At 40.1% G+C, this 121,701-nt stretch overlaps 1 protein-coding gene and 1 long non-coding RNA gene across 5 annotated transcripts; one reads left to right on the top strand and one right to left on the bottom strand.

Moving 5' to 3' along the window:
* Positions 1-2,308: 2,308 nt before the first annotated feature.
* PRDM1 (PR/SET domain 1) lies at positions 2,309-88,573 on the bottom strand. Of its 4 annotated transcripts, none has more exons than XM_080999965.1 (9): positions 88,473-88,573; positions 87,655-87,765; positions 87,005-87,068; positions 23,589-23,838; positions 13,921-14,040; positions 10,006-10,255; positions 6,450-7,495; positions 5,698-5,826; positions 2,309-5,461 (listed from the first exon to the last, which is right to left on the bottom strand). In XM_080999965.1, exons 4-9 carry the CDS (start codon positions 23,769-23,771, stop codon positions 4,886-4,888), a joined length of 2,304 nt encoding a protein of 767 aa, XP_080856091.1. In that variant the 5' UTR covers positions 23,772-23,838; positions 87,005-87,068; positions 87,655-87,765; positions 88,473-88,573; the 3' UTR covers positions 2,309-4,885. The 4 variants fall into 4 exon arrangements, with proteins under 4 accessions (XP_080856091.1, XP_080856090.1, XP_080856092.1 ...); XM_080999964.1 differs by having other exon boundaries at positions 87,005-87,044; XM_080999966.1 differs by lacking the exons at positions 87,005-87,068; positions 87,655-87,765; positions 88,473-88,573 and adding an exon at positions 34,369-34,831.
* LOC308474031 lies at positions 26,895-32,220 on the top strand. Its single transcript, XR_013984467.1, has 3 exons — positions 26,895-27,003; positions 30,758-30,851; positions 31,922-32,220. It is a non-coding gene; the product is annotated as an uncharacterized lncRNA (long non-coding RNA).
* Positions 88,574-121,701: the final 33,128 nt, after the last annotated feature.

The following is a 121,701-nucleotide window of genomic DNA, read 5'->3' as shown; positions in this document are numbered from 1 at the left end:
TTAATCTCAGGTGTGTGTGTATGTGTACCTGTGTATGTGTGTGTGTTGTTTTTTTATATAAAAAACCTGTAGAATATAGGAGTATAACATGCACCATTTGGCACATTTATGACAAAGGTGTTCTGGTTTTCTTAACTCCACAGTTTTGTGTTGGCAGTTTTTCAAATTCCTGAGACAGATGTTTAAATGAATTTAAGAGGACAGAGGAATACTTTTAAAACATCATACGGAGTTGAGTGTCTCAATATGAAAAGGAACATTATTCCTCTACCAGTTTAGATAGGAAAGGATGCCACATGGCCTATCCTGTTTTAGATCTGCTGTTAGCTGATAGAAATAGCAAATGTGGAATTAGCTTTGTGGGAAAAGTCCCGTTTATTATGCAGTTGAGACTGGTGCAGAGGGAAGGAAGTAAGAATGCTTCGTGACTCTCTGAGACTTAGCTTGTATTCACATCTAATTTCTTAAAAATATATCAGGACTTGTCTGGCATGCAGAATATGGGACTATTGCTGTCCAGGTAGAAAACAAACTGCAATACAGAGACACAGCGGCTTTAGGTATCTAATGTAACAACTTCCAAATGTTCCCCTCTCAAAGGAAAATATACAATTTTGGAGAAGCTTGGCATGCTGAAAGCCCATTGGAGTCTATAGTACTTAAGCACAATGCATAACCAAGAGCAGAGTTGCGTGGCAAGTTCCCGCCCCCCACCAAAGATAAATAAAGACACCAGACACCATAATTTAAGGTTAAATGGGCGAATTAGGCCACAACTTTATTGAATTCAGGAATGAGAGGCATTGGCTTAGGCATTGGTCCTATCGACTATCCGGCTCCAGCCCATTTGCTGGAGACACGGGAAGGGTTAACACCATAGAGGGGGAGTCTCCTGCTGAGGCACGTCAACTAGGAGCTCCCCAGGGTCACCGCTCGGGGGCGTGCCTTAGGCCCACACCTCCATAGGCTTCGGACAGGGCCACGCCCCCCGGAGTCCTTTATCAGACCACCCTTCGTTCACTGGGGGGAGGTGATGGCGTTCCTCCCCCCCCCCACATCCTCTTAACCCCTTCTTACCAATGCCTAACCGCCAATGCCGAGTTGTGACGAGTTGCTACGAGGTAGGCAAAAAACCAAATGGCTGTAAATTGCCAATTGGGAAATATTCCTACCATGCCCCTTGCGGCGACAGACCGAAGTCCATAGCAAAGTCAGAATCCTACCTAAAGGGAGGGAGGGTGGGAAAACGGGGCTAGCCGGCAAAAGAGGGCGAGCCCCGTCCGCGCCGGCCCTAAATAGGGCAGGCCACGTCCCCCCAGCCACCCGATTGGCTGGCTGGGTGGACGACGCGGCCGGGATTCCCCTGCTCTCGCGGGGGCTGAAACCAGCCCCCACTCACGTGGAGTGGGTGTGAAGCCTGCAACCCCACCTCCTGGGCAGGCCGGAAGTGGCTTTATCAGAAGACCGGTTTGTCAACATGCAAAATGCTTTAGAAAAGCAAAGCCCATAAAGGGTGAGGGTGGGTGGCAGGGAACCCAAATACAGCCTAACAAGAGCAGAGCATGTTCAATGCCCCCCCCCCCACAAAATCCCCAGTGGCTCACGTCATTGACATGAGTGTCTTTGAACACCCTCACCCACTTCATGGAGCCTATTCAGGATTGCAATACCTCAAGGACCACCTCACTCCCTATAAACCAACATGGTTATCATCTGAGGCCCTTCTTTGGGTGCTTCTGTCCAGAGGCCCAGAAGGGGGCAACACCAGAACAGGCCTTTCCTGCAGTGGCTCCATTTGTTGAATGCTTTCCTCAGGGAGGCCCGCCTAGTGCCTTCATTACATATCTTTAGGCTCCAGGCAAAAACATTTCTCTATAACCAGGCCTTTAGCTGGTTAACATTCTATGGCCTTTTAAATGTGTTTGTGGGAGCAGGGTTATTGGTTTCTTTTTGTTTTGTGATGCATTTTGTGTTCTCATTTTGTATTTTTATGTTGTGAACCACACAGTGATCTTCAGATGAAGGGAGGTATACAAAATCAATAAATAATAAAATAAAAACTATAACAATGCCTTATGTTTGCCTTGCCAGAGCTAGGTGGGGAAACCTCTAAGTTTTGCTACAGGGCTTTGCACACTTTTGTCTGTGGTCTCATCTACCCAGTGGCATGTGGCTTCAGGAAGTTCCCCCACAAGGTAATGTGACCATCCGGCTGAGAAACGTTCTTCACCTGTCATATACTTTATGTTACTGAGAAGTGGAAATGAAATACCACAAGTTATCTAAGAAATGGAGCTGACTCATTGGGTAAAGCAATGAACATTTTATATTTAATTTACATTTTGACATTTTTGCACATAAATAACAATGTAAACCAGTACGTAAACATAAGATAGTTTGTTCTAGCAAAGTAAAAAGCCTGTTAACTTTGGTCAGAGCCTGTTCTTTAAAAAAAAAAAAACACTGATTGTTGCTACATTCACATGTAAAGGTCCTAAACAGAGAGGAGAAGATTGGACATAAAGGAAGCAAATTTTAAAGCTGATGTATATAAATCTTTGTAAAATTTTGTATCAAATACAGGAAAGCACTACAGGCAATTAATAAAAGCAACAGTGTGTCCAGTCATAGTAGTGGTACTTTGGTTTATCCTACAGTTAAATCCTACATTTATGAAACATTGCTACATTTAAATATGTTTGCCTCACAATTTACGGGAGCAGAAATGTAATGAACAGTAGCCCTTCCTTCAAAAAAGCTATATTTAAAGTTTTCCTTGAGCTACTTTTAGACCAGAGATATGTTTGGTATCTTAAATAAGAAGGCATTAGATTGATATCATTTCTGAAACTCTTTAAGACTATGTTGAGATAGGAATGTATATATACACAGTAGAACAGGGTGTAACAACGCTGTTATTTTCCCCCTCCATTACGTACATGTGATCACGCGATCACCTTTTAAGAAGCAAACAATGGCAGACTTCACTCAACATTTTAAACAGCTCTTCCTACCCTTTACCAATCTGTATTATCTCAATCAATCTATTTATTGATCCAGTCAACAGACTGCACAATAAAAACAAATTACCATTCTGTATTATATTTATACCATACATAGGTGAGCGAGATTTTGTTTTTCCCCCCAGCAACGATTTCTTAATGTGTCCCCCCCCCCCCCACAGACAAGTGTCTTCCGCAAGAATATGAGAGGGATAGAAGACTCAGTCACATAATCTTCACAGAATTCTGTGGGAATTTTATAATATGTGGACAAATTGTTTGTGAGTTATGGTTTGGAGGATTAAGACTCGGGATTAAATTACTGATTTCCTTAGCACAGTAGCATGGGCTGGAGGCTGTTAAGTCATACCTTTGGAAGGTGAAGCAAGCTATGCAAGTAAGATTTCATTATAAGGTTTGTCTCACAAACTTAAGTGGTATAAAATATACGCATGCACACACATACATACATGGTATATTGGCATAAATATCTATAAATATACATGTATTCTTTGCTACACCTTGTATGCCGACATGGTATCTTTGGGCTTAGCAAAACAAAAAAGATTTACAAAAAAGAAAAGAATGTGCCTTCTATCTTCTCCTCTGCACATTTTGGTTTGTTCTCTAAAGTAGCAAAGCATTAGATAAAACAACATCTTCTGCACCACTGGACACACTCAATGAGGTAACTGTTGTTCAGCAACTTTGCAATGCCCTTTTTATCTTTAATTAAATTAACCACAAAACGTACTAATACAAATACTGAGCGAAATCTTTAGTCATATAGGGAAAGGGTGGGGAACCAATAAAGTATGCCAAGAAAGGACTTTGTTAGCAACTTCTACCCAAGGAAAGTAGACAGAGGGAATGGGGTTGGGGGAGATCTGGCACATCTTTCCCGGGGAGCCTAGGAATCAGATTCCCCCCTAGTACTTCACTGGCAAAAATCTCAGCAATACTCTCCTTTCAGACAGCATCTTTGGGATATTATTCCTTGCATATGTATACAAACAGTTTGTGAGAAGAAGAAAAATAATTTTGTAATACTATTGCTCTCAATGTCAAGGTATGCAACATGTTTGTTTAGAAAACCTATTTGATGCATTATTTCTGGCAGATGATTTTACTTTCCTATTCATCTTAGACATTGAGGTACTGTAGACAGAAAATCACCGCATCACTCTTTTCTATCCCTATACCAGTATGATGTTTTCCTCTTGGCTGCTGCATACATTTTGGGGCAATTTCACACTTCTACCCACTTTGTTCAGTTATACAGCACTGTTCTAACTGGAGGAAACTCTAGTATTTACCTTTGGCAAAACAAAAACCTAATTTCTAAATCAGGAATGTAACATTCCCCCCTTTGCTTCCCCATCAATCTTAGGTTGCTGGTTTTTAATTTGCTAAACAGATGCACAGGAAGAAATTATACAAAGAATGGCCACAAGACAATATATATATGAACACTTATATTCAACCTTATAATGAAACTTCCTATCATTGTGAATATTTTCTATCTATTGCTTTGTTAATGGTAAATTGCATAATAAATTATTACTGGAAAATGATTATGGATAAAAGATTGTCTTTTTTGGAAGTAGCAGAGGTAATACACAGTCCTTGCCTCTTTTCATGCCCTGAGAATACAACTTTGGAGTTCCTTCTTTCACATGGAGTAAGATAAACTACTGTAAGCCAAGATTGCTTTGCAGCATTGACACTATATACAAGCAATTGCTACAGGCACCCTGACTTGCCAAGTCATAAATTAAAAAACAACAACACAAACCACTTTGCCATACATACGAATGCACATGTAAGTATGCACATGTGTACACACACTCACTTCTTTCTCGCACACGCACACCCCACAGCATTTAAGGGTCCATTGGTTCAACTGCTTCTTGCTTGACCTTTATAGGTACCCGAGGTAGTGGATGACCTTGAGGCAACTTCACAACTGACATATCTGATGATTCATAAAGGTTACATCCTGAGGAAACCAGCCCATTTCCCAGGTTCCTCTGCAGCGATGCTTTAAGAGTAGTTCCTTCCATCTCTCGTTTAAGCACAGCAAGTATTTCTTTTTCTACTATAGATGCCATGTCAATGTTGTCCTCAACATCGTCCAGCCTGTCTGCACTGTCACTAATGTCAAATTTCTCAATCTCTTCATTGATCCGGTTGAGGTCCTCTGTCGAAAGGGTGGGTTCAGGGACAACAGGGCAGTTGCCTTTCAGGTGGACCTTGAGGCTGCAAAGGTGGATATAGCTCTTGTGGCAATGGATACACTTGTGCGGGCGCTCTCTGGTGTGGAGCCGTTTGTGCAGTTTCAAGTGCACAAACTGGGTAAATTTAGCAGTGCAAAGCTTGCACTGGTAAGGCTTCTCTCCAGAATGTAGCCGCAGGTGGGTCTTCAGGTTGCTTGTGCTGCTGAATCGCTTGTGGCAGACCTGATCAGGGAGGAGAGAATGAGAACCTTAGAAGAAAGGTGGTAGTTTGCTCTTTGAAAATGCATAAGTAATTCTGAAAAGGTGTCATCCAGTCTTTTACTTTCTCATTGATCTCCATTTAGAAAACCACAACTGACTGCAACAAACAGTTGTGTGTTCCAGTTGTGTGCTCAAGTCTGCCTCAATGTTATTTTGCACCCAAGTCATGATCTCATTATATACTAATTGTGACATACCTGACATTCATGGGGCTTTTCTCCTGTGTGTACCAGATAGTGCTTTTGGAGGTGAGCCAACTGAGTGAATCCTTTATTGCAAGTAGTACATTTGAATGGTCTTTCTCCGCTGTGTACTCGAAGGTGAACCTTTTAAGAAACAGAACATTTATTATACTTTCGTAATAGCTTCCAAGATAGTGTGTTAAATATCCTAATCTACTTATTGAGTATCTAAAATACCAGGCACTGTTGCTTTTATTACTTTTGCCCAAAGTTGCACAATATACAGTTAACTTGGATAGGCTTTAAAAAAGGCTCCCTAAAAAGTATGTTTTTTAAAAATGCAGCATTGGAACTGTTCTCCAAGTTTCTAGGGCCATTTTGCACTTATTGATGATCCAATGAAGAACACAAATTAAATCTGGCTATTCCATGGATGCTCTCACTTAGCAGTTATCAGAACAAAAGCCCCACAAGGAATGAGAATGAAAAGATTATGTCCACTACATGCTAAAATCAACTTGCTCAATTGTTGCAGGGAGTTATCCTTTGAAAATGTCAAAAGGTAATTAAACCCCAAAGGTTTATTAAACCTCAAAAGTTATTACCACAATATCAAGATACTATACTAAAACCAACATAGGTGATTAAAGCCTAGAAGAAACAGGTGCTTAAGAAAGACTTTCCAGAGAGACAGTAACCAGATTGGTTTGGGGTTTTGTTTGTTTATCCATGAGGTCTAGAAATGATATTTTCCTTCAAAGGCCTACCTTCAAATTAGAGAGCTGACCAAAGGTTTTGGAGCAGACATTGCATTCATACTTTATTTTCCCATTCTGTTTCTTCAGTGGGTATGGGAGGGTTTTGTAACCAGTCATGTTTCGCTTGTTCTTGATAAGATTCATGGCTTCTTCATTGCTGGTGGCAGCCAACACTGCTGAGGTAGGTTTAGGTTGCATTATGTGTTCTGAAGTGGCTGCTGTGCCCGCTGTGGGCGATCCACTAGTTGGGCTACATGGCTTGTCTTTCATACTGGCAGCTGCCCCTGTGATAGAGAAGGCACTGTTATGTGCAGGGATGAGGAAGTCCCTTGGATGGTCAGGTTGCAGCAGCTGTCGGCTTCCATCAGATGGCAAGGAACTTGGAAGTCCTGGAGAGGAGTTCAGCATATGATTGGGGATGCTTCCTCCACTGAGTAGGCTGCTGTAGAAAGGATACATCCTTGGAAAGAGGTTGAAATTGTTGATGCTCATGCCATATGGTGGTAACAAAAATTTGTGGTAGGGAAAGGCTTGCGGGAGATGGCTTGAAGGTGCATACCCAGAATATGCCCCTAATCCTTCTGAGTTATAGAGTCCATTCAAGTAAGGATAAGGTTCTCTGTGCTCTTGAGTCATAGAAGCTAGGGGTGAGACTGTAACTGGGCTGCTGTGAGGGCTTGAGCTTTTCAAACTTTGGTCTGGACTACTTCTTGCTGAGGGGCTTGGTGTGGTAGAAGACTGGATAGGTGAGTGGGCAATGTAACTTGGCCTCTCAATCCTATAAGCCTTCAGGTAATCTTCAGGGATGGGCGGTCGGATTGGGTAGACAATACGAGGATAGAAAGGCTTTTCAGGACTACAATTTTTTCTCAAGCCCTCCAAGTCTTTTTCTTGAGTATGTGGATAAATGTGGCTATAAAATAATTCCTTTCCTTTGGGATTACTGGAATCAGTTTTCAGGATTTCCCTCACACTGTGCTCTCTTCTGGGAACAGTTTTTAGATAAAGTTCATCTTTGTCATTAGCTGGCTGCTTTGGATTAACATGGCTTTGTGCTGAAATATAAAAACAAGGCAATGAATTTTTAAGGCCAATAAAGACAATTTACAGACATTGGTCATTAGCCTCTGCCTTAAAACACACATATAAATAGTCATTCCTAGGTATTTGCATTGGTGGAAGGAATAGCACAGCATTATACTCAACAGAAATAAACTCAGTAGCTACTTATTAAATCCTGGGTGATTATCATGATCCAGTCAGTTCATTTCTGCTACATTTGTTCTAGTCTCACCTTTCTTGTATATTATTGGATTAAACTGATTACAGAAAACACAGTAGCACCTGATGCATACTTTGTAGATAACAAGGCAGCTTACTATATACCTTTCCAAGGCAAAAGGATTTGGCTGTTCCAGCTCCTTCAACTGCTTCTAACGAAAACAAACAAGTTTCAACACTCGTCACTTTAAAAGGTGACTGAGTGCCTTGCAATCATGCATGAATAACAGAACTATGGATGAGACACACAAGAGGTGCTACTAAAAGCAAAAAAAGACTATTGTAGCTCCTTAAAGACTTTGTTGATTTAGCTAATAATTTTGTAAATTTATTGTGGCATGAACTTCTGTGGACTCATACCCACTTCCTCTGATGCAGGAAATGAAATCTTACTAGGCAGGTATACATAAAAGAGAAAATTGTAAGGTGGGAACTGAATGGTAATAAGATGCAAAAATTACAATTAGTGATAATCAGAGCTTAAACAAATATTAAGTAGGCACACCTTTTACAGTAGCAGATTGGTGATAATTGCTTCAACATTGCTAACTGCATTAAAACTTGTAGTGAGCCAAAATACCATTCTCAAGAAACAGTCATGATTAATTTACCAATGACAAATATACTGTCACTGGTAAACTAATTAACACATGTAGTGTGATATATAACCCCAAAAGTGATAGCATTGAACTTCGTGATTCATTTGTTGCTGTGAGTCTTACTCTTGTCCAAAATCTAACATTTTGAATTAGGCTTCATACCTAGTAATCCACACAACAACCCTGTGGGCCAGTAAGTGACTGGCCCAAGTTCACCCAATGAACTTCAAGACTGCGTGGGGATTTGGTCTCCCCTGATCTCTCATGCCCTAGTCCAATACTCTAACTACTACACAACACTTGGTCTAGAGTTTGCTAGTTCCACATTTTCCTAGAGGCATTGGGGGGGGGGGGGGAGAGAGAGAGTTATCTTCCTATTTTTTATTATTTTTTTGCTTTTGATCAGCTAGCTCTTCATTAAGCCAGCAACTTAGAAAAAAAATTCAGAGGAACAGATGAAAAGTGATGTGTGTATGCGTACATGCATAGCAGAAGAATGGAGTGATAGATGTGGAGCTATTAGACAGACAGTCTGCCATGCTCCTATCAGCCTTCTAGCAAAGTCTTGTCAGAAAGGCAAGAAGTTAAAATTGTCATTTGTGGTGGTTTACACACACACACACCCCAAGGTAAATATCAGAGAGAAACACAACACTCCTAGATAAGTTACAAGAACCAGAGCACGTTTCTGCTGGTTCACATACTGGTCCAGTATGTTCACGCTACATGCAGTGAAGTACTGAAGTGAGTCTTTTGTGGTCCCTTCACAATATGCTTTATGTTCAGTGTCATTTGTGCAAAAATCCCTATTAAGCCTATATCCTCGCCTACAAAAAGCACCTGCTTCCCCCATTTCACATTCATAAACTAAATTTAAGCCATGGTTTCTACGAGTTTTCACTCTATGCCCAAAAAAATGCTGTTCCTTGTCTTAATACATACAGATCAACTGTAAGGTTAGCATATCTTCATCACAAGTTACACCCAATCTGAGGAGCATTTTTACCAGTATAGCCACTTAGTGCTCAGTGAAACAACATAAATGACAAATGTACAGTGAATCGTTTTCTGCCCAGATCTAGTTTAAAGAACCTTTCTTTTGTGGCCCTCCTAATAGTTGCCTGAGAGATTTAATTCTAATTCTTTCCCCTGAGACCTTGAAAAATAGCTGTGGGCGTGCAGAGTAATTTCTTGAGTAAATGCTGCTGAACATTTTGAGTAGAGGATTTTAATAATGCTGATTCACATTTTTGTTCTAAATAAGGCATCTGTTTTGTGAGATGAATGAGAACCTAGAAGTTCTGAGGTAAAAGAATTTCCAGACAAGCTAAGAATGGAGATGATGTTTATCGTTACATCATTCATGACCCATTTAGAAACAAATTACGTTCACAACAAATTCTGCTGAAGTGTTTGGCCATGATCTAGAACCACCATGAGTGTGCTGGGTGACCTACTCTAGTTACCAGGAGGGTGTCATCCCTGTGGTCATGATCCAGGTAGAGGCCCCCAATTTGCAGCCTTCAATTTGCAGCGGGGTGAAAGCTACTATCTTCTCGTGTCAAGGCCCTAAATTATAGCAAACTTCATGATAAATTTTGTGTGTAGGTATAATGCATATTTTAGACACACACCCCATTGGCAAAAGACATTATTTGCATGCAAGTCTGCTGTAATCTACTTACTTATATTCATCACCAGGTCTCCAGTGGAAGGATAGTGTAACCTTTCCGCAAAGTCCCGGCAATACCACACAAGCAATTCCTGGCCAGGTGGTATGGGTTTGATAGTATAAAAGTAGACATCCATTCCATTCTGACAAGCAGCCAGGTTCTGCTCCTGAACAGAATGTGCTGGGTTTACATAACGCATCCAATTGCTCTTTTCCTCATTAAATCCATCAATGAAGTGGAGAAGTTCACCACCAGAATATATCTGCAGAGAATGGAAGATAGAAATGTAAGGTATAAATGGAAAAGAACCCTTTTTTAAAAAAAGGCAATGAAATATACTAGTGGATGGTAAGTACCCTTTATAGACTGTAGGAGATGATCCAAATGGAATATGCTTTGTAACTTTTTTCTGATGCCATGTGTATTTTGATGCTTAGCATTCAAATGAAAGCATACTACTTAAAAGTTCAGTATCCAGTGCCTCTGCTTTAAGACTCTTGGACTGCTGGTCAACAAGTGGGTGGTATTATTGACTTAAGGTCTGACTGTGTGCTTGCAATAATGTGGTGAGTCACTTTTGTAAAGACTGATTAGCATGGTTATGTCACAACCAATTCCTTGCCCTTGTCTTCCTGCCCCCCCCCATGGCCTCTTTACTTGCTGTTTCCTACCACCACCACCCAAAGCTTTAAGTTACGCAAATATCAACCACCCCAAAGTCCTAAAATGACACTTGAGCATACTTGGAATGTAGCCCTTTTGTTAAAGGACTGGTGGGGTAAAGTGAACTGTATTTTGTATAACTAACTGGAGATCTGGAAGGGGGCCAGATTGTGACAGTAAGAGAAATACTTTTCTCTCTCAGCTGGTATGTTTGAGAAAATATAACTCTACAGCATGTGACGGAAGAACAAATAATGTACTGATTCAATATATCCTTGTTTTCCAGTGCGCATCTGAGAATATGAAAGTGAATATAGAAAACTCCTGACAAAGCTGTACCTGTAGACTGTAGTGTAGCCTTGCTTTCAGTTTACCACTGAAACTATGGCACAGTTAACTATAGTTAACTGGTAACTATAAGGTTGTGAGGTTTCTTAAAAAAAAGTTTCACAAGTCATCATGTTCAAATAGGAAATATTTGTTTTTCCCCTCTTTCCTGCCTTGTTCCAAAGGGCTCTGGGCCAGTGACAATATGCATCCCTGTTTTGTTTTACTTAAAAATAAAATCCCCATGAAGTTAGTGCCATAGATTAGCGTAATGGCTGGGATAGGATTTCAGTTTGGCTTTCCCATGTCCGAATGCAATGTTGCACCATTTCCCTGTGCTTTTTGACATGCACGTTCAATTTCTTCTGAATGCTGTTTGATGTAAGAATCGACTGAGAAGTCATTAAAAAAAAAGCAGCAACAAAAGCTGGCCTTTTAACACAGGCAGTAAACACCAGAATCACTTTCTTACTTCCTGTCATTTGAGGCTGAGGAAATACATGTGGCTTCATCAAAGAAGCTTGAGAGATTTTGCGGTGTTTTTGTTATGAGAAAGATGGAACAAAGCCTGAAGAATTATGCACTCAAGAGGAGTTTGTTAGCTCCGATTTGCAAGCTTCCAGGAACTGAGTTCCATTGATGTACACTTCTATTACAGATAGAAACTACTTTCCGAAGTTAGACCAAGTGACTTCCAGTCATCTTTCCAGAGCTAGTAGAATTTACTGTATTGCTTTCTTCAAAACACACACATTTCACTGCAGTAAGATCGAATGGCCTCATAAAACTTTATTTTGCCACCTCACCAGATTTCCGTGTATCGTGTGGAAGATTAAAAATGTGCTGAGTCATACTGTAGCAATTACAAGAAATGACATCACCCTGGAGTTTGCACAGCATATTCATGCCTTCTCTTTTTAGAGGGTATATTTTGAATGGAACATTTATGCTTACATACAACAGATGTTCCTGTTCCTGCCAGCCAAATCAGGATGTCTTTTATATGACATGTGGGAAATTATCTTCCACAATTTCCTTTGCATGTGCAAGACTGTTTTCAGGCCCTTAGGAAAGAACCTTTTCTACTTGGAGAGTGTGTGAAGCAAAAGAATAAACAAAAGTAAATACCAAGACTTTTCAGAAGGCACATAACACAAGCATGATGTTAGCTTCCTCAATGAAAGTCTGGAATAACATCCTGTTACATAGTCAGAATCCTCTTGTAAGATTTGTTTAATTACTTAAATGTGCTAATGACTAGTCTGAAAGCATGCATGCTTCTAGGGTGAGGCCAAGATATTTTCCTGCCTGAGATGAAGGAAAAAATGGCACCCTACTCCATTCCATGTACTGACGCATGGCATACAAAAGTCTACCCTTCAACACCTCACCACTGCTCTCTGCCACTTAGCAATTGCTGCCTAAGGCAGCTGTCTTACTCTGTCTAATGGTAGGGCCAGCCCTGAACCTTTCTTTAGTTCTCCCGATGTGAGTACTGAAAAGACTTGATGACAGATGCCAACTGGCATCTCCCAGTGCAGGAGATTCCTTAAAGTGTATTTTATTGAAAAAATACTAATGGTTAAGGAGAACAGAGAATCAAGTCACACTTGTTTCTATTGAATCATTAAGATGTAACAAAGGAAAACATGGAAACAATGTTTAAACAGCCACCTTTCAGAATGACATGTGATGTTGGAGTGCTCAGATGCAGCAGGACAGTTTCCTGCTGCCGCCACACAAAGGTTTAAGCTATGCGACTATCCCCCACCCTGAACCCTAAATTAAAACTTATTTGTACTTGGAATGCAGCCCTTTTGTTGAAGTATTGGGTTGGGTAAAGTGGATTGCAGTTGGTATACTTTAGTAAGCCTCTAGCATGGAAGAAACCTGATAGCTTTGACATTAGACACTCATGTCTTCGGAAATTTTCTTCCTGCAGCCTTTAAAAAAAAGAATGATGTGTGTTGTTGTTGTTTTTTTAAAGCTAAATTCTTTTTATAATATTTATTGCGCTAAGAAGTGACATCTTGCCTAAGGCATTACAGAGGCACATATCTGTTATTTTAGCCCAGGGATGGGGAATGTCTGGCTTTCTGGATGTGTTTCCATTCTAACTCCCATCAGTCCTGGCATGGCCAGTGGTCATGGATGGTGGGAGTTGTAGTCCAACAACTTCTGAATTTTTAACCTTACAACAATCCTGTGAGGTAAGTTAGATGAAGACAGGTGTAGCCTACATTATGCCTCCAGATATTGTTGGACTACAGCTCCCATCATTGGTCATGCTGGCTGCAGCTCTTGGAAGATGGGAGTCCAACAATATCTGAAGGGCACCCTGGATTAAGAGACAGGGCCTTGCTCAAAACTATCTGGTCAGTGAGTGTCCAAGCCCAGTACTCCAGCCAGGAGGTGCTATTTCCCTTTATCACAACTATTAAATAAGGGCATCTTGAGACAACAGGCTTGGCAGCATTTTAGGAAGTTGCCCTATTAACTTGTGCAATGGAAAACAAATAGCTTATTACAATAGTTCAGTATTTCAAAAAGTAATTCATCACAGAGTACAAGATTGAGAAATATTACTAATTAGTCTGAGAAGCATCCTAGGGTAAGGTTCATAGTGAAATTAAGGGATAGATGATTAAAAAAAACAAACTGCCACTGTATAGGATTGTGAATCAGCAGGCTTTAAAAAAATCTGATCTAACAATGATGTATTGTAGGACAACTAAAAAAGATGCTTTCTATCATTCTCAGTTCACTCAGTTGTATTTCACTCAGTGTATGTTCACTCAGTTCACCTGTATTTCTGTTAACATATTGCCACCTCAACCATCACAACTTAAGCAGGTGTCAACACTGAAGTGTGGTTTCTTTTCAGTGGTGCTTATTTAACGAACTATTTACGCATAACCATTAGTTTTTCCTACTTACCCGCCAAAAGTATTTTCTGTTTGCATCCTTAGGAACTGTGCCATTGGTATAGATTTCACCAACCAGGGGTCCAAAGCGTGTTCCTTTAGGGATAATGTCTTTGCTAATAACTCCAATAACCTGAAAGGAAAAGAGCACATGTCAAACCATTTAAATAAGTTTATGCGTTCACACAGGAAAAACAGTTTGATACAAAAGTGCCCTACATTGTTATTACAGGGAAGCAGTCAATGTAAAGGCAAGGGATCCCCGACCCTCCTTTGTCTCTAGAGTGGCATTTATTTCAGCACTTAGTGATGTTGCAAAACTATAATCTTTTGGAAATAACACATACCAAAAAGCATTGCAAAGCTGAGTAGAATTTGTTTATTTGTTTCTGTGATCACCTGACAGTATGACATGACTACTGGCTCACTCTCAAAGATCTTATAGGTGAATGAACTATAAAAGTGGCCTTAGGAGATTAGAGAGAGAGAAAGCTGAGAAACACTAGTGACCAATGGTCTAACTACCTGATTTTTGCATGGAAGAAATGAACTCAGAACTTGAATGTGACATTGAGATGCAATTATCACATGCTATAATACCCATTAAAAAATGAAATTTCTGTGGAGAAATAGAGACCAATAAAGCCTGCAGACATGACATTTGAAATCTACCTTGCTAGTTACATATTTATGTTTATAATCCTGGAATTCTGATGACACCCAGCCCTGTTTCTCTGTTAATTTGAGTCAGGTGTCACAGTGCAGGTCCTGAACCAGTTATTGGATGCATTGGTGGGCGGGATGAGGGCCAATAAAAGCTGGAGTGGAATCCTAACAAGATGGAGGCTCTGCAGGTGAGTGGTTCATGGATTCAGGATCTGGGCCTGGCTAGAGTTGCACATCCCTGAAGTAGATGTTTTATAGCTTGGGGTGCTGCTTGATCTTTGTCACTGGAGGCTCAGGTGACTTTGCTGGTCCAGAGTGCTGGTTACCACTTTTGGCTCGTGTATCAGCTATGCTCTTTCCTGGACAGAGTCACCCATGCACTAATAGTAGCCTCTGGATTGAATTATTGCAATGTGCTCTATATGAAACTGCCCTTACAGTTGGTATGGAATCAGCAGCTAGTGCAAAATGTGGCAGCTAGGATACTTAGTGGAGCTTCCCCCAAGGCACACATTGCATCTGTGCTAAAAGGCACTGGCTGCCAATTCACTACTGAACCAAATGTAAGGTTTTGTCACTGACTTGTAAGGCCCTGAAATGTTCAGGACCAGGATCTCTGACAGAGTGCCTCCTTCCTTCCGCACATTTCAGTCTGTTCACAGAGATCGTAGGAGGATGCCCTTCCAATTTCACTGTGCCCATTGGAAATGCATCTGGTGGTGACCTGAGAAAGGGTTTCTCTGCAGTGGCCCCCATGCTGTGGAATAACCTCTCCTTGGAGACATGGTGGGCATCTGCAATGGTGGTATTCTACCAGTTCCTGAAGATGTATCTATTTGTGAGGTCGTTTCCGAGAAGCGATTTCTTATAACAGCTCTATTAGAATATCAGTGGTATTTCTGTTTTAATGTCTGTTTGTTTTGTTGCTTTTATCTTGTAAACTCCTTGTTGTTTTACAGTGAAAGGCAGTATATAAATGTTGAAATAAATAAATGTGCTCTACCCAGTGAGCATAAATAAATCTCACACCAAATGTGTCTTAAATCTAAATAGTATAGTCACTGATCACCTTTGTATGTAGATCTTTAACTTTCTTGATGTGGATATGATCAAGGAAAAACAGAGTCACTATGGGAAGTGTAAAATATACTAGCACTTCAGCTTCCTCCTTACCAGTAATTAAACCATGCATCCCAAAACAGGAATAAGGTCATTATTTATCAGAAAGGCATGCCTGTCAGTATCTCCTTTACAATACAGTGCTTAAGTAAAGGGGCTTTCCTCTCATTCTTTTCACCTCCACTAAGCCTGCTAAATTTTAATTTGCTCTCTATATTGTATATACCAACAGAGTCAGTAAACTAGGAAACATGAATAAGGACTTCAAAATACTGGTGTCTGCAGCTTGAATGGAAAGTGGGGGATGAATATAAGACATTTGTTCCACAGACTTAGTAAACATTCATGTTAAAGCTAATGAGTCATGTTCTTCTCACATTACTAACCAGTTTCATTATGTCTGCCAAAATAATGAAAGGACAAAATTGCATTATGGATCCACTGTACTTAACTTGAAAATAGACATATTAACTACAACGTAACATCCCAGTATGGCCTCTCCCTTTACTCAAGTCTACTGTAATATAAGTACTGTACTTAAATTACAGTGTGCAATTATTAGTGAATGTAATATATTCACTATTTTGCAAAATTAACTAGCTTTTGAGCCACAGTAACTATCTACTGTTTTTATACTGGAAGACCAGAGGCAACTCTCTTGCTTTATTTTATTTTTATTTATGGAAAGGATTATTGCTTCATGGGCAGGCAGCAAAGGTTTAACTTTCTGCATCCTTCCCATGCCTGTAACTATCCTCCACCTGGTCTTTGAAGAACTTATTCAGAAACGAACACATCTCTTAAGTATTCAGATATGTTATACTTTTTCAGATAAAGGACATCTAGCTGCTTGAGTCTATAATTAGCATTATCCAACTGATCATACTGTTGCCTGCCTGCCTGCTTTGCCAATTCTTTGTGCTGACACACACACCCCACTAAATACTCCACAGTCTACCAGCTAAACTCTTGAGGCCCTGTCTCTACTACAGAAACATAATTTTACTGGTATGGCTTCTCAAAGAATTATGGGAATTGTAGTTGCACAATGCCTGAGACTTCTCTGATAGAAGTCCTTGCCCTTCCTGCAAAACTACAACTGCTAGCATTCTCTGTTAAAGCAGTTTATGTCGGCAGAGTGGAAATACCCTTAACAGAACAGAACAAGAACAAACACTGAAATGTAGGATTCTGCCTGCCATGACTCTGACTGGAGAGTTTGTAGCTATTGTTTCATGTATGTTTTCAAAGTCTTTTTTTTTTTTTTAAGTCAAACCAGTTGTGCATCTGCACTGAAAACAGAATGAACAGGGACTTTCAAAAACAAGTAGAAACATGCCTAATGACTGTGTTTATTTTTGTCATTCCCGTGCATTTTTCATAGAGAGGTGAAAAAGGCAGATGTTCTTCTTGCTTTCCCCATCTTTCTTGATTTACATTCTGTTAAACTTTCAAGAAAAGTTCACAGCCAGCATACGACGTGTACTTGCAGTTTGAACGTAAGATAGGTCTTTGCTCTTAATGCAGTTAATACACACACATACACACTCTGATATCTTTTAAGTTTAATTCAAAGCATACTGAGGTTTTCAGAACGTCTAGGAATCAGTATTACTTGGAACTTGTCAAATAGAAACAGTTTGGGGATTTTTGTACAGTCATACAAAGCATGCATGCCCCAACAGTATTTTATACTTTGCACTATGCCCTTTGGAAAGATGACTGTGTGATATCCTATTCCCATAGTGTGTGCATATGGAGGAGGGAATGGGCAGCAAATAGGCGAGTTAAGCCTATTGGTGGCAAGGGAAATGAGGACAGAGTAGAATGTTTGCATCTTGCTCAGAACCCTTGCCAATTTGGACCATACTGCCTGAAGGTTGCAAACTCTAAACAGAAACGAAATACACAACCTTCCCAGATTTTTTCCTTTTAAAAAATCCCATCCTATAAAAACTTCTCAGGTGGTAGATTATTGCTTGAAGAAGAAAAGGGAGAACGAGAGAGAGAGAGAGAAAGCTGTGTCACTTTTTGCAATTCACTTCAAGGGCAGTAACCAACAGGTGCCCTTTACAGTTGCATGGTATTCCAGAAGGCAAGGCAATACCATCAGATGTGCTTTCTGAGAGGGAAGAGCAATACAAATGTATCCAGGGCTGGGAAAGTGTGCATCAGAAAGATGCATGAAAAACGTCTTGTCTGCAAAGGCCTATTTTAGTTCAATATTTACTGTAAACAGCACGTACCTCTTTCACAATATGCAGAATATTGTCATAGGTCATTAACCAGTAATTAAGCAGATGTTTTAACAAATACATTTTAGAACAGCTATATCTAAATTGTGGTTTCTAGGGATTTAACAACAGGGAAAAGCTTAAAGTACTAAAACAGGAGATTCTGAATGTTACAGTCCTTCTGTATACACCCAAGATTCTGCCCAAACTGGGGGAAAGACTTTGGCTGGGGTTCACAAGAAAGTTCATATCATGATGAATTGGCCTATTTCATGACCATATTATTGTTATTAGTCATCACAGAGGCCTTAGCTTGTACACAAACACCAGAAAAATACTCCCATTACAAACCAAAAGACAGAAATGGAAGTTAATTAGGCCTTATTGGCTACTCCAGGCATAAACTGACATTTCGCATTTGTCCACAAGGTGTCATTAGGCACACCTGTTTTATAAATGACACTGTACAAACTTAGAACATCAAATATATGACAGACCCTGTAAAAACTATATAGGTGCTCTTATGAATGTTAAAAACCCCTCTTTAGCATCTGTTTTCTTCCAGATTCTCATGTCAATCATAATGGCATATTTTTTCAAGTTCACTACATTGTTACAGTTTAACATTACCTCCAATGATAACAGTTAAGGACATTTTCTTCCCCCCCCTCTAAAGCAAGGGTGAAGAATTAGTCGTCCTCCAGATCCTACTGGACAACAAGTCCCATCATCCTTAACTATTGGCTAGGGCTGATGGAAATTGAAGTCCAACAACATTTAGAGGTTTCCTTATCCTTGCTCTAAAAATACAGCCACGACATCAACACCTGGAAACATGCATACCTCTCCCAATGAAATATTTTTACACTTAAATACTACCCAATTATTCCCTCAGTGCTTAGGAATTACATACCTGAAGTATATAAAGCCAGAGTTCCATAGCACTAAAAGGTGGAGTTAACGTGTCCCCCTGCCTAGTGAGTTTAACATGTTATGTGGCATAACGACACTAACATCATCCTGTGACAGTCAGCTGAAAGCCAACTACGAAGAGGCAGGCAGCTGTTTCTTTACTATCAGAAAGCAACAGGATCTCAAATATTCCAGTTCATACTGGTTTGTAAAAAGATCCCCACTCTGCTTTTACTAGTGCTTCAGGTGTACAAGCTACAGAATTACTTCTTTACTCAAGTGGTGTTTAAAAGGCCCTTTAAAAAGGCCCTTTAAAAAGATGACACATTTTCTGAACTCAGGAAGAAAACAACTGTTGGAACTGACCAGGGTCCTAATGAATTATTGCCGGAGCTACTGTATGCCTTCTATAAACACTTCAGTGTGCAGTTGAAAAGATTCAGTTCTCTCGTTCTTCATCTGTCCTGACAGAAGCCACTTCCAAAGATACTTTATGGGCATCCCTGACCTTTCAGCTATTTCACTACATTTGTCTCTGTCACTAGCCTGTGCCTGACATGATGGGAGCCTCTGGACAAGATATGGTACCCCATAGTTTTCTCTCCAATTCTTTTTTTTTTTTTTAATTTTTAAGGTGAAAGAAATGGGAATATGTCTCCTGAAGAGTTCTTTCTTTCTTAAAAATAGCTTTAGAAATAACTGCCATCAAGAGCAGTATGTATGTAGTTACAGATAGGTAGCCGTGTTGGTCTGCCATAGTCAAAATAAAAAAATCCTTCCAGTAGCACCTTTAAGACCAACTAAGTTAGTTCTTGGTATGAGCTTTCGTGTGCAAGCACACTTCTTCATCTGAAGAAGTGTGCTTGCACACGAAAGCTCATACCAAGAACTAACTTAGTTGGTCTTAAAGGTGCTACTGGAAGTATGTATGTAGTTAAACACACATGCTATTACTATTTCAGTGGGCCCTAATATAATACCGAATCAAACAATACTTAACCAAACAAGTAGGAACTGGATTGACAGCCAGGTGTCGAGAAAGAATGATTTAATTTTAACTCCCTGTTAATTTAACTTCCACTTCCCCAGTATTACCATGATGACTTGTTCACTTAGCATGTTGTTTTGAACAATGAAAACTTTCGTTCTTTTGTTTTTCAGCTATGGTGACTGAAAGAATGATGCAGCTGAAAAGAGGGCCTACATCCTATAATTTATTCTTTTTAGAAGGGTGGAGCGAGAGGAAATGTTTTCTTATTGTTTCCTTTTCACAAATACACATAGCAACAGCATTAGCAGCTATCCTTTTATACATAAAGAAGGCACGTAAGTGATGGATGTCTAGCTCATGGGTCAGCATACTATGTTATATAAAGGTTTAAATACTGACTTTCTTCAAGCCACCTTGATAAATTTTATGTTTATAAAAATCTAACACTGCTTCTCAGCCTAGCCTAATTCATGGGGTTGTTGTGGGGATTAAATGATGAGTGGGAGAACAATGCGCACCAAGGTAAGATGTAAATGCCATGTAATAAATAAAATGTGTTTTATGTGGGCTAACCTTTGAAGACTGCTCATAAAGTGCAGTTAGTACAAAATACGGCAGCTAGGATATACTGGAGCAATGTGTGTGGAACACATCTCACTACTCTTAAAATAGCTGCAGTGGTTTCTGGACCCAATTCAAGGTGCTGGCTTTGACTTTTAAAGCCTTAAATAGTGGGACCTAATATAACTCAAAGGACTGCTTTCTCCCACATTATTCTATCCAGGTATTAACGTCCTCACTGGAAGCTACTCTGTAGGTTCTTCATGATGACCCCTCAATAGAGCTTTCTCTGTCATAGCAGCCTTGGCTTAGAATGTTCTCCCAAATAAGACCTGCTTAGTCCCATCTCTGTTTTATTTTGCAGGCAAGGCAAACACCTATTTACCCAGGCTTTTTAATGTGTATTAGCTCCCCCCCCCCCACTGCCCCCTAGCCTGCTTTCAGTATTTTATCGTTGATCATAGAAATAGTATAAATAAATAAGATTTAGGAGTAGTTACAACACAGATCATATGTCCAACAATTTATCCAATTTCACTTGAATTAAATTATTTAGCTGTGATCAAACAGCCGAATATACCTTACAATGAATGTTCCTATATAGATAAACAAAGCCTCAAAAAATAAGAACTGAAGTCAGTCACTTTAAAATGATACCACTACATAATCTCCAAGTAATTGACAAGCCGTCATGGAAAGGTTAGTAAAAAAATACAATCCAAGCACATGCATGTGCACATACACAACACAGGTGTATCTCGGAACATTACTCTAACTACAGATGTTAATGACAGCATTAATATTTCATAAGCATGTTTTTCTCCATTAAATCAGCTCATTACTTACATAATTACATGAGGTGATATTTGAGTAATCTCTCAAAAATATTATGACAGAGAATGTTTATTTGTGCAAATTGAGCCTACCAAAATCTACCAAAAGCTTTGTTTAGCCCATGCCCGTATAAAAGATGCTGTTCTCCAACCATTTCTTTGTAAATGAGGAGTAAGTATTAGATTTATTGAGTTATATTGGCATTATTCTTGAAAGCAGAGCAGGTATCTCTTATTTTGTTTTCCATTAATGAATCAGCTGAAATCCAGACCAGTAAACAGATTATTGGATTTTGATCTGGGGCTAGCCACAAGATTGGGCAACTCACCATCTCTTGATCTTAGCCCCCCCACCCCACCCTGCCGATCAAATGACAATTATGAGAATGTGAAAAGGAACATGGTAAAGGCCCCAAACATAGTTAAATCTGTGGCAGCACATAATGAAGAAAGTTACAGATATCTCAATTCTAAAGGGAGTGTGAGGGGCATGGAATCAAGGAAGAATAAGTATTTCCTTCTGCTAACTTTTCACTTGACAAAGGAGACTATAATGAAATCAAATGAGGATACTGGCTATCCAGATTCCTTAGAAGAATCCAGATAAGTAGTTAATTATGAGAAACAACCACAAACATTTCAAGAACTTAAAGTACTGTTCAAAACAGCCTCGGCAGTAGTTCCAGACCTGTGTGTAGTAAGACAGATGTAACCCAGTATGCTCAGAGTTCAGCGTATATAAAAGAGTAAATGGGAGCTGGACTTCCTATTCCCTACAGCAAACCACGAGAGCCCAAAAAGCTCTACTGAGGATTAGGAGCCTCTGCTGAATGGATTACGGGGGAAGGGGGATCCCCCCCAAAATCATGCCATGGTACCTTCCATAAGTGGAACTCCCACAGGTGGAAGGTGCTTCTGCCTCATTTTGGGGGACCCCCCTTCTCCCACAGTCCATCCCACTCAGCAGAGGCTTAGACCTCTTGGTGAAGCATGTTTGGGGGCAGGGGGGTGGGTTGCAACGGCAAGCAGGAATGTCAGCTAGCTCTGTGCTTAACTCTGGATCCAATCCATTATTTACACATATTCATGTTTGCCAATACAAAGCCAGCAATTTTAAAAAAGTTTTTTCAGCCAGCTTGTGATGTGGCAAAGAAGATCAAACCAAGCAAGCAAGGCCACCCTAGCACAGAAAAATGATGTTAGCTGCTTCCTACAAATTAGCTGATGTTCAGGCTGATCAATTAAGTGCCATTTGTCAACAGTTTCACAGTATCCCCACCTAAGTCATGTGCATGGTATATACTAGGTACATTTTAAAGCTTCTAATTCTGTTTCTCATAGCTAATCATTTAATTGGGCTATATGGGAGTGTGAAATAATGTAAGTCCATAGAGATAACTAGCCTATTACAAGTTTCCTGGTCATTCCCCAAAACTGTGACATCCGGATCCAGTTTATATCAGTTGAAGTTCTGGTCCCCTTTCTACATGCAAGCCTTTCTATGCTGTTTGTTGTAGGAGGATACATTTAATAACTAGAAAGGAATGAATTTACACCCTCCCTTAGCTCCGTGGTCAGTTTATTTAGCCACAGTAGCAGCACAGGTTATAGCTGTTCCACCACAAGTTGCAGGACAGGGACAAAAATGATGGGCCGTCCCTACCATTATTAACTAGCTGAACTTCACGCCTAGCTATAATAGCTACTCTATATGAAGGAATAAACAGGCAACCAATTGCTCATCTGGGATAATTTTTTCCAGCCCTTCTGAAACAACAACAAAGAATGTACCCACTCCAGAGACATGGAATGAAATATACCTGTGCGTCCAGCTACAAATAAAGGTGCACTGCCCTAGATAAACAAGTCACATAAATACAGGCTACTTATTTAATGACCTGGCCTTAACATCATCCTTTCTTCTTGGAACCCTATAAAGAACTGATACAATAAGCCTATTAAAAAAAACACCTTTGTCTAATAATTCAAGGAAAAGCAACCCATTTCAATGCAACCATAGTATTTCACTACCTGATCCAGGAGTAGAGAATATTGTTCTCTCCTACAGATAGGTATGCTTAGAACCCGAATCTACAATACAATCTTTAGAAATTTCCATTCCTAAATTAAGTAACATTCTTGTCTATTTAGCAACGCAGACATAAGTCGATTTATGCCAGTTTGGAGATGTTTGTGCTTTCCTGTGCAGAAGGTATTTTCTCCAGGTGCATTTCTAGGGATGAACCTCGGAAAGCCGTGGCACCCAAACATTAAAGAATGTGGAAATCAAGAAGACAAACGCACTTCCAAGAACAATGTGATCTGGCTACGTGGTTTGAATCATCCTTTGCAAACATGTTCTTACCTCTTTGCCATGTCCTGCATATTTGAAAATCAAGTTCCTTGGCAAGGAAGACTCAGCCTGGGTTACATTGCAGCCTTCTGTGCTGGGCTCCGTGGGGTGATCATTTACAATGTAGGTACACTTGTCTTCAAATTCAGCCTCTGTCCATAGAGTCATGTCAGCATCCTTCATGTCCATTTTCATTATCAACTCTGGTCCTTTTCTTCGCTGCTCTGGGATTCACAATATACGAGCTACACAGTGTGGCAGCCTGGAAAAGAAAAGAAAATTTACTTCCCATTCCTTTCTCAGCACCTCTAGCATTGTGACCTAAATGCTGTCTATTGGCAAATAGATGGCATTAGTGGGATAGCTGAGGACTGACACCATATACCCTATACCCTATAAATTGAGCTGCCTTCTTTGAAGGAATGCTTTCAAGAGCTGGGGCTGGTAAAAATAACAAAGTCACAAAAAGTAATAGGAAAAGCATGTCTGAGAACAGCACCTGTGCACACCTCTTTAGAACCTTCCCTCAGTATCTGAACAGTAGGGGTGGGGGGATGAATCTGCAGATTCAAGGCTTTGTGTGCAAAAGAGCCTGTGGAAAAGCTGCCTTGGAAAAGTGTCATAAACAAGGAAAGGAAAAGGAAGGAACTGCTGTCTGCGTCTGAATGGGCTAAAAATGGAAAGTGCACGTTGGACGAGCGGAACACAGGCTTGCCTTTTCCAAATGGGGAAGGCTGAACTTTCCCACCGGCTTCTAACACACAAACAACTTTCAAAAACAACGCTCCCCTCCCCTCTATTGACATCCTCTTATCCTCTGACACACAGACAGCTGAGGGAGACTGTATCCTACCAACATCAGTCTGAAAACAGCCAGTCTGAAATAACTAGAAATATCCACTTGGATCAGAAAGAGACAAAAATACAGTAGTATTGTTTTCTGTGCCTTCCAACAGAATTAAATACAAAGTGCAAAATCTACCATCAATACAGGGATTGAACTGCATTAGATATGCTGTATGGCATTGGCTCACTGTTTTAAACCTCAGCCATGTACTCTCTTTCCACAGGCAAGCCTCCCCTCTGCTTCAGTTTCCCATCTACAATATCAGGAAAATATTTTTTTTAGGGCTCCTATAATTGTTAGCACATACTATTTGTGTTCTACTCTCATTCAGAAAAGAACATATTTTAAAAGAAGCGGAGTAATAGTATTCTGTGGAAAAACTAAATATCTGAAGAACACACTTACAGAATTAAGTTTTACTTACCCATTAAAAAGATAATGTTAACATATCATTTTGTTTCCCCAGGTATAAAGTTACTGGATTAAACTACAGCATTTTCCAAAACAAAGGCTTTAGGCTCCAGCATTGTACTGCTAATCCTACCAGAGATTTTCATTTGTATCTGAGTAAAGCAGGGTCATATTTCCAACTCAAAGAAGTGTTTTTCAGAAGATGAAGTGTTTGGAAGAACAAAGTTATCAACTTAATTCCACACTTCCTCACAGCATTGAGCAGATTTAATAGTTCTTCATACGGTGCTTTCAGTGGGCTTGATGAGATCAAACCCTAGTACAATCTGAACAATACCTTTACCACTTTGTAGGCTATGACAAGAGAACTAATACTGAAACTCAGTGAACCGGCAGTTGCCACTAACAGTGAAAGAATTAATCATCATAAAAACAAAGGTCTCTCGAACTTAAAGAGAAAGTCTCCAAGGAGAACCTTAACAGGTTTGCCGTCTCCATTCAAAAGAGTGCTAAAATCATCTCCCTACTCCCGGACAGGAGTAGGAAGAAAATTTCTTACCAAGGTACAGTCCACAAATAATTCCAGCTGGCAGCCCGACGTTTCAGGTAAGTCTCACACATATCTACAGAGTAAACATTACTTCTTCCACTGGCCGGGTTCAAGTAATACCAATAGAGCTAGCTTCTTTTGCTTCTGCTTCTGCTTCTGGCTCTGTCTTTACTGTCAGACAGGTGCTGCTGCACTTACTGCTTCAACTTCTTTGAAACACTGGAGGGCTGAATGTTACGATACTTTCAGTCTGTGTTAACCAAACAGACTCTTCCTTTCTCCTCCCTGTTTCAGGTTTCCTATTAGCCACTCATCTGATTTACTCACAGTCACGGCTGCCAAGAGCAGGGGGTGGGGCTATACCTGTAACTCACACAGGTATATCCAATGAAACTCTGATCCAGTCAGAAGGAATTTTTCCTTTCAGCAGATCACACCAATACAGTTTTTCCTGTTAACACGTATGTCTGCTAACATTCTGCTGGCATCCAGCTTAACTCACATGCAAAAGGACAAACATTTGGTGGTGTAACACTAGAAACTATTACCTAGTGCTTAAGTCTGTTTATTTTAACTGGGCATTTTTCGAACAAACATGCTTACAATTTCCAAAAAAAGTATTTATAATAATATTTTTCTCCAGGTTGCATATTTTCTTACAATTCTGAGTAGTTTTATATTTTACAAGGTAATCTTACACATGTCTGCTGAAAAGTAAGCCCCACTGAGTCCAACAGGACTTGCTCCAAGGTAAGTGAATGTAAGATTTCAGCCTTAACTTTGCACTATTTTAAAAGTGCATCATTTCAAAGTGGAAACTAAGCCTGTCCTTGCTTTAAGAGAGAATGGGTCATATGCTAACAGAAAGAAAAGTTCCATCAGTGATGCTTTCATTAGACACAATCACTTAAAGAGCATGTTGCTGATCAAAGAAGTATTGGTGTGAATATAATTAAGAGGAACATGTGCTGTTTCTTTTTCCTCCTCTCCCTGTTAGTGAATTGCCTTGAAGGAAGGACATCCTGTGATGATGGCATACAGTGTCCTGTTTGTTTATTATTAAGCGCACAGACCTTGCATTCCTATTTCTCATTACCAAACAAACCAGATGCCTAACTTCCTTCAGTGGTCCTTGTCCTTCATTGAGGAATCCTTCAGCTCACAACAGTTATGATGATGCATAGTTCCAATTATAGTCACTCACAATATTACAAACATCACCCAGTCAGTTCACCAAAGGACAAGTCTCCTACTTTTCCTTTTTACATCACATCAGCAGACATGTTTTTTATTATTATTATCATGCCTTTCCTCTTACGTGGGCAGAAACTTGTTTGGACTTGCTATAAAAATGCAAAACACAACTACCTGTCTATATGGAAATCTGCATTGTTCGAAGAAATGTCCATTCTGTCTGATGCATACACCGTACCATCACCCTCCTGAAGTTCTTACAGAAGAAGGTGAAAGGGATTATATGTCATTCTAGGTGACGCAGTACTGAGAATAGTACATATCTGTGTAAAGACCTTTGGCATCTTCTAATAGAGAAGTACTCATACCGTTGGACATAAGTAGGACAACAGCGCCAAACAAGTGTCCTGGCTTAACTGTTACTGGTACGTAATTCCACAAGAAAGGTGGTAAGGGCATCACGCTGATGGGTATAAAGGTAATTGGATATGCAGTAGGAAGAAACATTTGTTTAAAGTAAAGAAATCTGGCCACCTTGACTTGGGTAATTAACTGATGCTGAGATAGAATCAGAGGACTATTAACAACAATAGAGGCTACTTAAAAACATACTCAGCATTGACATAGTAAGTCTGTGGCCTATAGAGATATGGTAACCCACACACCAACACATTCCTGTAGCTACTCAGAAATACATTGATTTGGGGAGGGATCTTTATAACCTCAGCTTTATCACATGGCTGGAAGTTACAGAAGGCTAGCTCTCCAAATCAGGAGTATAAATTAAAATGACCATCCCATTCAGGGTGGCCAGAGATCAGTTTCTGTCTATTGCTTCCATAACATCTGTGGGAACAAATCATGTGACTGACATGGTTTCTTCCCACCATGTCACTGTCCTACAGTGATGGGCAACCTCAGATATCCATGGCAACTGACATGACAGCTTCCTATAAACGTTGCTGCTAATAAGCAACAGAACTTGTCCTACAGAAGCAGTGAACATGCAACTCATGTAACATGAAGTGGCCTGAGTCACTTCACATGGAGTGGAAAAACAATGTAGTCATACTGAAGCTGTCTACCCCACCCACTATACCAAGATATAAGTCTCACTTTGACATGGATATGTCTCAGAGCTTTCTAGGTCCCTGGTAATTTAAAAATAAAAAGCAGAAATTACAAAAACAAAATTATTAACAAACAACTTTTCAACGCAGGCTTTTTCTTGCCTATCACTAAAAAAGAATGGTGATTCTTTTTGCCTATCATGAAATAGCTATTTTGCTTTTCATTTGATTGAAACAATGACGGTGGGCGTTGGAAGGCTAAACTCTGTTTGCCCACCATTGATAGTGTGGGCACTGATGATATTCAGCAGAGTACAAAAGCGAGCTGCCGGCACAGCATTAATTACCATTATAGAGCACAGTTGCAGTTACTGCTCCTGTGCACATACCTGCGTTACACTAGGACTAAGGACACTTAGGATCCAATCTCTGTTCAGCCATTCAATATATGCTAGACTAAGCTACCACAGCAGTTAAAATGCGGGTGGGAGAAAACCATGTATGCTAGTTAAAAAATTTTGAGGAAATTTTATATAAAAGGTGGAGCTCATATGTGATGCCACAATGAAAACTGAGACACACCACTTTCCCCTGCCCCTTTTGCCTTGTGATTACATTGTCATCAGTGTACAGTGGTACCTCAGGTTAAGAACTTAATTCATTCCAGAGGTCCGTTCTTAACCTTAAATGGTTCTTAACCTGAGGCGTGCTTTCGCTAATGGGGCCTCTTGCTTCCGCTGCGCCACTGGCGAGCAATTTCCGTTCTTATCCTGGGGCAAAGTTCTTAACCTGGAGCAACCACTTCCTGGTTAGCAGAGTCTGTAACCCTCAGCGTCTGTAACCCGAGGTACCACTGTATCATGGAGAGTTGCAAGAACTGCATAACACTAACTGACTGTTCAGAAGGAATTGAAGTTTTTTAGTGACATTCCCCCCCCCCCCCCAAGGCTTCATATGTAGGTCTTTCTTAGTAAAAGTATTGGATCAGAATATCAGTATCTCCAGCAAAACAAAGTGAAGATGAACACATAACATAGCAAACATATCAGATTAAAGGTGGCAAATAGGACATAGCTTCTGTCCCTTATGTATGTACACAGCCAATGATTTCATGACTTGTGTGCGCGCACAAATGTGTGCTTGTACCTATATTTATCAAGGTGTGAGTGACTTGACTGGCAGTTTTTTTGTTTTTGCATAGGATTCTCTCATAGCAGTAGGTGCTGTCATCTAGAAATTGCAGTCTCAGTGTTGTTCATTTCAGAAAAAGGACTTTTTAATCATTTTCATTTTCCCCTCTTTGCTCACAGAAAACCTCAACTACCTTATTAGTCAGCATTTCTGAGACAGGTCTCTCTCTCTCTCTCTCTCTCTCTCTCTCTCTCTCTCTCTGTATGTGTGCAATAGCTTGCAGTCCAGCAGCAAATCATGAATGGCTCCAACAGGCGCTGATGTCAGAAACTCTTTCTCTTCACCCCCACCCCACTTCCTTTGATGGTATCAGCCACTCTAGCTCCACAGTAAACTGATGCTACTCAAGCTTCAGCTGCAGCTGCTGTTTTCTTCAACATTTTCTTTATGCCTATGCATATACATCATTTAAAAGGGGGGGGGGGGTAGCAGGACCAAGAGTGCAATGCACCTGGAAAATGGCTGGAGAAACTTTCTTTAGGGGCCTTAAAGTGCCCCAAAGATTAAAACACAGCTATTTTCACATCCTCCCCCTTCTTACACAAAGAAGGTCAGGGACAGAATGACCACATCAACAGAAGCAACAAATCCCTTCATTTTCCTCCTCCTCCATATTGGCATTGTTATGGCTGTAAACATTAGGGAGGCAACCAGATCATGATCCTAAAAATGAGCATAAAGGCACTGATGCATGCCTTTTACAATGTGACGTGCTTAAAAAACAAATCCTAATGCACTCTCCTCCAATTTATTATTGCATTTATATCCCGTTTTTTGTTCCAAGGACTATAAGGTGGTGTACATGGTTCGTTTCCTTGCATGAGGAAAATTAATCTGGTCACTTCAGGCCCCACCAAATTTGGCAACAACAAATGTTCTGCACACTTCAAATGCCAGCTTGAGAGCAATAGTATTCCAAGACGCTTTCTTGAGAAAGCAGCTTTTTAGATGAAGAATAAGAGTGCATTCCAAATTTACCTAAGGTTTGTTATTAGTATTATACAGTGTCAACACCCACCTCATTTTTGAAAGAAAAAAAATGTGCATGGTGCTACGTTATTTATCTTATTCCTTGCCATATGTTGAAGTCAGAGGCTGCCATCTGGATGTGGAAGATGTCACTGAATTGCTTTTTTACACCTTGTGCTAAAGGGTTGCATGAGAAAAATCAAATCATGCAGGATGACCAGCGGGGTTGTGGGGCCCTCTGGAGCTGGTTTGGGGTGTGAGGGGGAAGAGTAAGAGGGCAAGTCCACTTATGCAACAATAGATGTTGCCTGCAGCGTGCAAGCATTTGTGGGACAATGCTACTGGCTATTTTCTTTCCACCCATGGAAAGATACTAAATGTCCCAGAGGTAGCAATCCAGGGGGAGAGCTAGCTTTATTATAATATATACGATCCTTCTTCTGCCTCATTGTGAGTCTAAATGAATGTGCAAAGCATTGTAACTTGTTCTGGAATACCCAGTACTAGCTAAATTCCACTTAGTTTAACATTCATTCCCTTCTTAAAGGGATTCTAAAAACAAGATAACTCTAACATAAAATGCTTAGGTTTACCAGTTAGCTCTGAATAAATACAGGTAAAGTTTTGTATCTCCTTTCTCAATCTTGCCCACTGGATGAACAAGCAGATGTGGCATTAGGGATCCTAATGTAATGACTATATAATCAGTCATTAATCATACCAATGTACATACACTTCTTAATATTTCTTTATAGCTTCTTCTATCAAATATTCTCGCCCCTTTACAGATAGAGAATCAAAGTTAATATATGGCAGCTTTTCCAAAGCCACCTGCAAAGTACATGCATTAGCAGTAATTTGAACTCAGGACACATTTCTATCCATTGAATTGACTTAATTAATTGAAGATGTTCTGAAGATTTATACTGTACATTTTGTTTTAAAACAGGGTTGGCAACAAAGGAAGAGAACAGGCACAAAGACTTCTTAGAACTAAAAGTGTGATCAATGGTTGAAGAGGTGTGGCTGCATTACATTTAGTGGTGAGTAATAAGTGGTAACCTTAAGGAGTTTTGCAATTGCTATTTGTTTTTAAGTAAGTGCATGTCTTAGTGTCTCTTGAAATAACATTATACAATGTCCTAGCTGAAATGCACTTATGAACATCACTTACTCCTAAAAACCAACCCTTAAGCAGAATGAAACAACAAAACATACTCTATAGAAACCAATTGCCTTAATTCCTAAAGGGACTCCATTACCATTGATCACATTTTCTTACTCTAAGAAAGTTATCCCTTTTCCTCATTCTCTGGAGAGGTGGTTTTCACTTCCTACCTATCTGACAATAGTGGTTGCACCCTTTCAATCCAGTCAAACTGGCATGTATCAAAACAAAAAATTCATCTGTTCTCATTAAATAGCTGACACCTTATCCTTCTTTCCAAATGTTGTAAATGTTTGCTTTGCAAAATCCAGGAAAGCTTTTAAAACAAAGAGAACTGAGAGCCCTCCTTCCCTCCCACTCCCCCTTTATAATGATGCATCTCTGCTTATCTGCTCGATTATCAACAGGCTATTGTTTTCCCACTGGGGCTCATTGAGTAAGGTTGACCTAAGGAAGGTTAATGTTCAAATAGGTGTTTCTCAGTTCCAGCAAAAGAATACAGGTTGCTGACAGAAAGGCATCACAAGGGTCTTCATCCTGACTTCCTTAAGCAGACAACATGTCAAGGAAGTGGTGTGTGTGTGTATATATATATATGTGTGTGTGTTGGAGACTACCTAAAGGCTGGGCCTGTTTTTGTTTTTTATTTTTACTTCTTTTGCATCTCCCAAAACAACAACTTTTAAAGAAAGACACTGTCCCCTAGAAGAGATAATCCCACAATGGAGAGTCCATTAGAGGTATTAAGGCACTGGCAGCAGCCTGATCTACAAGAGCAGCTCTGTCCTGACAATAGACAATTAAAGCTGATAAATCTGAACTACTTGTTGCTGTTCTAATTCCTTGTAATTGTGTGCTGCTTGTCCCTGCCTCCTGCACACAGGGATGAAGCATGCTTCTTTAATCTCCAGAGTACCTGACCTAGTTCCTATGTGGTCTTTTCAGGACCTGTTTTCTTCCCATCTGGACCTCTCTCCACCCCTTCCCGCCTCCTCCAAAAGCACAGAGGAGTGTTAGCAGAGAGGAAAGAGAAAACATCAGAACTCAGCACCAGGATAATATTTCTGTAACGCCAAACAATATTCTAATCTGCAAACAGCAGCCAGTTGTTTGGCAAAATTGTGACTAAACTGTACTTTAAAAAAAGCTCAAGACTAGTGGAGCACATGCACAATGACAAGCCAAATTGTCTGACCAATACTGGCTGCCAAACTTGCACGTTACACTTGTGTGTGTGTGTGTGTGTGTGTTTTCATACACCACCCACACACTTTGAGATTTTACTTCTATCCATTCACTGATATGTGTGTGTTCAGCTAGACTATATAGGGTTTTTTTAGTGCATTATTCTTCCGATAAGCTATATACATAAGAATACTGTTATGCTAACAAACACTGCAGTTCTAACCATACCTACTCAGAAGAAAGACGTGCTGAATTTAAATGGGGTTTACTCCCAGTAAGTGGAGCTAGGAGTGCTGCCTTTCAGCAAATTGAATCCTAGGCTTTCCATATAGTTCTCACAAGACAGGTAATTATTTATGTTTGTTAGTGTGCATAATAGCAGAGGAAACTTTGTATATCTGCATCTACTAGATTCAAAACAGCATAATTAATTCCCTTGCAGAGCTCACTTAATAATTTCAGGGTGCCTGGATTTGGCAGCACAGGAATAAAAATATATGGTTGTAGGAATGCCTACTGGTCTTAAAAAATTCTATGCATTTATTTATATCTGAACATACTTTGGAGAATAATCTTGGAACTAATGCCTATTTCCGAGTTAGCAGCATTCTACCCTCTTATTTCTTAAGTGCCTCTTCCCCTACCTTCTTATGCTAGCAGAGCTGACAGAAGAGACTTTTATTTTATTTCCCCATGCAGCATGGCTTAATGTTTTGCGACAGCTTGTTGTTGGATTTTTTGGACTGGAGTCCTAATTGTCACAGGCTTCTCAAAACATTTCATTTACAGTTTTACCAGGAATACTTTCATGTGCAGAGAGTGGAGAGTTCCACTGTGCTGCCCCCAGTCAAGCTGTCAGTAATGCCGTTCGCTGGCTTCTTTCAGTTGTCCAAGTCAGACGGATTACTAATGTCCATTTGTTTTAAATAATGTTTTAAAAATAAGTCACTAGTCTCTCTCTATTTTAATAGAAGCTTACTAATAAAAGAAAAATAAGAAACCTACTTATGTTTACCATTTCACTTGCATCCTAGTCTAGCTCCCCACCACCACACTTCTGTACTAGAAACAACAATACTTTTAAACAAAGAAATTATGGAGACTATAGATAAGGTTACTAGAAATGACAGCCCAGCCTATATTTCAACATATGAAGCTTTAGTTAACTAAACAAATGAAGAAGTGCTTTCGAATAATAATAAAAAAGGGGGAGGGGGGAGGAACAGCTTGTAATAGAAAATGTCCTGGATCTTTTGTTTCCATTTAGGATAACAACTGGGCTTTGCAAAGAAAAGACAACAGGCAGTTCATACTAAATTGGACCTGCCAACTGCTAGTTAGAATATTGCAAATAATTTACTTTCCATGATAAAAGCAAAAGCAAGCAGTACCCAGCAGGGGCCCAGCTGATAAAACTGTGTCAAACTCAAACCATTTGTCAACCGGGAAGGAAAAGAACAGAGCTGAAAGATGGACTCAGGAAACAGATTTATCTGGCGCAACACATTAACTAGTATAAATACCATGGGAGGAGGGAGAAAGTAAACACATTTATTCAGTATCTCCAGCTAGCCAGAAGAAGAATCACTCACGTAACTCACTGCCCGTGCCACCCAAACACTCATTTGTCACAGAACAGTAGCATTTTTCTTTTGTGTACAACGGGAGTGTTGTTTAATGCACAGCACTGAAAGGTTTTAGTAGCATACACACAAAAAAAGTGTGGTTAAATAAGGCAAGATGCAAATTCCTACCATTTTAATCTCAAAGCAATAAAACTTCAGGTCATAAACACATGAGGTAACACCTACTAAAACTTCCATCTATGTTTTGCACTTCTGTTTACTGAAGTAAACTGATGTTATAGGAGGGATACCAAAAAAGAGGAATGCAATACAGTGCTATAAATGCTATGAACTAGGACTGTACCCAAACAAAACAGAAAACTTTTTTTAAAATGCTGGCCCTTTTCTTTGCAAAGACATTCGTTTTGAACAGTTGCATATAATTTCCATTATGAAATAGTGTTATGAAAACAGACAAACGCACGTTGCCAAAGCTAACTGGAGTGCATACACAAGAGGTTTTCTTTAAAACTAAAGTAAAAAACAACAACAACATAGCAAAAGGTATACTGTAAGACAATTAAAACCACAGTCATTTAATACATAAATATTAATCTAATGCAGTATATTCTTTAGCAGTACCTTTGAACAGCCATGTAGGACAGGTTTCCAATCTTCGTTCATGCATCCCAGGGTTTTAGTCCATATATTTGTCTTCTGTCACTCACTCATTCACTCACTCATTCACACACCACGCACACGCATGCACACATTAACACGCAGGACACATGCTCTCTACCTCTCACACTGAGACACTCCTCTAACCCTGTCTGGAGCCGAGCCTTGGATTTTAGAATTTCCTCCTGTGAGAAGATTTCCCCCCACCCCTTTCCTTCTACTCCACCCCATTCAGTAATTAGGCTTAACAAGAGCAATTAACAAAATAAACTCTTCTTAGGCTGGTGGTCTGATAATTCTGATTACCAAGACCTTTGGGAAATAATCAAAAATATTTAAACAGATACTTTCACAGGGGCTTTAAAAACCCACCTTTTCTGCCACAGCTTATTGCAATTATTTGCAGTTTGGTTGGAGACTGGCTAGCGTGATCTCATTCTAGTGGCTTCAATATGTTATATTTTACTGAATTTTACTGAAAAGTTGCAATAGTTTAATAACATCAGATAATTTAATAATGCAAAATAAATAATGTGTTGAGATGATCAAAATGCTTTAAATTGTATTTATTGCATTTTATTGTTTGCATTTTGATATACTCCTGTAAACCACCTTGGGAAGTGTTTTATTTTTGAAAGGCAGACTATGCATTTGACAAATAAATTAAGGAAGGTACCAGCACAAACTTTGTCTGATTTAATTTTCCATTATATAATAATATGACATTAAAATACAGACTTGAGTGATTTTTTAAAATCTTTCATTTATTTATCAATGTTAAAAGACACTCAAGTACAAAAATCATGAAACAGTATCCTTAATAAATATACTGTGTTCCTACACAGACTCGGTGCCTTTCCTATGTAATAAAGACATTTTTCAAGTTACCTGAGATGTACATTGATTGAATAAAATATGGGCTTTGCTTTGATCCCTGACTTCTGGATTGGATTCAGGACTAATGGGAATTGTTTCAAAACCAAAAACCAAGTATCAATGGATTTAGCTTACTGATAGAAATGTCAGTAAACTATCAGCTGTTTGTGGCAACTTTCTGTTTCTGCAGTACAGTTCACCTAAAACGTAAAGACCCCAATCCAGAGAACTACTGCAACAACTGAAAGCTGTGTGTGTACTGCCACACTTGCACATATATAACATTCATCTGATCACAGCAACCCCGTTTCTCCTAAAATGTTCAGAGATTCGCGTTAACAGGTGCTGGTGTTGTATATCTACAATCTGCAACAGTTTCCTCTTGTCGTTAGGTGATATTTATATTAGCAGAAATAAATAATACGTTGCTCATATGCAAACCATATGCACTGTTTTCTGATCACTTGTTCGGAGAAAAAGGGGAATGTGCAAGGAAGACTAAATTTCCTTAAGTGGGAAACAGCAGTGGGGAACATGTGGCTCTCCAGATGTTGCTAGACTCCAGTCAGTCCCAGTGAGCATGGCCAATGGTCAGGGATGATGGGAGTTGTAGTCTAGCAACATTTGCAGGCATAGGAGCCAACTCCGAGGAGCGGAGGTCCCTTCACCCCCCCATACAATATTTTAGCTTCCTCCCCAAACTTGATGGGCATTGCCAATAAAATGGTGTGGGTGTGTGCTGCATCTTATGATTGTGCGGGGCAGGGCTTACCTGGGCCCTCCAATATTATATTTAAGTTGGCACTTGTGTCTGCAGGGCCACAGGTTCCCCATCCTACTTAAAAAAGATACTGGCCTCGTCAGACCAGCCACCTCAGGTAAGGTGAGGTGTTTGGACTGCAGTGATGAGCCTGCAGCTTTCCACTTTACTCAAACAACTTTGGAGTGAGGACAAAGAAGGTAAGGCACTTTCCCCTGAAGAGCTGGAGTGCTGCTATAAGAATGTTTAGGGCAAAGCCATGTCACGTCCAAAGAATTTAACTGTTATTTTTCTATTTCAACCCTGCCTCTCCATCCAGTATGAAGGCTTTAAAGTAAACAATGAGCTGACATATGTCCATATATCAGAGGCGTACCTAGGGGGTGGGAGGGGCAGGGCAGGGAGCACTGGACGCCACACCATGGGGGGGCGGCACTTACTGTGGGGCCTGCAACACACCCGAGCCATGTCTTACCTGGAAGTGACACAGTGGCTTGGGTGCCTGAAGGCTCTGCACTGCCCGAAACGGCAGCGTGGGGCTTGCTTCTGCCCACCACCTCCCCTTCAGCCACCCTACAGGTTCCACACAGTGAGCCCTGCCCCGGCTTGACCTGCCCAGTGGGCAGCTTGCCTCACCCCCATGGATGGCTCTCTCCAGCACAATGCCAACGAGCCACCCTGGGTGCCTGAATGGCTAGCTACGCCGCTGCTTATATCTATACTGTTGACTGCTTCATAAGACAGAATGATTATATACAGAAATAAAATAAATTAATCTGTAGGGTAAGTCCGACTAACTTAACTCAGAGCAGTTCCTCAGTAACACATCTATACCATGGGTAGGCAAACTAAGGCCCGGGGGCCGGCGCCGGCCCAATAGCCTTCTAAATCCAGCCTGTGGGTGGTCTGGGAATCAGCCTGTTTTTACATGAGTAGTATGTGTCCTTTTATTTAAAATGCATCTCTGGGTTATTTGTGGGCATAGGAATTCGTTCATTCCCCCCCCCCCCCAAATAGTCCGACCCCCAACAAGGTCTGAGGGACAGTGAACTAGCCCCCTGCTGAAAAAGTTTGCTGACCCCTGGTCTATACCAACGCCACACAGACACAATATCCTCCAACCCTCAAACCTGATTAAAATAAAATAAATTATTAAAAATAAATTTTATGGCAAACATTTTATAGTGTGCAGTTGTATATTAGTGCATGCTGAATATTCTGAAATAATGTTGTTATGAATACAATTCCCCCCCCAAAAATTTTTCTATATGAAAAGTACAGTGCACCATAATATTCTTGCTTGCACCTTCTCACAAGTTAGGCAATTGGTAGCAAGTAAGTCTGGAGCTAGAATTACTTGCATAGAACAGCCACTAACCTGAAGACTTCCCTTCCACAGTCCAATTCAGCCATTCAAGTAGGCTACATTATTCAATGGGGTTATAGCTTTTGATGATACAAAAGCTTCTTTAAACCAAAAATTAAAAAAAGACTGGAAATGTGTGGGAAGTCTTTAAAACCGACACTATCATGTAAACCACACAATTGCCTGGGTTTCGTAACAAAGGATTACATTGGCTGATTTTGTGGTGCCTGAAAGGGCATGCCTGCTCCTCAGCTGAGCCAAGCTTACAAAAGTTTCCCAAGTTCTGAAGGTAAAGCCTTGAGGAAGAAAACTCTTTCCTCATATATTTTATTTGCTGTATTAACCATGCACTGGATTGTTTCTGGGCTTCTGCACTTACATCATAGCATACAGAAGCGCACACCAGGTGTTTTGGATGACAGCTCCTCAGAGATCTCTATCATGCACAACATGATCTAGATTACGGCAGAGGAGGAAAGCAGATACATCACATGTTTGCTCCTCCTCTGCACATATGTATATAAGGACACCATCACTTATAAAAGGGTTAGGATATTTCAAGGAGAAGTTGCAAAGCCTGGCCACTAGCATATAAGCCGAGAAAGATGCCTCACTACTCTGTCTCTTGCCTTGATCTCCCCACCAGGAAAAATGACAAGCTGAATAGTATTATTTATCAGCACAAAAAAATCAGGGTTTTTTTTGTTGCCAGACTGGGAAAAATCTGGCATTAGCACCCCATTCCTAAACTTTCAACAGTGGTAGAATATTACATACACAAACCATAGAACAGGAACAGAATGTGCCAATCAAAAACTGTTTTTGAAATTTGCTTATGCAGCAAAAGTTGTGGGAGGGTGGAAAAAGCAGCTGCTTCTGAGAAGGAGCAATTAAAAACTCTGCAGTAGCCATGCAGAAATGCTTGCAGATTTTGGCTGATATCTTGTGCTGTTACACTAGGAGTAAATGAAGCATGTAAGTGTTCAAACTGCAAACAATGGAATGTTGAATCAAGGCAAGACATACACTGTGGAGCTGGCAGTAAGTTCAAAAAGACTGGACTGACCATGCTGATGTAATGCATGACAGAGAGGTTAAGGGCCAGCTGAAATACTCTGGCCTACATGTTAAGCTGCCAGGAAATGTAGGGCTGCCATACGTCCGGATTTTCCAGGACATGAGATTTCAAAGGCGGAATTGTTGTCTGGGGACAGTTTCTGAAATGCAGCGCTAGGAAATGACACAACAGCAGTGGCTTCATAAGCACTAAGGCTTGTACTTACACTACTGAAACAGGAATGTTAAGACTTAGCTTGTCACAGAAAACTCAGTCTCCGTTGCACGATGCAAGCAAGCCACATAACTGTTTAATTTCATTAATTAAAAGTCACTAAATGCATGATGCACGTTAATTTAGGAATTATTCGTTGAAACAGAAATACAAAAAACCCACTCTTTTACGTTTATTGTTAAACAGAACAACAATTATTGTGTGATTTTTTAAAAAACTTCTATTATTTGCTAGTTTCAGGAAATGGTCGATGGACATGGGTTATCCAGAAGGATTCAACAGCATTTAGGAGAAGCCGACCACGCTTTCAATTACATTATTTTCGTCAATTAGTCTTAAGGAAAATAACACTTCTATTAATCATTTCAATTAACGGCAAGCACCGCATGACACCAGCACCACAGCCCATATGCTCCGCTCCAATCACCCAAATATTAAAGCCTTTTTAATTGATTTATCTAAAGAACATTCAATAGACTCAAGGTGGCAGCCAGCCAGGAAATCCTGAAAGAAGATGACAAAAAGGTGGGGGTGCTAAACCCGTTTCCCAATTTGTTTTTCCTCTTTCTCCAGGGTTCACTGTTAATCCAATCACAGCCCATAAAGCTCGCCTTTTAATAAAATAAATAAATAAATAAATAGATAAAGGGGCACACATGTTGGCTCGTCATCTGCTTGGAGAAGCCCCCCTTCTCCCACAGTTAGCTGTCCAGTTAAGAGAGGGCTGCTGCGTACAACAGCACATTTTTATCCAGCAGAAATATTTAGCTTGGCTACCCGCCAAGGAATGCTGGAAGAATAGAATGAATTAGGGGATTTACCTTCCACGTGCTCCGCACGCGTCACTGAAGAGCTTGCTTCTTTTCTTTCTCTCCACCCCCCCACCCCTCCCCGCCCCTCTCTTTCCTTTATCAAATATCTCCTACAGTTAAAAAAGTACAGCCTGAAATAGGAGCCGACACGTTACCAAGTTTGGTCACAGTGGCGCTATTCTGTGCAAGGTAGACATTTCCCATTACTGTCGAAATAAAACCTTTGCACCTAGAAAAGCTTAGCTTGTCTTGTACACTACTTCATGTGAGAGGTTTCTTTTTCTTTTTCTTTAAGGGACCGTTCACTTTATGCAAAGATTCTTTTCACAGAAGAGCTAGTGATTTGAAAACATATTCCCACTAGACATTAATATACTAAACTTAGCTTTGTTGATATAAACAAGGCGGATTGTTCTGTCCTGTGACTGCAGGGTGTTTATATGGGCTTTCCTTTGTTTTTCTTATGACATTTCCTAGCTTCTTGACTGGCCTGGTTTTATTTGTATTGGCAAGTAAGGCGGAAAGAGTTAATATTAAAAAAAAGGCAGTTCGGGAAGCACCCTGTATCGCCACTGACTGAGCTCTTAATGTGAGAAGCTAGGATGATGGTTTAATAGTTCAACAGATGGTGCTACTATACATATTGTACAGAGATAAAGGAAGGCTTCGCCAGCATTAAATTGGAGAGCTTCTAACCAGCTACAATTCAATACTGTGCATGCATGCATGTCTTTCCTGAGTTTATACTTTAACTTAAAAAGCATCCTGGAGGTATAAATGAAGAGGTATGCTTCTTTCAGTTAAGTGAATGAAGTGTATATAACACAGTCAATAAGCAAGCTATTTTAGTGGAATTGGTGGCATTCTTTAATAATATACAGTGGTGCCTCGCAAGACGAAATTAATCCATTCCGCGAGTCTCTTCGTCTTGCGGTTTTTTCGTCTTGCGAAGCACGGCTATTAGCGGCTTAGCGGCTATTAACGGCTTAGTGGCTTAGCGGCTTTAAGAAAAAGGAAACAAACTCGCAAGAAGTTTCGTCTTGCAAAGCAAGACGAAAGGGAAATTCGTCTTGCGGAACGACTCAAAAAACGGAAAACTCTTTCGTCTTGCGTGTTTTTCGTCTTGCGAGGCATTCGTCTTGCGAGGTACCACTGTATATAATTTCAAGATACCACTCAGGACGTTCAGCTCATCTGCACTGCAGTCATTAAAGTGCTGGGGGTAAATGGGGAAGGATGGCAAAATGCAGGGCTCAGGTAGGCATGCATGATTCACTGTTCTCCCCTTCCTTCTCGAAATACTATCCTTTTGATCAGCAGTGAATGGTGGGAAGAGGAAATTCTTGAAAATGTCGGCGGTTTTGCTGTCTTTTGACTGCATCTCTGTATCAGGACCAGCATTATCTGCCATCTTACTCAACTATGCAATAGGTCAAATCAAAAAAGCTAAACACGTTTTCTCAATAATTACCATTTCCTAGGAAATACTGCAATTCTGGTGCACAAAGGAGCCATATCGTGGGTGTTTCTCATATAACCTAGGTCAGCCTTCCCCAGCCAGATTCTTTGGACTACAACGCCAATGAACTCCAGCAAGTAGGGCTTTTGCTGGCTAGGGCTGATGGAAATTGTCATCTAAAGGATCTAGGAGGGCACCAAGTTGGGGAAGGCTAGCCTGGACCTTCCAGTGTTAACCGAATGTCACAGGATGGGCACAAACTGTTGCATTTCTCACACTATTCTGATTATGCTAAAATAAAATTTGCTTTGGATGGATTAAAACTGCACTTTATATTTCCAATAAATCTTGCTTATATTCTGTGCGCACAAAAATACTAATGGAGGGATGGGGAACCCCTGTTCCGAGGGTAAAATGCAGCATTCAGACCTCTCTGTCGGGCCACACCCACTCCCAATCTGTTGCTTCTCCCCATCAGTCCTGCTTTTCTTCTGTCTTGAGAATTTATGCTTCACTCAAATGTGTCCTTGAACTCTGATACTGTTTCTTCCTTGCCTGTTCGGACATGTGAGTGTGTGTAGAAACAATGCAAACGTAAAATTAACATTCATGGCCCTACATACAACTAACATGAGGCTCCTAGAAGGTTGCCTAGAAGGAAATGTGTCCCTCAGACTACAGTTCTCTGTCCTTGTGCTAATGGCTGATACTAGACATCCAAGACACTATACCATTTGTCACCTGTTGCCTTATCTGCCATTATGCACTATAGGCAGGGACAGTAATCCTGCAGGTTTTAATTTCATACATGGAATATTTCAGTTCTGCTAGTATAGACAATTACTCTGAACCCATTTTCTGTCCAATTCTGACTTTCTGTTGGGGCGAAATCATCAATGATTGGATGTGTGAAATCTAGCTACAGGATTGAAGATTGTTGCCCATTTATTGTTGATTCAGCTCGTACTTGTGACTTGCCACAATACAATCAAATTTGTGGTGATATAATTATTTCTATATTTACAGTCTGATAAACAAAACTGATAATTTTCTCCAACCCCAAAGGCAGTTCTTTAAGGTAAAAATAAAATACAATTCTGCCGACACACACATTTGGAATGATACATCAGTGAGATTAAATAATTACTGAATCTCTGTATTATGTTTAATATCTTTGCAATTAATTGATCCCCACCCCCCAATGACTCTGAAAATTCAGGGCTGCACTCAACCTTCTGCAGCACCAGCATCTGTTGCAGATAATCCATCAATGGTTTTGAAATTGCCAAATGAAAAAGCAAAAAGCCCAAACTGTTAGCATTCTACTATTCAGACTGGTGTTTTTCTTTTCTTTTTAAATGCAGTTGGAAAACTGAATTAGTGCAATGGTCATTAAATTTTAAGACAAGGCGCCACCACTGAGGATGTGTTCTCTTGTAAACAAATAAGAAAATAGTCTTTAACCAGGCCCTGACCCAATAAATATTTATGTGATATATAGCCTTACAAATATGGCATAGTGGACCTTTGCCCACCATAGTATTATGTTCTTGATACTAACCTTGTGCCCAAATCAATCAATGTTTTTAACTGGCAAATTTCCATCTGTTTTGCATCTGAAATGATTACAAATCAGAGTGTTTAGGGTTGTACTAGCATTCAAATAATTCCCCAGTAGGGTTTATTTAATCTAGAGTTGAGATAAATATGTGGCGTAAGACAAGCTCTACCAAATTTGTTATATTTAAATACAGTGCTTGAAATATGTATACAGACTTCTTTCTTTTAGCAGCAAACAAAATTTGCAAGTCTAAATGAAAACACAAACATGTCTTTCTCTGAAGCAGCAGATTTATCAGTGATTGGATGTTTGAACCATTGCAGGTGAGTTTTAATAATACGAGTTTAAAAAACATGCAAGTTGTTGAATCACAATGCAGTAAATTGTCCTTCCACAAACCTTCCTTCTTCATTAAAATCTTATTTGCCTGGTAATCTCCTTTGATCGCTAAAGTTATAAGAATCCCCCTCTTTTGCTTTTGATACTATCAGTGTAGCTTTTGACCAGAGAGCGTGATGAATTAAATGTATGACAGATATGACAGGTGAGGAGTGCTTGGAGGGGGCTTAAACAGCAGGGATAAGACAAAGCCCCCATTTAAGAACAAAACCTCCACCCGATGACTAGCCCATTAATGACCAATCACAGAATCACTCTATTTGCCCTGTTGGACGAGGAGCAAGCCGATACTACAGACAAAGCTTTGTTAGCCACAGGGCAGTTGTTCAATCAGGCCACACAGCCAACTAATTGAAAAGTCCGTTCCCTGTTCCTGCTCCCTTGGTATTTGATACACTGGACTTTTATAGGTAAAACTGCTCTCTTCCTATAATGTTATATCAAGTCAGTCACCACAAATTTACAGCTGGACTAAGTGGTATTACAGTTTATAAACCTGAAAATCTATCTGCAGGGAATCCAGCTAAGCCTCAGAGAGAAACAAGTCCAGCATTACAAATCCAAGGAATTTTGGAAGTCAATCCATTAGGATTATTGGGGGGCAGGCCTTTGATTTTGGAAGTCAAAACTACAAAAATAATAAAATCTTACAATCTCTCTTTATTATAACCTCTTTCTGAAGGCTTATTGTTTCATTTTTACACACACACACACACACACACACACACAGAGTAATCATTTGCAATAATATTTGGAAGAAATTATTGGGCAGGAGGCCCAGCAAAAATATTTGATTTCCTGAGGTTTGTAATCACATGCTCTTTAAAGAACCAATTTTAATAACTATTAGTACTCAATATAAAAATCAGATCACAAATATTTAGCAAACGAGCGCATTATTCATCACTCTGGGATCATCTTAAAAATCTCACTGCTCCCCTTTAAGTATTCAATATGTATCAGAGATATACAGCATCATAAATAAACTGAACATTCAATACCCCAAGATGATTAAACCAGAAAATGTGCTGATAGCACATGGGGAAAGAAGCCTCTGTTGGTACTGCATTTATACTATTTGTCTGTTAATAGAAGGAAGTTTTCAATTGTAATTCTTTTCAGAAGTGTTAAATACTACAATTATATTTTCAATAAAACCAAATGCAAGAAGAAAAAATAGATATTCAAGTGGGCACTGTTGAAAATATAAAGTTTATCTTAATTTCAGGTTTATAAATGAGGATAAGAACAATACCTGTTCATCATTAGGTTCAGCTATAAAATGATGATGGTGATAATAATCCATATTTACTTATATATAATCCTGGCTTTGGTAAAGCCACACACTTTTCATTTTCACTATGAGAAAAAAGAGTGGATAGAAAAAATACTTTTTCACTCAGAAAAAGTGGTGACAAGGAAATGCAAATCTGAGCATTGTAGTTATCTTTTTAGGTAACAATTCTTTCTCATAAAAATGGGACAATTATGCTGTCAAGTCAGTTATAAACGCTGATTAAAGCATTTCCAATTTGAAATATGTAATGTGATATAATATAATATAATATAATATAATATAATATAATATAATATAATGCTAGTAGACTGAAAGGTAGAAGGCATGATTTTAAAAAGTTCTATAATATTTTTCAATGCAGATTTATTCACAGCTTATGAGCAGTACATGTAAATTGTTGTTGATAAAGATATATAAAGATATATAAAGCCAAAGATATATAAACAAGGTCCCCCCTATCTTTTAAAGAGGCTTGCTGTGTGCAGTTGTTTCCCCATACACGTTGCTTCAGCAGCAAACATAAAAGTTAACATTTAAAGAAACCATTCTAGGATAATACCCTTTCACATACAGCTAGGCAGTGCTTTTTTCTGGGGGTACGCAGGGGTACGCATACCCCTAAACATTTTGTGAATCTAAGTTTGGCCTCATTGAGGGGCAGTATTTCAATAGGAGTAGGAAAATTAGAGTACCCCTAAACATTTTTTTTTTTTAGAAAAAAGCACTGCAGCTAGGATGCTCTCAGTATTACAGATGCAAAGGCAATTTCCTAATTCAAACCACTTGTCTCTTGTGATCTCTGCATCTCTAGTTTAGATTTCTAGTCAGAAATATGAAGTAGTGTCGTATCCAAAATGCAGGCTCAAAATCCTCACTGCTCCACCTCCAAAAGTTGTCAATAGGTCTGGACTATGTCTGTCCACAGCTTTGCATTCATAGAGACCATTTGACAGAAGGGCAAGGAAGACATCCAGGAAAACTGCTTTCAGACCTTATCTGAGCAACAATACTTAACTTTCACCACCTGGGCATGGCTTCCGGAGAGAAAACAATCACACGTATTGTGTCCTTCTGGACAATAACCCCTAAACCAGCCTCCAGTTGATACCAAATGTTTCTTGGTTGTTGTTTTTTTAATAAAAAAAAACCCCTTATTTTTAGTCAGGACAGTATCTCTAGTTTTTCATCTCCCCACCCCTGCCCTCAGTAACACAAACCAGTCCGTCATTGGTATTATGCAATATTAGAAATATGGGCCTCATAGTTATTAATTGAAATCCCATGAAAATGGACAGGATGAGGCACAGCGCCTGCTCTGAAGTACCCATCAAGCTCGCTACCTCTGCCAGACTCGTGGCTATCTGGAAACCGGCCCTGGCGCCACTGCCCTCGTTCGCCATCTCCTCTGCCCGCCTGCCCACCCACCTGACCGGACTTGCTCTGGTGGCCCCTTTTGACGCCTAGCATCAGCAGTGGCAGCAACGCTGGCAGCGCAGTAGCCCTCGCACGCAAGCCATGCCCCTACTAATTGAAATCAAGTTATTGTACCTAAATTCAAGGTACTGTGGAAAATTAAGGGACTTTTTTTTTTTTAATCCACTTGACAGACCACGCAGAAGGTATCATAGTTTATAATCTCTTTCTAGCAAGAACAATTCTATATTTGTTTCTAGCAAAAGGAGGAAGGGCAAGCAATTTTTGCAAATGCCCTCCTTTCTCCTGTAGCTGTCATGGATTGGCTGGATGTGGTGGGGGGGGGGCACCAGCTGGGCAGCCCCCAAGGGAATCCCCAGGTGAAGGTGTCTCAGAGCCAGGGGATTTGTGTTGAGGTGATAATGAGTGGTCAGAGGGAGAAGACTGGACAGACTGGGAAGAGGAGGTGTCAGAAGCTGAAGAGGCAACAGGATTTAGTGAGCAGGAAGAGGCTGGGGCAGAGAGCAGTCCAGATTCAAACTAATTGTATTCTGTATATATTTACACTAGTATTTTAATTCAATTTAAGATTAACTGAATGGATGTATATATTATGGAAGCGTGTGATCTGCTTCATAGTAAGTATGTTTAGAGTGCTGGCGTGAAATATAGATATGTTTCTGTGTTTTGAAATTTTTGGTATATGAGGCAGAGCTTGCTCATTAAACACCAGTTTGTTCTTTCTCTCTCAAAGACAATTATTTTCCTCCAATGATGACATTTTCCCTTTTTTGTAAACCATGTACAGAATAATTTTATCGATTTTATTCTATTACAACCTGCAGAAAACTAGATTTTAACTGAGCTTCCTTCATTGCTAATTGGTCTGAAGTGTACCAATTATCTTTCCCAGCTGTAAGTTGAAGACATGTCCTCCATTACCTGGTAAGGGCATTTTGGCTTTAATGAACCCAACTAATTTTACAAATATAACATGATATGTAAACTAGGTTTGTTCCCTAGAGCTTTCTGCTTCCCTCCTATCAAAGATATTGAGTTCAATTTACAATGACCTCTGAATGACCTATAGACAAAGTTTTAAAGGTCTTTGCCTCAGCTACCATCAGGAAGTGGCCCTCTGGAAATGCCTTTTGAAAAACACACACCACAAAGAGCAGTAACAGCTGAAGTGACCCAGGAGTCAATTCTTGATCCCTGTACAGGAGAATCCCCTTCACCCTTTTGGCGTTTCATCCATCTTCATTTGCTTTTACTTTTTGTCATTTCCTCTTGACTTGCAAAATGAAAGACAGAAGAATCTATGATTCTTCTTCTGCCTCTTACTTTTACAGCAAATAGCTACTTCCCCCAGTGGTACACAGAGTGCATTTTGCTGTATTCTATTATTCTGACAGTGTCCCTGTTTTGAAGATTCATGGGGCTGGAATAGGTCTCATAGGTCATTTAGTCCAACCACCTATTCAGTGCAGGAAATTCATAGGTACATCATCCTGAACAGACAGCTGTCCATCCATGGGGTGATTTACAGGGTTGTGGGTTCAAGCCCCATGTTGGACAAAAGATTCCTACCATTGCAGAGGGTTGGACTACTAGATAACGCTTGTGGTCCCTTCCAACTCTACAATTCTGTGATTCTACTTCCAACACAAATAGCAATTGTCAGGCAGGTTCAACTGTAATTAATGTATTGTGAAGTTCACATAAAGCAAGCAGGATCTGTATTTTTAAAAATAAACTAGATTTGCATGAAGGTAGCCGTTGCAATGCTAGTGAAATGTGAATGTTGGCAGCCAGGCTTAGGTTGTATTGTGCTGAGGACAAATTTGGGGGCTGGCCTTGATTCCTCAGGAGTGGTCTGGAGTTACTGAAGGGGCTCAATTGTCAAAATAATCATGCAACATTGTAGCTTTTGCAAGTCAAAGCAGTGAAGTGTAGGTGAACAGGTTTATAGTATGTGAGATTATTAATAAGTATACATCAGCCATGTATAACATTTGGAGCACAACATATAACAACACTGAGTTCTCTTTTAAAAAATTGTTTTAAATACACATATATGCATACACACACATATACACAGAGACTCTGCAAAGTTAGGGAAGGTTGGGTCATTGATGAGTATCCTGAATTTTGTGTGTGTGTGAAATAGTGATCCTAAAAGCAATATCATTGGATCTGGAATACTTGGGGACCCCTGGACATAATGAAGTCTTTCAGCAACAGCAGTTCAGCAGTGTAACCACTTCAAGGAAATTTAAATGGGGATGTTGGCTCTGTTTCATTTTCTGAGCCAGGTAGACTAACTCACAATACGAGTGGGAGGACTCCATGGTTTTTCTCCTTCTCAGAGGATCAACAACAGATTGGCTTGCATAGGAAGTCAGGATATTTAGGGGGCCTTTGTTAATACCACTGTTGCAGATGTTTAATTATGTTTTGGCCTAGCTCAGTCCATAACTTGTCTCATGTCTTCCTTCTGGGGTGGGTGCCTATAGCAATTGATGTCTTATTATACATCTTTGACTAAGTAGTGAAAATTATAGAGGGCTTCTCAAAAGCAAACCCTGCATAATTATAAAGTAAATAAACTGCATATTCTTAGTATCAAGATAATCTTTAAGCAATTTCTCACACTCCTAAATGCATTCCTCTTATGTAAAACAGATGTATGTCTTTGGGGTAGGCTTTGTGTTTCATTCATGTACTGTGAAAGTTCCTTGTAATTAAAGGAGGAAATACAAATTTCCTTGTCTAGTTCTAAGGATAAATTCTTGAGATGTGGATGCTTGCGGGAGCAGGGTGAGAGAACACATGGGAAACTGAGGAACGTCTGTCTCTCTCTCCCCCCACCCCCTGCCCAAAAAGGAAAAACTGGAAAATGTTTGAAAATTTTTTACGAAGAAAACCCAAACTCTTAATATTTTTATTCTTTTTCCAAATGATGAGTGAAAACATTTTATTTCAACTGTTATGATAACTCCAAGTGTATTTATTTTCTTGGCCTGATACTCTATGGCTGATCAGACCAGACAAACATAGTCTACAGTATTCAGTTTTGACATATCCAATGCGAATGTAAAAGGCGAAACATTTCAGACATCTGCATGGTTACTCAGATTCAGTGTCTACTGAATAGGCAAGAAGGAACCAATTTCCACACCTGTCAAAAATAGATTAATATCCTTGCTAATTGCACTTTAGGAATGGTCAATTAGTTCTAGTTAAACAGCTTTTGAAGAAGGAGGGAGAAAGTAGGCTGGTATTGCCACCAGCACACATTGTTATATTGAATAGATCTGTGCGAGAAGCGACGTGTGCCTCTGACATTTCATTGGAGCTCCTGCTGTACAACACAGCAATAATGCCATTCTTCTAGTTACGAGTCCATTTTAACGATGATTAGGACAGGAATGGTTACAAATCTTATATAAAGGAAAAACACAGTGGCACACGTCGCTTATCGCACAGATCACACTGTGGCACAGTGTGAGTTTTAGACTACCCTTCAGATGTCACGTCTATGTCAAGAAAGAAAAACGACAAGCTTTTTTAAAAGTAAAAGGATAGTTTTTGTGCAGCAACATATATCTTATAATATTTATGTATTTCCCACTGAGGGGGAAAGCCAGCAATTCTTCTGAATTTGAAAAACAGGATTATATGAAATCCTGACCTTGACTACTGACAACTTAAGTATCCATACTACCTACGGAAAATCTAAAAAATAAAAAGTCAGGGCCAAGGGTTATTCTCGTGATAAGTTAGTAAACATAGCAGGAAGGTTAGTTAATAAACACCAACTAAACCCTTCAATTACAGCAATAAATTGTTCAAATTGGTTAAATGTCCACAGTTTTTGCCCCAAACCCTATGGTGAGCTGTTTAATCAGCAAACCATTGCATCACTCAACAAACAGATATTGGCAGTCTCTGGGAGACACAAAGCAGCCCCTTAAGAATTAGTCCTTGATTGGCCAGCACACTTAGTTTCCTCAAAACTTGAAACTGAAAAAAGCTTTAAACTAAAAATAAATGTGAATAACAAGTTCCTTCTAACAATATAACATTTTTCTGCAGAAGCCACATGTGTTTTATATTCTGACATAATGTTTTTCACATGGGCTGCCTCATGTATATTCTGTTATGGAAAATCCTGCCTCTGGGATCAGTTCAGTAACAGAGCTATACTGACCTTGGACACCTATATGTAAAAAAACAGGCTATATGTGTTGTAATAATAAAGAAGATAAAGAAAGAAGGGCAAATCTTTATTATTCCTTCTATTACTTTCATTTTCAAATCACATGGCTTCAGAGAGGCTCATGCTAACACCAGCATGTTCAGGGTCTTTGAACGCTGCACATTATAATGGTAGCTGATTGCCTAGTCTGCACTTAACACTAAACCATGGTTAATGTTAACCACAGCTAAAGCTGACCATGAACCATAGCGAAAGCTAAGGTGTCTAGTGTATGATCACTTAAACCTTAGTTAATTATGTCACAGAATACAGTAGTTAAGAGCATCAGTGAAAGCAGCCCATCCCAGAGGGAAGTCGGATTTGATGTTTTTAAAAAAATATTTTTTGCCACTTTTCATTTGCAGCTCTGTAGCTTTTGGGTGATGATGTCTCTTTAAACATAGCTATGGAGGTCCTGGTTCTCCAGTAATACTAAGCTATGGTTAGTGTTAACTAAGATTTATAAACCAACTGCAAATGTTGGTTAATGAGTGACCTTTAATCATAGTAACCATAAGTAATCTGCTAGGCTGGGTTCACACATAAATCCAAGTCATAATGTTAAGCTATGGTTTAATGAACCATGGTTTAGCATTATGTGCTAACCAGGCCAATGTATCTGTTGAAACTCTCTTTCTATTCAGTTTTAGGTACTGCAACGAAGCCCCTGCCCTGTCATGAATCTAACAACTTGGCAGCATGGCCCCTGGCCTTCTATTCTGCAGACTCTTTAAACATGCACTTCATAACCTTTGTCCTCCAGACAGTCTTTGGCATTAATACTCTAGCTATGAGAGTTTGAGATTTCATGTGTACTTTCCCCCCAGGCAAAGCATTGTAAATATTTGGAAGTACACTGAAACTGATAAAATTGTCATAAAAGTGTTAGAAAAGTAACTTTTCACCCCAAATGATTTTCATGGATAGTCTAAACTTTGTTCTTTGCAATCAAAAGCAAATGATGGAGACAAAAAGTTAAAAAAAATCCTACTGGGTATGCTTAAAAGAGATATTTGGATCCTGCCTTAAGTGATTTTGAATTTTATTATTATTATTATTATTATTATTATTATTATTAACTCTTAAATTTGTTGAGTACTGCAACACACTAATCATTTTAGATAGTAGGATCATTAATTATATTTTTATCTTTTATTTCAATTGCTTGATGCTGCTTACCATGCTTTGTAAGCCCATTTTGAATATGAAAGTATTATAGAAAAGCAGAGTGTAACTTAAATGAAGAAATAAGAATTAACAATCCTATCATTTAAAACAGTAGAGTAGTAGCATCAGGTTGAACCCCCTTTACAAGCTGTTGACCACTAAATATTAAAAGCCTGTTTTCAAAGCATGTCTACCCAATGAGTAGATGAAAACACATCTGAATATGGGAAGATGTCACTCCCCAAGGAGTACATACCTAAATTTTGGGTGCTACCAACTTAAAGGTCTTATCTCTCACCCATTTGTTGAATCTTTGGTGAGGACAGTACAGGGTTAGGGTTAAAAGTTGGGCTGGTGTTTGGTGAGAGAGCAGTTCCCAAAGTATCTTGGTCCTAGATGTTAAGGCCTTTGGAGGTTAAACACCACGCTTCAAACTGGGCTCTGATACAAACAGACAACCAATTCAGTTACTACAAGTTGGGCACTGTATGTTCCAGTTGATAGGCTTCTAGCCAACACTCTGGCAGCTGTTCCACAGCTCCCTGTCATCTACAGTGGTCTGGTTCACATATCACATGAAAGAAGAGTTTTAAACAAACTGGCTTGATGTGAAAATGCAGCATGCTAGTGCATGCTCTTGGAAAGTTCCCATGGTATTCCTTGCCTGCTTCTTCTTCTGCTGCTGTTGTGTTGTGTAGTTTGAACCTGGGCTCATGGTTTGTTTCCACCAAAAGAACCCATGATAGCAACCAAGGTTTATTTTCAGGAAACAAAATACAAGCCTGCTTTCAGACAACAACACAAGCACTGGCTTTTCTTCATCCCCAGCATGGCAGCAGCAGGAGGAAACCCCTGGGAACATTTGAGCTGCATGCTGCAACACACTGTTTATTCACATCTTATACAGTCTCAGATTTATACCAGCAGTGAAAAAGTTATAAATAGTTCCAAACTACTGCTTCATGAAAACAGTGAAAGGGAGGCCACGTTCTCTCAAACTGTTCTTTTGCTCTGTCATCTTTCTTCCTAATCATACCACATCTGTAAGCTCAGTAAGCAAGTAAGGCATCATGTAAATACAGTCATACCTCCGTTTGTGAATGCTGCGGGTTGTGCATTTTCAGGTTACGGATGTGCCGAACCCAGAAGTACTGGAATGGGTTACTTCTGGGTTTCAGCGCTCGCGCATGTGCAGAGACACCAAAATGCATCACGCACATGCGTAGATGTGGCGCTGCGGGTTGCGAACGTGCCTCCTGCATGGATCACGTTCGCAACCCGAGGTTCTACTGTATACCATATTTTATTAAACCACTCCTGCCTGCTTGGTTGGAATTATTTGAATATGCAATTTGGTTAGTACTGGCTTCATTCAGTCAGCAGATTTTCCACTAAATTACAATGTTTCAAATCATTATATTAACATTCCCCCCTCAAAACCTCTGATTTTCCCACAGGTCCACTGTACATGTATCTAATCCACTTTTCTCCCCCCACATTTCCAGCAAACATTAGATTATCTTTTGATAGACAAAGAGGAGTCAAGTACCAGCAGTGCAACATCTTTTAAAAAAACCCACATACACACACAGCTCATTTTAAACTACGGTTTAATGTGAAGTGCAAACTGGGCTAGTGACTGTCTGTACGAAGTATGTACTCGACTAGCATTCTCTTCGTTTTCCTCCTTGAAGTGTGAAAGCAAAAGTATGTAAGCTATCCTAAGCAGCTTCTCACTACACCAGCACCTGCTTGGGCAACAGTCAGTTAAACAAGCAAAACAACAGCTGGGTAAGTCAGGTCAGTTACCCTATGAACCTCAAGACATATACAATGGGCACCTCACCAGGCCACCCTTCCTTCTTCATTTGAAAATAGCAAGTCTTAGTAATATGATGCCTCCTGTATGCGTTTGAAGAGGCAGCAAAAGACTTTCTGATACACTGCTGCTGTTTTCTCTCTTTCGCAAAAGATGACAGATATACACACAGCCTCTCAGCCTGCACTGAGCACAGGGGAAAACACTGCTCATCTAACTCCACACTGGCAATGTTTGCTTTAGAAGCACAGGTTCAAGCAGCTAGCATTAATCGTTAACTAAGCTTCATGGTGGTTAAATTTCTCTTGCCATACATACTCGTTAACATGTTTTCCAACTCCTGCGCAGTTTTACTGCAGCCTGTCATCAGGGTTACCCATTCTCTATTCAGGAGCACAATGAGAATAATAATAATAATAATAATAATAATAATAATAATAATAATTTATTTCTACCTGCCCAGCATATAATGCATCAACTAAAGCACTCTGGCAGGGTTTACAAGTGAAAACTGCACTAAGCATGAATATCAACCCCCATGCCCAGTGTTCCACCTAAACTATGCCAGACTAATTTGTGTTGTCATAGAAAAACACCAACAACTTAAGCCTAATTTTTGGCCTAGGGTGTTCTAACTTGTATTCTAGCTGTTCTAACTTATTTCATGAGTGGGTTAGGGCTCCATGACTGGGTTTGGAATTGGGGGTTACTATGTATGAACATAGGGACACGGGTGGTGCTGTGGTCTAAACCACTGAGCCTCTTGGGCTTGCCGATCAGAAGGTCGGTGGTTTGAATCCCCGTGATGGGGTGAGCTCCCGTTGCTCGGTCCCAGCTCCTGCCAACCTAGCAGTTCAAAAGCACATCAAAAAGTGCAAGTAGATAAATAGGTACTGCTCTGGCGGGAAGGTAAACAGCGTTTCTGTGCACTGCTCTAGTTTTGGTGTTCCATTGCACCAGAAGCGGCTTAGTCACGCTGGCCACAAAACTGGAAAACCTGTCTGCAGACAAACGCCGGCTCCCTCGGCCTATAAAGTGAGATGAGCGCTGCAACCCCAGAGTTGTCTGCGACTGGACTTAACAGTTAGGGGTCCTTTACCTTTATCTTTTACGTCTGAACATATGCTGTAATATTGTACGTTGTTTATTTTTTGTTTCTTTTGAAAATAAGGTGAAATATAATTTTTAAAAAGAATGATGATGATGATAGCCAATTTACTAACAGTATAGCAAAGTCAAACAGCAGACAATGGCTTTCACCATTATGTGAGCCTTGCAGAAGCCATTAGCTCACCAATGGTCAAAAACAGAACACTAGATGAGATGGCCCTTGGCCTGCTGCAGCAAGGCAATTTTTAACTACTGTTTATTTAAACTCATCCAAAGCCTGGGTGATTCTTTCCTCAGCTAAAAGTTCTGGAAGAGTTCAGAAATCCAGAGGTACCTAGGTGAGATGTGAGATTCCACTCCTGTGCTCTCAGCTCAGGAAAATGAAGGTCCTGGGGCATAAGGACATTATACTGAAGTGGGGAGGAACTCTTTAATGGGCACTACAGATCAAGTGATTAAGTGACGTTATATTGAACTGAGAATATAACTAGACTGCCATTGCTTACAATACTTATGATGTGTTAGCTGAACCTTTGGCATTTGGGGGGGAAACCAACAGATTATTTCAGCAGCAGCTGAACACTAGTCTATAGGGGCAGAACAAGACATCATATCACACATTTCTATAACTGCACGTTATGGACAGATGAGGAGTAATCTGATGCAGGAGTTATGTTTTTGGAAGCTGCCCCTATGTTTGTCATTGTTATTGGGCCCTGCTGTAAAAGCAGAATGATCACAACTGGTGTAACTACACAGAAATTTTATACCAAAGCCAAGACTTGATTCCCTGAATATTACTCCAGTTCCTAAATGCAATGGGTATGTATTGCTACACTGATTAAATATCCTGTTTCAATATATGTCGAAATATCGGAATCACAAAATTACATCTTGCTAAGTTCAGAAATATCTCTGTGGTCTAATGTTTGGAAAGTTAAGGTGCACTAAATTTCAAGGAAATTAATAGGACAAATACATGGGAAGTGTTAAAATCCTCTTAATTTTAAATGCAACTGTGCATATGGCATTCCTATGGAGTGTTGCCAATAGGTTTTGTATCTTTACAAGGAACAAAATATGTTGTTCAGAAATAATATATGTAACCAACCCTACATTACATTTATTAATGGGAAATAATTCTAAATTGCCAAAGCATAACTTTACATATGCTTGACTAAGATCATAATTGAGTGTTTTTGGACAAAAGCCTAAGTCATAACTTAGAGGCAAGAGGAGTTTAGAATTCCCCTCCCTCATCAACATACTTTCCAGATGTTAAAGTTTTTCTGGCCCAATGATTTCATGCTAGAGGAAGGAGCGCAAGTTTAAAATATCCAAGTTCTGCTGTGTGCCATTTGCCCTGTATTGTAAGTTGATATTTGTTTGTTTGTTTGTTTGCTTACACTGATATTCAATATTTCCTCCCTCCATGGAGCCTGAGGTGACATACATGTTATTCCCAGGTGGTCACCCATCCAGACACTGCTTCAAAATTAATTCCCCAAATTCAATAAAAGACCATAACAAATTGGGGTGGGGGATTAGCTGAGTAGTAAGTACATGTTTTGCATTCAAATGTTCAATCCCCAGGATCTTTAGATACTGTTGGAAGGGACCCTTGTCTCAGAACATCCATGGCTGGTCAGTGTAGAGGAAACTGAGCAAGATTGACCAGCTTTCTGATTCAGAATGAGACAGCTTCCTATGCTCCCGTGATGTGAAAGGAAATGTGCAATAGTGGGAAAATGGAAACGCTGTTCTTGTTCATACACCTCTCTATAAACATAGAAAAGTGTTCCAATTCAGAACGGGGGTGGGGGTGGGGATCCCGAAAACTCCAAAAATAGACTAAAAAATCTGGACTAGCCTACTGCCCCAGCATCCCTCCCCAAAGAGTAAATTTGTTAATAGCCTTATTTTCTTATACTTTTGCCTCTCTTGCCCTTCTGACCCTTGTGCATTCAATAAAACATGTTTCTCTAGAGATAAAACTTTATACTGACCAAACATGCCTCCTTACAGCTGGGTTCACTGTTCAAACTGAAGACACCTTGTCTGCTTCAAGGATATCCATATCAGCTCAGCTGAAACTACCATAAAATTGGGGAAGTTAAAAAGAAGATAGGAACACTGAATGTGAAGTGTGGAAATATTCTTGTTTTGCCAACAGCCCATACTGGGCGAGATCCAGAGAAATGAGAGGTGCATATACAGGACAGGAGAGAATCATCAGTGCAGCTGGAGATTAATTTGTTGTTTTCACATAAGGTCTCCCCAGCAAATGCATCTACTGTAATTTATTTTGATTCAGGCAAAAAAAAAGGGGGGGGGGGAGGAATTGAATTGAAGTACTTAATACCATCCACATTTTCAAAATGCATGAGTAATGTACAGTTGTATTTTGTTTGGGGCATTAATTAATTCTACCTTTCAGACAAACTACTGGGGTTGGTGAAATAGGAGTCACACAGAAGAACAATTTCCCCTGTGAAGAGTAGAAATATACCTTCATGTTTGAAGCAGGGATTACTAGGGCTGCTGCCTAACTGAATAAATCTTATTTTATTATTTATTTTATGAAATAGATATACAGTTGGGGTGTTAAAAAGCCATAAAATCTTCCAGTAGTGAGATTCTGTGGAGGAGCTACTGCTGGCTCATTGCAGTCATTGGGAGGGAACTAAAAATAACAGCTTCAGGGCTGGTGTAACATAATACTTTGGGGAACTGATGGGGCTTAGGGCACTGCAGATCTTCAGCTGCCCTGCCATACTCTCCCAGAATACTGGCAGGAGATCTACACCTGTGGAACTTCTAACAGGTATGTGGATGGGCCACTGGCAGTTGAAGTGCTGTCCTGTTAGTGGGTCTACCCTTCTGTCAGTGGAGCAGCAGTTACACCTCATTCAACAAAGGTTTGAGGGTGGTCCTTTTTTGATAAATGAACAATGCAGTACCTGGAAACACTAATTCAGACACTAAGGAAGACATTACATCAGCTTCAAGCTCAGAAAATGGACCAGGCAAACATGTGCAGCAATAAAAAGTATTCTGATGCGTGCATACTTTTTTTTTTTTTTAAAGCTGCATTAGAAAAGCAATCCTATGAAACACAGAAATATCAGCACCTTTCCTAAAACAAACTTCAACTTAAAAACCCCCTGTTTGCTTACATACATTAAAGAATGTTGGCTAGCAGACCTTCAATCCAGAATAAAAATCAAAAGGAATTTAAAACAGTACTAAATCACAATACTGGTTCCCTGTCTTTTGGTTCCACAAGTTATGCCCTGCTCTTACCACTTTCCAGTCATACTAAAAAGAGGTTTGCGTTATTACATTTAGCAAACAAAGAATTCCACTTATGCCAGAAAATGCCTTCTTTGAAAAGTCACTTTCCATTTGTTTCACTCCTGTATATTTCTCTTTACACTAGAACTCCATCCATCTACTATGTATAAAAGGGAGTGGATGAGACAAATATATGACACATGCGTACCAATTTAGTACCCGTCAATGTCTTTTTAAAAGTGCACTAGCAGTACCATTCTATGCTTATTTCCAATGTAACCCACTGTCACATGAGAATCTATTACAGTGTATGTGATATAGGAGAAAAAAATGTAACAGTGTTGGATTAAAGAATCCAACCTGGACACCAGCAAGTTGATATTCTCCCCCTCCCCTTTTATCAAATCAGGAAGAGCAGTGACTTTCATTCCTCCTTCCCTTTCCCCTGCATTAAATACTCACTTTCCCGCCTTAAAAAGTTTCCAATGAATTCCAGTTCATTGAGAACTGTGCACTTGAGCAAACGCTTCTCTCTTCGCAGTGCAGTGGTTATTCACTCTAAAATGTGGATCCTAAAGTCTCCTGTGTCAATAGCAATATAAGGGTCACATGACACATGGCCCTTTGTCTTCCTCTCACTTGACAGCGTGTCAGTGGTCATAGCCAATAATTAAGGCAGTGAAGTCGCAAACTGATGAAAAATGTAGATATCATCCTGCTCCTTTACAGCAGAATTGTAGATCTGTGCTACAACCACCTGAACTGATGATTCAGTAGGGGCTGAGGAATATTCCCAAGCAAAAAGAGCTTTATTTTACTTCAGCGACCAAAGAGGTATTTATTCCCCAGTGGTCTTCTCAGTGCAGCTATTCTACATCTGTGGTTTCAGACATGCTAAATGAAACTTAGGAAAGCTTGGGACCATAATGCCATCGGCCTCAAACTATTGTAAGCAGTTTATATCAGAAACAGTAACACAAGCATCACCTTTATTTTCTCTATCAAGGCATATGATCATCCTAGGAAGGTCAAATTAAATTAAAACTGCTTCTGAAAAACTTGATTAGGGTCCTGCTGAGGAATAATGTGTGAAAGTAGTGTCTATTGGCAGCAACCAGCTACTTCACAATAATATATTTATACTGAGTTCAGAAACTAGCATAATCACTTCAATCATAAGACTGACAGCACTGACAATAAATACATTAGATCTTTACTTAACCTTACTTTCTCCTTTCAAGAGCAGCAAAAAACCATTTTTTCTTTTCCAAATTGCCTTGTTGTTAATGGTCCATGATTTAAAAAAACAAAACAGAAAGAGATTACAGTGGTACTTCGGGTTAAATACTTAATTCGTTCCGGAGGTCTGTACTTAACCTGAAACTGTTCTTAACCTGAAGCACCACTTTAGCTAATGGGGCCTCCTGCTGCTGCCGCGCCACCGGAGCACGATTTCTGTTCTCATCCTGAAGCAAAGTTCTTAACCTGAAGCACTATTTCTGGGTTAGCGGAGTCTGTAACCTGAAGCGTATGTAACCCGAGGTACCACTGTACCTGCCCATATCTACTAACACAGAGGTAAGCAATTTTTAGTTGTTTCATGCTTGCTTCTCAGCCATACGTAGCAGGACACTAGACAGTGAATATGATAAACATCCTGCTACCAAAATGCTAATCCTACCATTCGTTCATGTTTAGCAAATCTGTCCCTGGGCAACAAACTAGCAAACGCTGGGTCTTGCCTAGTACTTTTGAATGAATAAGCATGGAAGAAATGTGACAGATTGATGTGTACATCAGTCACGTTAGATTAGCACTGCTACTTTTTCCAAAGTAAAAGCAACGCTTCAAATGTTTCAACTTTACTTCACTATCTCATCAAAGCATTCTAGTGGAAACCAATTGGGCATGAAGCAACTGTAAATTAAAATCTAAAATCCCCCCCATAGGTGGAAGCACGTCTGCTCACACATGTTTTGGGGGCTGCAGCCAGGGTCAGGAATCCTTAAGAACAGTATGCAATGCAGAAAGGATAGCTGCAGCTGAGGGGGGAAATAAACTGGTGGACAGCCCACCCCCCCAATAGCAGATAGATCTTTTGATTCAAGCCCATATAAATCAAAATGTGGTATAGTAAGAAAGAAAGAGTGGGGCGGTTGGTACGTTGAAAAAGATTTTGGTGCATTTGACCTTCATGTTCCCTCTCTTCTTTCATTAACTGTCTGCTGAAGTGATCTGGCCAAATACAGGGAATTCAGGTCCTGTCATGGAATTACAAGATAAATTAGGGACTGCTACTACAAATTTATAGCTACCAAGGTCTTTGCTGATTAAATTTTCCAGACTTGAAAGTAATTTCAGTGTCAACACTCTTTTATTTAACTCACAATCAACATCAGGACAAATGAGGAAGGGGTGATGGTGGGGGCAGCTTAGCACTTTTCCCTTCAAATTATCACATGATTTGATCAGTGCTATCTTCCTTTCATTTGAATGGCAAGGAAATAAATGTTAACTTAAGAGAAGCTAAGTTTGCCTGAGAGTTACTCCATACAAACAAAAGGAAATTGTCAGAGCCAGCAGAAGTAGTTTGCACCCTTGAAAAGCTATAAACATCCCACAGCTTTCAGCCTTTTTCTTTTTTTAATATATGAAGCTGCTGTATTGTTCTCCAGCATACAAATAATTACTTGTGGCTAATTTTACTCTCTGCACTATTGTCATTAGCAGAAAATACCATGTGAACGAAACAAATGTAGATGACTAAAGTTTGCTGTGATTTCCTTAATCATAGCAGTGCACTTGTAGTATGAAGTGGAGCTAAGCAGGAATTTGAATCTGAATTTATTGTATCCAAACTGAACACTTTGAGCATTAGCAATATGAAATAACAAAGGGCTGTGGTTTGTTTTGCTCAGAACTATGATCTGGAGCCGAGGTCTGTTCTTGACATGGGACTAAAAACAACCACAATCCTCAGTTTGTCCATAATGCTAAGCTATGGTTTGTTTCTCTCATATGCTAGCAGGGATGAACTCTGATATTTTTAAATTAAAATGTACATTGTAGTAAATACAACTTTTTCATTTGATTTCAAATGCAGAACCATAGAAGTAATCTAAAAGTTTGCATGGGGGAAATGAATGGAATGAATCAGTGGAGCTAATATAAAACCGTGTTTTAGAATGTAGACAATTGCAGCAATTGACATAACACCCAAATACTTTATTTGCCATATGTTCTATTATAAATCACATAAGCAAGCTATAAACAAAGTTTTGAATACTTTTTGGGATTTTAAAATGTTTATAGAGATTGTAAAATGAATCCTTGTGGATTCCTTTTGGTAGGAGAGCCTGAGATCGATGTTTCAAAGACAGAGAAAATGTGTGCTACAGAAACTCTCTCATTCAAAGGCAAAAAGGATGTTTTTAATTCTATTCCAATATTCACTTGCGCGCGCGCATGCGCGCGCACACACACACACACACACATTCTGCTACCTGGTCTTTCTGGTAGAACCAGTTTTTAACTTTTGTTTCAGTTCCAAACCATAGAAACAGTTTTTGTTTCATATAATGCACTCAAAAGATTTCCAAGCATGCAAGTGAAGCTGTGTTTTATCCAATCAATATGTTCATGCCTATTTCATTTAGAAAGACATTACAAAACACTATACATATCAAGCTTTAGGCATTTTGTTTCACATGAGCTAAAACAGTATTCTATTAGGCCACAAGTAAGGGTTAAAGGTAAATTAGGGTGAATAATACTTTCAATATAATGCCTATCTTTATAAACATGGAGATGGTGATCTCCCTCAAAGAGCAACAGATTTTAAAAGACTGAAACATAATAAATTATTCGACTAAAGATTTGGCATATTACGTAGATTTGCATAATATGGTGCCAAGTTAACCTCAGAGACAAACAGATGATGATGGGCTATTTAAATAAATATTATTTTACATCAAGTCAGATTTTTAATATTGAACGTTTTACAGTTAACCATTATGCAAATACTATTTTTAAATCTCAGCTATTGGTATAGAAAGAAAACGCTCATTAAAACAGAACAAGTTCTTTCACAAAGTTCTAACATCTATTACTGTATAGTGAACCGTGCAATCCAAAAGCCCCATTGAGTTCAATGGATCTAAGAGTTCATTGGGCATAGGGTTGCAGTCTAAATATCTACAACAAAATGACAATACATAAACCAAACCTCACCTTCTACACAGGTCAAGGCACAGGCTGCAGGATATAATTGGCCAGCAGCTACCACAGGTGTGAATAAGGGCAGACTGCTTTCACACTGAGCTACTTGGAAGCGGATAAGAGTCTTTATCTAGCGAAGAAAGTAGAACAGAAGCAGAGTACATCTTTTAAGCAGGATATCTACGAGCCTCTTCAATCCTTTTACCAGACACACAAATGCAACCCAGCTAACTTTTTTTTTTAACTGCTTAAAATACTAACCCGCCTACTGAACTAGTTGGAAAAATCTGAGAAAGGGGTGGAGTAAGTGAAATCGGTCCAACAGGTCACCTTTCAACCACCTATGACATCAGCCTGCTGCCCTGATTACTTCATTAATGCATTTGAGCTGAAGACAATGGGCCTGCCATTAAGCACCACACAGTGCAAGATAAGAAAGCCCTAAGCAGATAATAATCGGTGCATTTAGTTGGATTTTAAACATTCAGCTGCTTAATCATTTCTTCCTCACTCCATGCTGCTGCTTAAACATACAGCGAATGCTTTGGATGCCTTAAGGCTAAGTGAGGGGAAAGGGGAAGGAGGCAGAGAGAGAAAAATTACTTGGGCACCTTTAAGTACCCAGAGAGAAGGAGTGCAAACAGCCAAGGGATTTCATTGACAATCCTCTGCCAGCGAAATGAAAACATTTCTTAATTGCCATTAGGGAAATAGATTAAACAAGGGCTGGGTTAGCATCTGAAGACTGGCAAACAGATTATAAGCAAAGGCAGTGCAACCAAGTGTGGAACTGATATTCTCTTCCAGCTTTTTTCCAAATGAGCTTAGCTCATTTATCGTGTGTCACTGGGCACAAAGGGAATGATCTTGGTTGACAAGTTTTAAAGTAATAATTGTACAGATGACAAAACATAGCAACCCTCAGTGATTCAGCTGGGTTTCCTTGACTTCATATGGAAGAACTTGGGAGACTGCAAGTTGTACTGGTTAAGGAGTATGAAGAACAGACATAACAAAGCTGAAAAAAATGGCAAAAAACCCCCACACCTTTAAATGTTACCAACACCAATTCACAGGATCAGAAGGATGATTCTCACCACATACTCAGCAACCTTAAATCCGGCATCCCCCCCCCAAAAAAACCCCTTCTGTTTATTAATGGAAATTATATTTGCAGCTTTGGTAGCACTTTTAGCATCACCCCAAACTCTTTTGAAAATATCTCGCACTACATTTATCTGATTTGCCTGTACATATATACAGTGCTTTTCCCCTAAAACAAATGTTTAGGGGTACTCTCATTTCCCTACGCATATTGAAATACTGCCCCTCAATGAGGCCAAACATAGATTTACAAAATATTTAGGGGTATGCGTACCCCTGCATCCCCCCAGAAAAAAGCACTGCGTATATACAAATGATTAGAAACATATATATCTACTTTCTATACTAGCCCTACTCTCACAATCATTATTTTGCAAAACTGCTAGCATAAAAACAAACTTGCCAGAACAAATAAAGTGCTAAAACTGGTTTGCTGGTAAAGTTGAAAACTAAATGCGACACACACTTGTGCCCCTTTTGCAAAGTATTGAGAAACAGAAACTGACTTGCACTTTCTCTTTTTAAATCAGGAAGTTCATCATAGTATTCCAAGAAAGCCTCTGTAGGCTTACACATACAAGTATTTCTCTCTCTTTTTTTATCAAATAAAGCTTCCTTTTTATGACATATAGATAAAGCATTTCTCCTTGGGATAAGAATCTAGAATATTAGCAAGAAAAAAGAACTTTGATGAAAGGAAGCTTCCTGAAGCAAGTAATGACCTACTTTCCCTCAAAATATAGGTGTTGTTTAAACAGAAAAGTAGATATGTAATTCCCCTTTCCTCCACCGAGATTGTTAACAAAATAAAATGTACTGCATCTTCAATTAAAAATTTAGAAGGGCATAGCTGAGGGCAGTGTGGTGCCCATAGGCAGCAAGTAGGAGACCCTGCTACATTATGGTAGCAGCAATGAGAAAACACATTAACATAGTGCAGGTATTATGTTCCAATCCTTCAAACCAATTCTCTTTTTCATTTCCTGGTTTCATCTGTAGTAGCCATGATTCATTACAACATCTAAACTGGATATACACTCTAGTTAATGCTAAACTCCAAACTGTGTTTTGAAATCAGGTTCGCAAACTGTGGTCCTCCTAATTAGAAAACAAAGGTAAAGTGTAGTTAGAAAAAACATGGAAATGGAGGAATTGGCACATAATATAGAAAGAATAAGGAACCTGTGGCACATTCCTGATCCTCAAAACCATGGCATACTCTAGCTCAGGGGTAGGCAACCTAAGGCCCAGGGGCAAGATGTGGCCCAATCGCCTTCTCAATCCCACCCACGGACAGTCTGGGAAATCAGCGTGGTTTTTACATGAGTAGAATGTGTCCTTTTATTTAAAATGCATCTCTGGGTTATTTGTGGGGCATAGGAATTGGTTCATTTTTTTCCTTCAAAATATAGTCTGCCCCCCACATAGTCTGAGGGACGGTGGACTGGCCCACGGCTGAAAAAGGTTGCTGACCCCTGCTCTGGCTCCTGAATTAAAAACCTGTATTAAGAAAGCAACCATACCCAAAACGTTGCTATTTAGCTAATGTAGAACACGTCAAACCCTATGCACTTCTTAACAGATTCTTGCACTCTTCAATGGATACCGTTAAAAGGTGTTGTTGTGTGGCTCTTTAAAGGAGACAGAACTACAAAGTAGGGCTAGTGGAAGGGTGGTTGTGTGTGCATGTAGTGAATAACCCACAAATCCGATGCAGTAACCATAAATCATTCCAGATTTTAATGAATTATTTGCCTTTATAATTCTCCTTCCCGTCCCCTTCCTTCACTTAACATACGGTACAACAAAACAAAAGAGAGAACATCTTTGTTATGACAGAATGTTCCACTTGAAGCAATACTAACCCCAATACCCAGTACTATGGGCTGCGTCTGAAGTTACGTTCAGTGCAGATCGTAAGCATCTGAAGGAACAAAAAGAAATGGGCAACCTAAAGAGGAGATTGCATCTAATGCTGTAAATATTCCATTCTGGAAAACAAGCTGCATCTGAATTAACTGCTCATAGCACTGTGCTTGCTGTTTGTCAACAGCATGGTTCATATACGTATAGTATTGTGACTTCTTTTTAACTCAGCCAGCGATTCATGATAGAACAGGCCTTGTCCTTTTTTTAAATGGGCCATATTTCCCCTCTAGTCAAGTAACTGATGAACCAACATAAACAAGATAAACATTTTAATGTTTTAGAAGTCATTGAATTATCAGGCTACCTGAGTGAACAACTTAATTTTAAAGGTGCCTAACCCAACTTTTATTCTCAGCTGTCTATTCCTTACTGTAATAAAGACGGTCCTACAATAAAGAATTAATAAATATAGAACTTACTACGTGCTTTAAAGAGGAAAAATCTCTGGATCCTCACAAACCTTTCAACCTCCCATTCCCCCTCCCTGCCCAATTTGCATGGAGGAGTTTATTTTACAGCTTTATCCATGTAATGGTCTCACAGGCCTCCCCTTCATGCCAAAATACCTCTTTGAAGTTTGCCCTCCCATTAGTGCTTCAGTGTAGGTATTCAGACTGATCACACAAGCACAGCAAAACTCCAGAACTGTCCGTGTTCTGTCGGATACAGTTGTTTCATGTTGCTTGTGATTTACAATCTTAATTATTGCTCAAAAGAAGAAGAGCACATATTTGTTGGAGCTGCCCCCCCTTCACAGTCGTCTCTCTCTCTCTTTTAACAAAACAGTGCTCTCAGGGTTTGTTGGACATTGTGCAGGATGTCTTTTACCATGTCGAATGGAACACACTTAATACTTCTCCTTTATAACCTTTGTAATAAATCAGCTGTCACTCCATTTGCACAAGTGCAGCCATTAGTGTCCTGTGCCCTCCTCCCCAGCACTTCCCGAATTTTAAACAAAGTAGGAATAAACTGAAGCTGAACAGAGCCAGCGAGTCCAGTAAATCAGTTTAATGAGAACTGAAACAGTTGTAAGAAGTCCACTGCTGAACGTGGGCACGGGAGACTCGTCTTTGGAATAAGATTTGGACTTTGGAAAACTGTGGGAGTCATATTGAGGAATAATTTATTGTTCAGTCGTGACGTCTGCTGTGAACATTGTGTTCTTTGAAATTACTTTTACTGCAGTTCTGAGATGTATCTTGTTTAGATTCTTCGGTTTGGTCCCATTATAGCTTCGTGCTTTCATCTTTTCCCACAGATGTGGTGAATTGTTTGCTTATCCTCTCATTTCTGAGCTCTTACTTAATTTCCTTGTTTTGCATTTGTTACAGGTGAATCACAAGGGCACGTATATCTGTTTTAGATACAAATGCTTAAGAACAACAAATTGTCATCTTTTTCAAAAGGAAAGAACTTGATGGGACAACAAACTAAAGTACTGTGTTCTACTGGTCTGAGTGCATCTCTCCTGAGATGCTGTTTTTATTATTTGTCCCTAGCAATCCATGTGAAGGTAACCACATGTGTAACAATAGGAAATCTATAAACTACGGTAATTGCCATTCCCAAAGCAACCCATGGTAGTCTTTGCTTTCCCTTTGCATATTGCAGTTTTCTAGGCCAATTTCATGATTCACAGGCCAAAGGCCCCATAGGCTCTTCACAGAATTCTGTGTAACACTATAAAAAAAGCAATTAAGAATAATGTATCCCAACTCTAATCATATTTACTCTGAAATAAGTTACACTGCTTCCAAATGGGGATGGGTCTATCATTACACTGGAATGAAGGCCACCATAGTAGATTGATTGGTTTGTTTGCAAAAGGACCAATTTTCAGTTCTGAGTTTAAAAGACCTTAGGTGGCAAGATATCTGCCTCATATTTTAGACAGCTGCTGCCAGATGAACTGACTGGTTTCGTTTTAATATTGGAGATATAACCCTTTTGTAGGAAAATAAGAATCCACCTTGCTTTTCACTGTATAAAGGCATATTTTATCTTTTTGTAAACCACTGAGGGTCGTTGTTTTTACAATCAAGCGGTGATATGAATGAAATAAAAAATAAAAAAAATAAAAAAATAAAAATGAAGGAAGTAAAAAAATAAATATTGCCTAGGACTGCAGAATGGCACCCACTAGGGAGCTTGCTTAGAGGTGCTGGGGGACTGTATTCCCTGTCTCTCAGGATGGACATCAGGTCAAGGAGGAATGGCTACCTGGTCCTATCCATCAAGTCTTTCCTCCTCATTCTTTTTACAGTAAGTCCATTAGATTGTGAGCCTATATGCAGAGACTGTCTTGTCTTTTAATATATGCACAGCATGCAAAAAGGCAGAGCTTTATAAGCATTAAAAAAACAAAAAGACTGCAGTTCTCTATTCTAGAGTGGTGTACAACAATAAAACACCATTAAGAACAATGCTGCTGCAGCAGTGCCTGTGTGCATGGCACTTTGAAAGGTCCCTATCCAAACCACATTTCTATCTAAAAACCAGATACAAGAGAAACAAAAGAGGAAGGAGAAGGAAATGAAACTGTAGTAAATGGGAAGGGCAGGTTGGGCAGATATTTCAAGAAGAAGAAGAGTTTGGATTTGATATCCCGCCTTTCACTCCCTTTAAGGAGTCTCAAAGCGGCTAACATTCTCCTTTCCCTTCCTCCCCCACAACAAACACTCTGTGAGGTGAGTGGGGCTGAGAGACTTCAGAGAAGTGTGACTGGTCCAAGGTCACCCAGCAGCTGCATGTGGAGGAGTGGAGACGCGAACCCGGTTCCCCAGATTACGAGACTACCGCTCTTAACCACTTACACCACACTGGCTCCATTTCAGCTGTACATTGCGGTTGTATCCAGCATTGCATGAACATAATGCAAGGTAATGCAGTGGATATTTCACTTTTCCTTCTCCCCTGCAGTCCCCTGTACCCCATGTTTTGTTTTGTTTTTGTTTTTTGTTTTAAATGGCATTTTAAAAATAAAGAAAATTAAAAAGTAGAGAAGAGAAGATGCTGCGGTGACCAGCATCAACCCTGGTGTGCTCCAGTATCCTCAGGCTGATCCAGGAGCTAATGCCAGACCTGCTACCCCTAACATATGCTGCTCTTTGGATGTCATGGGCCGCTGTGCTGTGGGTTCCTGAAATCTGGTCCTAGCTATAATGAGAATATTTGTAAACCAGGGGATTTTTATTTATTTATTTATTTATTTATTTGGTACCAGCATTCAACAGGTTCATTACTAACCCACTACAGAACCTTTAACTTCTGTGAAACAGTAGAGATATGGAGTTGCTGTAGAGATGATATATGCAATCCAGAATCGCCTTTTAACACCTGCCAGGCGCTATCAGCATCCTTAGCCTAAGGAGAGTTTATGAAGTTCAACCATTGTTTTCTCTCATTTAAATCCAGTGACCCTCTCCTAATGTCACCCTTGCTACAGTATTATCAGTGTTGATCGGAAGGGTCATTCCTTGCAAGATGTCACTAAATCAACATCCCTTCAGGGTCTCATTCTGAAGAGAGGATGTGTGCCTGCAAGTGACCTTTGGAGTTCAAAAAGCGGCTTGAGCAGAGATGCTGTACCATTCATCACCATGGCCAGAGAGGGCATTTGCACAGGGTCCTAGTGGCGAAGAAGGCCTGCTATGAACTTCCTTGTACTCTTTGTGCTAAATATAGGCTGCTTCTTAAAATGATTCATTTTGCTGGGAGGAGGGGGAAGGGGGATGGCAGAAGGCGAGGTCACTGAAGTCACAGTAGTTACAGTCAATTCCAGAATGAACTCATGAACACACGCACACAAACACACACAAACTGAGGGCATGCGTGCTTGTTATTAGCATGGGTTACAATAAATCTTATCTTTCACTTCAAATGTTTTGCTTTGGAAGTAGCTAAGTAACAAGCACTTCTTCCACTCATCGAGTAGTGGGGGGTGGGCAGAGAAGCAGAAAGAGGCAAAATGAACTCTTCATTTGAAAACAAACAAGGTTGGGTCTGCTTCAAAAGCTGAGGGAGCTGAAGTACTTCTCACATGTCCTTTAAAGGAGATAAGAGACAAAACACAGTACCAACCATCACTGCTTGTCTTCATGTCGATTCTGATTGAGGGAGCTGAGAGCAGTGAAAGAAACAGGTTGAATCTTAAGGGAAATTTAACACTGTCGGATGTAACAACAACCAACTTGCTGTTACTGGGTAAAGTATATATGCCATGTGGAAAACTATTTTACATGTTTAAATAATGGCTCACTCTAAATAAAGTTATTAGAAACTGTTGGGAGTTGGTTCACAATTTTCAGATACTATATCCAAATCAGATAGATATCTAGTGATAACTACTTTATAAAAGAGAATAAGTTAGACAGTGCTCTGATCTTAGGCTCTCTTCAACATTTTGAAAAACAACTGCTTAGGCGCTCAAGGCAATAATATATATATATTTTTAAAAAAACAACAGCAGCACCACAGACCCTGCTAGACTTCTGTCTGCAGTGTTTGCCAATTCTCGAAATCACTCTTATTTTGTTTGCTATTGTTTAAGCTTTTTCTATAGAAAGCAAAAGAATCACAAGTGTATCGGCTGCCTGAATCTCAAAGAAATGAAGTCATGGCCTTTCCCCACAGTTGCTGCTAAAACGAATGGAGGAAGATTGATTAAGGCTAGAATAGTATACACCCTTACTTGACAGTAAATTGCATTGAACTCAATGGAACTTAGTAATGAGCAGGCACTGTAAACATGGGTGTCTGCAATATTTTTTCTAGGGAGTGGGAAGTAAATAAATAAGCAGACATAACTAGAGTAAGCTCTCTGTTTTTCCTTTGCAAGTAGGGCTTAGAGAACAGTTCTGATGGTTGCTAGATCTGGTGACTGAGTGGCAGGAAGGCCTGGCCTCTTAAAAAAACTTGTATTCTAAGTCTATCACTCTGTTGCTTCTCAATGGGGAGATCTGGCATCCAGACAATGCTGTTCTACTCACCACTGAAACTCTCAATGAAACCCTAAAACAAACAAACACTAGGCTAACAACAGAGGACTTCATTTAGAGGTTATCATAAACTACACCAACTCCGAACTACCACTAGCAAAATGAGTACAATGGTACCTCCAGTTTAGAACTTAATTCGTTCTGGAGGTCTGTTCTTAAGTTGAAACTGTTCTTAACCTGAGGTACCACTTTAGCTAATGGGGCCTCCCAGTGCTGCCGTGCGATTTCTGTTCTCATCCTGAAGCAAAGTTCTTAACCTGAGGTAGGTACTATTTCTGGGTTAGCGGAGGCTGTAACCTGAAGCGTATGTAAACCCAAAGTACCACTGTATAACAATACAGGTTTACTTTGCAGGGCTTGTATAACCCACATTGGCTCAGCCACAGCCCCACTCCTTGTCATATGTGTAGAATAATTATGAACCTTATCTGCAGTAGCATTGACAGAGTAATTTTTAAAATGTTAAACTTGGGGAAGTGCTGGGGGGGTGTAACTTTTTTGTATTAAACAAGGCCAGAGTTTAAAAAGACTGTGATATTTGCTGATACTATTGATTTTTGTGTTGACACAATACTCTCTACTTACAGCTACACTAACATCCTGAATATCTGAACTGCTTTCCATAGGGCAGCAATCACCAGTTTACCAGGTAAGACCAGCACAAAAGGCTTATGAACAATCCAATAAGACCCTGCTCTACAGCAAAGGTGGGAAACCTTCTGCCAGTGGTCCTAATTAGGGCTGGCAGATGTCCTAATTTAGCCCATGAGGACATTTCCCCCAAACCACACCCAACTACCACACACCTGCCATCATACCTGATGTCAGGGTGGGGCAAATATGGATACAGCTTCAACTGAACAATCAGGAGCTTAGACTGAGTTCCTCACTGTTCTTTTGCAAGTGGAGATTCCCATCAGCTGACAGGGGGGTCATCTGCACTAGGGAGCCCCCCCAATTCTGTTTTGAAGCAGTCTGAAACTGCTTGCAGAAACAGAGCTTTATTCCCTGAAAATTAAAAAAAAGTTCCATTTTAGCAAGTATTATCAATGCAAACAGCTTTGGACTAATAAGAGCATGCGTCTTTCGAGACAAATGCCCTCTGTCAACTGGCAGATTGCACTTTCACAGGGCTTGCTCCATTTGTGCAAAGTAGTTTGCACTGAAACACTTGCTAAAGCAGAGCTCCCCACCATTTTAGCAAGGTGCTTCAGTGTGAACTGTTTTGTGCTAATGGGGCAAACCCCATTGAAATATTTATTTGTTTGCTGGCTTGTTATTAAATTTCTATACTGCCCTTCATCCGAGGATCACAGAGTCATTTACAATATAAAAACACAGAAATGCATACCATAGTAACAAACCAAAAACAATATCCTCCCCAAGTGTAAAAGGCCATAGGATAAATAGGATGGCCATAGGATGTTTAATTAGCCAAAGGCCTGAGAGAAGAGGAATGTTTTCACCTGGTGCCTAAATATATGTAACAAAGGTGCCAGGTGAGGCTCCCTGGGAAGAGCCTTCCACAAAGAGGGAGGCACTGCAGAAAAGGCCTGCTCTTGTGCTGCCATCCTCTGAACCTTATGTCCAGCACATGAAGACGGGCCTCAGATTATAATCACTGGGTTATTTCGTATGTAGAGAGGCAGACCTTGAGGTGTCGTGGTCCTGAGCCATTTAAACCTTTATAGGTCAAAACTAGCACTTTGAATTGGGACAAGAAACTAATTGTCTGCCAGTGCAGACAGGCCAGGATTGATGTTACATGCTCAAACCTTTTGCCCTAGTAAGCAACCTGACCACTGAATTCTGCACCAGCTAAAGTTTCTGAACCAATCAGCTGATTGATGCTGGAAGCTCACCTTCAAAGGCGGTTGCTGTAATCATACATCAGCTGACAGGCAGTTACAGCAATAGGCTTTGAACTCTGACAGGTATCTCACCCGACATCATTATGACATCAGGTGACTGATAGGTAGGCGCTGCTTCTGCTGAGAAGTAACTCTCAGTTGTGTTCAATGAAACTTACTCTTTAGCATGTATATTTAAGAACTGTAGCACACATCAACCAAACAAACAGTTGGAACATACAGATCTAAATTTCTGTGTATGAGGAAAAAGAATCTAATTTATTTTCCACTGAGAGCAACATGTCTACCAATAAATCGTATACCCAAGTATACCCAATATGTTATATTCTGTGTTCCATATTTTATATCCCAGTAATGTATAGAAAATATGCTGAAATCCGAGAGCCATGTAGCTCACTGGGTGATCTTGGGTCGGCTACTGCCTCTCAGCATAACCTATCTCTCAGGGTTGTGTTGAAGATAAAATTGGGTGGGGGAGAACCATGTATGTCACCAGGAGCTCCTTGGAGGAAAGGTGGGGTGTAAATGTAATAATAATTTAAAAATAAAAAATATGATACCAAGTGTTTGCATATACTCTGAACATTTATCAGCAGAAGATAAATGCCATCACAAATGCCATTATCACATATTGAAGGATGTCCATTCTTCAGAGCCACTATTATTTCCTGACAATAAGAGCATTTGATAATCTGATAAGGTGAGTTCTTCATAAACTGCAACAAAATATGCTAAGAATATCATGCCTTTGTAACTTGTATTATTATGTGTGAGGCCTTAGAATTATCAGTTTCATAACTACAGTATTATTTTGGTTTATTAAAAGGTTTGGCATTGATGATAGTTTCATGGAAATGAGAAAGAACAATAGTTAGTTTTCTTATATAAAGTTGCTGCTAAAAAAAGAAAGAGAAAGAAATCACTTTAAACCAAACACTTTGCTTGATGGCTCCACTAATTACAGGCCACTGCTGTTCCTGCTGAGCTGAAGAAGGCTGATAGGCTTGTTGTCAAGCAGACAGATTTGCCACTGTTACCCATTAAGGGCTCCGCTTGAGTGTAGACAGAGACATAGAAGAAAAAACGTAAGAAAGCAGCATGTGCATAACCAAACAGGCGTCTGTAGTGAAAAGAAACCCCCTTAAGCCACTTTCTGCTTCATTAACACATGAACACAAGGTAATTGAACACTTCATTCTCCCAACAAGAGTTGAGATTCATCAATCATGGAAATGGAGTTTTGATAAGGTAGTGTGCTGAAAAGTGGCCAAAAGTCTTCTTCAGTTATTTAAACAAGAGATACAGAGACATGAATGTCAATATCCTGCACACAATGTCACCCTCACTATGAAGCTTTAAACTTATTATGAATGACTTCTTTGGAAACAATAAACATTTCAGAAAAAGGATTAAATGGAAAGATTAAATGGAAAGATTTTAATTAAATTGTTTCTAATACTAGATATTCATTTTCCTTTTGGGGCTTTCCCATCCATTTAACTTGAGAAATTCTGGTTTTGGTTTTTACATTATCAACTGTAATGTTACTTGACATTCCAAACAACGCATTCGCCAGCCTTCATCATCCTGGTGCCCTCAAGTTGTTTTGGACTACAACTCCCATCATCTCCAACCAGGACATCCATAGTGGTGAGGATGATGAGAGTTGTAGTCTGAAACATCTGGAGTGCATCAGTTGGCAAAGGCTGACATACCCTTACTCATGGACAGGAAGTAAAAAAGTCTCATTTTCCCAATTCAGGCCTTCAGATGTTTTCCATGCACTAGATCAAGAGAGTACACAAACCTATGCTTCTTAGACTTTAAAACCACTGGAGGGAATCACTGTAAATTAATAGAATTTATACCAACGTATTTTTTTGTACCAAAAGAGGCTTTGATGAGTAGACACAGTTAGCCAGTACTTTAAAGAGCAGTTGTTCCAATCAAATATATAATCTCATTTGGAAAGATAAAAAGAGACGATAGCACTCAGTCTTTAATAACTCATTGTTAAAGAGCCTTTTTGACTCATAGCAAATTACAGACTGTTTCTTACTTTCCCAAAAGATTACTGCATTTACATTGTGGGAGAAAAATCACACATAAGTATTTAAAGTGTGGGGGAGAGGAAATTTACCAGTAGAGGGCTGAGGAAAAGCTGACAGACTTCAGCTTTGTGCGAACAATATACTAAAGAATGATTGAATGTAGGTGGTAGACAATATGGAGGAGAGAATTCCATACGCTTTACCTCAACATATCCTACCTAGACCAGGGATGGGGAGAAGAGAGGTCTGTATCAACTGGTCTCTGGGTTATTTGTTTAATGATAGCACCAACAAAATGACTTTTCCCAACTAAACCAGGCTGCTGAAATTTTAAAGTAGGCTAACTCAGATTGGATTTCTATGAGAAAAAATTACGAGCTCAGATCAACTCTAGTACTGAAAACGAATTCCTACAGTCAACCTGCATTTATGAGTGCATAGTTGAATTATGGAATACATTCCTAATGAGAATGTGATGGCTACCAACTTGGATAGCTTTAAAATTCACAGAGCATAAGACTATCAATGGCTACTAGTCATGATGCTTTATGTTCTGAATGCCATTTGCTGGAAATTGAAGTTGGGCAGAGTACTGTTCCATTAATATCCTCCTGCTTGTGAGCTTCCCACAGAATCTGATTGTCCCTCTGAGAAATGGATGCTGGATTAGGTGGGCCTGATCCAGTGTGCTTCCTTTCCTAAAACTCTTGCATTTCCTCCTCCACAAAACAAAGTACATGTGTCTAGTGGTGAATGGGAAAGCTCATTTTCAGACAATACTAATAAGTGTGAGGAATCAGAGTGAGACACTCCATGTTCTGTAGCGTCTGATGCTGCAAAACTGTTGACTCTCCAGGGAGCAAAGTGCACAGAATTAGGCACAGGTGATGCACCAGGGAAATGGAAGTATAAATACAAGGAGATAAGACAAGCATCAGGGCCTCTTGAGACTTGCAGGTGAAGCTCTCAAAGCTTTTTAAAGCTTTTCTCAATAAAGGTAAAAGTAAAGGACGCCTGGACCTTGTGGAATAAAGAGTTCCAATAAAAATGAAAACAGGCAAGGTGATCTGCCCAAATATTATTTGTTGCGAATCTAGTGCTTACTAGAGTTGTTGGTTGAATAAGTATCAGGCTAGGTCACCTTGTCAGTTTAAAATAAAACCAGCTTTAAAGACAACAAATGAAAGAGCATAAAAGCACAGTTGACTACTGAACTATGCTCAATAATGTCTCAAACACAATTTTGCAGTTAATTGTCTGCTTCTAAATGTTCATACTAAAAAAAAGAGCCCCATGGCCACCAACTACCCTTGTAGTACATACTAGGTGTGAAAAATTGCCCAATGGAGACCAGAGCTAGCTGAAGACATTTTGCTGCTGCCTGAAGTCAAAGACAAGGTGGCAGCCTTCTCCAATTCCATGTGCAGAAGTTGACTAGCTTGGGAGTTGAATATCTTATAAAATACTGCTGACAGGACAGCATATTCTACCACACTTGTGGGAAGAAGAATAGTGCAGGAGACACAGGGTAAGCCATGTGGCACACACAGTTCTGTCCTCCAACATTGTGCTGTTCCTCCTACCATTAGGTATCAGTGTGCCTAAAGGTAGGACTGGTCCTGATTGAAACAAGTAATGACAAGAGAAAGTCAAGACATCACTCAATGGAGAGTAGGTGAACAAAAGTGAGACCAGACTGCTAATCTTGATTCTGCCAGTCTGAATAATTTCTCAGTAAAAGAAAAGCAACAGTTGCCTTTTCTCACTAACAAGAATTTTTATTTCCTGTCTGCAACGTAAACTATCCATGGGGAAAGAGAAAGTTGCTAAAGGACCATGTCCTATTATTATTATTATTATTAGAGGGTTGCTGAATTCTCTTGTACGTGACAAGTAGGAAAGAGATTATTGATAGTCGAATACTGCAAATAGTTTGTCATTATCCAAAATATTGTCTAATTAGAACTATTAGTTGATACCTTGAGTCACTGGAGAATAATTTTCTCTTAGTCTTATAATTATTTTCCCCAGCCTGGACTGGAATTGATCCCTCCACCCAAACAAGCAAATGCAAACAAGTGCTTAATGTGGCCCCATGCATTCAGTGTTGATCTAAGTACAATGTCTATTTATGAAAAATAAAACATTTGAATGAGGACAGAATTATTGCTGACATCAGGGGACAATTCACTCTCAGTGACTTCTGTGGGGCCACACCCATTTACATCCCATAAAAAAATCTTGATTCAAAGTGTCCTTAAAGCCATTGCAAAATGTGTGTGAGAGTTGGGTGGGTGGGTGAACTTATATTGCTGTGAAAAATTAGACGCTGTTTAAAAAGGTCAAATACCCTCTATGATTAATTTTGTAAAAATACTAAATGATGTTTTTGATAGTTCCAAGTTCAGTTTTGCTTGTGTTCCATTGCATTCTCTCTCCCCACCCCACATATTAAACATAGCCATATACATAAGCTGAGCATTGTGATTAATTAAGGCTTTGCATGGAGTGCTAAAAGCCTTACTGATTCACAATATGCTTTATTGCAAGCTGTAAGAAAACTAGAAAGCAATCATCTGTTTCTGTTTGGATTTTTGCGGGGTGGTCTTGCTGGTGGTTTTGTTTTAGGTCTACTTTTATTAAAAAAAAATTCTCTTAACAATATAAGTTAGTTAAACTCATCAACCTTTTCAATGTCATTAGTTTTGATTGAAAGATTAGCCAGTTAAAGAATTTGATTATGAAATACTCATTTCCAGTTTCTCCTTTCTTTTTTTCTTATCGTGTGTCAGTCTACTCCATCCTGAATTGATTAAACCCACGCTAGATAATAGAACTTTGAAGAGGAGGGGGTGGAAATCCTTGCACAACTGGTTTCTGGTTATGACCATCTTTTAGTGAAAGCTTGCTAACAATGAGAAAAGTTGAAAGGTCAGGGCTACGTAGCCCCATTCTCCTTCTCCACCCCCTCCACATCAGCAACACTTTCCAGGCTTTGACTATAATTACTGAGAATAAAAATACACGAAAAACTACTTCTGCATTATAGATTCACAGGTGTGCATTCCTAAAATAGTTATAACTGCAGCAAAAACATTCCCTTCTCTCTTTCTATGGCAGCAAATAATCATATGGTTGAATTCAGCAAAGCCATAAACAAAGACCTATCGAAATCAATAGACTTGCTAGCATGACTTGGTAGCATTTAACTCAACGTATACCTTATTATATAAAAACATACTGCCTGACTAATAATACAGAGTGTAGAGTATCATTTCAGCAATTGAGCTATCAATCAGGAAAATCCTAGTTCCAATCAAAGGAAAGGCACTATCTCTCAGCCTCAGTAACAATACTGACTTACAGCATTGTTGCAAGAATTACGTGAACTCATTTCTGTTTTATTGCTACCAGTGGACCAATGAACTACAAATGAACAATGAGTAGCTTGGTAACTATGCAAACATATTGAAACTTGTGTGACACATGCAGACGCTTTCTGCAGTGGGGGAAGATTCTTCCATGCATCTTAACTGGAACTCCTCTCCTCTCAGTCCCATGGAATTCAAACAGCGTACTGTAACATGTTTCACTTCGTACAGGTTTTCTTTTAAAAGGTCTACCTGAACACACATTATTTTAGAACAACTCTACAATTCTATGATTCTATACCAAAAATGTCCTCACACCTTAGTGCAGCAACGCCAGTCCCAATTCCCAGGCCTTGTTTTGATTTTTCTGGTGTTCACTTGAAGCAATATAAAAATGTACCAAAACTTGTATGACTAGACTCTGTGGCAGAACCAAAAAAAGAAAAAGGGAGAAGGATGCTCTACATTACTACCTCAAATTCATAGAAAAGCTGTACGTAGCCTGATGTCTTATAAATTTAACAGCAAACTCAATATTCACATGTGAAATGCATAGACAAAGTGCATAGCCAAGTGTGGACTAATTTCAAAACATTTTGTAGCAGGTCCCACTGGTACTTCTACATGGTACAGTATACCGGGACATGGGTGGCACTGTGGTCAAAACCACTGAGCCTCTTGGGTTTGTCGATCTGAAATTTGGCGGTTCGAATCCATGTGATGGGGTGAGCTCCTGTTGCTCTATTCCAGCTTCTGCCAACCTAGCAGTTCAAAAGCAGCCACTGCAAGTAGATAAATAGGTACTGCTGCGGTGGGAAGGTAAAGGGCTTTCCATTCACCTCCCATATCTTCCTCCAGTCTTCCTCCAGCTTCTGTCACGGTGCTCTGTTGCACCAGAAGCGGTTTAGTCATGCAAGCCACATGACCCAGAAAGCTGTCTGTGGACAAATCCCGGCTCTCTCAGCCTGAAGTGAGATGAGTGCTGCACCCCATAATTGCCTTGGACTGAACCTAACCATCCAGGCATCCTTTACCTTTCACCTTTTTACTGCAACACATATATTATCAGTGCTAGGACAGTGCTGATAAACAGAAAGATTCTCATACATAACACAAATTATTTCCGCCTGCTCCTTCCGCTTCCTTCAATATGTTCATGTGAGTGAGCACCACAGCATACAGAAGGGAGGTTAGTGGGACTGGGAGTCCACTTTCTGCATCCATTCCTCTACCCACAATATACTTGTTTGTTGACCAAGGAGAAAGGGTAGACTGGAGGAAGATATTTTCTTGTAATGCCCTGGTGCAAAATTTGCATGCATGCCTATTCAAAACCCATTACAGGAAGGGATGGGGAGCAGGGTTCTATAATCCCATATCTGCCTTAAGATACCCTGTCGCCCTCAAGAAGTTGTTGAACTTCCTATCCGACCCAGTCAGCATGGCAATCAGTCAGAGGTGGTGACAGTCCTAGGAACATCTGGAGCACCACAGGCTCCCCACAAAGAATACATACGCTTCTTACTTTGAATGTGCAGTAATCTGATTCAACATTTCTTTCGGTGTAGGATGTTGTACAAAATATGCAAACTACCAAAAATAGTTCTATAACTAGGATCTCCCTTTCCTTTAACTGAAAATATTTTTGGAAACTACCTCCCCTGGAAAAAAATTGTTCAGTAAATTTCCATTTCCTTGGACCACCATAAAAAGCAAACTGTTAAAAAAGAAGAAGCACACAGCATATTTTCCAAGACTCATGCAATAAGTCTTCTGTTTTAGGCAATGGATATTTTAAATAAAAACATGGAAAGAAAATAATATATGACTTTTCCCTACCACAAAGGCCAGGGTTTTTCCCCTTTTTCTTTTGAAGGCTTACGAATAGGATAGTACTTTATACTCTTATTATAAATACAATAGAGATAAATGGCCTAAACAGAAAATTAAAAAGTAGAAATATCAGTGGAGAAACAGTCATCCCCATTTCTTACTATCTTAGGTGAGATGTAATTTTTTTTTTGGTAATTTAATTTTTTTTAATCGAACAGCAGCCTCCTGCTATTTTTTGTGATTTCATGTTTTTTATATAAAAAAAGGAATCTGCATAAATCCACAATGTCTTAAGGCGTTTGAAGAAACACTTAGGTTAGACCGGCAGCTTCTAATTCCAAACAGCACCTATTGTCTCCTTCAGCATTGAATGACAAAAAAAGGGACAGAAAGCTAGTACCTGGATTTAACATCGGATAATCATTGGGAAATCCTATCCACCAACTTTAAGTCATTTTATAAAACACAGCCTATATAAAAAGATGATTTATAAAGCTAATTTTGACAGGCAGGCCAGGAGACACACAGGGAGCTGTCGTTGTATTTTAGTTAAGACAGATTTTAGATACTGTAACACGTTTTCCCTAGGAAAAACAGATTGAGATTCATTGCAAGTTCCCAAATCAGTTTCTCACTGCTGTCAAGGGGGTGGGGGAGTTGGCTGGAATCCAGAAAGATACTTTAGGCACACTCAAGCACTTGAGCATGTCCTGTTGTATTATTGTCTTCCACCCCTCCCCTGGGAAAAGCAAAGACAACCAAGAGAGTTGTGGCACCTTAAAGACAACACATATTATTATGGATTTTTTCTTTGGCTCCAGGCTGGCACAAAATAAGCTATCCATACACCTATATCACCAACTGTTTTTGAAAATCCCCTCAGTTCCAAAAGTGTTTTGCGCTGTGTATGTGGGAATTGTGGGGCGGGCAGGGCAAGTTGTGCTGCTCAGAAAACACCAGCTGAAACCATGTGTGAGCATGCAAAAGTTGTTGGTTCTTTGGATCCTGGCCAACTTAAGAACATCTTGTGCACATTGTCACTTTTAAGCTGGATTTCATTGCAGAAGGCTGACCAAAATTAAAGCGATGCAGCTCAGTCTGACAAATAAGCTATTTGTTGCATTAACCACTTTAATAAGCACATCTAAGGCGTTATCTATATTTTAAAATGAAAAGCACATACTACATGAAAATAAATATTTAATTTGTTCCATTTTGTTATTGTGTGAAACACTGTGGTGTTTCTTTCTGTAAATTAAAATTAACAACAACATGCATCCCTTTCTTAACCAGTCCTCTATCCAACTTCCTATGGGACTGGTTGAGTGGAAAATGGAAAAGTTCTGGTGTATCTTTTTGCAACACTTACGCAACATTGCTGTTGTTTGCACCTTAAAAAAAAAAAATTAGGTCCATATTCCTCATTCAGAGATTCCTTCAGGCAGTGGTATATTGTTATTGTATTTTGTGTTTGTCTTAATTATGATTTTTAGACCTTTTAATATTTTCATTTCTATAAACAATATAAATGTGTGATACCTTACCATTTTTATAAATGCACAGTTATGAAACTGTTTTATAGAAATTTTATTTCCTTTAAATGTATCTTGTTTGCTTGTAGGAGCAAAACAATCAGTAAACTACACTGACACCTTTTTATATAGGGACATTTTATTAAAAGTAAACCATTTATAAATCTTTATGAATAAAAACAGACTTTTTAATTACCGTACTGTATTAGTTAGGAGGCCTAGTTCACAGGTCACATTTAACTATGGTTTAGTGTGAATGAGCAGTGTACAGGTTGTGCATCTATGTTTGACTATTGTTTAACATTTATTTATTTATTTAAGAATCACTTCCCATGAAACATCCTAAAGTGATATAACACGATGTGTGGACACAGCTCAAGACTTTTGCTTTATCAAAGCAAGCAGCATTGCAAATGGTTTATATTATCTGTCAAATTTAGTTTACATGTTCTGTACGTTTTTGTCAAAAAGGCATATTGATAGGTAAAACATATAAATCCATGCCACTTATCTTAAACTCATATGGTCTTGTTTAGTCAGAGATGTTTGAAAAGAGAGAGAAAGAGATATTGAACACTGAATAGGTTTTTAGAAATGCAACAAAGTTGTGAAACTACAGTACTCATTCATTACTTTACCAGAACATTACTGCAGTTTGCTAGGCTAAATAAAAATTCAAGATGAGTATGGTTCAGTTTTTTTTAAAAGGTCATGGATTTATGAAGTGAACATAATATTTAGGAAATGGTCACACAATGCTGAGTTTTGGGAAGCTAGTTCTGCGCTCCTGGGCTTTATCTCTCCACCTTCACCAGCCACAACTAGGCAGGTAGCAAGTGAAACTAAACAATGTTTTCAAACACCTTATAATATAACCGGATCCAGAAATCTGAACTCCCGTTGTGAGGATATTAAATCATACGGTTAAGGGAAATCTGTTAAGCTTTTATCCTTTTTGCATTATTTTGTTTCTGTGAGATCCAGGCCTTCTGACAGTCACTATGCTTAAAATGGGTGGATTCCAGTTTATGCCCTTGGAGTCATGAGTGCACTTTTAATCCAGCAGAGGAGGGGAAGCAACTGACTGCCAATTCCCTCTTCCCTAGGCATTCCTTCATGCTACCTTCCATCCTGTCCTGAAAGCTCCCCAACAATTCTCTCAAGCTGATTTTGGGGGAGGCTGGGAAGGAGGAGGCAAAAATCACCCCCGTCCTATTCTACTAGAAGACACTTCGTTGCATTGAAAGACCTTCACTGAATGAAAGGGCAGAAAGTGGATTCCATCCAGTGTAGTATCTTTTTGAAACATCATCAGTGTCAACATGTATGAAATAAGCAAATATTTATTTGCACAGAAAAGTTATATTCTGTTTTCATGTACATACATCAAGAAGCAATAAAGGAATGCAAGGAATATACAAGCAAACAAGCAGCACAACACCAATCTGATATGAAATATCTAATTATTCCATTGGACTAGACTTTGAAGTCTGAGTTAGTACTATTAAAATTTATTATTTCAAGACAAGGAACACACAGGTAGGCTATCCTGAAATAGAATATTTTTGGACCACAGACTGATAATAGCCAAAATTAATCTCAGAGTCTATATTATTTATCATTAAAACAATCTACCACATCAAAAAAAAGAAAAAAGAAAAAAAGAAAGACTCTTGCCATGTATCATTCATTGCAATGGGACATAGTTATAAATCTATTGTTTTTGGCTAGGATAAATTCAATTGTTTGTTGAAAAATCAGTGGCAGCAAGAAGTTGTTTGGGGTTTCTCCCCCCCCCCCTATAAACAGAGCAACTCCACAAATATGGGGAAATCCTCTTGCACATATTTTCCAAAATTTCAAAATGTTAAACTTAATGGAAGATTGTTATAATAATATATAAGACTGCAGGCAGTATTTGGTGTAGCTATAAAAGAGGTAAGAGAACAAAATGATCATCATGAGAAGAGCAAAAATGGATAATTTATTTAAAGAATGCATGAAATTGCCCACTTGGTATTTTTCAGACACAGGTACTGCAATAGCAGTAATATTATACACTGTATTTTTTCCCTTTTTGCAGTTTTACTGAAAACTTACTATTAGGAAAGCAGATAAATAGAAAAAAGGAAGGTTGATAGTGATACCTGCTTTCAGATTATAAATATATATATAAAATATCCTTCTCACAAGACACTTACCCTTCAAAACCCTTTCTCTTTTGCATTTCCCCCTAATTAACATTGTTCAAATAAATTGGTAAAAGTACACATTAATTAGATAACACAAGATATTCCTAAACTGCTAAGACTGGTTTTCACAATTCTTTTCACAAGTGCTCAAAACCTAACAGAAATAAATAATGCCTCCATTTGTTCCCTATTGACCTATACGTTTCTTAGTACAGAAGGTTTACAAATTGGGAGTCTTGATTTATTTTAACCCATAGTGGTTGTGACAATTCAAAAAGGATGTTTTCCTGAACTAATACAGACAAATTTTTGCAGAGACAGGCTTATGTACTGGGCAGTCCCTAAACTCCATTACATCAAACAAGCTGATAATAAGAGGGTTGCCAACATGAGTGTTTAGGAACCTTTAATCACAAACACAGTATTATCAGGAAGCCACTTATAACACACCTACATCTGGTAAACTAGACAGGGCTGGAGCGCTTCTAAATATATAGAAGCTACTATTCAGGTGTGATTAAAAATGTCTAACTTTAAGGAGGGCACAAACTTTGAACGGCTTTTAGGGGTATTATAGAAGATATGATTAATGCAACATATGCCTTAGCCTAAAACAAAAGTCAACCAACGACTGCATAGGTAAGGTGAATGAGGAGGGGAGATGGAAATCCTCCTTTTATGCTTGTATGCTTCTGGAATGCAGATTGAAAGATCATAGCAAAACTTTAATGTATTGGCAAATACATTAAAGGAAAACAGTTTAATCCTAGAACAGATACAAGGCTAACCTACTCTGATATTAGTCTCTCTCTACATACATCACTTCCAATGAAACTAGGAAAATTGATACTAACCAAGGATTAAGTGCAAGATTTCTACAATGCGCCTTGCCAATCGAAAAAACAATTCACTTATGAATCGAAATTTCTACTGCGGTTAATGTAAATATTATCCCAGCAGTTCTTGTCCCATCAAGTACACACTAGCTACCAAGTATGCTTTTCATTTTCATAGTATCTAATCCTTTCCAACTTTCCATAGTAGACGATTATTGAAAAATTTGCTATCAGTTGCTAAATTGTGATTCTTACTAATTATAACCAAGCTATAACCCAAAGGAGAAGATGCACGCTATGGACATAGGACCACCATTCAAAACAGGTTTTGAAGGTTGCTTGGCATGCAGTGGCTAAGCATCAGCCAGGCTTCCCTCCAGGGATGGCTAGCAGCAGAACGCACCATGCAAGGAGGCTAGAATGGGAGTTCCCAAGCTGTGGTTTATGAGATGCTTTCAGGTGGAATGTGGCACATGTTGGCATTAAATATTCCTATTGATTTTAAATTGTATTACTTCTTTTGCTTCTTAGATGGTATTTTATTGTGTTGCTATTTGAATTCAATATCAGGAATGAAAAGCAATAATAATACTATTAAAAATCATACAGCATTTTGCACAGCACATTACAATTGCTGCAACAGGCAGAAAAATCATTACGTGGTCTGCCAAGAGTCTCAGCAATTTTCAAGTGATAATGGGATAAACTGTTTGGGAACCATTGGGCTAGCACCACAATTAAGAATATTTTACATCGGCCACATGGAATCATGTACACTTATGGATTTTACCTCTGCATTTCCCATGTCTTGTAAAAATCAGCCCTGTGTGCTCCACGGGGCATTTTCGTTTTGTTTGGTACCAACTTGCTTTTGAAATTCGAAAGGGAGCATCAAAAGCAGTTTGTGATGAGACCCAAAAAGTCTGCTATGTACTGTAATGTGTAATCTCTAGACTGCAACAGAAAAATCAAGTGTAGCATAATTTAAATTCTTTTATAGGAATGATTTCCTAAGAGCAATGCTAATCTAATAAGTTGTTATGGCAGAGACCATTAACATGCTCATCTGGAAGTATATTGTACTTCTGTTTAAATATTATTAGGGTTTGTGGCAAAGGATCAGTACTACTGCAGTACCTATCTTGTTTCATGCTTAGGCACATGTCTTGTGGACTGAAAAGACAACCCAAACACAGAATAATTGGAGAAGCAAACATTTGTTTAGCATTCAAACCAAGAAGGAAAAGGCACCAATTTTAAAGAAACTGAGATGATTACTAGCAGAAAAAGGAAAGAAGGTGGGTGGGCAGGCTGTGGGGAAAAAGAGATACAGAGCAGTAAGCACTGCTCAACTTGTAAAACCAATACTCAGTGACAGCGATTTACCACAGGTTGCTTTTCATTTTTTTTTTAAAGTAGCGAAAACGATGGAAAATAATCGACATGCGATTTAAACCTTCCAGTGCCAAGAAAATAAATTATGTTGATTTACAATGCTTATACTCACAGTTATCAGATATTTATATTCATATCAGATGGAATCACTTAGAGAGCAGTCTACCGACCACAAACTCTGTTCATTTCAAAGGGGCTTATGCTGGAGCCTTGTCCAAATTAGATGGATTGCACCTCTTAATCTGTAGCACCAGGGACTGAAATTAATACTTCTGCTATACGATACCAATTACATTTCCCTGTATGGATTTTTGCTGTTGTTTGCCTTGGTAATTACATGGTTGCATTTCAGTGCCAATTACATCAGACACTGTATATGAGTTTGTTAAAAAAAACAAAAACAAAAACATTTTTACTCCCAGGCCTACTGTAAAAATCTACTGTAAACCTGTTAAGCAGCTATGCATCTTCAATTATTTGTACTCTATTACAAGCAGATCTTTGATAAATTATCACTCTTGCGTGTTAGACTAAATATTGTTACGTTTGACTGACCACATCATATTGAGCTGGGTGGTAATAAAATTACTTCCTAGTCACATCAAAGATTAATAATGGGACATTTAGCCCAGTATTGGCTCATTGCAACTTGCTAGTAATCTATTCAAGTTAATGCACATTCGCACACGTAATGCAATCTCTAGAGCAATACTGAAAGATTTACAACTATTAAAATTGATTGTGTTTACTCAGATGAATTTAGAAAAAAAACAACCTTTTTTAATGTTCTTCTTGCAGGGAACTGAGCTATGTATTCAATGACACTGAGCAGGCAATTCATTACATTTTTTTCAGTCAAAGTGTGACTTAGAAACTGTTATATAATCTATTAGATAACATTTCTGTAGCATGCATTACTGTATTAACACAGCCGATACTTCTTCCTAAATAACGCTTAATTTCTGAAATCCTGAAACAGTGGAATTTTGCTATTCATTCCAGTTAAATAAGATTTATACTATTATATATTCTGCACCATTCAATAAGTTGTCAAATTAATAAATATTCAATTGTTTGCCCTATATTAGTCTACTAAGGATAGTGTTTTAAGGGGGGGAAATGTTTCCAAAAGCAAATATGTCTAAAGGTACGAACAATAATTTTAAAAATATGAAAAAGTGTTGAAAATTGTATTTATTTTAATGAAAATTGGCATAGAAATATAATGAATCAAATCGACCCCAGTATAAATTACTTTTCGACTATCACATGTAGATCATATTTGTCAAATAATTTTGCAATCTTCTGCTACAGCATCAAGACTAAATTTATTTTTTTCCTCACCTACAGCTGAATTCCCTTGAGCAGGCAGTTTAGAACTGAGCTAATGTCTCAATTGTACATAGGATTGCAGCCAACTCATAAATCGGTAATCCCCATTGAACTCTTAAGACTTACTTATGAGTAAGCACACATAGGATTGTAGGTCACATACAGCCCAGTCTTGCACATATATATTCAAAAGGATGTCCCACTATGTTAAATGGAACTAACCTTCAAGGAAGTGTGGCAGGACTGCAGCCTCAGCTTATTAAAGTCAACTACTGTATGATAAAGACTTGATAGATAATATTATCCATGTGATTCAGCTCAGTAAATGAGTCCACTTGCTGTTGGCAGCCCTAGCCACGTGAAGGCAAAATTAAATGAATGAAACTTAACTGCAGCTGAACAAAATGTAACAGATAATCTTTACAGTATATACTGAGAATAAACAATGTAATTTGTTATGATTTGCCACACTAGGACACAAAGGAGCTACTAAAGAACCTTTCTAGACACTTTATTTTTGGCTCCAGTCCTATGCACTGACAGACAATAGCAGCTTAACTACGCAGAAGCCTGCAGCCATTGAATAATCCATTAGAAACAACTATGTTAAGTACTCTCGTATTAAAATATTTTAAGTATGATTTATTGGTCCCTGATGAACAGCTCTAGAGCTTTCAGTAGTTCTGATACTGAAGACAGTGAGCATGTAAGTTTCCACCTCAACGAAAAGTTTATTTCACTTCAACTCCTAGGTGTCAAGATGGACACTTTAATTAAGATACCAATAATCAATATGTGTTCCTTTTCATTCCATTTGTCAATTATGTCCTCCTTAAAAAAAAGGAAAAGGGTAGCACTCATAAACTGTGTTAAAATGTATATAAATAAAGGAAACGACATCTTTGCTAAATACATTGTAGCTAATTTGTTCTTATGAAATGCATCTTCTTGTTCAGGAGATCAGCTAAACAAACAGAGAAAGTTAACATTGATAGTAAGTAGCCACATGACATGGCCTTGATTTTAAATCTTTGGTTAAAACATGTCTTACCTTTTCCAAATCTTCTTTTTAGTGCTTTCAAGCAAATGATCTAAGGGGAAAAGCAAACAGAATCCTAATAGAACAGAATATAATTTTCACTCAGCCACTTTTCTTTTGCAGTCCGTCCCCCCCTGCCCCCACTTCACATTTCAAACCAGTTAATTCCCTACTGTTTGAACAATACAAACAGGATGTTTCCTGTTGACATATTATTTCTACTGGTCAACAGTAAAGTCTTCCATTTCCTAAATAGCACGGCCACTAATTTTATCTGCCATAATCTTGCAAGGAGAGCAAACAAAAATGGGAAAAGCCAGAGAAGTCTCAAATTCATTTATAAATTCCCAATAAAGGTTAATAGTTAAACTCCTTGTCTCTCCCACATGCTCCACCCTCCTGCACGAATGGATGGTGCCTTGAAGGAATTAAATGTTTTTGTTCTCTTTTTACCAGAAGCCAGACGAAAGTGTCACCATCTCCACTTTTATTTACGGGTGGAGCAACAGCGGTTCCTCAAAAATCACACGTTAATCCTAGAGAGATTGACTGCCCTAAACTAACAGATCTGATATGTGAAATACATTTGAATCAATCTTTCTTTTTCTTTTTAACAAAAAGAATCCTTCTCTGCTCCCCACCTCCAGTAGAAAACATCCCACCTGCTCTAAAATGCAGTAGGATTTCAAGAAAGGAATTAAAGATCTTCCCGGTAGTTTCTTCTTCAGGTGAATTCTTTGGACGCCTCCCCCCTTCGGTCTGGAGCTTTAAACCTGAAAAACAAACACCTCTATTGAATTCAAAGTAAGCTTTGGTGGGGTCTGAGTTAATTCTCTATCAGACAGCAAGTCTCAGTGTCTGGTTACACAAACACACCTTCACTCAGGTTGGAGAGAGGTTCCTTAGAAACCAAAAAATCAGGAAAGACAAAGATGAGGGAAGGAAAGAGGCACTTCCATAACCCTGGACAGGTTTAGTGCTGATTTTACGCGAAGACATACTGGGGGGAGGGTGTGTTTTTTTGGGGAAATGTTTAAAATGTTTAAAAACCAAATACCAAAACCACACCCAGCCTGATGATCCAAAAACATGAAAATAAAAAGGAAGGCTGTGATCTTAAGCGTGCACCATTGGCAGCAAGTCTCTTATTCACAGGTAAATTAAGGAAAAGGCACACGTGCGCAGAAAGTATTTAAGTTCACAATTCTTGCAGCCCGTCCGTAAAACTCGAAGCTTTGCCCGACGAGGCGGTCTTGTGCAGCGCGGTCTGCTCGGGAGTGAACCTGATGGAATTCCCAGGCACGTGCGAACAGGAAGTCTAATAAACACGCATCTTCCACCCAGAGCCCCATGCCTTTCCTCCCCACTCTATTCCCGACTAACTTCAGGATCAGACGCGCTGGACAACCCCCCCCCGACCCCCACCCCGCAATGCCAGCATCATCATGCATTCACACGAGCAGCCACCGGGGCGACTTACCCGACTCTTCCCACTAGGCTGTGTCCCAAGAGCAGGAAGCCCCGGCCTCATCTCCCTAGCAGGCAAAGGCAGCATCGCGCACAAAGCGCGCCAAGACGCCGGCAGCCGCTGCTCTCCCACAGCCCGCCGCGCTCGCAGACGGGGACCGGGGCGCGCGAGGAGAGAGGCGGAGGGTGGGCGCGCGCGCGCGGGCCGGGAAGGGCGAAGCTGAGGAGCAGCAGGAGGTGGGCACCGTGCTGCCCCTACGCTTCCCTCCTGGGCTGTTGAGGTTATAGAGAGGCTCTATTATATCTCGGTTGGAAGAAGCCCCAGTCAGACTTGTGTGGAGAACATGAGGCGTCCTCCTCCTAACGCCTCAGAGGAAGGGGCAGCTTCCCTCCGAGCGGCGGCTCCCTCTCATGCCTTCTGCCTCCCGAGTTGACGAGGCGGGTTCTCTCGCTCGCTCGCTCGTACACACAAGACCCCCCCCCCGTCCGCCGCCCCCGTGTGCTCGCGTGCGTGAGAGGACCCCTGCGAGCGTCAGCCTCGTGGGTGGCTGGGTGGGTGCGTGGCGAAGAGAAGAGCGAGGCGACGCACACAAGCGGGGCACTTCAAAGCCGCCTTTTGGTGCGCGCGGGGGGTGTGGGAAAGAGGGGCAGAGGCGCAGCTGCGAGCCTTGGCGGACGAGCTCGCGCAGCACAAGCCACGCGCCCAGCTAGCTAGCTATTCGCCCCGGCAACTTAACATTGACTGTGTGTGTGTGTGTGTGGTGTTGTTGTTGTTGGGTTATTTTCTTCGCCTTTTAGTTTAAAAACACTCCCCACATTCCTTCCCCAAACCCCCTCTGATTGGGCAGTTTCCCGTCTGTCACGTGCCACTCTCTTCAACCCCCCCCCCCGCTTTCCTGTTTAGGGGAAGCAAGGCGAGGGGGAGAGCTACTTGATTCATTCACTTTCACTTTGGTTCGTCAGGCTTGATCCTGAGGGAATTCAGACAGGGGGAAGGGGGAGGGGAGGGGAGGGGGGCGTGGGTTGGTTTCCTTCGCTGGGGAAATGACACTGCAGGTTTTTTTTTCCTTGGGAAAGAAACGGGCGTGGGGAAGGTCTTCGTTTACATAATAAGCCTCAGTGCTATCTGTGGTACGTCGAGGTGAGCTCTGGTTGCCAAGGCTGTTGAGGAGCGAAGCCTTCATTCAGGCCTGAGACATTTGTGTCCCTCTCGCCTTGTATTTGGGGAACTACTTAACCCCCGCTGGGCACGCAGCGGCTTTCCTCACGAGGTGCCCCAACCCCATGTCCTGGTCGACGGACAAACATGGCTGGGGGTGTGTGTCAGAAATAGTTTAGGCCTTCTCCCATATCTCTCTATCTCCCCTCCCCTCCTTTTCCTCGTGGGTTTTTACAAGGTATACAGCTAAGGTGTATCTAGCCCTGCCTGCTCTGGGAAAGGCTTCAGACTTTGCAGGGGCTTCCCACCTTATAGAAGTGTACCTGTGTGAAGCAGGATAGTACATATATTCCACAATGCCTCTGAATTTTCTACATAGGATCCTTGAGCCAGCCACCATGATTGCATGTGTGCATTTTTACAGTGTCAATATGTGAGGCTGAATGTTCTGTATTCCAAATGCAGACAGAGAAAGAAAATTGAAAAACCCAGGCTTAGTGCTTGGTAGACAGTAATGGTAAATGCTGGGGGGACGGACATGTTAGTAGTGGGAAGTTTAATTAATGCATTTAATAAGACCAACTTGATAGGGATAACAAAATTTAAAAAAATCCTTCCAGTAGCACCTTAGACGCCAACTAAGTTTGTTATTGGTACGAGCTTTTGTGTGCATGCACACTTCAGATAGGGATAAGGCTTCCTTTCCCTTTGGAGAGTAATTTATCAAACAATATGCCCTAAGGGTGTGATAAACATAATTTAGAAGCTGAAATGCTTTGCTGGATTGCATGAGATACGCTTAACAAATCACACAGAACGTAAGGGTGCTACCTTATATACCTAATGAAATCATTGCTCCATCTAAGTTGTTTTACAAACTGCTAACTTTTTCGAAAGATTACCACATTTTATTTTATTTTTGAAAAACCCCCAATTTTAAAGGGTTTCACCATGTCTGTCAACATCATAGTTCCAAACAACATGACTTGCACTTCATAAATGAAAGCCAGTATATGATTGTATTTTAATATTTTGTTGGAAGCCACCCAGAGTGGCTGGGAAAACCAGCAATATTATTATATTGAATAGATCCCACAACACTACAGTGACTTCTGGGCACAGCTCAAAGAGCCGATTTTGATGTACACGGCTTCAGCCCAAGTTATCTGGAAGACTGCATTTTCCAGTAAGTGCTTTCCTGTATTTTAAGATCCTTCTGTCTGCTCTGCCAACATCTGAAGTACATTTGGTCTTCTCTGTGGCTAGACTTTGAAGACTAGCATCATCTCTGAAGACTTTTCGATGGCAGCCATCAAATTTAGACAGGCCTTTGTCCTGAAAGCCAAACTCTACATAAGGCCAGTATCATGGTCCCCATGTTACAGATAGGGAGCCGGGGCTGGCCTAAGGACACCCTGCAAGATTCTGGCTGAAGAATGAATTGAATAATGCCAAGGTTCATTTGTTCAATGAGAACGGGTACAATTACATGAGTATGAGTTGCTTCAATAAGCCTTAGCCTTCTGTCAAAATAGCACTGGTCAGGCATGGCACCTCTCACGTTTCTGGTTTTAACGCGACTGCATGCAGCAACATACATTCCCCAGGGATCTCATAATAAAAACAGCAGTTATAGTCAGAAGGAGCCTGCGTCATCTCTTGCTAAGCATGGCTTATGGATGTTGCAAAACAGCATGGAGATGACACATAAGAAAGTGTGGCTCATTTCCCCTCTCCTTACTTTTTAAAGCGACACTAGGCAATCATAATGCCAGTTAATAAGACATCTCTGAGGTTCCACAAACATTACATAAAAGAGTAGCGTACAGCACACAAAGGCAGTAAAAAGCCTTGGCTCTCAACAAGGATAGGATTTTAAAATTGCCCGTTTCTGTGATAGCTGCCAGCAATAGCGCTTCTGGTAACATGTTAAAAGGGGAGAGAGAAAAAAGCCAACATACGTTTTGTAATGCTTTATTATAGAATAATTTTTCTGGCCAATCTGAAGTCAGGAATGCTGAGGCTTGATAGACTTAAATTATATCCTGTAGTTATTGAAACTGCAGTTAAAAAGTCCTACCCATAAATGTTTTTAATTTCTTTTTGATTCTATAGTGCTCCAACAGTCTCCTGTGGCAGGGAGTGCCACACAATAATTATGTCTTGCATGAACAAGAATTCCCTTTAAACTGTTAATTTGTCCATTAACCTGAGCATTCTCAAATGTCCTTTTGTTATATAAAAGTACACCCTTAAATACAAGTGCCCAGTAGGCCAGCTTTATGGTGTTTGCTGAGCCATTGCACCTTTTCCTATTTTTCTCATGTCTAAATGTAAAGGGCATGATCCAGGCAAAGTTAAACTCTTCTAGGTATCACTCATTTCAATGGTAGAAATGCGTGCATGTGATTTATTTCTTTATTAGATGTATACACTCCTGTCAGTGAGAACACTTCCCAGTGGTTTACTGCAATTACTTATTTATCAGAATAATTTATATTCCACTCACCCACTTAACAAAGTAGTGCCCCAGGCTTTTTCACGATGTTCAAAAAAAATCAAGCAAAACCAAACCAAAGAAATGGCTTGATTATTAACTAAAAAGAAGCAGATTAAACTGTAAAGGTTAGGGAAAAGTCTAGCAGTGAAAGTTAAGACCAGTGCTAAACACATCTCCATATGTGGAGGTTCACAACTCAAATGACAGTTTCATGTAACCCAACTGAACTAGCATTTGCTCATATCAGGATAAAAGGAAGGGCCTCTTGATCAGACCCTTAAGGCATGGGCAGAATCATTTGGGAGAAGGCAATCCTATAGGTACCCTGGACCCAAGCTATTAAGGAGATCCTTTAAAAATTAAAAATTAAATATTAAAACAGCAGACAAAAACAACAAGAGTAAAACAACAGATTTTCAGATTTAGCCCATCCCATCTCAGGGTTTCCGCACCTGGTGCCAAAAATACCAGGTATGGCCAGATATTACCAGGTATGAATGCTAGTTTGTATTAAGTGTTTATACACTGCTATCTGAAATATTTTTCAGGCCAAGGCATAGATTATGATTGCCTAGATGTCGGAATCTTAGATCTGCATAAGCCAGGACAACTCAAAACAAGTGATGATGTTCCTAATTGATTTCAGCCAAAAACAGTCCATTACATTGTGCAGACCAGTGGTGCTGTAAATTCTGAAGTGCAGGTATTCTTCATGACAGCCCCTACAGCTGTGCTCCTAAGACAATGCAACAAAAATGGATATATTTTTCTAACCAATCCAGACTTTATGGTTTCAGTACCATGCCAGATTCCACCCCCCCTCCAGAAACCCGCTCCTCCCCGCTGCCCCTTGCTTAATATCCAGCCTGATGAAGAGTTCTAGTGACTCAAAAGCTTGCTTCCTATTTTCTGACTTTTGGGTTTGTCATAATAAAGGGACTTTAGAATTTTTCAAAATAAAAGTGGCATGTTAACCCTGCTTCTCTCTCTGCTTAGCTTATCTGGTGAGAAGGGTTTAGTTTGCATGCGAAAGATTGGCAAAAAAAATGCCCTAGGAGATGATAGCATTGTCCCTGCTTTGAAATTAGTGGTGGTTCTTCATATTTGCTTCTCCCTGCTCCAGTGCTCCACTGCACCACTGCTTACTTACACAGGATTTCTCTGCATGTGTCTTTTAGGAAGAGTGTGTAATGCAGGGATTACATCAAAGAAAGCCTGTAGCTTTTGTGGTGCACACACACAGTTGGTGGAAGGAAGGCTATTCAGTTCACAGCTTGTTACATTGATTCTGGATGTGCAGAATGAAAGTAAATCCCTTATTTTCCAAAACCTGCCAAGCTTCAAGTGCTGGGTGTTTGGCATCATGTGAAGAGTTTGGGGGTGGTTTAATATATTTTAGGGCTCTAGCGCTGGAGAAAGAAGGGCTAGATTTTTTAAAAAAAACTATTCACACTGGATTATTATGCATAGGATATTCTTTTAAAAGTCTCGGTGGGAGCTCTCCATATGGTAAAAGTTAAAAGTGTTTCTTTCTACAAAATATAATGAGGAGTGACTTTCAGGAGAACTGACACCTGGTTATAACAATAGAGAACCTTGGCTTACATTATTTGATAACGTAGTATATGAGGCTGTCTAGGCATGTTCTGTAATGCCTGAGACAGGAAAAGACAGAACACAACCCCTTATGTTTGCCCCCAAAACTCCAGTACTTATAGGAACAGGATTTTTCTAGGCTTTTTTTCTGGAAAATAATAATAATATTTTTATTTATTTAAACCACTTAATAAAAAAAACCCCTTAGCAATGCACATAAAAACTACATAAAACAAATAAAAACAACAAGTTTTAAAAATAATTTTACCTAACTAGATTAAATGTCCAGAGAGTCTCGCCAAAACAAAGAGCGGGTTAGCAGGTGCCTGAAACAGTCCAACGACAATGCCTGCCTAATGTTAATAGGCAGGCAGGTCCAAGATACAGGTGCTGTCACACTGAAAGTTTGACTCCTCTGAGATGTGGCGAGCACATCATTTTATACTTGTCAGAATGCTTTATAGACTAACTTTTACAGTTGACTTTGTGTGTGTGTGTGTGTGTGTGTGTGTGTGTGTATGTGTGTGTGTGTGTGTGTGTGTGTTTGTGTGTAGTTAGGAAAGCAGGAGACTGGAATTGTTAAATTGAAATGTAGTTGTTTATTAGAGGTTGCCTTACCATTGATTTTGGATGGACTTTTCACACTGTGGGCAATACCCAGCAAAAGTAATGTTTAGTTGATTTGGGTATCCTTTATTTTATTTTATTTTAATTTATTAAATTTGTACTCCGCCCTTCATCTGAAGATTCCAGGGCAATTCACAGCAGATGAATTAGGACCACTAGAGACTAAAAAAATTAAAATGTTTCAAGACTGCTAATTGGAACAAATTTCCCTCGTGCTTAAGCAGTTCCACTGGTTCAGGGTTAGTTTCTCAGCATGGCGAAAAGTGACACATCTGCAGGCAGATCTCAGAAGAACAGAAGTTTCCTCACCTCAACAATTTATTTGTGTTTAATTTTTGATATTTTGTCTTTTAAACTGCAAAGATGCTTAAGGTCAGCACTGATGCCAATGCAAAGTTAAGACATGACATTATCTTTTTAATTTAATGTAGGGCTTTACATGTCAATGTAAGCACCTTGAATTGGCCTCAGAGCACACAGGCAACCAGTACAGACCTTTAACAATTAGTGTAATATTTGCCTGTCCACTGATGCCAGCCTCTACATTCTGCACCAGTTGCAGCTTTCAAATTGTCTTTAAGGGAAGCTGTACATAAAATACCTTACAGTAGTCCAGTCTGCAGGTTACCAGAACAGGGATCACTACAACCAAGAAATCCCCTCAGAGGTAAAAAGCTTTGCTGGTTCAGGTACATTTCAGGACCAGTTCACTCTGAATTTGCCACATGCTGATAACAATAAGTATCTTAGAGGTAGCTCTGCCCCTGTAATACATGGGTAGGTAAACTAAGGCCCGGGGGTTGGATCCAGCCTGATCGCCTTCTAAATCCAGCCTGCAGACTGTCCGGGAATCAGCGTGTTTTTACATGAGCAGAATGTGTCCTTTTATTTAAAATGCATCTGTGTGTTATTTGTGGGGCCTGCCTGGTGTTTTTACATGAGTAGAACATGTGCTTTTATTTAAAATGCATCTCTGTGTTATTTGTGGGGCATAGGAATTCATTCATCCCCCCCCCCAATATAGTCTAGCCCCCCACAAGGTCTGAGGGACAGTGGACCAGCCCTCCGCTGAAAAGTTTGCTGACCCCTGCTATAATACAATTACAACTATCTCTGTGGATAGCCATTTCAAAGCATGAATGCTAATGGAATATTTGTGAGCTTCAGAGTTTTGTGTAACAGGAAGAAAGATGCTGAATCACTTCCATTGCTGGTTGTGTACAGAACGACTGCTTTCTGTATGGCTAGAATCCCAATGTCTTTTTTAGTTTTATCACAATGAGTGCAAGAAAACCTTGTTTTAAAAAAGAAATACTATCATTGTGTTTCTCCAAAAATCTTTAGGCTAATGCTGATGTTACACTAACAGCTGGAATTCAGTGAATCACTCCCAACCATAAACAGGATCATGTAGAATTTTTTGTTGGATTTGGACGATCCTGTTGAATTTTGTTCCTAGATTACAATCATTCTGCATTCCACATTCTGGTTCAGCATATGAATAACCAGCTATGACATAACTTTTCCATGTGTGCACACTTGAAGGGGGGCAATTCAAAAAGTAATCATGCGAGCAACAAATTTATGATATCAGGAGGACACCCTAAGGGGCCTTTTACACCCCTTAAAATATTTTAAATCAGGGGTGGCTAACCCACAGTTTGGGTGCCTGATTCTGCCTCTCAGAACATTTTTGTGGCTGCAGCAAAAATAAAATAAAATTAAGTAGACTAAGTGCTGATGTGGGCAGAGCTCTGATGGATTAGCAAATTGGTCCTCCTGGCCAACAGACTGATTGTTGAATGAGTGAAATTTCAGGGCAGAGTGTTCAGTTTTGACCAATATTTTTTCCACCATAGTCTGCTGGTCACCATTTGTCACAGAGGAAAAGACAGGGTCTGCTTCTGTCCCTTCACCATCTCTTTTAAGATCACCCATTTACTTATTATGAAATTAACTTGAAGTAGCTCTAAACACTATTTGCTGCCATCATTTGATTTCCTGATAAACACAAGACAACTTTCCTTCTGGATTAGTGTTAAAGTGGGAAACACTGTTTAAATGCTAATACAAAACATCATTGAATAATAGATACAAAGTGATTTTTCAGCAAATATGGTGTTTCCCATGGAGTGCTGAGCTGCTAGTGTAATACCTGACAGCTTGTAAAAAGTGGGGCGGGGGGGGGAGGTTTTTGCTGAGGAGCAAAAACAGATCAAGGTGGGACGAGTGGAAAATTCTCCAATAAAGTAATCAAGTCTAGCTGAGCTATCTGTTTCCCAGATTTAAGGTGTTGCATCAGCATACAGATTGTCTAGAGTATGTGCCATTAAATGGTTATAAAATACATATTTGTGTGTGAGGGAAGACAGGAAATGGTTCTCGCAAAATATTCCAAAGCGTTTGTCCCATCTGGAGAAATAAAACAAGACAGATATCTCAGCTGCCCTCCAAAAAGCTAGGACTCTCAGCAAAACCCCTCTTAAGGGAGTGAGCAGAGGTTCGTGTGTGCACTTATTATGGCAGTTAAAATGCTCTATATGCAGCAGAGGACTGTGGATGCAGCAAAATGGTGCAACTCTAAGGAATTGTGGTTCTATGAGCAAGTAGGTTTTTAAAAAAACAAAACAAGTTTCATCTTGTTTTGCTAAAGTGGTCCATTTAAGCTTCGCAACTCAGAAGGTCATGTACCTCAACTCTGAGGAAACGCACTTGCTGTTTTAACACTTCCCTTAGGGCTTATGGCAAGGATGATGGTATTTTCAGGAGTGATAAATGAAGCTCTGCCTGTTCTGTATAATTTAAGGGAAAGTCTGAGAAGAGAAAAACTAGAACAGTATAAACACTGCCTCTCTTTTCAGATCTGCTAAGCAATTATGACTGTGATTCACAGAAAAACCTTTAACAAGTTAAATCATACAAGAATACCTCTGCTTAAACCAATTTAGTTCCTTTTAGAAGTACAATCTCTTAGATTCAACAAGCAAGTAACTTCATGGCAGAAGAACATAAGATGAGCCTGCTGGATCAGGCCAATGTCTCATCTAGTCCAGACCCTGTTCTCACAGTGGCCAACCAGTTGCCTCTGACAAGCCTGCAAGCTGGACATGAGCCCAAGAGCACTCTGTCCATCTGCAGTTCCCAGCAACTGACATTCAGAGACATAATGTCTCTGACAGCCAGTGTTAGAAACAGAGATATGAAAGCTAGGAGCTAAATGGCACCTTAAACCTTGGTTACGAGCACAACAACGGAATGTCTAGGCACACTTTTCTAATAACCAGAATACAAAGTTGAAAATGAATGAACTGCAGCTAAAATATTATGCTCATTTTTCACATGGTCTACTCCTTCCCCTGCCCATCCCGCTAATGTTCTTGGGAGGGCCTCTTCTCCAGTCTTCAGAAAGTAGCTGGAAGTGAGGAGGCAGAAAATAAGTCCTCCTTTCCTTCCAGTTTTAATCTGAAATCTTAGGCGCAGTACTGCGCCCAGAGCTCAGAAACTGCTTGCGCTAATTAAATTCCCTGTTGCAAAATGCACCTAGAACAATGGGAGTTTCAAACGCTGCTAACAGCAGTGGTGCACTGGCAGAGGAAGAAGCGTGCAGGGGGAGTGCACCGCCCACGGCAGTGCAATCCTTGTGGGGTGCCATCGTGGCTGTCCCCCTGCCCACACTGGGTGCCACGCCCCTGCAGGCGGCACACTCCGTCCCAGGATGCGTGCCACGCACCTGTGGGCAGCACGTCACACCCTCAGGACGTGCGCCAACCCCACCCCCACCTGCTCTCCACCCCCCACCCCCCAGTGCTGGAGCATGAAGCTCTGCCACTGCAGTGGTGGAACACAGCCTTCCTTACCAGTAGCCATTGATTGTCTTGTCCTCCACAAATCCTCATAGTTTCACAGTACCATGGTTTAACTACATGCTGTGTGAAGAAGTAATTTCTATTGTCTGTCCTGAATCTTCCAACATTTCCTTGGATATCCATGGGTTCTAGTGGGACTGGAGAGTGAGAAAATATTCCTCTATCCATTTTCTCCATGCCATGAACTTCCATAATGTTACATCTTACTTGCCTTTTCTTTGAACCAAAGAGTTCCAAACACTGTAAACTTTTTCCTCCTACGGGAGTTGCTGCACCCCCTTGATGATTTGGGTTGCCCTTTTCTGCAGCTCCTTTCCGAGGTGAGGAGTTCACAGGTGTACACTGACAGAGATGCTAGTCAGCTTCCAGACATTTGGCTGCCATTCACACCTCCTGCATTGCATTTTAAAGTCATTTGCCCGTGCTGATATTATTCTGTACATTTAAATAAAGGAGGCCCTAATGTTGCATTAGTAAAAGTGGCACAGGGTATTGGGAATCCTGCAAAGCACTTGTAGGAAAATAACTGCGTGAAGTTCTTCCTGAAGAAGTCCTGCCTTGAAAAATAGGTCAACACAGTCCATAGCTTTCAAAAACTTTTGCTCCTGGGCGGGGAATTGGATTTGTATAATATGTCATATGGACTCAGATTGAATGCGATGAATGGACTTTCTTTCTCCAGCTCCATTTTACTTACGGGGCAACTCTATTTGACTGCTTAGCTGACCACATTTACCCCTGAAAGATGGTATTGTTTGATTGCTTCCTCCCTCCCTCTCTTTCTTCTGGTTAATAGCAATGCACTTTTGATAGGAGTTTAAAGATATATTTTTTAAAAAAAAAATCATTAAAGCAAAACCTCAAAGGGAGAGAGGAAAGGGATTCCTTCTTATATACCTTCCCGACATCAGCGCCGGTTTGTTTCTTTCTGCAATAGAAACTGGTTGATTCACCAGCCAGACCAAGAGAGAAGTTTCTTTGCGGTCTGCCATTCCAGAACCATAAACGCATAAAACTTTTGCAGGACAGCTCCGCTCCTCTACCAGTAAATTGGGAGAGGGAGGAGGGAGGAAGAAAAAAAAAGGCCACTGCCATAACCTGAAACAGCCTTTACAATGGGAAATTGGCGCCAGTTACAGTTCAGCTTTTACAACTATGCCGTGAACAGCGTGCTCTGCAGGCAGCAGAAGCAGCATCTGCTAAATTCCACCGTGGTGGGCACGGCGGGGGATCTTTTTATACCTGACTCTTCTCTCCATTCGAATCGCAGAAGCTGCGTAGAGTTAAAGCCGGTTTCGTGCCAGATGAAATCAGCTTAAGTGTCGGAGCTGCCACCATATGCACACGAATTTGGGAGGAAGCCCCATTGAGCACTGTAAGACTTATCCGAGACGGCACAGGATCAAAGCATCAGTGTGGCTGGCCCTGTTGAAACTGTCACGGGTAACTTAGAGAAAGTGTTTGCACATTACTCTGACAGACGCACCCCTCTGGACCAGTGATGGGTGGTCCAGTATGCAGTCTCCAACCCAGCTGCAACTTTTAAAGAACTGTGGCTTCAGCTTGTTTCCTCCCCACTTCTTGTGCCTTTTCGATTTCAAGCCAGAGGGCAGGGGATGTCACTGCTGATTTTTGTAAGCCACTCTGCAAGCAGTTTATTATATAATACACTAAAGAGTGGGTTTAAAATGGTGTAAGTAAATACTTGACTGTGCATTCCATTGATGGGAGCCCAGGCAAAGTGCAGCCCCACGGAGTGTTTTAACAGGGGGTTAGGGTGGGGAATATTCCCAGTCCTAAAGTCTGAAGCGCCAGGTGCAGTTCATCGCAACCTCCATCGCCAGGCCCCACCACGCACCGTAGAACTTGTGGCTTCAGTGCCAACCCAGCTGTCCCGCTCCGCTCGACGCTCAGCCCTCAAACGGTTTAAGAGTTCTGCTGGACTCGAAAGCTTGCTTACCAGTTGGTGACATTTCCCTTAGTCGCAATAAAAAGGCCTTTTTACAAAGAGAAGAGCGACCGCTAACCTGTAGCCTCGCAATTCTTAGCAAACCTCTCTCTTCCTCTGCTGAAGTCTCTCCCCCCACAACCGCCCCCCCCCCCGTTTCTCTCTGAGCAAAAAACTTATCTGGCCTGCAAAGAGTGGTAAGGAGCTCCCGGAGAGGAATGGAATGACGTCACTGCTATGACACCAGCCGCTGCCCACTTCCCAGGTAACCTGCAGACAGCTGCTCGGCGCGTGTCCTGGACAGAGGGGACGGGATGGCGCGCACCTTTCGTAGGGATCAGTTGACTAGAGGAAGACCCAACACACAGGCAGGGGCGAGGTTCGGGACTTCCCACCTTTTAACGCCTTTTCTCTCCCCACATTTCCCGTCCTATTCAGGCTAATCTTTCTACTTAGCAGGGACAGTATCTTTAATCTCACAAGAATGCGATCTCTTTCTCTCTCCCCCAGCGTAGTATTCCTAATAATGCTTCCTACACAGCTGTGCGAACAGTGCCTTGGTTTTTATTTATTTATTTTAATCGGCGCACCTGTTTCTTATTTAACAACAGCAAATTTCCATTTTACAGAGCAGAAGATGAAGCCAGAATGTAATTCTTTGTCCCAAAGGTCCGTGGCTGAAAAGGGAATTACAACCCAAAACATACGCGCGCGCACACACCATTGATTGTAATACAGTAATCGTAGATGCACGTTCGCATTTCCTAAAAAGTGCTTATGAACCAGTTCACAAGGCTGCAGTTGCGCGCACAGTGAAGCTGCCTAGTTTGATTTCCTGTGCATCTTATTTATTTAATTATGCAGACGGGAATAAGATTTTGGGTTTCTTTTCTTTTCTTCGGTTCTATTTGCTGAATGCAGTCTCTCTCTCTCTCCCCCCCCCCCCACTTGGTACTGGTAGCAACAGCATCCAACAACTGGATTTTCCTGGCTTCTCCCAGGACTCCGAACTCCATCAGGATCTTCTTGGTGTTCCATCCAGTCATGTGATCTGACACATTCTCTCTCCGTCTCTCTTGCTGCAGACACTGTTGAAAATTTACAGCTCCGTAACTTGTAATTAAGCATGTAATGACTTAAAGGGACCCCATCCAAGGAAGTTGAGAAGGTAATATTATTACTAAACTAGGAAGGGACACACTCAATTCCATAAGCGACCACATAATTCACCTCCCCCTGCCCCGTTCCATAAGTACTGTATCTTAATCTTTACTTCAGTGGGATTTATTCCCGATAAAGTTTACATATACTGCAGCTTCTAACCTTCTTTAAAGATTTATTTTAAATATGTTTAACCCATACACAGCTTCATTCCTTAATTCAATACCGTACGGATAAATTTACACAAATACTCACCCCCTTTCCTCAAATTCTAGGTAGATGTTTTGCACTGTAAGTGCTATAGAATTTAAATATATAGAACCACAGAACTGCAGAGTTGAAAGTGACCTCAAGGTTCATCTAGTCCAACCCCCCCGCAACGCGAGTAGATGCTCCACACAAATAATTCTATCTAATAATTTTATCAGTATTACGAGATTCTCCCCCCGCCATTTCAATCTTCCTTTCTATTGAAATTGCAAAGCGTCTCCCCACCTCGATTTAATAACAGAACAATGGGCAGAAACGGTTTCCAGTTAAACTGCTAACGTTCTTGAATGCTGAGTGGCAGCACTTTAGAGGGAATACGATAAACTTCAAAGCGTGGGTTGGTTTTTATTTTGCATATTTCCAAGCTGGGATCTTCTCCTCGCAGTATCTGCTGTCGCTTCACTCGGACAATCGTTCTGCCGTTCGCGTTTATTCTTCAGAGATTCTCCATCCCTGTTACTGGATCACATCCTGGGACTCTGCATTGCTTAATAACCCAGAAGAAGCCCCACGTATCCCACTTCCCTGCTAAACCGGATTAAAACCCTCCCTTCTCCCGTAAACATGCTTTGAAAGGGCAGAACCACACATCCTACAAACTTCCCTGATTATACTAAAACAATTTTAGGAGAAAAACAAATATGCCTTAGGTTCAAGTGGAGAAGGGAAAAAGCTATTTCGCCATAAGCAGGCTGAGAGAGAACTGGGGAGGGTTAATCTTTTCACGGATCAGCTTTTAAATTTTAAAGATTTGGTATACACATACTCCGGAGTGGCACAGACAGAACTCTGTATCAGGAAAAGAAAATCCAAGCGAAATGTCTTTTAATGTAACCATTACAGCGGTTTTTGCTAGATAGGTCCATGGACACAAGTAACAGGCTAACATATTTCACTTGGGGACAACTACAGTATTCCCCAGAAATAGCCGAAAATAAACCCATTCTGCCTGCCAGATGAGGAGTTGAACATCAAAAAAGCTACAGCCACTTAATCTGCGCTGTTGTACTTCTTGCCTTGCTCCGAAGAGGACAGAGAGGATGCCATTTCACTGACAGTGATATAGAAAAACATATTGAAAAACGTCCTCATGGCCTGCAGGTGTCTGGCGCAAGATGGGAAAGTTGGACGGGGAGAGTAGTCATTGTTAGGGCTATTCCTTCTCATATGTTGTGGCAAATATATTTAAAATAATAAATATTACATCTGGGACATCCTGTCAAACTGAAGCACCTTAAAGTCCCATAAGTTTCAGTGAGAGTTAAACCAACGCTACACGCGCTTACTTGAGAGTAACTCCCACGGAACTCACTGTGGCTTACTTCTAAGTAGACATATAAAAAATTGCACTGAAAGTGTTTTGTGGCTTCTTAAAGTATGTATTATGCCAAAAGTTTCGCAGTATGTATCAGTTTATCTGATGCCTGAAATGTGCATCCTATTCTCATCCCCATCCCCCTTATATACAGGGTGGGGGTGGGGGTTAAATAGCGCGGCTACGAAATGCGCAAAGTGCAGTTTGGGATTATTCAACGTGAAGCTTAAATGTTTACAGCACAAGCACAGCAGCCCATTCACAAGAGAGCTGGGCACCTGCTTAAACCTTTTCCATTGAAATCAACCAGAAACTTGGGGCGCCTTTAGGAGGATGGGTGAAACCTGGATATTTATATCGTGTTCTTTACTCCCCCCCGCCCATATACAATAGATAAATAAATAGGCGGAGAAGGGGAAAAGGAGCTCCCTCCGTTCTGTCAGCCTGCTCATTGGCGTCTAATTAAAAGGCAACAGAAACGACAGCGCTCGATAAACATGTGGCGAATACAAAAGCCCTTGCAATCGGACCACTCCAACGGTTGTCATTAAAATGTCACTTCTTAAAGGGGACCGAAATGAAGAGAGAAACCCGTCTATTTCAAGGGACGGCTCCGCAGCTGATTCGCCGGCGGACCCATGGGCGTAGCCAGGGTATGGAGGGGGAGGGGGAGGCAGAACCGAGCTATCTGCCACGCGATTGGTCAGTTAGTTAAGTATTTTTATTTAACTTGATTATATTTATTATTTACTTGATTTAGGGGGCGCGCCTGCGGCCCCCCCCCCCGATATTGTTCAGTGGGAATGATTCGCCAAGACTCCGTGGTCCTTGGTTCAGCCTCGTGGCCGGGATGCGCCAGGGGATGAGGAAACAAGCCTGAAAGTTGCTTTACATCCGCGGTAGGTCCCCCCCTCCCCCGCAAGTGTATTGGCAGTGCTCTGATGAAGCCGCCTCCTCTTTGGTCCACCGTCTCCCCATGTCCACTGTCGCCTCTGCGTGCTGGCTACGCGGTGGTTCTATCTCCGACGCCTGGAATCTCCTCAAGTCTAACGCCAGAGGGATCGCAGCGGTGCTGCTCCGGGGCAAGGGGGGGGGCGCAGCCTTTAGAGTCATCTCGTCTGGTTGACTGAACACAAGCCCTTCCTCTGTCAGTGAGGTGGCAAGGGCTATTTTTCCGGCCAACCCACCCGGGGCTGAGACACCCGAGGGTGAAACAACGATGATCGAGGGCCGCTGGCACACCCAGGCCTGGTCCATTTTCTTCGGTTGCATCCTTATAATCCAGCCTTGACATAATATGGTGCCTGTTTAGCGCCTGAACGGAGCCACAGCCCAGTGGTGTTTTATAGGCTTCGAAAGGGCGGTGCACCTCCCCCAATCATCATCATCATTTAATAGCTTTATTTGAACGCCTTTTGGCTTGAAGCAATTCCTGCCCCTCATAGCAGTTGCTGTTCTCAAAGAAAAGTTGATCTAGCGATTGCCTGGCAAGCGGGAAAATGTTCCCGCGTTCCTTCCTAAGAACAGGCGGGAAAAAGACGCGCAAAGAGCAAGGCGCGCTTGGTAAACGGAGGGAGGTCCAACCCTCCGACGGAAAATACGCGCCGCGTGTCATTCATACCAATAGTGTTAGGGAGGGGGCGAGCAAACACGAAGCGGCCAAAATTCTACGCTCGTGGGGTGGAAAGAAAGACCCGCTCGACCTGGGGCGATTTGTGTGGGAGGCGGGAAGAGCCGTCGCCGCGTTTATAGCGCTTACCGCCTGCCGCTGACGAGAATCCCTTTCACCTTTTCGCGCGAAACGTAAGTGGCAGAGCCGAGAAGGATTCGACGCGAACGGCTCTGCTAAGCGGCCTGAAGGTTTGTAAACTTGGCCGAGGGCGGCCAATCAAGGGGCGCCTCGCTGCCTGGGCGGGAAATCGGACTTGAGGGGCCTTGAGAGCGCGCGGCGCGCGGGTCCCCCTTATCAAGGAGAACGCGAGTTGGACGCTTGGTTTAATCAGGCGGGAAAAGGCGCGCTGCCACCTCACAAGGACTTGTGGGAGCGGAGGCGGTGGAGAGGGGAGAGATTTCCATGCTTAGTATTGGGATCGCGCCTTTTCGCTAACTGGAGCATGAGGAGCTCCCCCCCCCCCCGCCATTAGTTGCACAACCATAGGATTTAACTCATTTTGAACATACAGTACAGAATTCACTATTAAAAACCTCAAACACACATCAGATGTGCACTCTTGACAGAGCTATGGCTAGAGAAAGTCAGTCTTCTTTATTATGTTTTTCATCCATAACAAACCTTTGAGGTAGACCGCAATCATGGGTCCTTTACTGAGCATCACTTCGCAGCCTTGCCTTCACCCCAGTCTACTGAGCCCACATACTTTTCTCTGCAATTCATTGGTGTGAATTGGCTCTGGGAGAATATATATCATCCACAAAGAAGGGTGAATGAATACAGGCAACCATACAGATGCAGCCTAACTATTTTACTACTGTTTTGTCCTGCCAAGTAGGGAGAAAACCTTGCCTTGCCACTTCCCTTGCTTCTCTGAATTTAAAATCAGGTGTCAAAGTGTGGTGAGATGTTCCTTAGCACTTGAAGGAGACTGCAGATGTCTGGCTTACCATATGACTACATCCATACCATTGGTAAGTAAATTGTCATTGAGAAAATGTTTATATCTTTTTACAAGTCAACACCTGATGTGGAATCTGCCCTCCAACCTCTGGATCCAGCTGATGGGCATTACTTTTTATGAGAAAGAGTGGTTTGCCTATACCAGTTTAAAAACTCATTTTGGACAATGTAGTAAATAGTCTAAGCAAATAGAGTGCATGTTCCTGATAGCAATTTCCCTGCATGAATATTGCAAGGTAAAACCAAATTGTTCAGACATCTCAAACCTGTGTGAAAAGGGCCTGATTTGCATGATAAGTGAGCAAGTCCATTGGCAAAGAAAACCCAAAGAATTTCTGACATGTCTGCTAATGTGTCCTGCCAAAGAATTTCCAGACAACTTCATAGACTTGTACATTTTTGTCATATGATCATTAACTTCCAAAATATTTTCAGCTGTGAAAGTGCATTAAATGCTGCTAGCCAACTTGTCAGTCTCAGCTCTTGAAACAGAGAGTGCTGCATCTTGCTCTCAGTGCATTGTTATTCGTTTGGGCAAATGTGCAGAGTAATTAAAGGGAAGAGAGTGAATGTTAATAAAATATGGAATGATTTTAGGAAGCTGGTTGGACAGAAGGATAAAATAGTAAACTGAAGTTACAGGCCTATACACACCATGTATAGTGTGGTGTTTATAGAGTTGGAAGGGACTAGAAGATTGTCAAAGCCATCACATTCTCACATAGTGAGGCAAGAACTTCCACCTGCCATCTGCCACAAAGAGCAATCCAGGTGCCGGCAGAAGCAAGCTTGCAAATAAGGAAGAAGGAGCAAGTGAAGAGGTTTACAGTATTTTAATTGCAAACAGCCAAGAAACCACTGGTAGTTCAGATACAGATCTTGAAATGTTTGGCCTCTGCTTTTCTCAGTGATCTCAGTCTCTTATTATAGGAACTGGGAAACTGAAACTCCCGTCCTTCCCTCCTGCCATTTTACTGCTGCAATAACTTCTTCAGCAGTTCCTATGGTTACAGTAAGAGATAGGAAAGAAGAATAGATCACCTCACTTCTCAGAGGAGAACCCACCTTGCCTTTGATGAATGGATTCGGGAGAATACAATATACCCCTGTGTTTTCTTCTGCTAAGGAGAGCTAATGGTTCAGGGTGGACAGGGGAACAAGGGCTCTGCAGGTGAAAGGTTACTGGCCTCTCTGGCAGGCCGCTTCTCTTTTCAGGTGGTTATTAAACTGGCCTGGGCTGTAAGTAACTGGCAGTGTGTGTGTGCGCGGGGGGGGGGGGATCCTAGTGAATGTTACAAATGCTTCAGGCTATAGCAGGTGATGATGAGTGAGAGCAGGCAGATCAGGGAGTTTCAGCACTTGCGAATCTCTTCACTTCATGGTTTTTTTTTTTTTTTTAAAAGAGTTGCTTTTTAAAGAAAATACTGGGGTCATATTGAAGAGACACTAATGATGATGCTTTCAAGGTGAGCCTTTTCACAGAGGATTAAATTGTTTTATAAATTGTTAAATATACTTGGAGGCAAAACAGTGCCCTGTAGAAACCCATAGCACAAGTTTGCAACAGGAACACTCTCGGCAATATTTGTCAAGATCCCTGGGAGAAAGAAAAAGAGATCAACAGGGAAAAGTTAGTTAGCAATTGCAAGCAATAAGAACTTCACAATATGTTCAGTGCTCTACGCTAATTTTCCAGTTGCATTATAAGTCATTATGTATAGTTATGGAAAAGTGGTAGGAGCATCATGATATTTTGGTTTGTGCTTCCCACCTACATGTCACCTAATGAGCAATTCATTGCTGGTAATTCTTGTATTGTGCTCTCACTCTTAAACTGCATCAGCAGCACCACTTGACTCTACACCTCTGCTTTACGTGCAGTGATGTATGGAATACCTATAATAAAGAACTGCTTGGGCTCACACAAAGATTTTTAGAAAAAAAAAACTTTCTTATTTTGATTAGGATATTTATTCATTGGATTGTGCTCACAGCAAACTGTCTACAGTGCTAGAATTTTGTTGGTAACTTGACCCAAGTATGAGTGGGTGAGCTGTTGTATGCAGCCTTGCAGTCTTCTCAGTGCACCAGTTTATTCCACTTATGCCACATTCAAAAGTGCTTTTGAAACTTCTTTCAGTTTCAAAATCAGTCTTTCTTGTGGCATGTGGGTGGATGTCATCGTGTCAAAATCCCCTTTGGGCTTAAGGCACTAATTTCACAGTACTTTTGACACTGGCTAAAATACTTTCAACTGGGCTAGTGGCGGATGAACTCATACATTTGATATCCCACTCTCCGGAATATATCACTTATTATTTTCAGACATAATGCAGAAAATATACAGAAAATGTTTATTCTATCACTGAAAGTGTGAGTTTGAGCACCCGAGGAAGAGAGGGTCTGATCCTGGAAACCTTTTAAATGAATAGCCTTGACATACAGTAATTGCTTTGATTAAAGTAAGAAGATTATTCCACTATCATCAGGTAATTGATTTAAAAGTGTTTCACCTTCTGTTTATACTCAGCAGGAATTGGTACTTCAAAAGATTTAATCATTTAATAGCATTAATCATTTAACAAAACCTGATGGTCACTGCACCACACTCCCTGCTAGGCAAAATGTAACCAATCCTTTCAAAGCATTATATTTTATTAAAATGCACAGACATAAATTATTTTTAAGCTTTTTATGGTGTATTTCACTGAAGGATTTTGAATGCGCTGTGTGTGTGTGTGCACGTCTGTGTGTGTAAACATGCAAAAAAAGAAAAGAAACATGCCTGATAATTCCACATCTTTCATTTGCTTACTTTTCAAGGCAATTATCTTACAATATGCTAGTGTCTCCTCTTGTTTTGTTTTCATGTGAACGACAGCTGGTTAATAATAGGTTAATAATCATTTTAGCTGCTACCAGTTGGGTTTATTTGTTTTGCTGCTTTGCACCCCAAGACCACAAGGTGTTATTTAGTCACCTTACACTTGAAACATTCTTGAAAGCCAAATACTCACTAAATACAAATCTACTCAACCCTAAGTCCTGATCCAAAATCCACCTCTATTTCTAGGGTGAGCTGAAAAGAAGATTCAGTTTAGTTAAGAGATTTCTTACATTACAATGCAATAATGTATTGAAACTTAAAATCTGTATTTTCCAGCAAAGGCAAGGGTGCAGCTAGAGCTCATGATGGGTGGTAACAAAGGAAAAGGTATTCTGGATTAATTTATCTGAAATAAAAACTGGCCTGCTTCATTTTTCACCATGGCTACCAACATCTTATTGGCCAGTTATTGTTGGCAGCTAGGTTAGTAGTAGAAAGGTATTTGGACATTTCTGGAAGCAGCATTGGGTAAAGGTAAAAGCAGCATTCATTGCCAGATGACATTAAAAAAAATACTGTAAGGCAGTTAGCTTTGATAGAAAAAATGACTAACAAACTAAAGTTTGAGAGGGGTTTGAAATGAAACGATCAACATTTAAAACAGATTGGTATATATTTATTATGTATACAGCTAAAGAAGATGTGATAGAACCTCCCTCACACTACAGTATTTTCTAACTAATGTAAATTTCATAGACTCATGGAATCATAGCGTTGGAAGGAACCCCAAGGGTCATCTAGTCCAAACCCCTACAGGAATCTCATACATGACAGATGGCCAACCAACCTCTGCTTAATTTTTTTTTAAAAAAACTATTTGTTTATTCATTTGGATAAGTGATTAGAATTGTGTTGTTCTAAGGGTTGCTGGCCTCACAGTAATCTACCCACTCTTGGGGTGGCGGTGGTTTGTTTTACTGTTCTTTGATTATTCCTAACACGAGGAAAAAACAGCAGCCATAATAAAAAAGAAGAAAGAATTGTTAAAGAAGACCCATGCAGCAAAGTTGTTTGCTTGTCTCTTCTGAATAGAGACGTCTTCTAAACACATGTCTCATTGTGTTATTAGGTGTGTTTAGGATTGTACATTTACAAAACAATCCTATACATATTCACTCAAATGTGTATGGTGTTTAGTTATAGCAAATACTTGCCAACTTTTGTTTGGTTAAGGCTACTTATAATTGCACATAATGGCAAAAAGTGGCATGTACGATACAATTACTTTATGCATATAATTGCTTACAGTTAATGTTTCAGTGATTACATTGTATTCGAGTTACTTCTCCTGTTGACACCTCAAGCTTTCAGTATTTCACAATGCTGATACTTCATTGAAGAGCTACCTTTATGAAAGTTGATGAGGTAGTGATAAGAAGGCATATTAAGCTAAACTCCTTATATGTTGTAATAATATCATAATTCTAAGGAACATATTTATTCTTGTCAGTTCTACTATTGATTACTTCTTCTTTTTCTTCTTTTTTGACCTCTTAAGTTCAGGAGTTTTTCTACATTTGTAATTCCATCTTCCTCAGGGAGGGAAAAACACAAAGAGCAATCTTCACAACTTCATATGGTTCATGTTTATTTTAGCAATCATCTTCCGCTTTCTATGGAGTGTAGCAAATATTTTACTGTAATGTTTATGCAATAGCCACAGTTCAGCTAGGATGAAAATCAGATTGGCATTTAGCAGGGAACTAGGTAAATAAACATTTCAAGAGGAGAAATGACCAGACTTTAAGAGTGAGACAAGGGGGAGCAAATCCTGTTTGTTGGACTAATGAGACCAATGAGGCCTTTTAAGTCAATGAGATGAGCAGCACAATTTAACTCCCAGTAAGAGAGATTTATAGTGATGTTTAGAAACCGGGGAATGTCTAGAGAAAATGAAGTGTTGAGCTCCTTTGAGCATATAAAAGCCTTTATGGGAGTGAAGAGCATTTTGATTTAATCTTGCTAACATCTGTCCATTTCAAACCTGGAAACAGCCTAATATTCACCTAATAGTCTTAGTGCATCTTGTAATGAAACTAATTAAACAAAACAGCTCGGCTAGCTGCTCCTATACTTCCCTTGTAGTAGAAACTGAACATAATCTCTTTTATTCACGGAACAGCTAAAATCCATCCCTTTACAAGCATTCCCCCCCTGTTAATCTTTCGATATTGTAGACTTCATCTTAGGGTGATTGTGCTCACAACATACCATAGCAAAGAACGGGGGCGGGGGGGGAGGAGAGGAGGGAGCTTTAAATCTCTCTAGGGAAAGAAAGTTTTTGATCTCAGCAAACCTTACTTCCCCCTGCTCTTTGTTTCCAACATCCATAAAATGTTTCTAGGCAAAATTAACTTTCAAGTCTATAAAATTGTGATATATCATTTAAATCATGACTTTTATAGCATCCTTTTTTTATTGCTGGAAAGGGGAAACCTATGAAATGGTGTGAAAGGATCCTATGCTTTGAAGATGGCTGATGATAGCAAGGCGTTTTCAGTACACACAGTTATTAACAGGAAAAAGTACTTGGGCCAGGATCTCAAGAGCTCTTTAGACTCCTGCAAAGCACCTGCAATAGCTCAATGGGATTTTGGACTTAAGATTTCGCAAATAATTTTTGAAACACCCTCTTAAAGGAAAAGAAATATAAACCCCCTTGGGACCACATAACTAGTGCATAGTTTGGGGGATCATTCCCAATTCCAGTTTTTTGGTAGTGAGCCCTCTACTGGGCTATTGGCCTCAGCCGTTACCTCCCTGTGCCCACCCCTGATGCCAGACATGCCTTGGATCCTCACTTTAGATGGTAAGGTCTTCAGTACTGCAGGCCATTGTCACCTCTTGAAGTTCACTGCAGTTCTCAAATATACACTCATTGATGTAATGTGTAAGACGAATACCCACATTTTCTGTACATGCCACAAAGAAATGCTGAGCAGTAGCTGAAAATAGTTTTTATCTATTTTTTCCTGTTCAGAAGAAGATGTCTTTGTGACATGCAAATACAGTATAGTCCAGTGGTAGCAAACGTGGTACTCTTCAGAAGTTGTTCGACTATAATTCCCATCAACCCCAGGTGGTATAGCAACCCATATAACATGGATTCAATGGTGAGCAATGACAGGAGTTTTAGTCCAGTAATATCTGGCTACCCCCTGGTCTAGCTCCATATAGTTCCAGAACCTATTGCTGTTTGAGAGACCATCATATCTAATTGCCTATAGAAAGGGAAACTGGAACATGTATCCAGTTTGCACTGGAACTTTTCCTTCTTAAAAGCATGGGCACAGTTTTTAACTCACAGAAGAATGTGAATTGCAAGGCTGCATTGGCCGCAATCCAACACAGAGTTAAGCACTCTTAAGTCAAAGAAAACTATTGAGGTTAAGCATCTCTGTGTTTGATTGTGGCCACTGTCAGCTCTAAAAGACAAAGAACTGAGAGCACAAACTGTTCCATGTCAGACAATGGCTGATCTTGGCTTCTTGTGTGTGATATTCATTTTCTGGATTTCTGGCATATTCTCGCCAAGACATTTTAATTAAACTTTCTAATGGTTCCAATGAACATATAATTCATAATTCCCCCCCCCCAACTAATTCCTCTTGTTTTCTATTGTGATGTTCCCAAATGAAGCCACTGATATATGTTGAATTCAGGTGGTAATATCTTATGTCTGGAGTAGCTTTATTACCTCTCCTGCAAGAACGGAATATAATTTTCACCTGTCTTTGCCTCATGGGAATTTATGGCTAGTCTCTCCAAAAGCGTATGAGAGAATGCGATGCCAATGACCAATACCAAGATGAAGGTCTACCAGGCTTGAATGTCAAGCACACTGCTTTGTGGAAGTGAGTCGTGGGCAACTTACACCCGCCAGGAGTGACGTATCAGTGCCTTCCACCTGCACTGCATCTAATGGCAGGACGGAGTCTCAAACACAGATGTGCCTCCCAAGCACACATTCCCAGCATGTTTGCACTCCTGTCACAGTGACGTCTACGCTGGCTTGGTCATACAGAATGGAAGATGGCAGGATCCCCAAGCACATGCTAGCTTCAGGCAACAGGCCAATTGTAAGACCAACTCTGTATTACAGAGATGTCTGCAAATGTGATATGAAGGCTGGGAATCCCTTGCTGACAACTGCAGCACCTAGAGACAACCAGTCAGGTCATGTAACCACAGCAGTGAGAGGAAGAATGACCGCTGGGAGGAGTGCAGAAAGAAGAAACACCGTGGTACACTGGTATCATCAGAACTGGATGCCTTCACCTGCCCCAGCTGCAACAAAACAGGTCTCTCCCAGATCATTCTCTACAGCCACAGAAAGCACTATAACTCCAACAGTTTGACTTCACCCCCGAAGATGTACTCTTCCAGATGGATGCCAACCAATCTTGTATGAATAAAGATGGCATTTATGTTTCCTTCTGGAAAACAGTAGCTTTCTGCTACTTACTTATGGACTATTTACTCCCTGAATGGTTGTTCATGGTTTTTATTTATATTCACAAAACTAATACTTTTTTAAAAAACAACAACAACAACAATATTTGTATTGGATACAAATGCTGGATGAATCCTTCATCCAGGTTAGAAAATAATCTATTTAAAGGTTTCTTCCAGATGTCACTACAATAGCAACTGCTTCTAAAGAGTTAATGCTGATATTAAATAGGGTTCATCCCAGCATTAACATCCAGCCATATGTCCCTGTTTTTTAAAAAACTGAGAATGAATCCATGTTGCATTTACAGTAGTAAATATATGTACCTAAAGTGTATTATTTCATTGGTAGGGGAAAAATCCTAACAGTTTGGTGACTATCTTCATGTATCCTTCAAATTTACAATATAATGGTCCCACTATATTTTATTCATCCCCTTTGTATCTCACCCTTCATCCAAGGAACTAAAAAAGCAGCATATAAGGTATTCCCTAATTTCTTTCTAACCTACCTCACATATTGTCAAATGGGATCACTCCAAATATGCTGTTCTCAGAGTTACAACTAGAGTCATTGGAGTGTGCAAGATAGAACTTGGGTGTTCATTCCTTTTCAAATCCTTAATTCTGGCATAAAGGTCATTGGGTGACCTTGGCCAAATCTTTATCTCTCATTCTAACCTACCTCACAGATTGTCAAGAAAATCACAGACATTGATTTGCTCAGGGTAATCTATTAGGCTTCATGGGTGACCAGGATTCTGAATGCACATATTGTTAGTAAATACAAATGCTCTCCCCATGATACTGTATGATACTGGTTCTAGTTAAATATAAATTTTGTGTTCTGAATTCATTGCATGATTTATGTTTAGATAGCTATTCAAATGTTTCCTTTCCTACTTTGCTTTTGGTACCAACATTCACTCATATAGTATTTCCCCCCCCCATCCATTTTGTCCACCATAATTGGACTTTTAGTAGGTAAGAGTCAGCTTGTTCCAGCAGAAGAACTTTGGATGCAAATGGAATATAATTTGCACTTGGGCTATTTATTAATTTCAGCGTATCACACAGGTCATTCTCTCCCAACCTCAGCTTCCCATTGATCAAATGGTGACTGATGCACTATCAAACAGGGTAGTGTGCAACTATGCTATAGTACTGTCTATACTGTGGACAATTTTCAGCCATAATATTACAAATAGCATTTGGGCTTCTCAAATCAAAGCTATATTCTAACCCAAATTTAGCTTAACACTCTAAGCCACGCAAATTATAGTGTACAGTGGACCTTTAATGCACAATTCAAGTTAAGGTTCAGATGTGAAAATGCCCTAGATTTCCTTCAGTGGTGTCATACTTCTTGTGTACTACCTGCTTTTGACATGAGCATGTAAAGAGATCTAATAAAAGCAACACAATTTTCTTTTAACATGTACTACTGTAAGTAGGAGGGACGCAGGTGGCGCTGTGGGTTAAACCACAGAGCCTAGGACTTGCTGATCAGAAGGTCGGTGGTTCGAATCCCTGTTGCTCGGTCCCAGCTCCTGCCAACCTAGCAGTTTGAAAGCACGTCAAAGTGCAAGTAGATAAATAGGTACCACTCCAGCAGGAAGGTAAACGGCATTTCCGTATGCTGCTCTGGTTCGCTAGAAGTGGCTTAGTCATGCTGGCCACATGACCCGGAAGCTGTACGCTGGCTCCCTCGGCCAATAAAGTGAGATGAGCAACTCCAGAGTCGGTCATGACTGGACCTAATGGTCAGGGGTCCCTTTACCTTTACCTTTTACTGTAGGTAGGAATCTTGTTGTCTATCATATGCCACAAATGGACATATGACAAACCTACCTGAGCTACAGTTCACTAAGCCCTGAATGGTGGGAAACCTTTTCAAGCAACACCTACAGCATGTTGGCAGCTGACCCAGAATTTTGCCAGGTTGCATTGTTTTCTTGCTAGAAGGACCTGGGTCAATCACTGCCATTGTCAATGGCAAAGTCATTGATCTTTGGGCTTGTCCAATTGGGTGGAATCTAATGCTGTTTTTTTACTTGCATAATGGCTTTTGATCAGTGGGCGGTTATGCCATCGTAATGTTGGAGAGGCAACGTTCTCTGGTTTGCTTTCCCTCCTGCAGCCACCTTCCACGTTCTGGAGGACTTGATCCTCTAGAATAGTTTTCTGGGTGCTGCAGCAGGCCTATAGAGAGAAGGGGGAAATGGCAGAAATCACTTCCTCTCCTCTTATGTTAGTGGAGGCATCAGCTTATCTGGGATCAAAAGCTGTTATGCAAACTTTTGATTGGCAACATTGGATTCCACCCATGGAGAATAGTGTCCTCACAGTATTCCAGAGACACAGTGCAAACACGTCTCTACTGTGCACTGCCTGGTTTTGAAATTCAGGTCAACATAATTCACATCTGAAGTAGCTATTGTTCTCACAAGATAAATCCATATGCTGTAATAGGAAAACTGAAACCAGAGATATATTACTAAGAGAATTATGACATGGAGATTAGATGCAAAAGAAAATACAGGGACTATTTAATCAAGGCAAATATGAAAACCAAAGCTTACAAAGGGGGAAAAAGGGTTCTAGTGTAAGCTTCCAGTAATGTTAAAAACCATATGAGAGTCAATACTATTAGTAGACACAGGGAATTAATTGCATGTTCCCTCTGTAGGATTTGTATTTCCCTTTTCCATATCACATTTTATTTTCTGACACAATTTATAGACAGTAAACCATTAAAATACACTGTTTTTAAGCCCTTATCTGATTTTGCAACCATTTGGTGATTTTTACTTTTGTATATAGGTGCAATAAGCTCAAAGCTAAATCCCAAATGTTCCTTATCATCTCAGTTGTTGCTATTGCACAGGTCCACCTTCACAACTTATTGGAAAACAGACCATATTTTACCATGTTGAGTAACCATTACTGGCTTTGTTTGCACACATTCTGGAAATAAGTCCCACTGAATTCAGTGAGGCTTGCTTCTGAATAGACACGTGGATTGCACTAACAGTGGCTTAAGTAATTCTCATTCTGGAAAATGAATCTAAGAAGTACACTTCTGGAATAAATTAATCCACAACAGCAGTTCTGTAGTGCCCAAACCAATAAAAATAAAATGACTCATTGTATAGAAAAGGACAAAATGCATAGTTTTGGGTTGCAGTCCATGACTCATTTACTTTGGAGTTTATTAAGACAAATAGCATAGATACAAACTACTACTACTACTTTTGTAATTTGCAAAATATACTTTTTGTGATGTCTGCTTTCCTTCACAATGACCATGCAAAGCCATGTTCACATATTGTTCACATTCTTCATACAGCAAAATAGGAAGCTGGCTAGTGGTTGATCTAGGTAAGTACTGTTGGAACTGACCTGCAGGTGGTCTCCAGAGTTTCATATTCTTTCCTCGCCTTTTCTGGAGATGCAGGGAATTGAATCTGGGTTCTTCTACAGCAAGGGTGGAGAACCAATGCCATAGGGGATGAAAGTCTGCACTGTCCCCTTTCCAATTGTAAATAAACTTTGACACAAACTTTTACAAAACTAGCGCCAGGGAGGCATACTCTGTCATTATATGATGCAGGCATATGTTGCAAACAAGTATCATGGTAGAAAGTGCATTCTTTATTTTCTACAGAAGGAAATGGATTTTTTTTTAAGTTGGCACTTCTCATTTGCAGCTTATTTAAATTTGCAGTTTGTTTGCAAAACCACCATGTAGATTTCCAAGTGGGAGAGTAGCATATAAATATTTTAAATGCAACCCAATTCAAAAAGGTTTTAAAATTTGCTGGCCAATTAAGTCTGTTTGCTGCCTCACCTGCCCCCCAGGGCACCTGCATCCCCCCAATCTGGATTTGTGGAGAGTCTCGGGCCCACAGGCAGAATGCAGCCCCCCAGTGCTCTCTGTCTGACCTGCGATTCTCCCTAGGGAACACAGCTTGTTGAAAGTAATTAACCAGTTGTTCATTAATTTCAACAGAGTAGACCTGTTGAAATTAATGAACATTGCTAAGTTAAGTCCATTAAATTCAGTGGGTCTACCCTGAGTAGAGTATAGCTGAATACACCCATTATTTCTGTGTTTATTGTGGGACATTATTCAGATTAATTCCTCTGGAATGAAAGGTGATCTTGTTTGTCTGCCATTGCTTGGTATCTGAAGAAGTGTGCATGCACACAAAACTTAGTTGGTCTCTAAGGTGCTAATGGACAATTTTTTATATGTTTTGCCATTGCAAAAGTTCTTGCTACTCTTTGTTCTTGGAAAACTGCATTGCAGGCTGTGATTTGCATTTGATTCTGACCACTGCATCAGATTTCTAAATTAGTACAGTACGAACTGAAACAAGCTGAATATTTACCTTTCCAGATATTAATCAGTTTCTAATACTATCCATTTTTAAATAACAATCTGCCTTGAAATATTTTAACTATAGTAGAAAGCATCATGGAAGTTAGAACTACCTTGTCTCTAATTGTTAAAATTCAGGATGATTTCTTTGCATAATCCGTAAAAACTACACATGACAGTACACCTTTTTAAAGGTTTCCTCTGATAAATGGTTAGTATGAACAAGTATAAAGGTGCCAAATTCTAGAAAACTCCAACACATTTTATATAAAACAAACATATCTGCATTTTCTTGAGTTTTGGCTATTAAAAGACATGAACAATGCATTAGTCATAAACAAGCCTGCAGCAGAAACTCTTTAAAAAATAGTTTACACAGAAGTGTGTTGTATAGTGGCTTGAAATGTGTATGGAAATGAAGGTTAGCATTTTGTTGTTGTTAAAACCTTTGCTAAGCCCTAGGCTTAAAAGGCTTCACAATTCTGCTCTAGGGTATCATGATATAGTGAAAGCAAGCTGATGGGGGTCCATTAGCATGAATGATGGCTTCCTTTTACACACAAGTCAATTTGCAGGTAAAGTGTTTCACACTGTCAGGAGATAAAGAAAGCTTCCCAGCAAATGTCCTGAAGCTGATCCTGGGGGCAAAGGAGGCTCTCACTTAAGTTAAAGCAACTGTTTGTTTACATTTATAAGTTCTTTTTACCCCTAAACAGTTAAGCTATTGATAAATTAATAAGTAGATTCCCAGGTTACCTGCCATTTGACATTTTAAACTCTGACATAGCTAAGTTTCTTAACATTTCAGTGTGTAAACATAACTGTCTAGTTGTGTAAACCAACATTTTACTTTCAGAATGCAGCAGTTTTTGGAGATCTGTGATACTACTGAAGCTGCACAATACTTGTCATTAAGTTTATTTGAAGGTGGAATTATTTTAGAATGTGCTAAGGCACGTTTGGCCTACCTGAATGTTGTTTGTGTATGACAGTAGGGATATGAATAGTTGTAAATATGCCTCAAAACAACGTGAGTTAAAGTATCACAGGCATTATTTCACAGGATGCTATAAAGCTTTTTGCAACAAGATTACCAAACTACCATAAGCATTTGTCCATTTGTAACAGGCCCAAGGAACATTTACCTTCAAAAATGTATTGGGGAATGTTCCCAGGACATCTAAACAGAGATGCATGGAACAGGCATCTTTGGAGAGAAAGATCATTCATTAGGTTTATTATAATACAGAAAATTTTCTAGAACTCAAAATGGCAGCATAGTTGTTTCTAAGTAGCTGTCCCTGCCCAAAGGTGTTCCATCCAGGAATACCTTATAAGGTACTGTACTGTATGTTGTTGTTGTTTAGTCGTTTAGTTGTGTCCTACTCTTCGTGACCCCATGGACCAGAGCACGCCAGGCACTTCTGTCTTCCACTGCCTCCCGTAGTTTGGTCAAACTCATGCTGGTAGCTTCGAGAACACTGTCCAACCATCTCGTCCTCTGTCGTCCCCTTCTCCTTGTGCCCTCCATCTTTCCCAACATCAGGATCTTTTCCAGGGAGTCTTCTCTTCTCATGAGGTGGCCAAAGTATTGGAGCCTCAGCTTCACAATCTGTCCTTCCAGTGAGCACTCAGGGCTGATTTCCTTAAGAATGGAGAGGTTTGATCTTCTTGCAGTCCATGGGACTCTCAAGAGTTTCCTCCAGCACCATAATTCAAAAGCATCAATTCTTCGGCGATCAGCCTTCTTTATGGTCCAGCTTTCACTTCCACTTCCATACATCACTAAAGGTACTGTATAGACAAATTAATTTTATCTTATGACATCTTACATTTCCATCACAACGTGTATATCATAATATAATTTATGGGAGTTATGCCAGAGATCAATGGTTCCTGAAAGGACTGCGAGATCTGAAGTTCTTTCAAGGCCCTGTGGCCTGAGATATCTACTTCAACCTTCTTAGGAATGTATGCTGCAATTCATTGTGCTTTTGCTGTGATGATAAAGACAGAGACACCTACCGGTATATAGGTACTAAAGCAAGTGGCATTTTGGGTGTCAGGGAGATAATTTTTCATTGTTTTCAAATGAAGAACACCTCCCATGCAAAATAGAATCAGTTTCATATTTAAAATTACTGGAAATTTAGGCCAAAGCAATACTAAATTTACACTTGCGTGAAGCAGAAAAGATGACTCATTTCCAAGATAGGCCCAGTATAAGGATGGCCACTAACTGGAAAAAAATAATAGACCTTGATCTCTATTTTTGGGTTGTTATTTGCTAATAGCTACAAATGTAGCTGTCAGTGTAATAAAATCCACAATGTTCATTTGAACCAGTTGGAACTTCAGATGAACTCATATTCAAACTATTGAATCTGTAATTTGTGTCCCCCCCATTAGAATAACGACATAGGGAGTGGCCAACCAATCATTATAAACCAGCTATAAACAGCTGTGCATTGGTAACAATCTTGGCCAGATTGATTGCAAATGTATAGGTCAATAGGAATTTATACTGAACTTTGATTTAGCTAGAAACATGGTTAGCTTGATTGCTGTTTCTCAAGTCTGTCAGTAAAGTTCATGTCTAAATTGGCACCTCTCATTTATTTAGGTTTTTTTAATAAAAAATGATAGTCACTGTAAGATTAATTTAATGCTTTGAGCTATTCTAATCTGCTCATTTAGAAATAGTAATACATTTTAAACTTTCCACTAGGTTTGATTTATGGCTCAGATGGTTTGTACACAAAAGCAAATTGCACCTGGAGAAAGGTGATGGCACTTCGTGGGGTCTCCAGCTTCAAACCACTCAATCCAGTTTCCCTATTTACATGGCAAAGTGCCCACAAGGACATCAGGATGTCATAGCAAATTAGCAAAGCTCCATATAGTCCTCAGTTTCTGGTAATCAGAGATATAATTTATGCACAGTTTGTGGAAGTTTTATTTTGAGCTGCCATAGCTGTGTGGACATTTATAGCATACAATTTGTCAAAAGATTTTTAGGAAGTGAACTCTGCTGGTGGCGCTTTAGCACCGAATTCTGTAAGTTGGTGTACAACATGAATTGTCATTTCTATGAGCCCTGAACCTTTTGCAAATTTCATTAGATAATCTCAAAGCTCTACTGTTTGGAGCGTGACAAAATAATTTATCTTTATTTAGTGTCTCAATGTTAATTCCTGATTTTCTGCATTTTTATATTCTGTGTCCCCTGCCCCCTGCATATAAAACCACACCACTGAAGTCTGCATTCATAAAGAAGAATGGTAGCCTTAAAGCCAAACATTTTATGCTCAGTCACTTTCTGTTCTGACTACCTTCAACATTTCTATTCGTTACTGATCCATAACAGAATCCGTCTTCTTATCCCATGAGTGCTAACTTTTCTTATGAGCCTTTGGTGAAAATTTAGTACGGTATATAATGGCTTCTTTAATGGATTAGTCATAATGACATGTTTGCTGACAGTCTCAAAGGGTTTGAAAAGTATGGCGAGATAAGATTCCCTTGTGAAGAAGGTATGCTGGATATTGCTCAGAAAGACTTACTGTCATTAGCTGTAACAGTGGCTAAGATGATAGCTCTGTCATTTATTCAATATCTACCTGGTTGTTGTTTCTTTAAGTGTGGCCCTCTTTTGAATTCTCAAAAAAAAGGAGGAGGATTTTAGTTGTAAATTACACTTTATTTTAACTAAAGACTAATGTGCTCTAAGAAGAGCAACAATTTAATATTTTGTGTTTTAAGAACTCTGTTGGAACAGATTCCTAACCAGAGAAACAGTTGTATGTTCATCTTCTATTATCAAATGAAAACCAAACACTTAGTCATAAGTTACTTGGAAAAGTGAACAGTCAAGAGAATTGGCAGGGACTTGGAATTTGATTTGTGTGCATTCCTGTGCAACTTTCACTAGGCTTGAAAAGTGCCCTTGGGAAATGGGGGAAAAACCACTATGGTTCATTAGTTTCTCTGTTTTGAAGCAGCATGTCTGTATTTATTTTATCAGTCTGCCACACTAGGGGTTTCAGTTGTTATTGCTGAGTCCCCCAGTACTGAATTATTAAGAGAGGTATTAGAAAAGGCTTGTTGAAAAATGATGGCCTTCAGTAGGGACCAAAAAGACAGCAGAGGTGGTGCCTGATTAATATTTAACAGGAGGGAATGCTGGGACATGTAGTGTCAACCATTTGCTAAGTTAGCTTTTGCCTCTGTATTACATGTTTAGTAACTTGTATGAAATATGGTTGGGGCGATGAGAGCTGCACTGGGGACCCCCAAAGTCCTGATAAATAAACTGGGCCTTATATGGTTGACAGCCATGGGTGACTGTGTCACTGCCACAAGGGCATTGTTGACTTCACAGTCTACTTGACAACATTTGTTGCAAGTTTCAATTACTTTCACCCCGTGAGAGTGCAAGATTT

This window comes from Podarcis pityusensis (assembly GCF_964106645.2).
Source record: "Podarcis pityusensis genome assembly, chromosome: 3".
NCBI classification, from domain to species: domain Eukaryota; kingdom Metazoa; phylum Chordata; class Lepidosauria; order Squamata; family Lacertidae; genus Podarcis; species Podarcis pityusensis.
Note: the sequence above shows the minus strand (reverse complement) of the source record. Positions and strands in the feature narration are given on the sequence as shown.

Coding starts and splice junctions, on each gene's coding strand:
- PRDM1 (XM_080999965.1), bottom strand. CDS start 23,771: ATGAAAATGGACATGAAGGATGCTGACATGACTCTATGGACAGAGGCT. Junction 10,256..13,920: donor ACAGAAAATACTTTTGGCGG/GTAAGTAGGAAA, acceptor CATTCTCTGCAG/ATATATTCTGGTGGTGAACT. Junction 5,827..6,449: donor GTCAGCTCTCTAATTTGAAG/GTAGGCCTTTGA, acceptor GTTTCTTAAAAG/GTTCACCTTCGAGTACACAG.